Genomic DNA, 143,167 nt, shown 5'->3' with positions numbered 1-143,167 from the left:
TGAAACTGGTCGCTGGGACTAGTCGCAGGGATTAGTCGCACGGACTAGTCGCAGGGACTAGTCCCCTCGTGTGTGCCGACCTTTAGACTTAGAATTGGTAAAATGTTCGCTTTCGTCAGAAAGATAGAGGTGGTACTTAGGAGGCGGCGGCGTGTCACTTTCAGTAAGCGGAACTTTGGAAAAGAAAAATATAACACCTCTTTACATTCGAAAATTCCGCGTGTTATGGCAGTCTAGAATGACAGCTGTAGCGAATAACTGAAACGAAGCTATTAAGAGAACAACATATTAAACATAATAACTCCTCTTTGGCGCGAATGCTCAAGTTCCATCGACAAAAACTTTAATTTGTTTACTCTGTTAAAAGCGACAAGACCTACGTTTAGACAATTACACGAGACAAACCCAATATCGAAACCAAAAAAACTTTAACAGTAACTTTTCGCTGTTGAAGCGGACATTGAGAAACACCAATGTTCATCTTCTAGAGATCTATAAAAATGGGAAAAAACCTCATCTACAATAATCTAGCACAACAAAAAAGGGACGTAAGATAATGCATTTTAATTAAGTACAGAAAATCAGCTGTCTCTAAAATTGACTGTTTCTACCGAGGTCCGGTGTTGAATTTTAATCCAAAACCTTTTGTTTTCAAAAAAAAAATTCTTCTAGGGCAAAACAAATAAGAAGGGAAGAACTGAATGTGTCTACTTCCAACAGAATGAAAGTAAAATAAATGTAAAGTCTATTTTACACAGCTTTAATTTCATCTAGAAAACTCTCCGTAACAGAGAGAGAAACAAGAACCTCGAAAACACGCAGACAGTTTATAAGCTCCTCTACTCTTCATTTCTATGAAAAACTTTGGACATAAAAAACAAAGTACAAATAAACATTTGGCAGAAAGCACGTTTAAAGTCTACAATAATATCATCTTAAGTTTTGACAGTTCAGTTCTGACGAATGATCACATTTCGCAGCATGCAAATGATGGATTGCCAAATGTGTCTCATTTTTCAGCAGTACATTTCAGTACAGTTCACCGCCATTTCATTGTTTTGTGAAACTTGATGGACCTGAAGGGCTTGAATTAAGCTTGGGTGGCGCCGCACAGCGAAATAAATCCTATGATAAAAAATTATAGTGCAATTAAAACAACAGCCGAAATCGAAATACTGTTATAACCACAGCAACAATACGCTTGGGAGTCACAAGTTCCTGATATCTGAGATGAAGATGAACGGCACAAATGCTAATGCTTTCTGGTAAGTTCCTGTCAATAAACAAGAATTAATAAATGGAAACCGTCACCATCTGTCAAGTTTTACAGTGAAACAGTATATTTGAAAGCACGAACGATCATCGTCAAAAGTTCTTCATGTCCGTGTTAATTTTCCGTTCTCCTTTCTCGGCTATCAACCATAGCAAGGGATGTGCACGATAAGAGGACGTTTCAAAGGGAATTAGCTAAGTACTTTAAATAACATAAGTGTGAAAATTTTCCATTTACCTTAATGGAACTTAAAGACAGCCTACACTAAGTATAATGTAATGTTCACTGAAATCCATCTGCTAATAGACATATAACTAAGTAGATAAGTCTTTGACCACTATCGTTTGTTGAAAGCAAGAAATATGTATGCGATCCTCGGGTTGGTGGATGAAACATGGACAACGAAACAAGATTAAGGTTTTTGTAGTTAAAATCGACGTTTCTGCGCAATTGCGCGTAATTTTCGCGTAACGAGGACGACTGGCCGATGACATAAGTTAAAGACAAAACAAGAGCAGTTCACTGAAAAAACACCACGCTCTTCGCAGTATGCAAATGATACTTTGTCCATTGTGTCTCATACCCCAGCTGTAAACAGAACGGTTTAATGATGAATTTAGATACACCAGGGTTTTGGTGTACTGATGAAAATTCCAAAACGTAGTATTTGCTTCATGGATAAAAGATCTTACAACAAACGCACAGTGCCAAGGTAAATAACAAAATAAAAACACGAGGTACATGTAGAATGTACATAGGGCTGATTTCTTTATCTTCACAAAGTTCACTGCCATTTCACCATAATGAGACACCTGATGGACTTGAAGGGCTTAAATACGGTTCGTGTGGCGCCGTACAGCGAAATAAATTCTACAATAAAAAAACTGCACTGTAAATAAAAATACAGCCAAATGTAAAAGCTATTATAATAATTCCAGCAATTTTGATCGGGATGAACCCCGTTAATGAAAGCAACGTATGTAAGCATCTACTCTGTTGAAACCGCAGCAACAATATGCTTGTGAGTCACAAGTTCCCGATATCTGAGATGAAGATGAACGGCTGAAAATCTGTCTGCACTCAGAGCTCTAATATGGGCTGCTGTCACCACCAAAAATACAAGGATGTCAAATAGATCAGTAATAAAGGAATCGAATGGCCAAATTATAGACAGTCTAGGTTTCCTTAACATTACATGAAATATTCCCATCGGAATATTTCATGTAATGTTAAGCAATTCAATGTTCAGCTATTCGACGTAACGCTACACCATTTGTGTGTACCCTGTACCATTCGACATTACCCTGAGCCATTTCATGCAACGCTACACTGTTTGTATGTGCGCTGTACCATTCTACATTACGCTGAGCCATTTCACGCAACGCTACACCATTTGTATGTACGCTGTACCATTTGACATTACGCTGAGCCATTTCACGCAACGCTACGCTGTTTGTATGTACCTATACCCTTAAAAAACAATCAGAAAAGACCAAGATGCGATCTTATCATAATCCATTCATTGTAAAGAACTTAGTTAAAGACATCATTGAAAGTAAAGAGAATCGTGATAAAGGCCGTTACTAATTCATCTTGGCCCCAAAATCACATTAAACCCTTTAGATGCCGGCAGCTGATTCGAGTTCTTCGTAATCGTTTCGCTCTCCACATGCAGGATATTTGGCAAATATAAAAAACGACGCAACGACTTCGTTTTGATGCAGCCGACAAACAAACTCGAGGTCGGCAAAAAAAAAAAGTAAACAGTCGTCAGTTGGTTACGATCGCCCTTGAAAACTGACCGCTTCTCGGAACAGATCATTCCTGACGATAAATATGCGACAATACTTTTTGCATAAATGGAGGCTACTGTGTCAGTTATTCATTAAATGCTTTTTGCTGAGCGTGGGGAGAGGCATCTACGAAGAGCTTGCCGTCAAAACGTTGACTGCCTGGGTCACAATTATTCCGCCGAGTCAGTCGAACGTCCTTTCCGTCTTGAGTGGATCATCAAATGATAGGAGACTCATCATATCGAACCCAGGATGCAGTCTTTACCAGAAATTGCCCAGAACTATATAGGTTACCTGACGCGCTTACATCAATCATGTGCGCACAGAAATATTTGACGATTAAAATGGATTATGTAAAATAAATTACAAGAAGTAAGCTGACCATTAGAAAAAGACTTGGACACTACAAAAATAATTAATAATAATAATAATAATCATAATCAACGAAGAAAAACGTATTTGACGTGTAGTCGATTAACCACGTGGCGGTTTATTAACACTATTTCTTTGGATAAAAAGGAATCTCCACAGTAATTCTTGCAATGTTACAGATCATTTCTTCTTCTTTTTTTGAAGGTTTGGTGCTGAAACTTTCACTTTTCCTGGAATGTAACGCGAAAGATCGTTGTCCTAGAAATAGAGTGGAAAACTAGTGAAAATTTAAAAAAAAAGAAAAAAAGGAGAAGCACTGTCAGGGATGGTTTGCACAAAAGCTGTGAAGTGCGATTGACGCTTAGAATGCAAATAATGTGATGAATTACTTAAAGTTCAATAACATCGTTGACTGCTTCATCTACCTACTAAAGTATCCCGAGCTTTGAAATTTTTACCTTGAGACTTTTAATTAAATCTTTCTCTCGCTGGGAAGCTTCTTTGGAAAACAGAAAAGTGCCCAACGCCGTCTTGGCAGCTAAGGAAGGAAACAAAACCTGTTAAATTTATATTTGTTTTACACGAATCACAGGACGAGGTGAAATGTATCATTCTCGATTTTGTCGCCTAAAAATTCTTATAAACTTGTGTTACAAATTACTTAATAGAACTCCCTCACCGAGTAAATTCAAATCCGAGTTGGCCAAGTAAATTCAGAGAAAATTCATAGAAAATTTAGAACTGAGCCGTCAGCAGAATATTTTGGGAAGAAAATCCGTACAGTTTTTCTAACCTTTTCCTCGGCGAGCTGTACCTGGAGTAAGTTTCACTTTAAACCTGTCGCAGAAACGGAAAAGAAAAGACAAATAAAACACACACACATCTCTTATCTGAGAATTAGATGGGGGCGGGGAGGGGGGGGCGGGGGAGGAGGGGGCTTTTCGATCGTCATATTTTATTCAGGAGCATACCAGGATGTTTTCTTACTATAAAAGATAACTTTTCCACAGCCCTTCTGATACAGAAAGATAGACTCTGGTCAGGGCTGATCTATCACCCAAACAACTTGAGCTTAGGGTGTCTTAGAAACTTAAAGAAAAAAAGAATAGAAAAAAGAAAACCGCTGTCTTACTTGTAGTTTTGTACCGCACCGTATGGAGCACACACAGGAATTGCAAACAGCAGTAAATCTTCAGACAGCGGACAACCTGTAAGAGAATCAAGCAGCGATACAGCTTCCTGCAAAGCAACGAAAAACGCCGAAAATTAGAAAAGTTACCCAAGCATGACATCAACGGTAATCGGCAGAGTTTGAGTTTCTCACAATCTTGCTTAACTCAAAATATTCGGATTGGCTGTGATCAAAATATTTTTTGCGGTTATTCTGAAATGGTGAACCATAAATCACGCTTGTAAGTAAAATCGGAGTTGACTTTTGCCGCAAGTTGCTGTGAAACCGTCATGCTAAAACCAACTATTATCGAGCAATAACAGCACATTACTAAAATGAAACAGGCAAAGAATAAACCAAGTTATGAGCTGGGATGGTTAGAATTTTGAGAATCGTTTTTTAAAAAAAAAAAACCTCCAAAAAATCTCAATTGAAATTATTTCATTGCGTACTTTCGGTGCTTCGTCTTCTGCTTCGTCATCTGATACAGCCTGAAGGAAAGAAAAAAAAAACAATTCATATTAACTCGCGAAGTAACGAGAAAAGAAGTACTGCCTGGGATTTATTAAAACATAAAGAAAACAAATAAGTGAGTGAAACGCAACAAATACGCTACAAATATAAATATAAACAAATTAATAAATGAGTTTCTTCTTTACATTGTCGTAAAATGTGTAATTTATAATCACCAAACAGGGTGTCATGTCACTTTTCAAGTGCGCATGGCATTTTGTTCACGACCTCTGACTGTTAATCTCGCTAAGGCTGTAAAGTTTGATAAGGTTTGAAGTATTTACAAAATACTGAAAAGTACATAGTACAGCCGAACTGTCTACTTACAATGTCCTTTTCTTTCTCAGAATTCGCATATTTCGCACCTGAAAATAGAAAAAGCTGATTTACACTTCAGCACTTTCGGTATTTTACGGTTAATTACATAAAAAAAAATTCATAAAAAAATGATTGTTGTACCTTCATCTTTTGGAGCACCCTCTTTGAGAGAATTGTCTTCTACACTGACTAGTTCCAAACTGCTCGCTTCACCAGCTTGTCTATCAGAAGAGTTCATCAAACCAGTCGCTGTCTCTTTAATGTCAATATCGTTACCTTCTCTATCGCCTTTATCCTGATAGACGCTTGAGTTTTGATTTGTAAAGTTTGTTTTGTTGCCTTTGTTTTCTTCCAAATCTTGCCTGGACTGGAAGCTGTTGTCCTGATCTTGGTTTTTACCGCCTCCTGTTGCAGACAGATTATTTTGATTTGAGTATTGGTCTTTGCTTGTCTGGGTTTCCCTTTTCCCTGGTTTACCGCTGGCTGGCCTGTTGGCGCAACTTCCTTTGCCCACCTTCTTGTCTCTTTTCCTCTTATCAGCTTTGCTTTCTTTCGAAGGCCCAGCAGACTATAAGAGGAAAAAAACCAGCATTGTTTAAGAGGAAAAAATAAAAAAATTATCATACATCTGAAGTATTGGGAAACGGCCGTGGTGCGTTAGCTCACCATAATTCATGTCAAAATGTCTCGGGTCGGTTTACGCGCAATGTTTCTGCATCATCCACTGTTCATTGCAATCACCAAACTGTCCAGGAATCAAGACGTTATACTTGGGAGTACCTTTGAAGAATTCTCATTCTATCCATGAGAGTTGTAATAGACTTGCAGTTACTTGAGGCCACAGAAAGCACTACAAGCTGTAGCAGGTATGCAAGTCAAGCCTCATTTTGGTGCAGCCTTGCCAGTGAACCTCGTTCCGATCCAGCGCCAGTACCGGTCAGCGGTATCTGGGTTGAGCTTGCGCTTTGAAGGGCTTCTCCTCGTGGCGTCGGCCATATTGTTTGTTACTCGTTCGGGGTCTAGTTTTCCTGTTGTGATTAAAGCCTTTCACTATCTGGACGTGCCTTGGTTCATTGTGTTAACTCCCCTACTGGCGTGGTGGCAGTGTTCGGTTCTACCCAGGCCATATTTTCGCCGAAGAACGCTATTTTTCGCCTCGTCCACGTGAGCCAAAACAGTGTATCCTTCGCCGTGTCAACACGTTCCAGAGCCCTAAACGTGAAATATGGCTGCAACACACCGTGCACCGAAGCAGTGGTGCCTCTCCAAAGTGGAATCTATCAATTCCTTTGAAAACTGGAAGCAAAACCTCATTTACACTCTTTCTTTGGACAGCAACTTCGCCCCCTTCCTCGCAGATGGATTCACATGGTTAAAAAAGACCAGGGGCCAGCCGCTTCGAGGTCTTCAAAACGATGGCGAATCAGTGCCATTAGCTCGTCGCCTGACAGCCCGCCAAAAAGTTAACTTCCTCGAGCTGATGTTAGGACAGATCGCCAACTATTGTCCAATTATCTCTCGAAATACTCTGGTGAAAAACTCTACATCCCTCGAGTTCATCTGGCAAACCATCAGGCAGCACTTTGGTTTCCAAGTCACCGGGGCTCAGTTCATTGACTTTTCCGAAATACACCTGGCTGCTGATGAGCGCCCCGAAGATCTGTACCAGCGCCTCACAGCATTCGTAGAAGATTCATTGCTACGTGCCAACGGCTTAACCCACAATGGCCAAGCAGTGCAGGAGGATGAGGAGTTAACTCCTACACTCGAAAACTTTGTGGTCCTCACTTGGTTACGCCTCATTTACCCCAGTCTCCCACGACTGGTTAAGCAGCGTTATGGTACAGAGTTGAGATCCCGTACTCTCGCCTCGATCAAACCTGAGATCTCGCAGGCCCTCAATTCCTTACTCGAGGAAATCCGCACGTCGGATGATGCCAGAATCCTGCGTGCTGCTGTTGCAGATGATTTTCGTCGCCCTCGTCAGAGTAACAGGGGTGTTCCTAGAGCCCGTCCCAGACAACCCCGCCAAGACAAGGTCTGTCCTCTATGTAAACAGGTTGGCCGTCCTATGACAAACCACTTCCTCAGTCAGTGTACCTTCCTCCCCGACAGTGACAGGCGTTTCATGGTGAAAGCACGACAGATCGCCGGCATCCTTGACAATGACCAAGAATCTGAGACCAGTCCTGATCCCGATTCACCAGACCCTGACACAACATTGCCAGGCCCGGACATGGTGGCCTACCGTGTGCAGACCCGCCAGTCCCCTTACATGGATGTCTTTCATGATCATCGAGTCGTGCGCGTCACCCTCGATAGCGGTGCAACCGGAAATATGATACGCCATTCAACCGCGAAACACCTCGGCTGTCCGATAATCTCAAGTGCCCAGTCCTTCCAACAGGCTGATGGCTCGTCTCAGCTCCAGGTTATAGGAGAAATTCGTACCACCTTCACCCGGGACCACACAAACTTCGGGTTTGAAGGTCTCGTAGTTGAGAATCTTGATGTTGAGGTACTTGCCGGTACCCCTTTATGGAGACGAATGACATCGCTGTCCGACCCGCTAAGAGAGAGGTACTACTAGGCAATGGCTCCGTCTACACGTATGGGTCCAAATCTCCACCCAGCCCTCATGCAACCGCACGTAGAGCATTTGTCCTACGTGCCCCTGCTCCATCCCAGACAGTGTGGCCTGGAGAGTTCATGGAAGTACGTCTACCAGACGATGCACCTTCTGACTCGGAGTACGCACTAGAGCCTCGCATCGACGCACCCAGTGCACACAATCTGAAGCCATCCCAGTTGTGGCCACAACCTGGTGTCGTTTCCAGCGTTGCCCGAGCCATACGGATTCCTAACCTATCAAGCGTACCCCGCACTCTCAAGCGCCACGAACACTTCTGCCAAGTCATCCCTGTTTTTGAGCCCCCCGAAGTCCCATCATCACCCCCACCTACTACTCAGCGTCCGTTGCCGCCCTCCAGTACAAGTTACTCTGCATCCGTTCAGGTTGATCCAGACAACACCCTCCCCCAAACCGTTCGTGCAGACTTCCAATCACTACTTACAGAGTACGACACTGTATTTGACCCGCAATTCCCTGGGTACAATGGAGCCGCTGGCGCATACAAGGCCAAAGTCAACATGGGTCCTGTCGAACCTCCTCAGCGGAAGGGTCGCCTCCCCCAATACGCACGGGATAAGCTCATCGAGCTCCAGGAAAAGTTTGACGACCTAGAGAATCTTGGAGTCTTCCGCCGCCCCGAAGATGTGGGTATCACCATTGAATACCTCAATCCATCTTTCCTTGTAAAGAAGCCTAATGGTGGTTCCCGTCTCGTCACCGCCTTTTCTGATGTGGGCAGATACAGCAAACCACAACCATCCCTGCTACCCGATGTTGACTCCACGTTACGGCTCATCGCCCAATGGTCACACATAATTGTCACTGACCTTACAAGTGCTTTCTACCAGATCCCTCTAGCCAAAGAGTCCATGAAGTACTGCGGTGTCGCCACCCCCTTTAAAGGTGTACGAGTGTATGCCCGCTCCGCTATGGGAATGCCTGGCTCAGAGACTGCTCTAGAGGAGGTTATGTGCCGTGTTCTAGGCCCCTTACTTCAAGATGGAGCCGTGGCCAAGATCGCCGATGATTTATACTGCGGGGGCAACACCCCTCAAGAGTTACTCCACAACTGGAAGAGGGTCCTGCAAGCTCTTCACAAATGCAACCTGCGTTTGTCAGCCCACAAGACCATAATCAACCCCAAGTCAACCACTATCCTTGGTTGGATTTGGTCTGCCGGTACCCTGTCTGCCAGTGCCCACCGCCTCAACACCCTCGCCACCTACCCTGTGCCAAACACCGTTGGTCGTTTGAGATCGTTCATTGGTGCGTACAAAGTCCTGTCTCGTGTTATCCCACGGTGCTCTAGTTATCTAACCCCGCTGGATGCCGTCACGGCTGGACGTACTTCACAAGAATCCATCACCTGGTCTGATAGTCTCAGGGCTGCATTCCATAATGCTCAGAAGGCCCTATCCTCAGCCCTCTCTATCACCTTACCTAGACCTGAGGACCAACTATGGGTCGTCACTGATGGTGCAGTCAAGGACCCAGGAATAGGCGCCACCCTCTATGTGACGCGCAACAACAAGCTACACATCGCCGGTTTTTTCAGCGCTAAGCTGCGGGGCACTCAGACAACGTGGCTTCCATGCGAAGTAGAAGCCCTCTCCATCGCTGCTGCTACAAAGCACTTCAGTCCAAACCTCATCCAGTCATCCAATAAAGCCTGTATCCTAACGGACAGTAAGCCATGCGTCCAGGCTTATGAGAAGCTATGCCGCGGCGAGTTCTCCGCAAGTCCTCGCGTATCTACTTTCCTGTCAGTTGTCAGCCGATACCAAGCCTCAGTGCGACACGTCTCCGGCGCCTCTATCCTCCAGTCAGACTTCGCGAGTCGAAATGCTGCCCCTTGTGAGAATGAAACCTGTCAGATTTGCCTGTTTATCGCCTCTACCAGAGATTCTGTTGTCCGAGCCGCGACTGTCCAGGACATCCTCCAAGGTAATGCCCGCCTCCCTTTCACCAGCCGTCCGGCCTGGTTGGCCATACAGTCTGAATGCCCAGACCTACGCCGCACGCACGCACACCTTGTCCAAGGCACAAGGCCTTCCAAGAAGCTCACAAACATCAAGGACGTCAAACGCTATTTGCAGGTCGCCTCAATCGCAAGTGATGGCCTGCTCGTCGTCCAACGTCATGATCCCTTGTCACCGACCAGAGAGTGTATTATTGTCCCGCGCCAGGCCTTGGATGGCCTCTTGACAGCCCTTCACATTCAGCTCAGCCACCCTTCTTGTCACCAGTTAAAAATGGTTGCCAAACGTTATCTGTTTGCCCTCGACCTGGACAAGGCAGTCTCCCGTGTTTCTGATGGATGCCACTCCTGTGCAGCAATTCAGAGATCACCAACAGCACGAATTGACCAGTCCACTTCGCCTCCACCTGAAGCTATTGGGCAGTCCTTTGCGGCAGATGTCATAAAACGTTCTCGCCAACTTATCTTTGTACTCCGTGAAACAGTGACCTCTTACACGTCCAGTCTCTTTCTTGAGAACGAACGCCACCAAACTTTGCGTGATGCCATTATAAAGCTTTGCGTGGAAATGCGCCCCATGGATGGTCCACCTGCTGTGATCCGCACCGACCCTGCACCCGGATTCAAGGCCCTTGTCAATGATTCACTCTTAAAGAAACACAGAATCACAATTGAGCTTGGCCATGCCAAAAATCCCAACAAGAACCCCGTTGCAGAGAGAGCAGTCCAGGAATTGGAGAATGAGCTGTTACGTCAGGAGCCTCTCGGTAGTTCTGTCTCTCCCCTCACCCTTGCCGTAGCCACTTCAGCCTTAAACTCACGTATCCGTTCAAGAGGGCTTTCCTCTCGAGAAATGTGGACCCAGCGGGATCAGTTCTCAAACAAGCAGTTACCCCTCGCAGATGACCACATAATTTCCCTCCAGCATGAGCAGCGCCTCTCCAACCATCCTCACAGTGAACGTTCTAAAGCTCCTGTGCAGTCAAGGCGTCCTACCCCCCTGATCGATATTGGTGATCTTGTGTACCTTCATTCTGACCTCAACAAGTCTCGTGCTCGTGACCGCTATCTCGTTGTAGCCATTGATCCTCCATTCTGCAACATCAAAAAGTTCATTGGATCCCAGTTGCGAAGTTCATCGTACCATGTCAAGCTATCTGAGTGCTTCAAGGTCCCATCTGACTTGGGTGATCCCTTCCGTGCCTCTCCAACCCTGCGCAAACACGACTCTGATTCTGACGACAAAGATAGTCCTACTACAACGACTCACCCTCCACCCTCTTTGCCTGCCATCCCTGAGGCCATCGCAGCTTCCACACACCCACCAGTTGTCAACCCTCAGTCTTACAGTCCAGCCCCTGCCTCTCCCGTTGACCATACCATGGATGATTTCGCTACACAGTCGCCCTGCCCTGATCCTTCCCCAGTGGAGTATGCAGCCACCTCAGCGGTGCCTTCTCCGCCTGCCCTACGGAGATCATCGCGCACCCGCCGTCCTCCTTCTCGTTTTGCAGATTATGACACTGAACTTTGAACACCGAACTTTGAACACTGAACTTTGACTCGCCCGCGCGTGTCAATTTGTTAGTTAGTCTTAAGTGTATTTTAAATTGTTTTTAGTTCTTGTTTCTCCTTAAAGAAAAAAAAAAAAAGAAAGAAGTCACGCCAGTACCGGTCAGCGGTATCTGGGTTGAGCTTGCGCTTTGAAGGGCTTCTCCTCGTGGCGTCGGCCATATTGTTTGTTACTCGTTCGGGGTCTAGTTTTCCTGTTGTGATTAAAGCCTTTCACTATCTGGACGTGCCTTGGTTCATTGTGTTAACTCCCCTACTGGCGCAGACTCATTTCACCCTTTACAGATTACGCAAGGGGTAGGATAAATTCGATACTTTTTACATGCTAAAAATCATTACCGCTAAAATCTCCATTTTCATTTGTCGTTCCTCTTCATCCTGTTCGCCGTATTTCTCTTTTATTTTCCTAAGTTTGGTCTGAAAAGTGAAAAAAGTATAAATTGCTTTAAGCAAAGCCACTAAATCCTTCTGACAGGCCTTAATTAGCACGGGTAATTCCTTAGATTTGTTTTTATATCGTTCCCGTTCATTTAGATAACAAAAGGGTGTAGACTTGAAATATCCAATTTTTTGTCGCTAATTTCAGGCCGGTCACGCTGGAAAATCATTCGTTAGCTTCCAAGTCTGTGAATTGTTATTAAAATCCTTAATGTTCATTATTTATTACGCTGCACAGAGTGGTCCATATTTAATGTCTGTTGTTTAAAATGAACGAGCGGAACTAGAATGAATTCATTCTAACCACTTAAATCTACTATCATGCTCAGTCAAAGAAAGTGAATCTTAAACTTTCTCTGTGACATAAATAATCAACTAAATATTCACTTCTCCTCGCCGATATTAACAGTCTAACAGGGTTGAAAAAAGTGTGTCAAACCTTTTGTCCTCTCTTAGGTGGCTGCTGCTGTTGCTGTTTTTGTTTTTGTTTTTGGTGATGGTTTTGTTGAGATTTCTGTGGATAATATTTTTAAGGATCAGAAGATATTAGAAGCTGTTTCCCAAAATACTTTCAAAGCGAAATGCGAGGTCGAGCAGATATAAATGCACTGATATTTTGCTGAATCCCCTACCATGAATTAAAACATAGGCTAATGAAGAGGATTGACAAGGGCTCATTTTCGACATCACCATTAAAAGCAGAATGCAAACGTACCTGGTCATATTCTTCTCCTTCCTCTGTTTCTTGCTCCTCCTCATTCGCCTGCAAAGAGCCGTCTTCACCTTGTCTGACCTTCTTCTTTCGATTCTCTCTGAGATAAATTCGATTGTAATCATTAAAAATCTGTGGTGTACCTTGGTCTCGCAATAAAAAAATATGCCAATGTAAGATCAATATTGAGCACAAAGTAGCTTGGTATTGCACCTTCCCTTTTGAAAGAAAAGTGAATACACCTTAATTTTATAAAACAGTCGCCGCGTAAATCAGAAGACAAGTGACAAGTGGCTGCACTTCATTCATAATACAGATTTGTGCTCACTGCAGCGTGTCATTAAGTGAGAGTCTAGATTTACATGCGCAGGATCATGGCTAATTATTACCTCCTCTGTTTCGCTGATAGACGCTGTTTGTTTGCGGGCTGAAAAGAAAAATAATGAGGAATATTAGGCGACGTTTCGATCGCTCGAGTGCTTGAAAACTAAAACAAAAACTGTAACAAAAACCAGAGTAAGTTCAGGCCATTGCTCTGAAGCGCTAGAAAAAGTGAGTGACCAGGTGACGCGCGTTTCTTTTTCTTTCATCTGATTGGTTGAGGAAGTGAAGCAAGTTTTCTGGACCAGCCATAAAGGTATGGAAAGGAAAGCCAATCTATTTCCTGATGAAGTTTTTGATACGATAGGCAGTTTCTTGATAAGATCACGAAAACTGGCAAACTGAAACTCGGCTATAAGTTGCGCTTTCTTGCATTTTGCTATTCATGAAATGCAAGGGCGAGGAATGACATCTCAAATTCTCAAGATACTTGTTTGGTTTCCTCAGGATCAACACTTTCTCCTTCTTCACTATCTCTTCGGCTATTGCTTCTGCTTGTACCTCGCTGAAGGTGTACTCTACAAACGAAGATAGAAGCACGATAAATTTAGAGTTAAACAATAGACTTAAACATTGCCATTGAAAATTAATCTATTAAAAATACAAACAAAACTTACTTTCCCTCCTTCGTAAGCTGTATATCGATGCTTGTATCAGGAAACAAGCTGTCTTCTTCATCATCGTCTTCTAGAGTAGCTGCCCCTTCGACAGCAGAATTCGGTGGATTTTCTGCCTCGCCTTCGTCACTTGGAATGCTCAGCTCTTCCTCTCCTTCAGCATCCTATGTCAAGTTCAAAGTGTTATATCATTGGATCGTTTCCCGATATATTTGGGTGGAAAAAATGCAAACGTTACTGTGTAAACAGTCTGTGTTATAATGTAAAGCTCTCATTAGCTAGTAATCAAAACAAAACAAAAAACAAACAAAACATGGTTGCTGGGAAATCAAGCACCGTTGAAAATCTCTCGGACCTTACCTCTACTATTTCAGTATCCTCCACAGCTCTGACTTTTCTCTCGTTCAAGTGATTCTCGATGGACGTTTCATCCAGTTTAAACAAAAAACCAAAGCCCATCATGAGGTAACATGGCGGCAAGAAGTTCTTTTTGCCCCTAATCATGAAGCTTCCTGTGGTAAGGTACTCTCCTGTGGGTGCCGTCTTGGACACCTGCGAATGATGCACCCACCAGGCTGAGGTCACAATCCGTGCCTCCCACGCAGCACTGTAGGACACCGCCATGCAACCGGCTTCATTTAGGGTCTTTGGCGGGACGGGCTGACCCGTAGGGTTCTTTACTACAACACTTGTTGCACCATGGAGATCTGCGTGAACGTACACGTCTCCTGAGGAGAAAAGATATGTGATAATGATACATGACACAGAAACATGTAACTGGCCCCAAAACATATAGCCAGTGACCGAGCACGGGATACAAGCTCCTGCTGTACCTCAGAGTCAAGAGCTGAAAAATGTAACCACTGCTAACCTCGAGAAATGAGAAACAAGCTGAGAAGCGCTGAGAAGCGCAGAGAAGCACGTAAGCATTCACCAGGTGCACTCTCGAGAACTGTCTTGACCAAGTTTGACCACGGGTAAACAAGTGACTGGCGACATTCTTAAGAAAAACTTGGGAAGTTGACAAGTTCCTAAAACAGTGTAAAAATAGAATGCAAAGTGAGCCACAACAGACCTTGTTCTAGATGCCTTTTGACCACAAGTTCGTTCTGCTGTTGGTCTCGGCCACCAATTACCAGGTAATTCTCAGAACTGATAAACCAAAGAAACTTCTCAAACCTAAAAAAACAAAAGAAATATTCATTTAATTCCCATCCCAGGAGATATATATTCATGTTATCTGCATCACTAATAACACATTCTTCAACATATTATTCCCTCTCTGTCTTCTACATTCATCAAGGCTCACTCCGGCTCAAGTTATCTAATTCACGCTTCTTACAACTCGTCTGCTTATCAGAATGGTGGTGTGTATGGCCGGCCTAAATTGTGGATAACTCTTGATGTAAAATGTTGAAGGAAAAGTAAACGCTGATTGACTGTTATGACAAACTACTTCAAAGCTGCTTTCCTTCTTACCAATATGTTTTCCGTGCTTTCTTAATTCTTGTTGTAGTCTCAACTTCTTTCAAGGTTTCCTTCGTTTTTCGCTCCGCTGATTTTAACGCCTGCGGTTAATAACAGTTAGATTTATCATGGGGATTTGCAAATTAAGCAACCAACAACCTGCGACACTGGGTAACTAACCTTTTCCGATGCATCAATTGTCTTCTGTTCCTTTTTGGAGGAAAATTTCTTCTTGTCATAAAAGCTGCGACGACAAGAGTGAGGATAAGTTCTACTGCAAAACTGGGGATACCACAAAGAGATTGCATACAGGACAAAAAGGTCTTTAAGACACCATCATATCAGAACAGCAACTAAAATCCGTTAAGGAATGAAATCATTTTACCTTCTACATGAGGCGCCAGGAATGGTCGTAAACAAATAGATATATTCTCAGTACATAACTTGCCGTACCTTCGTGCATTGGCATATGCAGATAAAGCCAAGTTGATGTCAATTTTAGTAAATTTAGAACCCTGCAAGATGGAGAAAGTGTACATCCATAACTGACTTCACGAAGGAGCACTGGGGGTTGCAGAACTATGAGAAAAATTTTGCGTGTCGAGAAAGCACAGTGCACAGCAGTCACAGACATTCCTTGGTTTTTTTCTTCCTTTTCTTTTTTGTACTTTCATCATCTTCTTCTTCTTCTTCATCTGAATCAGGGTCTGATTCCGAAGAATCGTACGGATTCCTACAGAATAATGTCGCAAAATGTATGTAATCATATTCACAAAGCAAGCAAACTCGGTTTTTGAAAAGACAAAAAGTTTCTACAAATTCTTCGCCAAGATTTTTGGGGTTCCCTCTGCGAGACAAGGTCTCCTTTTTCTTTTGCTGTCCTCATGAAATAAAGGTAACGAGAGACATTCCTGTGCAAAGCCAAAGGAGGTAACAACGAGGACGAAATGTAACCTACGCAATTTAAAGAAGATATAGAGATGGGTAGAACAGTGGATACCTAAAACCAGTGCAATAATAAAGTTTTGAAATGGTGACTTCTTGACGCTAAGCTGTGTCTATGGCACAAAAGCCTGTGGGGCGTAGCAATCAATCAAAAGTAATTTTAATGGAACGCACACCTAAAGATCCAAACTAAAGGAAGAGAAATCAGATGACTTTCAGCAACCAGGTCTAAGAATCCCACGTAGGCACTCAAAAATGCTAGCGATCTAAACATTTGGTTAAGAGCCTACTGAAAGATGCCTCAAAAAGATATCAGACCTGAGATGCATGGTGATATGATTAGTTTCCAGTTTTAGTGCACCAATAGCACATGCCACAGGGTCTCCTTGTGACTGTGCCTCTTTCACAATGTTGTTGATTTCAGACCAATCAATCTGGTTTGCGATGGCGCTGTTCACGATCAGGATTGCTTTATCCACCTAAAACATATAAGAAATCATCTTTAAAAAGTTGTAGTTTTGCACTTTGGTTAACATGTTTAACTCGCGATGTAGTCGCTACTGACGTCATTTCCAAATACGAGTTGTACTTTGACGTAATTTCCACATACGGTTGTAATTTGATGTAGCCTGTACTTTTAAAAACATGATGTCCCACTTTAAAACAAAATAAGAAACACGTCCATAGTTCATTTCCTCCGGAATCTTCGGGTGTCAGTTGAAACGTAGGGACGGATATAAACTGTAGGTTACCCTGACAGATAATATAGTCCTTCGTGACACATTACAACTTCAACATTCCTCGTTTAGGCTAAAGATTTTATTGGGAAACAATTTTTTTTTTTTTTTGGGGGGGGGGGGAAACATCTTGATAAGATGATAAAAGGCAGGTAAAATTTTACAAACATTTCATACCGGTAACGAGAAAAGAAGAAATTCGAGCGTTGAGTTGCATTGCTAATCTTACAACCGGAAAACCACGATCTTTCTTGCCAGGACACTTTTCTTTTATTTAATACTCAATGGTTAAGCTGAAACTTTAATTGTGAAGGAAAGAGGCGCCTTGGAGAAAAATTCAAAACGGATCAATAAATTACACAATGGCTTTAATCACAATAAATTTACAAAATCGTGTCTTTCATTTTGCTCATTATTCTTTTAATTAAATTTTTAATTTTTACAGTTTATTTTTGCTCTTGATTATGAAAGATCTCTCTTAAATAACTGACATGGATTCTGACAAAGCTGCTTTCATGCAGTTGACATAAACTAGAGGCTCAGTTTCAACGGAGCAACATGTTTCGCAGAATTTCTGCGATGCCCTTTCGAACTTGTCTCATCTTCCAACAATAGATAACAGGATTTAGGGATGAATTGAGATGCAGCAGTGAACAAGTGTACATAAGAAATAGCTCTAATGTGACATTTGATCCACGAATGAAAACAGACGCAACGAAACTGCAATAGTGGGGCAGGTAACAAAACAAAAACAAAATGAGGACGTAAGAAGTATTAACTGCAGTTTTCCTTTGCTTTACATCATTTACTAATTTTTTATCATCTTGTGAAACTTGTTGTACTTGTAACGGGCGAATTTGGTTTGTAAGGCGCACCACCACGAAATAAATTCTGCAATTCGCCACAGTCAGAGAAACAAAGCAAAAACCCAGAATGAAACCGACCACGATTCCCATGTGCACCCAAATGATCCTCATCACTGAAAGCAATGCACTGAACACCCATATCAGCAAGACACCTGCAACGGTTCGTTTGTGAGTTACAAGTTCCTGATATTTGAGATGAAGATGGACGACTAGGAACCTGTCTACACCTACAGCAGTTACACTGAACAAAGAAGCATACAAAATCAATCAAAACTATAAAATCCATAGATTTCCGCACACTGGACGCAAGATCGTTTTGCAGCAAAAGCGCAAGTAGCTCTTCAACGTAAAACGGCTGCACCAGCAAGCCAACACCAAGATCAGAAACAGCAAGAGTTAACAGTAATGTTTTTAAAGTCTCCGGTAAGGACGAAGTTTTCCTCATCGCATGGATTGTTAAAAGGTTCAACGTTACAGCTGCGAAAGAGGAGACAACGTTCAATACAGCGTTAACTATGAGAGACGAATAAAACTCTTCTTTTGTATCTGCCATTGTAGAACTGTGACTTAAGTTGAGGTCGGGCGTTCTGCTGCTAAAAGCAGTGAGACTGTGCGCTTCATAGACTCCGATCTTCAAGGAAACTCTAACTCTCGAATTGCATGAACCACTTTATAAAGTCTATTTTATCAGAAAAAGTAAACAAACTGCGGGTAACTGTCATGGACTAATGAATGCAACGTAAAAAAGATCAAAACGTAATCTCATCTTTATTACCTATTGAATTTCGCTTTTGACGAAGTTACCAATTGTTTAAGTTGGTAAGAACAAGGGAATAAATACATAAATAAATAAATACGACGTCGAGATAGCAATTTTTTTTGTCCAAATTCAGAACTGGGATATTACGAGCTTTCATTTAGTTTGCTGGTCGGCAACTAGAAGAAAATACTCAGCCCTTACTCTTAAATTTAGAAAAAAATGGCATCATCTTATTCCGCGTAAATATTTGGTTGATCAACGGTTTTACGTTTCCATTTCCGTTTAATGACACCGGTGTTACTCGCAAGCGCTGTCCTCCCTAAAACGTTCGTTAGCGATCCAATAAAAAAGACAATGAACGTCGTCAACAGGCAAGGATCATCGCTACTTTGCAAATATTTCCTTTGAGTAACGAAAAGCCGGAAAATGTACTTCCGCCTCCATGTTTCCACACAAAAATACACAAAAAGATGAGATCATGACGTTAAAATTATTGTTATTGGGTGAAAGTGATAAAACAGATTCTCATTTCTTTTATGAAAATATTCACAGGAACTCATTGGAAATAAAGTCTTAATTAATCTTGACATAAGAGGTCGGAAAACGCATCATTCGTAATCAATGACAACAACAAAATGTGCCATCGCCGTCATTTCAACAATTTAGAATTAAAACCTGTGTTAGTCCTCCCTTTTGTACATAAGCATTAAAAAAAATGGTAATAGGAACACCATGCGTCACTGGATTAAAAAAAAAAAACACAGCCAATAAAAAAAAAATTCGTATTATATTCCATCATGAAATTGTGTTAATCATCTCAAAATTCTAGTTTTTCAGAAGAAATGGAAAAACCCCACGTACTTTGATTATTCAATATCTCCGTGTTGTACAAAATGTCAGTTGAAACTGAAGTAACGATGATAAACTGTAGAGCGAGACGAGAGGCCACGATTATTAAATGTTCATTGTTGATAAAGGTAAATAAACTGCGACCAAAAAAATGGAACATCTGGCGTTAACAGTTCGTCAGAGCATATAACTTGAGGGCTGACGCAACATCTAACTTCAGCTACTGACCAGCGCACCAACACAAACGCTACAATCTGATCGGCTCCATCACTACAATAGAGTCCACTATGGGCTGATAGTATCTCTCCACGGATGAACACTATCGCGTCACGTGATCAATTTAAACCAATGAGAATCGGAGAAAATTTAGTGGCGAAACTACTGAAACGAAACGACCGAAAAGGCGAATCGATTGAAAAAAAAACAAACAAACAAACAAACAAACATGACCGAAACATTGGTGCGGAGGAGAACAAAAGAGACCACCGTTAGGTGAAACAGGTTTTTATTTGAGCTCTCGAATATTTTCGGATTACCCGATAAATTTCTTAAAACCAGAAAATTCTTTAGAGGATCACGATTTTTAATGTCGATAAAAGGATACTACGGCGTATATTCAATTCCGCGAGGAGATCCTCTACTGAGAAAGCCCTGAAACCCTAGCCCCCTTAAAAAACCTCGCTTCAAGAGACAGCTTTAAACATCAAAAGGCTTTTACATACAACACAAAACAAATTTACATATCTGAGTATGAAGGGCAGAAGGTGAGGGAGTTGTTTTTGGCTGTTTGAGGAGAGGCTTAAAGTTCTAAATGTGAGAGAACATCTAAAGTAAAATGTACCTTTTCTTCGACATTCCATCTTTCCCTCACTCGGCGTGGGCTTATTTTGGACGTTTCACTCGTTGCGAAATTCCTCTTGGTTATTGCTTTTGTTTTTGTTGTTTTGACGGTAGCGCTTGTCTCAGTGGTTTCAATCTAATGTTTAGGTTTAAAGTCCATTCGATTCAGTTTTGTTGATTATCATAAGAAGTTTTTACTTTTGTGTTCAAGCGTGCCAAAGACATCATTACGGTAATTTATGTTTTTATAAACAAAGCTAGTAGCTCCTAATATATAGAATTCATAGTCTGTTTATGAGCCACGTGGCCCATCAGGCCGACGCTTAACTCCGGTTCCTGTAACATAAGCGACTACGAGTCTCTAATGTAGTATTCGTACTTCTGTTTTAAAACCAATACATGTAACAACAAAATTACCCTTTGCTTCCGACGAGAAAGAGGTAGAAAAACATTACATCTGCATGTTATAACTTCAATTAACTTAAGCTGTCTAAGCTGACAAATTGAATACAAATATAGGTCTACATTTACATATGACCTGTAAGCAAACTACAATGACTTACAGATTCTCTACTGTGCAAAACACATTCGTTTACTTTCGTTGCGAACTATTTATAATACTTGAAGATTGCCTCCGAAGTGCTCGGTTGTTATATAGCTACCTTAAAAGTTTCTTCAGTTTTAACGACGAAATATATTTCGAAGAATGCAAATGATAGATTGCCGAATGTGTCTCATTTTCCAGCAGTATACCACAGGGTTTAGAGACGAATTGAAAAACAAAATCGTTAACGTATAAATAACACTAGTACGAAATCTGGTGGTTTGTTTAACTGAAGAAAAACCCAAAATATAAACACAGTACCAGGGTAAATAACACAACAAAAACACGAGGTATATGTAGAAGGTACTGCTAGCCGACCTCCTCAACCTGGCCGCGTTCACTGTCGTTCCACCCCCGTGTGTTAGTTGCAACGCTTGGATTACGTTTCTGTGGCGCCTCACCGCTAAATATATTTTAAAGTAAATGATTGTTGTACAAATAATACAACAACAAAAAGTAACGGTGAGTACGGTTTTTCCAGCGTATTTGAGCGAGAAATAATCCAGCACTAACAGCAACGAAAACAAGAAACTAAACGTCCATATCATCAACACTGCAGCAACAACACGCTTGTGAGTCACAAGTTCTTGATATCTGAGATAAAGATGAATGGCCAGAAATCTGTCTGTGCTCAAAGCAGTAACACCGAAAAGTGACGCACACAAGAATAAACTCGAAAAAAACTCACTGATGTAGGTAAATATATTTAGCTCGGGGTAGATATAGTTTCCACTAGTAGCGCAAGTAATCAGCCTTGCAACATAAACAGGTTTCACCAGCAAACCAACACCAAGGTCAGAAACAGCGAGACTCAGCAGCAATGTTTTCAAAGTCTTTGGCAATGCTGACGTCTTCCTCATCGCATGGATCGTCAAAATGTTCATCATAATGGATGTGTAGCAAAAGAAGGAGTTCAACACGGAATTAGTGACACAAGATGAGTAATACGGGCTTTCGCTTTTCCCCATTCTATATCTGGTAGTCAGGAGGCTGATTTGTCAACAAGTTCACCGAGTACGCTCAGAAGAAATGGATTTCATGAGACAAACATGCTTCATCGTGAATTAATGGAGAGTTACTTCGAAAAGCTTCATGATAAATTCTGGCAAAAGCCAGGATTAATAAGTAGTTGGAAACCAGAGACTTATGAATAAGTTGATGCATTTGACAGCTTTGTCCGGTGCCAACGAGGAAATCGAAAAACACGCGTGCTCCTGCTGAAGTGCTTTTTTATCCGTGTTCTTCCGACGTTATTCACTGTACAGATCAATAGCTACTTTTCTGTTATGTACTTGTGGCCCATATGGTCGATGTTTAAGCCGCCGAAACAACGTTCGCCAATTCATTTCACGTTTCCCATTTAATACACATCGAAAGTGTATCAAGACATCTGTATATGTTTACAAAACTAGAAATAGTTTTTTATTCTTCAGTTGTAGAAATCTAGAATTCAGGGAAAATTCATAGAAACTGCAATGTTTACAAATACCGGAAGTCACGGATCATACTGACCCATGATTGGCTTATTTACCGTTTAGTCGCAGGGACTGGTCGCACAAACAGTTCCCACGAAGGGACAAACATATGTTTCATGCGACAAGTCGCTGCGACTGGTAGCACGAATTCAAACCAGTTTGAATTCCTGCGACCAGTCGCAGGGACTAAATTTTGGTCCCTGCGACCACAGAAATGTGTAGTTCACACGAAGGGACTAGTCGCATGAAACTGGTCGCTGGGACTAGTCGCAGGGACTAGTCGCAGGGACTAGTCGCAGGGACTAGTCCCCTCGTGTGTGCCGACCTTTAGACTTAGAATTGTTAAAATGTTCGCTTTCGTCAGAAAGATAGAGGTTGTACTTAGGAGGCGGCGGCGTGTCACTTTCAGGAAGCGGAATTTTGGAAAAGAAAAAAATAACACCTCTTTACATTCGAAAATTCCGCGTGTTATGGCAGTCTAGAATGACAGCTGTAGCGAATAACTGAAACGAAGCTATTAAGAGAACAACATATTAAACATAATAACTCCTCTTTGGCGCGAATGCTCAAGTTCCATCGACAAAAACTTTAATTTGTTTACTTTGTTAAAAGCGACAAGACCTACGTTTTGACAATTACACGAAACAAACCCAATTTCGAAACCAAAAAAACTTTAACAGTAACTTTTCGCTGTTGAAGCGGACATTGAAAAACATCAATGTTCATCTTCTAGAGATCTAGTATAAAAATGGGAAAAAACCTCATTTACAATAATCTAACACAACAAAAAAGGGACGTAAGAAAATGCATTTCAATTAAGTACAGAAAATCAGCTGTCTCTAAAATTGACTGTTTCTACCGAGGTCCGGTGTTGAATTTTAATCCAAAACCTTTTGTTTTCAAAAAAAAAAATTCTTCTAGGGCAAAACAAATAAGAAGGGAAGGACTGAATGTGTCTACTTCCAACAGAATGAAAGTAAAATAAATGTAAAGTCTATTTTTCACAGCTTTAATTTCATCTAGAAAACTCTCCGTAACAGAGAGAGAAACAAGAACCTCGAAAACACGCAGACAGTTTATAAGCTCCTCTACTCTTCATTTCTATGAAAAACTTTGGACATAAAAAACAAAGCACAAATAAACATTTGGCAGAAAGCACGTTTAAAGTCTACAATAATATCATCTTAAGTTTTGACAGTTCAGTTCTGACGAATGATCACATTTCGCAGCATGCAAATGATGGATTGCCAAATGTGTCTCATTTTTCAGCAGTACATTTCAGTACAGTTCACCGCCATTTCATTGTTTTGTGAAACTTGATGGACCTGAAGGCCTTGAATTAAGCTTGGGTGGCGCCGCACAGCGAAATAAATCCTATGATAAAAAATTCTAGTGCAATTAAAACAACAGCCGAAATCGAAATACTGTTATAACCACAGCAACAATACGCTTGGGAGTCACAAGTTCCTGATATCTGAGATGAAGATGAACGGCACAAATGCTAATGCTTTCTGGTAAGTTCCTGTCAATAAACAAGAATTAATAAATGGAAACCGTCACCATCTGTCAAGTTTTACAGTGAAACAGTATATTTGAAAGCACGAACGATCATCGTCAAAAGTTCTTCATGTCCGTGTTTTCCGTTCTCCTTTCTCGGCTATCAACCATAGAAAGGGATGTGCACGATAAGAGGACGTTTCAAAGGGAATTAGCTAAGTACTTTAAATAACATAAGTGTGAAAATTTTCCATTTAACTTAATGGAACTTAAAGACAGCCTACACTAAGTATAATGTAATGTTCACTGAAATCCATCTGCTAATAGACATATAACTAAGTAGATAAGTCTTTGACCACTATCGTTTGTTGAAAGCAAGAAATATGTATGCGATCCTCGGGTTGGTGGATGTAACATGGACAACGAAACAAGATTAAGGTTTTTGTAGTTAAAATCGACGTTTCTGCGCAATTGCGCGTAATTTTCGCGTAACGAGGACGACTGGCCGATGACATAAGTTAAAGACAAAACAAGCGCAGTTCACTGAAAAAACACCACGCTCTTCGCAGTATGCAAATGATACTTTGTCCATTGTGTCTCATACCCCAGCTGTAAACAGAATGGTTTAATGATGAATTTAGATACACCAGGGTTTTTAGTGTACTGACGAAAATTCCAAAACGTAGTATTTGCTTCATGGATAAAAGATCTTACAACAAACGCACAGTGCCAAGGTAAATAACAAAATAAAAACACGAGGTACATGTAGAATGTACATAGGGCTGATTTCTTTATCTTCACAAAGTTAACTACCATTTCACCATAATGAGAGACCTGATGGACTTGAAGGGCTTAAATACGGTTCGCGTGGCGCCGTACAGCGAAACAAATTCTACAATAAAAAAACTGCAGTGTAAATAAAAATACAGCCACATGTAACAGCTATTATAATAATTCCAGCAATTTTGATCGGGATGAACCCCGTTAATAAAAGCAACGTATGTAAGCATCTATTCTATTGAAACCGCAGCAACAATATGCTTGTGAGTCACAAGTTCCCGATGTCTGAGATGAAGATGAACGGCTGAAAATCTGTCTGCACTCAGAGCTGTAATATGGGCTGCCGTCACCACCAAAAATACAAGGATGTCAAATAGATCAGTAATAAAGGAATTGCATGGCCAAATTATAGACAGTCTAGGTTTCCTTCATGAAAAAGAACACTCTAAACATAAATAGTTTAGCCAAATGATAAACGGTCTAGTTGCCCGTGTCGACTTGGAACATGAAATTGTGAAATGGACCAGCTAAATTGCGTATAGTCTAGCACTCATTTGTAATACAGTACACAAACGGTGTAGCGGTGCGTCAAATGACTCAGGGTAATATCGAGTAGCACAGCGTACGCACAAACGGTGTAGCGTTGCGTGAAACTGATGGCTTAGCGTAATGTCGAATGGTACAGCGTACATACAGTGTAGCTTTGCGTGAAAAGGCTCAGCGTAATGTCGAATGGTACAGCGTACACACAAATGGCGTAGCGTTGCGTGAAATGACTCAGCGTTATGTCGAATGGTATACATACATAAAAACAGTGTAGCGTTGCGTGAAATGGCTCAGCGTAATGTCAAATGGTACAGCGTACATACAAATGGTGTAGCGTTGCGTGAAATGGCTCAGCGTAATGTAGAATGGTACAGCGTACATACAAACAGTGTAGCGTTGCGTGAAATGGCTTAGCTTAATGTCGAATGGTACAGCGTACACACAAATGGCGTAGCGTTGCCTCGAATAGCTTTGCAGAACATCAGACACTCTAGCTGAACATTGAATTGCTTAGCATTACATGAAATATTCCGATGTTGTGGCCATTCGTCGAGCTTGCTTGTGGGCGTGACGTGAAGGCTATCTCGCCGAAACCACCAAAAATACAAACTGCAAATGGAACAGCGATCTGCTCGGGGGCATGGCGTCATCGAATGTGAAGGTGTAGTTGCTATGTTGAAGAGTTTTCACTTCGCCTTGCCGTAAAGCAGAGGCAATTTGGTAACTTTCTCCTCTTTTCTTTTCCCTGCTGATATTGCTTTTATTCGTTGTCGTTCCAAAGAGTGTGTCGGGAAATTCTGATATTTGAAAAAATTTGTCCCGTAGCGTACATTTACGCAACACGACTTGCATATCAGTTTTTACCTACTCCAACTTTAGATGCCGATATCTACGCAACCAATCAGAACATCGAAAAAGCCTGACACTCTTTTGTTGATTGATGCCTTGTGAATGAGACTGTGCAGCCATTTTGCTCGTGCTGCAGCATCCGATATCCGATTACGTCACGCCACAAGCAAGATCGACGGTTGGCCACAACATCGGAATATTTCATGTAATGTTAAGCAATTCAATGTTCAGCTAGAGTGTCTGATGTTCTGCAAAGCTATTCGACGTAACGCTACACCATTTGTGTGTACCCTGTACCATTCGACATTACGCTGAGCCATTTCATGCAACGCTACACTGTTTGTATGTGCGCTGTACCGTTCTACATTACGCTGAGCCATTTCACGCAACGCTACACCATTTGTATGTACGCTGTACCATTTGACATTACGCTGAGCCATTTCACGCAACGCTACGCTGTTTGTATGTACGCTGTACCATTCTAAATAACGCTGAGCCATTTCACGCAACGCTACACCATTTGTGTGTACGCTGTACCATTCCACTTTACGCTGGGCCTTTTCACGCAAAGCTACACTGTTTGTATGTACGCTATACCATTCGACATAACGCTGAGTCATTTCACGCAACGCTACACCATTTGTGTGTACGCTGTACCATTCCACATTACGCCGGGCCTTTTCACGCAAAGCTACACTATTTATATGTACCCTGTACCATTCGACATTACGCTGAGCCATTTCACGCAACGCTACACCGTTTGTGCGTACGCTGTGCTACTCGATATTACCCTGAGTCATTTGACGCAACGCTACACCGCTTGTGTACTGTATTGCAAATGAGTGCTAGGCTATTCGCAATTTAGCTGGTCCATTTCACAATTTCATGTTCCAACCTGACATGGCCAACTAGACCGTTTATTATTTGGCTAACCTGTCTATAATTTGGCCATGCCATTCCTTTATTAGCTATGCCATCCTGCAGCTGATTCTTAATCATCTTTCTATTTACTGATCTATTTGACATCCTTGTATTTTTGGTGGTGACGGCCGCCCATACTGCAACACCCAAAAATGATGAACAAGAGGAAAAAAATTGAAAAAGAAATCGGTGATCTTTGAAAGTGCCTTTGGTGCTCCAAAGGAAAATTGTGGTCCTGGGTCGCAAGAGACCATCAATACGATATACAGAGGCTGCACCGGTCCAACAGCAAAATCAGACCCAGCCAGACTCAGCAGCAATGTTTTCAACGTCTTAGGTAATTCAGACGTTTTCCTCATCGCATAGATTGTTAAAATGTTTAACATGATAGCTTTGTAAGATGTGAATGAGTTCAAAACAGAATTCACGATACAGGGCGAATAGAACGCGTTTTCACCTTCTTCCATTTTCAGAGTCCAGTCTCTGGCTTGTTACGAGTCACAGAGATAAAGAACTCTTACAATTTTTGCTAAACCCTTTTATTAGAATGCTTTATGACAGGCTCCCGCCCATACAGAAGAATTATCAAGTGGAAACCATTGCCATCTGCCACGTTTTGTAGTAAAAGAGGATATTCAAATGCACGAACGTTCATCCTCTATGGTTGTTCACCTCTGTTTCATTTCAGTTCTTCTTTCGCGGCTCTCAGCCTTAGAAAGGGATTGCAACAATGTTTTTTTTTTTTTTTTTTACAATAAGAAGACGTTTCAACGATGTACCATTAACAGCAAAAGTGTATTTTTTTTACTTGTACTACGGGAGCTTAGGACTGGAGGGGCAACATACACGACGTACGATATTAATGTCAATTACATCTATCTCTACACGAAAATTACCGGACATTTTTATTTAAAGTTCGATTTGGACCGAATCTAATTGTCTGCCAAAGACCACATGAGTGAGTAGGATATTCGACCTCTATTTCTTACTGCAAAATGTAGAAATGACCACTTTCGTCAATAAACCGTTAAAATGTTCATCATAATGGCTGTGAAAGAATCGAACAAGTTCAATGCAGCATTAACGTTACAGGATGAGTAGAGCGGGTTTTCAGTGTTTCCGATTTTCAAAGAGCTTAGCTTATTTATTACTCGTAAAGATGACTTTGTACCCTAGAGAACTAGAACTCTTGCGTCTTAAGTTAAACCTGTTTATCAAATTGCGTTCGACAGGTTCCTGTCAATAAAACCAGCGAGAAGAAACCGTTGCCATCTGCCATCTCGAGTAAGATGTTACACTTCTTCAAATGTTTTATCTCTTTTCGCGAGCGATGAATAAATATGCGTAGATTTATGTCATCTTCCGGTTTCCCCCCTTACTTGAAACGTAACAAAATTTTCATTAAGACTTCGACTTCGACTCAAAATAACCTTACTCTGGCAAACTCATCAGAGCTTCGTCCTTTAACCCGAAGATTGCATACATATATTTTGCTTTTCAAGAGACAATAGCGGTCAAAGACTTGTATACTTGTATGCCAATTACCAGTTCAATGAGAAGGATATTCGAGCTCGATTTCTGAGTAGAAATTTGTTAACGTTTGATTTCATCAGTGGACCGAGTTACCTTTACAACACTGCCTCGTTTTCTATGGATATATAAAAAACCCTGCTTTACACTAATTTAACCCAAACTGAGGAGAAAGCACTTAAACAAATGCATTTTAATAAAGCTCGGAAGATCAGCTGTCTCTAAAAGTGACTACGAAGACCAAATGCGTTTTGCAGAGTTTCCCGGGTCTGGACTAAAACATAACTTTTACTAAATGTGAAAAACTCGATGTAACTCAAGAACCTCGAAAAACCCAGGCAGTCTATACCTTCCTCATCTTTTTATCGATATAAAAAACTTCGTATGTAAACAAACAATAAACAAAGATTTTGCAGAAAACGTTTAAAGTTGACAATACCCTTAGCTAGAGCTCTAGCAGTTCAGTTTTGACGAGTAAAAACATTTCTTAATATGCAAAGGATAGACTTTCGAATGTGTCTCATGTTCCAGCAGTAAATTAGAGGGTTCAACGATGAATTAAGATGCGCCAGGGTTGTGGTGCACATAAAAAAAATTTCAAACATACTATTTGGTCCATTAATGAAAAAAAAACCTAAAATAAACGCACAATATTGAGGCAAATAACAAAACAAAAACACGTAGAATGTACACAAACCCGATTTCCTTGTCTTCGCAAAGTTCACCGCCATTTCATTGTTTTGCAAAGTTTGAAGGGCTTGAATATGGTTTGTGTGGCGCCGCACAACGAAATGAATTTTACAACAAAAAATTGTAGTGCAAATAAAACAACAAACACCAGTAACAGCCTCTATAACTGTTTTGACAATTTCGAGCGGGAGGAAATCCATTAATGGTAGCAAAGCACTAAGAATCCATAATGTTATAACAACAGCAACAACACGCTGGTAAGTCACTAGTTCCCGATATCTAAGATGAAGGTGAACGGCTAAAAATCTGTCGGCCATCAGAGCCGAAACACCCAGAAACGAAGCAAACAAAAAGGAACGATACAAAAACTGGAAGATTTTTGAAAGTGCATTCTGCGTGTCTACGAGAGGTGCTTTCTCAGGGGTACACGAGACCATCGTAACAACATGGAGAGGCTGCACCAATCCAAGACCAAGATCAGACACAGCAAGACTCAGCAGCAATGTTTTCAAAGTCTTTGGCAATTCGGACGTTTTTCTCATTGCGTGGATTGTTAAAATGTTTATCATGATGGTTGTGTAAGATATGAACGAGTTCAACGCAGAGTTAACCATACAGGACCAATAAAGCAGGTTGCCAGTGTTTTCCATTTTACTAGTTTCTAACTCGTTCAGGTGAGTTCGAACGATCACGGAGATATAGAACTCATTAAAATGCTCTCTGGAAACTTCCTATCAATAAATAATTATCAATTAGTGCAAACCGTTGACATTTGTCACGTTTTGCAGTAGAAGAGGAAATTCTAGAGCACGAAAGATCATCGTCAAACGTTGTTTATGTGCGATTTTTCTGTTCTGTTAACTTTAAAAAGGAATTTTAATATGAATTTGCATAATAAGAAGAAAAGTACCATACATGGGACAGGGGTAAAATTTACCCACTTGCACTACTGAAACTTGGGACAAAAGGGGCAGCATACACAAAATAACTTTTGTACTCTGTTCTGTAATGTAAAAACGTTTCTTATATCGATGGAAAGTTTAGAAAGCTATAAACTGTTTGCGTTTTTAGAGGTTCTTGTTTTTTCTTTCTGTGCTACAGTGAGTTTGTTAGATTTAATAAAAGGTATTTAAAGTTACATTTATGTTACTTTTATTCTGATGGCAAGTGACTTGGAGTTGTCTTCCTATTAATGTACCGATCAAAACCGTATATCCCTTGCACGCTTTACGGTCCTATGTTTTATTCTCGACCCAGAGGATTCGCTTAAATGCATTCGGGCTGTCTCCGTTTGCTTCGCTCGGAAACTCGACTTTAAAGATTGTTTTGCCCCAAAAAGAAAATTTCTTTGTCTCCCAACACAAAGAGTTGAATTAAAATTCAAGACTGGACCTCAATAAAAACAGTCAATTTTAGAGACAGCTGTTCTTCTGTTCTTAACGAAAGTCCTCTTCTCTTTAGGGTTACATCAATGTCAATAAGTTTCTTTTTTCCATACTCATACAAAACGAGGTTGTGTAGTAAAAGCAAATAGGTAAACTCACGAAAACAAACGTTTCTACAATTTCCACTAAGCATTTAAAAAAAAAATGGCGGTCAAAACTTTTAGAGCTGTATGTTTAAATCACCAGATCCGTAAGAGGAATATTCGAGCTCCATCTCTGAGTGGGAAATGTGGAAAGGGTCGCTTTTGTCAGTGAACCGATTCATTGAATGTATTTAATGAGTAAACCATCTTGTCAGCAGGGCAAGTAGTAATCTCTCTCGGGCGTCATTGTTGCCTGACCGCTTTTCATTCAAATCAGACTAAAAACACATGCTTAAACAGTTGTCAGCTGTCCTACTTGTTTCCACATGAATTTTGACTGTTGTGTTTCTGTCAAGCGGGTTTATGGCCGTGAATCGAATCTACCCGCTTTTACGCATATCAAATACAACACACTTGGTATTGAAAGGTTCGCTCCAAGAAAAATGTAAAAAATGGCTTACGTCTTCCGGAGATGAAGGCTTCCTACATCTCCTATCTCCGCACAGGAAAGCTGCTAACGACAAAGGCGGAATACATGGAACGCTCTTTCCCCCGAGCTTCTTCATAAATGTTTACGATACGGTTACAGACAAGTTTTATAAGTGCTTTTATTATTCTGAGTATCAATCATACTCAACATCCCGCGAAGACCTTTAATTCTTTTAGAGATAACGGTGTAGTAGCCATGTCAGTAACAAACATTGTAATACGTATATGTAATACGTATATAATACGTATATTCAAAATATATGAACTTCATATATTCATTGTAACCAAACATTGTAATAGTTCATCTTCTTTCACTAGTTCAGTTTTAATAAAAATCATTCTAAGCTCTCAGTCAGCGTCTTCCTGGGAAACCTTTAGCGGATCATTGATCTTTCTACTCCGAAAAGTATATCTGGCCTCTTACAAAAAATCAAACAAAATTTACATATCCTTATGGCTTCCATCTGTCTCAGTTTACCTCCATAAAAGGAAAACAAAAAAATTGAAAAACACGGTAACTTCGTACATTTTATCCACTATCTCTTCTTCGTGGCTTTGGCCTCAGACCAAACGAAAATATAGATACACAATTAGTCTTCAAGCGAGCGAGAAAAACTTCCTCAAGCAGCTTTTGTTCGTAGTGGAAAAAGATTATCTCGATTTCTCTTTCCAGAATATAAAAAAAAAAACCAGCACATTGAATAAAAAACAAATATTCGTTCCATTTTGCATAAAGTTAACTTATTTAACCTCAAAACCCCAGCTAGAATATAGTTTCACATTAACATTGACACAAAAACCCTGGTGAAGGAAAAAGTTCAAAGTTCCTTCAACTTCTCAATTATTAAAACTTTTGCTTCTAATAACAAAAATGGAGAAGTAAAAATGTTTCAGAATGCTCTTTCATGGTTTACAGCCATCTTGCCTACAGCTTTATCCGTTCAGTTTTGACGAATAAACAAATTTCGCAGAATGGAAAGTATAGATTGTCGAATGTCCCTCATCACCAAGCAGTAAACAACAGGGTTTAATGATGAATTAACAAACACCAGTGTGAGAGTATACCGAAGAAAATTATCATACGTAATATTTGGTTTACGGATAAATATATCTGCAACAAGTCCACTCCAATAAGGCAAGTAACACAACAAAAACACAACATACACATAGCAGGTGCACAAACCCGACCTCTTTATCTTTGCAACGTTCACCGCCATTTCCCCATCGTGGACCTGAAGGGCTTGAATTTGGTTTGTGTGTCGCCGCACAGTAGAATAAATTTTACGATAAAAAATTGAAGTACAAATAAAACAAAAACCAAAAAATACAGCCACGATCTTTTTGCCAATTAACGGCCAGAGAGAAGTGATTAATGAAAGCAATGCACTAACCGCCCATACTATTGTCGCCAAAGCAACAACGCGTTTGTGTGTCACAAGTTCCTGATATCTGAGGTGAAGATGAATGGCCACAAATCTCTCGGCACCCAGGGCCATAATACTCAAAAATGATGCATACCAAAAGGCACAAGACAAAAAGGAAACGACAATCTTGAGAGCAGTTGGTTCTTCAGTGCGGCAAATAACCAGGAGGTGTACGACATTAATAGGTTGCGCGCATAGGCCAACGCACAGATCAGAAACAGCAAGATTCAGCAGCAATGTTTTCAAAATCTTTTGCAATGCCCACGACTTCCTCATCGCATGGATTGCCAAAATGTTCAACATAATGGCTGTGTAGGAAAAGAACAAGTTAAGAACAGCATTAGAGATACAAGACGAATGGGTCGAGAGTTGAACCTTAACCATGATCTCACTGGACTAATCCCTGACTCGTTAAGATGAGCTTGTATGCCGGATTGGGTTGGCGGAATATCCTTAAAGTACATATCACCCGAGATTTTTTTCTCTTGTTTCTTGAAGTTGGATATTTATAGAAAACGTTTCGAAGCTTTAAAATGTAAAAAGCATTTTTTTGCTATCGAAATACGCGCAATTTTCCTACAAATTTGTCCCGGAAACTGGGACCTAGTTTATCGCCGTCGAAGTTGTTCGTGACGTCACATTGTGTACCTTTGCCGCGCAGGTCTGTTGTCGCCAACAGGCAGTACTTCGTAGTAGATAGATAGTGCATTGAAAGGCAAAGATGTCCAGTGATTCCAATGATTCCTTTGAGTCCGACTCTTCTGAAAGTTCCATTGACTTCGAAAAATCTGGAGATGAAGTAGAAGTAGTTACAGGAGAGCACGCACCATACCGAGACGATCCGCTCGCAAGCGATGGCGAACAAGACGAAGAAGGCGAAGATGCTGACCTTGATGGACTGACGCCTTCAGTTTCGGAGGCCAGATTTGAACGTCGCGTTGCAGTCAGCGAATGGTTAGTGAATCATGTTTATCATGGCTTTTTGTGAATATTATAAAACAGCGAAACTGTAGTGTAATCATAGCTCTACCTTACCTTAGGTCCAAATGTAAACAGTGCCGTGAGGAAACCTTGGCAGACGCACTAGAATTCCGTTGTTGCCGCGAGGTCACAAATGCCAGAAGACAGTTAGTTTTCGATGGTTCCATCGAAATCATAAGCTGCATCACGCAACACGAAGATTACAGTGCTCTGACAAACAGGACCTTGCTCTTACAAGCTGCTCTTTTAATTCGCGATCAGAATGGGAGGCCATACAGGCGACGAACTGGAGTGCATGAAAATGAGTCAGTAACGTTTTGTAGGCGAGAATGTCATATTTGATGTTGCACTGAGGTACTCAATGTGACGTCACGTTACGATATCACGTGCGACTTTGGCCGCGCGATGACCGGGACAAATTTGAAGGCAAATTGCGCCTATTTTGAAAGCAAAAAAAAACAAAAATTGCTTTTTAGACTTTACCAGCACTTTTAAGGCTTTGAAACGTTTTCTATAGATATCCAACTACAAGAAACAAGAGAAAAAAATTTCGCGTCATATGCACTTCAAACACTGAATGACGGAATATCCTAAAACGCGGAATGCTGTATGAAACAAAGGTCTCACAAAAATGGAATAAAAGTAACAAAGAAGGCTAGAGGTAAAACAGCCTAAATTACATGCAAGAAAAAAAATACCGTAAAACTTCAAAAGTTCGAGAGCTAAGATGATTAAATTACAAATATCAAAACTTATATATGTCCTATAACAAAAGACGCAATGAACGCCATAGCGGCCATAGCTAACAAACCAATAGGAAATATTCACATTCTCTGTCACTGCTATTTACAGTTTAGTTTTGCCGAATGTAAATACATTTCTTGAGCTAGCCCCTATGAAATATCTTTATTATTACTGTTGTTGTTGTTATTATTATTACTATTATTATTATTATTATTATTATTATTATTATCATTATTATTATTATTATTATTATTATTATTGTTATTATTATTATTATTATGGCAGTAAAAACTTCTGGATGCCCAGATATCCTAAACAATGATTGGGCGGCAAGCCGTAACCAATCAATGCAACGACCAGAGTCCTTACAATTAAAATTCCTTTTGCAATTCTTAATTATGAAACCCTAGTAATAAAAGTCTTAAACTTAATTGCTATGTAATAAAAACCTCAGTCAAAACACTAAAGGTTCCATGCGTCACTATCGAAACGCTTAAATGTAATAAAACATCTAATATCATTATTATTAGTAGTAGTAGTAGCAGTAGTCGTAGCGGTAGTGGTAGTGGTTGTGGTAGTGGTAGTAGTAGTGTTATAGTTAACATGATTATTTGTTACCATTTAATTATTGGTTGAATGTCAATGAGTCACTATATTCTTGAACCACCTTTCTCTTGTGGAACAGGGTACTCATAAATATGTGGGATGCGTCAGGTTTTCTGTCTTGCATGTGAGAGAAATATTCTGCAACACTACCTTCTAGCGTCATTATACAACCTCTAGCTGTTTTAAATATTTAATTTTAATTTAATTTAATTTAATTTATTCCATTTCACTGCAATTACATGGGAAAATCCCATAAAAATGGTGCAATATCAGAAACCACGTGCAGTCTTGGACTGTTTATTTTTTCATTTCGTTGTTTCAAAGCTCACACTTCAAAACGGAGTTGTAACATCACGAATGTGCAGAAGAAAAAGGCTAGGATTAGCAATGTACGAAAAACAGCATAGCTCTAAAACTTTCTTAACTTGCAACATTGCATCTTAAGATAGGAGAAGCAGCTTTCAAAGGTGTAATTTAATATTCGCTGACACTCTTTTCCGCATCACATAGTTTGCTCTTGTGCGGAAATTTTACCTTGTTTAAATCGCCCATTTCCGAATTATCTTAAGCCTCTTTTACAAAGCGAGTCCTGCTACTCATCCTTACGTATGATGATAAGTTCTCATCCACATGCAAATTAAGCTCATTTTCACAAGAATGGTCAAGCATCAGGCCTCGTTTTGAAAAAGAGGCCAACGGTAATTCAGGAGTGGCCTCCAACCTTTACCTAGTTCTTTCCAGGACTAATGAGTTAATTTCTACAGAATGGTACCATCTGTCGGTTTACCTAAATCGAATATTCCACGTGCCTTAAATTATCTCGTCACCATTAACCTGAATGACCGTCTTGATCGAGTTTATTTCTCGTTTCATAATTCAACAGAATAATCGCATACTTACTGAGTGTATTTTCAAACTTCTTGAGAGTATCAGGCATTTCTTCAGAAATGATTAACGATTCCAAGTTTACCAGGCTTCGTTTTCCATAAAAATGAAAATAAAACACCTTCCTTCTGGAAAAAACATTTAAATGAAGCTCAGAAAGTAACCTATTTCGAAAATTGACTACAACCGCGGCATTTATGATTAAAAACGAATGCAAGTTCCAATGTTGACTTCCACTCATTAATTTTTTTTACCACGAAATAAATTCTGCAATACGCCACAGTCAGAGAAACAAAGCAAAAACCCAAAATGAAACCGACCACGATTACTATGTGCACCCAAATGATCCTCATCACTGAAAGCAATGCACTGAACACCCATATCAGCAAGACACCTGCAACGATTCGTTTGTGAGTTACAAGTTCCTGATATCTCAGATGAAGATGGACGACTAGGAACCTGTCTACACCTACAGCAGTTACACTGAACAAAGAAGCATACAAAATCAATCTAACTATAAAATCCATAGATTTCCGCACACTGAACGTAAGATCGTTTTGCAGCAAAAGCGCAAGTAGCTCTTCAACGTAAAACGGCTGCACCAACAAGCCAACACCAAGATCAGAAACAGTAAGACTTAACAGTAATGTTTTCAAAGTCTCTGGTAAGGACGAAGTTTTCCTCATCGCATGGATTGTTAAAATGTTCAACGTTACAGCTGCGAAAGAGGAGACAACGTTCAATACAGCGTTAACGATGAGAGACGAATAAAAGTGTTCTTTTGTATCTACCATTGTAGAACTGTGACTTAAGTTGAGGTCGGGCGTTCTGCTGATAAAACCAGTGAGACTGTGCGCTTCATAGACTCCGATCTTCAAGGAGACTCTAACTCTTGAATTGCATGAACCACTTTATAAAGTCTATTTTATCAGCGAAAGTAAACAAACTGCGAGTAACTGTCATGGACTAATGAATGCAATGTAAAAAAGATCAAAACGTAATCTCATCTTTATTACTTATTGAATTTCGCTTTTGACGAAGTTAACAATTGTTTAAGTTGGTAAGAACAAATGAATAAATACATAAATAAAAAAATAAATAAATACGTCGAGATAGCAATATTTTTTTGTCCAAATTCAGACCTGGGATATTACGAGCTTTCATTTAGTTTGCTGGTCGGCAACTAGAAGAAAATACTCAGCCCTTACTCTTAAATTTAGAAAAAAAATGGCTTCATCTCCTTATTCCGTGTCAATATTTGGTTGGTCAACGGTTTTACGTTTCCATTTCCGTTTGATGACACTGGTGTTACCCGCAAGCGCTGTCCTCCCTAAAACGTTCGTTAGCGATCCAATAAAAAAGACAATGAACGTCGTCAACAGGCAAAGATCATCGCTACTTTGCAAATATTTCCTTTGAGTAACGAAAAGCCGGAAAATGCACTCCCGCCTCCATGTTTCCACACAAAAATACACAAAAAGATGAGATCCTAACGTTAAAATTTTCGTTATTGGGTGAAAGTGATAAAACAGATTCTCATTTCTTTTATGAAAATATTAACAGGAACTCATTGGAAATAAAGTCTTAATTAATCTTGACATAAGAGGTCGGAAAACGCATCATTCGTAATCAATGACAACAACAAAATGTGCCATCGCCGTCATTTCAACAATTTAAAATTAAAACCTGTGTTAGTCCTCCCTTTTGTACATAAGCATTAAAAAAAAATGGTACTAGGAACACCATGCGTCCCTGGATTAAAAAAAAAAACGCAGCCAATAAAAAAAAAATTCGTATTATATTCCATCATGAAATTGTGTTAATCATCTCAAAATTCTAGTTTTTCAGAAGAAATGGAAAAACACCACGTACTTTGATTATTCAATATCTCCGTGTTGTACAAAATGTCAGTTGAAACTCAAGTAACGATGATAAACTGTAGAGCGAAACGACACGCCACGATTATTAAATGTTCATTGTTGATAAAGGTAAATAAACTGCGACCAAAAAAATGGAACATCTCGCGTTAACAGTTCGTCAGAGCATACAACTTGAGGGCTGACGTAACATCTAACTTTAGCTACTGACCAGCGCACCAACACAAGCGCTACAATCTGATTGGCTCCATCACTGCAAATCTAATTAAACAATAGAGTGCACTATGGGCTGCTAGTATCTCTCCACGGATGAACACTATCGCGTCACGTGATCAATTTAAACCAATAAGAATCGGAGAAAATTTAGTGGCGAAACCACTGAAACGAAACGACCGAAAAAGCGAAACGATTCGGAAAAAAAAAAAAAAAAAACAGAAACAAACATGACCGAAACATTGGTGCGGAAGAGAACAAAAGAGATCACCGTTAGGTGAAACAGGTTTTTATTTTGAGCTCTTAAAATTTCTCAAAACCAGAATATTCTTAGGAGGATAATGACTTTTGATGTCGATAAAAGGATACTTCGGCATTCAATCACTTCCGTGAGGAGATCCTCTACTGAGAAAGCCCTGAAACTATAGCCCTCTTAAAAAACCTCGCTTCAAGAGACAGCTTTAAACATCAAAAGGCATTTAAATACAACACAAAACAAATTTACATATCTGATTATCAGATACAATGAATATATGAAGTTTATATATTTTGAACTGCGGTATTAGATATGTATGATGCACGATCCTCGCAGTAGATAGCGCTATTTATGCAATAGCGAAAATCAGACCTGAAAAAAGTCAGGCCTGTACGGGATTCGAACCACTGACCTCTGCGATACTGGTGCAGCGCTCTACCAATTGAGCTAACAAGCCAACTGGGAGCAGGCCGTTAAGTTGATTCGTAATAAACCTGTGAAAGTGATAAATCAGATACAATGAATATATGAAGTTCATATATTTTGAACTGCGGTATTAAATACGTATGATGCACCAGTATCGCAGAGGTCAGTGGTTCGAATCCCGTACAGGCCTGATTTTTTTCAGGTCTGATTTTCGCTATTGCATAAATAGCGCTATCTACTGCGAGGATCGTGCATCATACGTATCTAATACCGCAGTTCAAAATATATGAACTTCATATATTCATTGTATCTGATTTATCACTTTCAAGGGTTTATTACGAATCAACTTAACGGCCTGCTCCCAGTTGGCTTGTTAGCTCAATTGGTAGAGCGCTGCACCAGTATCGCAGAGGTCAGTGGTTCGAATCCCTTACAGGCCTGATTTTTTTCAGGTCTGATCTTCGCTATTGCATAAATAGCGCTATCTACTGCGAGGATCGTGCATCATACGTATATCTGATTATGAAGGGAGTTGTTTTTGGCCGTTTGAGGAGAGGCTTAAAGTTCTAAATGTGAGAGAACATCTAAAGTAAAATGTACCTTTTCCTCGACATTCCATCTTTCCTTCACTCGGCGTGGGCTTATTTTGGACGTTTCACTCGTTGCGAAATTTCTCTTGGTTATTGCTTTTGTTTTTGTTGTTTTGACGGTAGCGCTTGTCTCAGTGGTTTCAATCTAATGTTTAGGTTTAAAGTCCATTCGATTCAGTTTTGTTGATTATCATAAGAAGTTTTTACTTTTGTATTCAAGCGTGCCAAAGACATCATTACGGTAATTTATGTTTTTAATAAACAAAGCTGGTAGATCTGAGTATATAGCATTCATAGTCTGTTTATGAGCCACGTGGCCCATCAGGCCGACGCTTAACTCCGGTTCCTGTAACATAAGCGACTAGGAGTCTCTAATGTAGTATTCGTACTTCTGTTTTAAAACCAATACATGTAACAAGAAAATTACCCTTTGCTTCCGACGAAAAAGAGGTAGAAAAACATTACATCTGCATGTTATAACTTCAATTAACTTAAGCTGTCTAAGCTGACAAATTGAATACAAATATAGGTCTACATTTACATATGACCTGTAAGCAAACTACAATGACTTACAGTTTCTCTACTGTGCAAAACACATTCGTTTACTTTCGTTGCGAACTATTCATAATACTTAAAGATTGCCTCCGAAGTGCTCGGTTGTTATATAGCTACCTTAAAAGTTTCTTCAGTTTTAACGAAGAAATATATTTCGAAGAATGCAAATGATAGATTGCCGAATGTGTCTCATTTTCCAGCCGTATACCAAAGGGTTTAGTGACGAGTTGAAAAACAAAAGCGTTAACGTATAAATAACACTTGTATGAAATCTGGTGGTTTCTTTAATGGAAGAAAAACCCCAAATATAAACACAGTACCAGGGTAAATAACACAACAAAAACACGAGGTATATGTAGAAGGTACTGATAGCCGACCTCCTCAACTTGGCGGCGTTCATTGTCGTTCCACCCCCGTGTGTTAGTTGCAATACTTGGATTACCTTTCTGTGGCGCCTCACCGCTAAATATATTTTAAAATAAATGATTGTTGTACAAATAATACAACAGCCAAAAGTAACAGTGAGTACGATTCTTCCAGCGTATTTGAGCCAGAAATAATCCAGCACTAACAGCAATGAAAACAAGAAACTAAACGTCCATATCATCAACACCGCAGCAACAACACGCTTGTGAGTCACAAGTTCTTGATATCTGAGATGAAGGTGAATGGCCAGAAATCTGTCTGTGCTCATAGCAGTAACACCGAAAAGTGACGCACACAAGAATAAACTCGAAAAAAATTCAGTGATGTAGGTAAATATATTTAGCTCGTGGTAGATATAGTTTCCACTAGTAGCGCAAGTAATCAGCCTTGCAACATAAACAGGTTTCACCAGCAAACCAACACCAAGATCAGAAACAGCGAGACTCAGTAGGAATGTTTTCAAAGTCTTTGGCAATCCTGACGTTTTCCTCATCGCATGGATCGTCAAAATGTTCATCATAATGGATGTGTAGCAAAAGAAGGAGTTCAACACGGAATTAGTGACACAAGACGAGTAATACGGGCTTTCGCTATTCCCCATTCTATATCTGGTAGTCAGGAGGCTGGTTTGTCAGCAAGTTCACGAAGTACGCTCAGAAGAAATGGATTTCATGAGACAAACATGCTTCATCGTGAATTAATGGAGAGTTACTTCGAAAAGCCTCATGATAAACTCTGGCAAAAGCCAGGATTAATAAATAATTGGAAACCAGAGACTTATAAATAAGTTGATGCATTTGACAGCTTTGTCCGGTGCCAACGAGGAAATCGAAAGACACGAGTGCCCATGCTGAAGTGCTTTTTTTTATCTCTGTTCTTCCGACGTTATTCACTGTACTGATAAATAGCTACTTTCGTGTTATGTACTTGTGGCCCATATGGTCGATGTTTAAGCCGTTCAAAAGTTCTTCATGTCCGTGTTTTCCGTTCTCCTTTCTCGGCTATCAACCATAGAAAGGGATGTGCACGATAAGAGGACGTTTCAAAGGGAATTAGCTAAGTACTATAAATAGCATAAGTGTGAAAATTTTCCATTTAACTTAAAGACAGCCTACACTAAGTATGATGTAATGTTCACTGACATCTATCTGCTAATAGACATATAGCTAAGTAGATAAGTCTTTGACCACTATCGTTTGTTGAAAGCAAGAAATATGTATGCGATCCTCGGGTTGATGGATGAAACATGGACAACGAAACAAGATTAAGGTTTTTGTAGTTAAAATCGACGTTTCTGCGCAATTGCGCGTAATTTTCGCGTAACGAGGACGACTGGCCGATGACATAAGTTAAAGACAAAACAAGAGCAGTTCACTGAAAAAACACCACGCTCTTCGCAGTATGCAAATGATACTTTGTCCATTCTGTCTCATACCCCAGCTGTAAACAGAACGGTTTAATGATGAATTTAGATACACCAGGGTTTTGGTGTACTGATGAAAATTCCAAAACGTAGTATTTGCTTCATGCATAAAAGATCTTACAACAAACGCACAGTGCCAAGGTAAATAACAAAATAAAAACACGAGGTACATGTAGAATGTACATAGGGCTGATTTCTTTATCTTCACAAAGTTCACTGCCATTTCACCCTAATGAGACACCTGATGGACTTGAAGGGCTTAAATACGGTTCGTGTGGCGCCGTACAGCGAAATAAATTCTACAATAAAAAAACTGCACTGTAAATAAAAATACAGCCAAATGTGAAAGCTATTATGATAATTCCAGCAATTTTGATCGGGATGAACCCCGTTAATGAAAGCAACGTATGTAAGCATCTACTCTGTTGAAACCGCAGCAACAATATGCTTGTGAGTCACAAGTTCCCGATATCTGAGATGAAGATGAACGGCTGAAAATCTGTCTGCACTCAGAGCTGTAATATGGGCTGCCGTCACCACAAAAAATACAAGGATGTCAAATAGATCAGTAATAAAGGAATCGCATGGCCAAATTATAGACAGTCTAGGTTTCCTTAACATTACATGAAATATTCCCATCGGAATATTTCATGTAATGTTAAGCAATTCAATGTTCAGCTATTCGACGTAACGCTACACCATTTGTGTGTACCCTGTACCATTCGACATTACCCTGAGCCATTTCATGCAACGCTACACTGTTTGTATGTGCGCTGTACCATTCTACATTACGCTGAGCCATTTCACGCAACGCTACACCATTTGTATGTACGCTGTACCATTTGACATTACGCTGAGCCATTTCACGCAACGCTACGCTGTTTGTATGTACCTATACCCTTAAAAAACAATCAGAAAAGACCAAGATGCGATCTGATCATAATCCATTCATTGTAAAGAACTTAGTTAAAGACATCATTGAAAGTAAAGAGAATCGTGATAAAGGCCGTTACTAATTCATCTTGGCCCCAAAATCACATTAAATCCTTTAGATGCCGGCAGCTGATTCAAGTTCTTCGTAATCGTTTCGGTCTCCACATGCAGGATATTTGGCAAATATAAAAAACGACGCAACGACTTCGTTTTGATGCTGCCGACAAACAAACTCGAGGTTCGGACAAAAAAAAAGTAAACAGTCGTCAGTTGGTTACGATCGCCCTTGAAAACTGACCGCTTCTAGGAACAGATCATTCTTGACGACAAATATGCGATAATACTTTTTGTATAAATGGAGGCTACTGTGTCAGTTATTCATTAAATGCTTTTTGCTAAGCGTGGGGAGAGGCATCTACGAAGAGCTTGCCGTCAAAACGTTGACTGCCTGGGTCACAATTATTCCGCCGAGTCAGTCGAACGTTCTTTCCGTCTTGAGTGGATCATCAAATGATAGGAGACTCGTCATATCGAACCCAGGATGCAGTCTTTACCAGAAATTGCCCAGAACTATATAGGTTACCTGACGCGCTTACATCAATCATGTGCGCACAGAAATATTTGACGATTAAAATGGATTATGTAAAATAAATTACAAGAAGTAAGCTGACCATTAGAAAAAGACTTGGACACTACAAAAATAATTAATAATATTAATAATAATCATAATCAACGAAGAAAAACGTATTTGACGTGTAGTCGATTAACCACGTGGCGGTTTATTAACACTATTTCTTTGGATAAAAAGGAATCTCCACAGTAATTCTTGCAATGTTACAGATCATTTCTTCTTCTTTTTTTGAAGGTTTGGTGCTGAAACTTTCACTTTTCCTGGAATGTAACGCGAAAGATCGTTGTCCTAGAAATAGAGTGGAAAACTAGTGAAAATTTAAAAAAAAAAGAAAAAAAGGAGAAGCACTGTCAGGGTTGGTTTGCACAAAAGCTGTGAAGTGCGATTGACGCTTAGAATGCAAATAATGTGATGAATTACTTAAAGTTCAATAACATCGTTGACTGCTTCATCTACCTACTAAAGTATCCCGAGCTTTGAAATTTTTACCTTGAGACTTTTAATTAAATCTTTCTCTCGCTGGGAAGCTTCTTTGGAAAACAGAAAAGTGCCCAACGCCGTCTTGGCAGCTAAGGAAGGAAACAAAACCTGTTAAATTTATATTTGTTTTTCACGAATCACAGGACGAGGTGAAATGTATCATTCTCGATTTTGTCGTCTAAAAAATTCTTATAAACTTGAGTTACAAATTATTTAATAGAACTCCCTCACCGAGTAAATTCAAATCCGAGTTGGCCGAGTAAATTCAGAGAAAATTCATAGAAAATTTAGAACTGAGCATCAGCAGAATATTTTGGGAAGAAAATCCGTACAGTTTTTCTAACCTTTTCCTCGGCGAGCTGTACCTGGAGTAAGTTTCACTTTAAACCTGTCGAAGAAATGGAAAAGAAAAGACAAATAAAACACACACACATCACTTATCTGAGAACTAGATAGGGGGGGGGGGGGGGAGGGAGGGCTCTTCGATCGTCATATTTTATTCAGGAGTATACCAGGATGTTTTCTCACTATAAAAGATAACTTTTCCACAGCCCTTCTGACACAGAAAGATAGACTTTGGTCAGGGCTGATCTATCACCCAAACAACTTGAGTTTAGGGTGTCTTAGAAACTTAAAGAAAAAAAGAATAGTAAAAAAAAAAAAAACCGCTGTCTTACTTGTAGTTTTGTACCGCACCGTATGGAGCACACACAGGAATTGCAAACAGCAGTAAATCTTCAGACAGCGGACAACCTGTAAGAGAATCAAGCAGCGATACAGCTTCCTGCAAAGCAACGAAAATCGCCGAAAAGTTACCCAAGCATGACATCAACGGCAATCGACAGAGTTTGAGTTTCTCACAATCTTGCTTAACTCAAAATATTCGGATTGACTGTGATCAAAATATTTTTTGCGGTTATTCTGAAACGGTGAATCATAAATCACGCTTGTAAGTAAAATCGGAGTTGACTTTTGTCGCAAGTTGCTGTGAAACCGTCATGCTATAACCAACCATTATCGAGTAATAACAGCACATTACTAAAATGAAACAGGCAAAGAATAAACCAAGTTATGAGCTGGGATGGTTAGAATTTTAAGAATCGTTTTTTAAAAAAAAAAAACCTCCAAAAAAATCTCAATTGAAATTATTTCATTGCGTACTTTCGGTGCTTCGTCTTCTGCTTCGTCATCTGATACAGCCTGAATGAACGCAAAAAAAAGATCAATTTATATTAACTCGCGAAGTAACGAGAAAAGAAGTACTGCCTGGGATTTATTAAAACATAAAGAAAACAAATAAGTGAGTGAAACGCAATAAATACGCTACAAATATAAATATAAACAAATTAATAAATGAGTTTCTTCTTTACATTGTCGTAAAATGTGTAATTTATAATCACCAAACAGGGTGTCATGTCACTTTTCAAGTTTGCATGGCATTTTGTTTACGACCTCTGACTGTTAATCTCGCTAAGGCTGTAAAGTTTGATAAGGTTTGAAGTATTTACAAAATACTGAAAAGTACATAGTACAGCCGAACTGTCTACTTACAATGTCCTTTTCTTTCTCAGAATTCCCATATTTCGCACCTGAAAATAGAAAAAGCTGATTTACACTTCAGCACTTTCGGTATTTTACGGTTAATTACATAAGAAAAACATTCATAAAAAAATGATTGTTGTACCTTCATCTTTTGGAGCACCCTCTTTGAGAGAATTGTCTTCTACACTGACTAGTTCCAAACTGCTCGCTTCACCAGCTTGTCTATCAGAAGAGTTCATCAAACCAGTCGCTGTCTCTTTACTGTCAATATCGTTACCTTCTCTATCGCCTTTATCCTGATAGACGCTTGAGTTTTGATTTGTAAAGTTTGTTTTTTTGCCTTTGTTTTCTTCCAAATCTTGCCTGGACTGGAAGCTGTTGTCCTGATCTTGGTTTTTACCGCCTCCTGTTGCAGACAGATTATTTTGATTTGAGTATTGGTCTTTGCTTGTCTGGGTTTCCCTTTTCCCTGGTTTACCGCTGGCTGGCCTGTTGGCGCAACTTCCTTTGCCCGCCTTCTTGTCTCTTTTCCTCTTATCAGCTTTGCTTTCTTTCGAAGGCCCAGCAGACTATAAGAGGAAAAAAACCAGCATTGTTTAAGAGGAAAAAATAAAAAAATTATCATACATCTGAAGTATTGGGAAACGGCCGTGGTGCATTAGCTCACCATAATTCATGTCAAAATGTCTCGGGTCGGTTTACGCACAATGTTTCTCCATCATCCACTGTTCATTGCAATCACCAAACTGTCCAGGAATCAAGACGTTATATTTGGGAGTACCTTTGAAGAATTCTCATTCTATCCATGAGAGTTGTAATAGACTTGCAGTTACTTGAGGCCACAGAAAACACTACAAGCTGTAGCAGGTATGCAAGTCAAGCCTCATTTTGGTGCAGCCTTGCCAGTGAACCTCGTTCCGATCCAGACTCATTTCACCCTTTACAGATTACGCAAGGGGTAGGATAAATTCGATACTTTTTACATGCTAAAAATCATTACCGCTAAAATCTCCATTTTCATTTGTCGTTCCTCTTCATCCTGTTCGCCGTATTTCTCTTTTATTTTCCTAAGTTTGGTCTGAAAAGTGAAAAAAGTATAAATTGCTTTAAGCAAAGCCACTAAATCCTTCTGACAGGCCTTAATTAGCACGGGTAATTCCTTAGATTTGTTTTTATATCGTTCCCGTTCATTTAGATAACAAAAGGGTGTAGACTTGAAATATCCAATTTTTTGTCGCTAATTTCAGGCCGGTCACGCTGGAAAATCATTCGTTAGCTTCCAAGTCTGTGAATTGTTATTAAAATCCTTAATGTTCATTATTTATCACGCTGCACAGAGTGGTCCATATTTAATGTCTGTTGTTTAAAATGAACGAGCGGAACTAGAATGAATTCATTCTAACCACTTAAATCTACTATCATGCTCAGTCAAAGAAAGTGAATCTTAAACTTTCTCTGTGACATAAATAATCAACTAAATATTCACTTCTCCTCGCCGATATTAACAGTCTAACAGGGTTGAAAAAAGTGTGTCGAACCTTTTGTCCTCTCTTAGGTGGCTGCTGCTGTTGCTGTTTTTGTTTTTGTTTTTGGTGATGGTTTTGTTGAGATTTCTGTGGATAATATTATTAAGGATCAGAAGATATTAGAAGCTGTTTCCCAAAATACTTTCAAAGCGAAATGCGAGGTCGAGCAGATATAAATGCTCTGATATTTTGCTGAATCCCCTACCATGAATTAAAACATAGGCTAATGAAGAGGATTTACAAGGGCTCATTTTCGACATCACCATTAAAAGCAGAATGCAAACGTACCTGGTCATATTCTTCTCCTTCCTCTGTTTCTTGCTCCTTCTCATTCGCCTGCAAAGAGCCGTCTTCACCTTGTCTGACCTTCTTCTTTCGATTCTCTCTGAGATAAATTCGATTGTAATCATTAAAAATCTGTGGTGTACCTTGGTCTCGCAATAAAAAAATATGCCAATGTAAGATCAATATTGAGCACAAAGTAGCTTGGTATTGCACCTTCCCTTTTGAAAGAAAAGTGAATACACCTTAATTTTATAAAACAGTCGCCGCGTAAATCAGAAGACAAGTGACAAGTGGCTGCACTTCATTCATAATACAGATTTGTGCTCACTGCAGCGTGTCATTAAGTGAGAGTCTAGATTTACATGCGCAGGATCATGGCTAATTATTACCTCCTCTGTTTCGCTGATAGACGCTGTTTGTTTGCGGGCTGAAAAGAAAAATAATGAGGAATATTAGGCGACGTTTCGATCGCTCGAGTGCTTGAAAACTAAAACAAAAACTGTAACAAAAACCAGAGTAAGTTCAGGCCATTGCTCTGAAGCGCTAGAAAAAGTGAGTGACCAGGTGACGCGCGTTTTTCTTTTTCTTTCATCTGATTGGTTGAGGAAGTGAAGCAAGTTTTCTGGACCAGCTATAAAGGTATGGAAAGGAAAGCCAATCTATTTCCTGATGAAGTTTTTGATACGATAGGCAGTTTCTTCATAAGATCACGAAAACTGGCAAACTGAAACTCGGCTATAAGTTGCGCTTTCTTGCATTTTGCTATTCATGAAATGCAAGGGCGAGGAATGACATCTCAAATTCTCAAGATACTTGTTTGGTTTCCTCAGGATCAACACTTTCTCCTTCTTCACTATCTCTTCGGCTATTGCTTCTGCTTGTACCTCGCTGAAGGTGTACTCTAGAAACGAAGATAAAAGCACGATAAATTTAGAGTTAAACAATAGACTTAAACATTGCCATTGAAAATTAATCTATTAAAAATACAAACAAAACTTACTTTCCCTCCTTCGTAAGCTGTATATCGATGCTTGTATCAGGAAACAAGCTGTCTTCTTCATCATCGTCTTCTAGAGTAGCTGCCCCTTCGACAGCAGAATTCGGTGGATTTTCTGCCTCGCCTTCGTCACTTGGAATGCTCAGCTCTTCCTCTCCTTCAGCATCCTATGTCAAGTTCAAAGTGTTATATCATTGGATCGTTTCCCGATATATTTGGGTGGAAAAAATGCAAACGTTATTGTGTAAACAGTCTGTGTTATAATGTAAAGCTCTCATTAGCTAGTAATCAAAACAAAACAAAAAACAAACAAAACACGGTTGCTGGGAAATCAAGCACCGTTGAAAATCTCTCGGACCTTACCTCTACTATTTCAGTATCCTCCACAGCTCTGACTTTTCTCTCGTTCAAGTGATTCTCGATGGACGTTTCATCCAGTTTAAACAAAAAACCCGCAAAGCCCATCATGAGGTAACATGGCGGCAAGAAGTTCTTTTTGCCCCTAATCATGAAGCTTCCTGTGGTAAGGTACTCTCCTGTGGGTGCCGTCTTGGACACCTGCGAATGATGCACCCACCAGGCTGAGGTCACAATCCGTGCCTCCCACGCAGCACTGTAGGACACCGCCATGCAACCGGCTTCTTGCCCAAAACATATAGCCAGTGACCGAGCACGGGATACAGTGTAGAAAACAGTGTAGAAATAGAATGCAAAGTGAGCCACAACAGACCTTGTTCTAGATGTCTTTTGACCACAAGTTCGTTCTGCTGTTGGTTTCGGCCACCAATTACCAGGTAATTCTCAGAACTGATAAACCAAAGAAACTTCTCAAACCTAAAAAAACAAAAGAAATATTCATTTAATTCCCATCCCAGGAGATATATATTCATGTTATCTGCATCACTAATAACACATTCTTCAACATATTATTCCCTCTCTGTCTTCTACATTCATCAAGGCTCACTCCGGCTCAAGTTACCTAATTCACGCTTCTTACAACTCGTCTGCTTATCAGAATGGTGGTGTGTATGGCCGGCCTAAATTGTGGATAACTCTTGATGTAAAACGTTGAAGGAAAAGTAAACGCTGATTGACTGTTATGACAAACTACTTCAAAGCTGCTTTCATTCTTACCAATATGTTTTCCATGCTTTCTTAATTCTTGTTGTAGTCTCAACTTCTTTCAAGGTTTCCTTCGTTTTTCGCTCCGCTGATTTTAACGCCTGCGGTTAATAACAGTTAGATTTATCATGGGGATTTGCAAATTAATTTAATTTAATTTTGTCCGTTTTCACTGCATTATTTGCAGTGGGGAAGGACTAGAAAGGAACATAGGAACCATTCGTGCTAGTCCACCCTCCCACCCATCCCACCCCAGGGGAGGACATCCATCACACAGTAATCTCGTGTGTGGGAAATTAACGTCTCCTACCCCTAACCCTGCAGGAGACGGGACCTCCATTTATTCGTCCCTATCCGAGAAGACTAGAATATCTAACCATTTCTTGATGTTATAGAAAGGTAGCAAATTCTTCTCAATTATTTTAAGACCCTGAGTGTTGGTCCGGTCGGGGCTCGAACCCTCGACCTCCCGCACAACAGTCCAGCGCTCTATCCATTGAGCTAACCGGGAGGCGGTTAAGCAACCAACAACCTGCGACACTGGGTAACTAACCTTTTCCGATGCATCAATTGTCTTCTGTTCCTTTTTGGAGGAAAATTTCTTCTTGTCATAAAAGCTGCGACGACAGGAGTGAGGATAAGTTCTACTGCAAAACTGGGGATACCACAAAGAGATTGCATACAGGACAAAAAGGTCTTTAAGACACCATCATATCAGAACAGCGACTAAAATCCGTTAAGGAATGAAATCATTTTCCCTTCTACATGAGGCGCCAGGAATGGTCGTAAACAAATAGAAATATTCTCAGTACATAACTTGCCGTACCTTCGTGCATTGGCATATGCAGATAAAGCCAAGTTGATGTCAATTTTAGTAAATTTAGAGCCCTGCAAGATGGAGAAAGTGTACATCCATAACTAACTTCACGAAGGAGCACTGGGGGTTGCAGAACTATAAGAAAAATTTTGCGTGTCGAGAAAGCACAGTGCACAGCAGTCAGAGACATACCTTGGTTTTTTTCTTCCTTTTCTTTTTTGTACTTTCATCATCTTCTTCTTCTTCATCTGAATCAGGGTCTGATTCCGAAGAGTCGTACGGATTCCTACAGAATAATGTCGCAAAATGTATGGAATCATATTCACAAAGCAAGCAAACTCGGTTTTTGAAAAGAGAAAAAGTTTCTAGAAATCCTTCGCCAAGATTTTTGGGGTTGCCTCTGCGAGACAAGGTCTCCTTTTTCTTTTGCTGTCCTCATGAAATAAAGGTAACGAGAGACATTCCTGTGCAAAGCCAAAGGAGGTAACAACGAGGACGAAATGTAACCTACGCAATTTAAAGGAGATACAGAGATGGGTAGAACAGTGGATACCTAAAACCAGTGCAATAATAAAGTTTTGAAATGGTGACTTCTTGACGCTAAGCTGTGTCTATGGCACAAAAGCCTGTAGGGCGTAGCAATCAATCAAAAGTAATTTTAATGGATCAAACACCTAAAGATCCAAACTAAAGGAAGAGAAATCAGATGACTTTCAGCAACCAGGTCTAAGAATCCCACTTAGGCACTCAAAAATGCTAGCGATCTAAACATTTGGTTAGGAGCCTACTGAAAGATGCCCAAAAAAGATATCAGACCTGAGGTGCATGGTGATATGATTAGTTTCCAGTTTTAGTGCACCAATAGCACATGCCACAGGGTCTCCTTGTGACTGTGCCTCTTTCAAAATGTTGTTGATTTCAGACCAATCAATCTGGTTTGCTATGGCGCTGTTCACGATCAGGATTGCTTTATCCACCTAAAACATATAAGAAATCATCTTTAAAAAGTTCTAGTTTTGCACTTTGGTTAACATGTTTTCATTTTCGCGATGTAGTCACTACTGACGTCATTTCCAAATACGAGTTGTACTTTGACGTAATTTCCACATACGGTTAAAATTTGATGTAGCTTGTACTTTTAAAAACATGATGTCCCACTTTAAAACAAAATAACAAACACGTCCATAGTTCATTTCCTCCGGAATCTTCGGGTGTCAGTTGAAACGTAGGGACGGATATAAACTGTAGGTTACCCTGACAGATAATATAGTCCTTCGTGACACATTACAACTTCAACATTCCTCGTTTAGGCTAAAGATTTTATTGGGAAACAAATTTTTTTTTGGGGGGGGGGGGGAAACATCTTGATAAGATGATAAAAGGCAGGTAAACTTTTACAAACATTTCATACCGGTAACGAGAAAAGAAGAAATTCGAGCGTTGAGTTGCATTGCTAATCTTACAACCGGAAAACCACGGTCTTTCTTGCCAGGACACTTTTGTTGTATTTAATACTCAATAGTTAAGCTGAAACTTTAATTGTGAAGGAAGAGGCACCTTGGAGAAAAATTCAAAACGGATCAATAAATTACACAATGGCTTTAATCACAATAAATTTACAAAATCGTGTCTTTCATTTTGCTCATTATTCTTTTAATTAAATTTTTAATTTTCACAGTTTATTTTTGCTCTTGATTATGAAAGATCTCACTTCTGAAGCGATGATTTAGATTTGAAGAAGTATATGTTTGTTATTTTATCAAATGTTAATATATGTTACTGTTGGTTCGCGTGAATTGAGAAACTTTGCACAATAGAGTCGGCCTTTTCCAGTTAGATACCTGAGGGTTTGTAGTTAGAATTTTAAGAGGCGTTTCAAACCAGTGATGCTTGCTCTATTTCTGACGATGAGACTTAGTCGAATAACTTAGAGTAGTTTTTGTTGAGGAGTTCCGTTCTGACAATAGAGAGTTGAATGAAGCAGGTGGGTTCCAAGCCAACGCACGTGACAGTTATTTATGTTGTCATGACGTGAAACATTTCCCGCTCGTTATCAAAGTCACGAAAAAATTATATTTGGATTTATTTTTCATTGTTCGCATATCAAAGGCAGCATTATCAAAGCAGAAAGATTGACTAAATTCATCGCTTTGCCCCTATAGTACTGCCGGACCAAACGAAATAAAATGTCGCTATCGTGTTTTATAGGCCCAAAAATATAATACGCGTGCGTGCTTTTTTTTTGAAAGAGCTTATTTCCCCAACCTAGGAGTCAATAACAGGCTCTCTATCTTCTAGGTGCAAAATATACACGGTTTAAATGAAACATCGATTTTTAAACTAAGGCAATATTTAAGGTTAAGGGACAAATGAAAAGTTTTGTTTGTTTCAAATGATTTTCAATGTCAACGAAAGTACAGTTAAAGAATTAACAAATCAAGAGGTTTATTGAATCTCAATTTAGCAACCTTCCTCTAAAATCTGCAATTAGTTTGTGCAAATACTCTTTAGAGTCAGCGCTTTATAAAAACGGCTTTTAGTATAGTGTTCATGCGATCAGATATATCCGGGTGTAAGTAGCATAACAATCTAACTGTGTTTGTTTCCGTCTTATAAAATGCTTGCCTTATTTTTGCTTGATCCGGACTACAACGTTTAATTTTTCCAACGGAAACTTCTATATTTCTATATGAGACACCATTTAATTGAATTTTTTATCGTGGCTCTTTATCATTTACTTTTACATTGGATTCATATTGGAGCATTGGAAAAAACTGGCAAATCTTTGACAACTTTTTAGTAAACTAGCGAATACCTCCGGTAAGGTGACACTAGCGAAATCTAATCAATTTTTCCAAAAACCCGGGATTCGTCCGGCCCCGGGGCAAGGAAGTGAGGAAAGCTCGTAGGCGCCAGGAAATCGGCGTAATTGTCTCTGATCATATCGTGTTTTCCTTTTTTCCCTGCAGCTGCCTCTAGTGTTCAGGTTCATGCCTTGCTACGCAGCCTTTAGTCAGTTTGTCTTTTAATGTGCGCTCACATATATTTTTCGTATGTTAGGTGTTTGCAAATCGCGTATAATCCTTGAGAAAGCTGAAAAAATAATTTAAACGAGTTTCTCTATTCGAAGCAAATTGCTGATAATCTGATAAAAAATTAAAATTTGAACTTAGTTAGACAATTTATTTTGATTTTCCTTCACTTTTCAAAAGAAAAGAAAAAATTAGTCGGTCGTGTATGGAGAAAACACGTTTGCGCGAATGGCGAACGGTAGGAACTGACGTTTCGCTGCTCCCCTTTGCTTGACGGCCATTAGGGTAATGATTTTAAAAAAAAATTGCGTTTTTAACAATCTTTTTTTTTCTTATGTTCTCAATAGGATACATCTATTGCAATCATGATTCAAAAAGGCCTGTGTAGTGAGCTCGAGAGCAGGAAATTCAGTTTCTCAAGTTCAGTCCGTAGTCGCCCGCGATCGTTAATGACAGCTGCTGCATTAAAAGTGCACGCGCAAACATGCACGAGTTTAAAATCACGAATAAAATTTTAAAGAATTTTAACGGATTTGTTTACTTTATTTATGTCAGCGATCGTCGGGTATTTTGGTTATCAAGTTGGCACAAACATGAACTTGATTTTGTAGAAGAATGAGAATACTTACCGTTTTGTTGCTTTTATCAAGTTCAATTCCATCCCGAAGCGATTTGATTGCGAAAAGCAGCATAACTATTTGTGAAAATTCTGGCGGCGGAGACGATCCAATGAGTGTCGTGTACGAGAAAGCATGCGAGAAAAAGCTAATTGTTACCATGTCAGTTAGAAGTGGACAGGTAAGAGCTCTTTTAAGTTCTCTCCTGCAAGTTCAGTTCACAAGATTAAAATGTATGTTTTGATTACTCTTCAGCATGGAACTGAGCTTAGCCTAAAAAGAAACTGTAGTTTCAGTAAAATGGCGATTTTGCAGCAGCTTTAGGATAAGGATTTCCTTTTCCCAATATAAATACACATATAATGGAAAGCATATTTTTTGTCAGTGATTTCAACTTTAGGAAGGAACCACGTTTTCATGATCACGTTTTGATGTCTTTAAGTTCCTTCAATGGAATCATTGTTCATCTTTGCGATTGAAGACGAAGGGTACCGGGCTGATGTTTATCAAGATTTTATCAATAAGCTGAAAATCGGACGATTTACTGAGATCAATTCATTTTTGCACATTATATTCCGGGAAAAAATATTCTTCCATTTAGATCTCCAATATCAAAATTTATTTACAACTAACTTTGACCATATCGCCTGGCTATAAATATCCTGTTGATGAAAACCGTTTAAACAAAAAAACTATGTGAGAAATGTGTTGTTGATGGAAGTTTATTCACAGGTGAGCTTTGATTAAAAAGGTTCCTTTGTGAAGCAATCATTAATTCCCTTCCTTTTCCCTCAGAATGGCAGTGAGATGCTCAAGACTGTATCGAACGTGAGCAAAGTTTATGATGAAGTTGAAAGAGAGCAGGCTCGTCTGTACAACCCATTTATTATAACTCTAGCTAAGACACCGGTTCATCTCACATATCCTTACTACTACAGAGGGGTAAGTAGTGGATTTGCGTCTGGACTGAAAGGATAAGGGGGAGGGGGAAAGGTTAGGGAATTGTATAGATCGTTTTCACGTGACGTCACAGAATTAATTTCCGCCATGTTGGTGCACATCCGAGTCACGTGTTTCAGTAAGAAATATATGCAAACAGAGTCCAAAGTTATAATTCTTCTCAGTTCACTGTCGAAAATTATGGCTTCCGAGGAAAAAAAAAATTCTTCGTCTGATCCTGACAATGTTGTTCAAATTCCCCTGTCTGATTACGCTAAAAAGCTGAATGGGAAAGTCAGAGAGCGCTACGTTAAGAAAATCTCGACGATTGGAATCGATCCTGCCTTGATAGAGGGGAAACACTTCGAACCTGACTGTCTTCCGCCGGTTGAATCGACAGATTTACTCTGTTATTTGGTTCTTGAGACCAGCTTTTACACGCAAAAGCAATTTAAAGCCTTTCGTAGTCTGGAAGCTTACAATCAAATGGTTTCGGGGTTTGTTTACAACGTGCAAGGGCATATGGTCGCAAGCAAGTTTGTCGTGTTGGCGAAAGTGCGGCACTCTCAGCGGATGAACGAGGCCTTGATTCCAATCTGGATCATTACCGAGAAAGATGGAACAATAAACTGCGCGCATTGTCTTGGATGTAAGGCTGGACTTGCTGAATCATGCTCGCATATTGCTAGCGTGCTTTACCATCGCTGAGTCCAAATTGAAAGAAATGTCACTGACCTTTTCCCCTGGTTCGTCAATTTTTTGTCGCTTGGCCTCGATTTCTTCCCTGAGCCGCTTTTCATTTTCTGCCGCAACACGCTTCATCTCACGATCTCTGACCCTCTCGTCTCGTTTCCCGGCAGCTTCTAGATCTGCTTGAAGCTTTTCTGCGGCATCACATTTATTATGGCCTAAATTCTGGGTTGGAATCCAATCTGGATCGTACCTATCCCACACTTTTGCAGCTTTCCCTGAGATAAAATGTCTACCACAGACTCGTCCGTGCTCCAAAATGCTGTCCGTGAGGTCTTTTCGGCTGATGGCAGAAATCCATTTTTTTCGCCTTTCCTCGCTAAGAATTCTTATTTCGTCGCCTTGATTTGTTACAACTGAAAGAATTCTTGCCATATAAACTCCTTTATCACGAACAGTTCGGGTTCCACAGCCAAAAATCGCACACAAAACCATTTTTTAGAGCTCACGCGATACGAGTTCACTGTTTACATGTGCACCAATATGGCGGCCAATTGTAAAGTGGTCACGTGACTGAAACGATACATTTGGTTTTTCTTTGGCTTAAATTGTTTACGTAGGGGAATAAAGAGAGAGAGTTTTTATACGAAACCAAAGGATTGAAAGTTCAGCGTTTGAGCCGAAAGGCTACCCCAGTTCCGTTACAACAAGTCATTTTCGGATTATCTTACTGTTTCATGGCAGACGGTGAATAATAAGCCTGTGGAAAAGGTCAAAGTGAGTGATAACGGTGGTTGGGTGTCCGGGTCACGCAATCTTTGTGATGATATGTGGGAAGCATCGAGTGATGAATCAACGTGTGGCTTTGATAAAGATGCAGAAGGAAACAAGATCTGGGATAGTCAGGTCTGTATACATAGTGACAACTTCAAAAACATATGCGTAAGACCAGTGTTCTTTCCTTTGGGTACTTTAGTGAAAATCTTCTCTACTCTATTTTTCTTTGTTTGTTTTTTTTCCTCGATGCAGGGATTTTGCTGTTGGTGTAAAGAACAGGACAAGTGGCGTGGCTCTTTTTCAGATACGACGCCATTCAGCCGAGCGGGTCTAACCTGCAAACTTTTTGGCAAGGCTCAAGCAGCAGCTCATTGTATGAAATATGACGACCTGTGGTACGTTCAACGTCAATTACTGTCAACACGCGTGCATGATAAACCAATTACGACTAAAAATGAAAAACCTGAAATGCATTCAGAAGTTTACGCGGGAAAACTGAAGCATCTCTGTCCTGACATAGTTGGCAGAGGGAACTGGTACCAGTCCCCTCTGCTAACTATGGTCCTGATTGGTTTGAATGAGGGCTGCATGGACCAAGCACTAATGGAAAACGTTGCAGCGGTTGTAAACTGTATTGTGCCATTTTTGTTGCAGGTACACAGTGAACGAGTTGGGGCGATGGGAAATGGAATTCGGCATTCACGTGAAAACCTTTGATCAAATAACCACAAAGGAAGGGAATGTGACAAAACCTAAGTGGATCCCTGGTGGGGAGATTGTCATAGGACCACATGTACGGAGGGGAAGGGGGAAATATGGCAGGGTAGGTATATCTCGTGACAATGAAACTGTTACGTCAGGTCAAGACAGCAGTTTGATTATGTGAGTCTTAATCAGCTGAAAAGTACCTTTCACCTTAGTCCTATAGATACCAAACTCGCATGAAGAGGATTTAAAGTTACTCCTTTTATAACTAGGAAACAGGTTAACTGAACTGTGAAATGTTGAATAATGATAAATTGTCTCGTATTCCTTACAGCTTCTTGCAAGTTATATTGGTGAGTTCCAGTCCCACAGACAGTTTCCAACCTTGACTGAGAAGTTCCTCCTCATTCCGTACGTCACCGATAAGATCGACCCTAAGATGCATCCACAGCTGAGGGTAGGAAATTAGGCATCTGTTTTTCTCCAAATTAATTTGTATTTAGCGAATAATTTGCTAACTTGGTCTGTTTAGTTTACAACACTATCAGCGCAAACTACCTAGGATTATCAGCGGTCACGGGTGGTACATACGCGGCTGATCAGTCTAGTGGTCCCACGCACGCGCAACTCATGATAGTGCCTCCCAGTGGGCTGCAGTTTTTAAATCACGCAGTTCCATCTTACCGATGTTTTATAGGGATCTACGATACTGACCATCGAGACAGAAGGACAGAATAAACCAACACAATGACCTCTTTTTATTACAACATTAAAAGCACAAACTCTAAAAATGAACGCTAATCATATCACAGCTTCGCTTAGCTGTGTTTGACCAATGACTCAGTGAACACGATTCATTTTTCTAAGCCAATCAGGCAGTTTGTGCTCTGTCGTTCATCCAACTTTCTCGTGAACTTCGATTAAATTTTTCGCAGGATTGAAAGGAGTGAAATGAGACCACTGCCATCTTTCTTTTGCAGGTTTCTTCACGTTTTAAGCCGTCGGTCTTGTCGCACTCATTGATATAATGCAGCTGGGCTGATAAGTCATAACGGATGTTTAATAAGTGTCATGCAGACGGGATGATAAGACTAATCAATACCTATTTCTTCATGCAGGACGGACCAGCGGATTACATGATAATAGACAAACATGAAGTAAACTACAAACCGAGCGGACCTCATGAATGTGATAAGATAGGTGTCACTTATACTGCTTTCAGGAATCAACAACCCGCTGGCTGCCAACAGAAAAAGGGCGCGTAAGTTCCGAGCTCACTGGTTATTTACTTCTTCACTTGCGATAAAAAAATGAGGTGTTCATTCATGTTCTTTCACCATTTGTCCCCTACGATTGACTAGAATCTAATTCCCCTTAAACCCTTTCACTCCAAGAGGTGATTAACATGAAAATTCTCCCTATTATATCCGTACATTATCCAGCAAACAGGTAACGAGAATACTCAAACTTATCAAGAAGCTGTTATCCTGATCTAAGATCAAAATTTTATAAAAGAATTATAAGGAAATGTATAGCAGCTAGAGGGAGAAATAGAGGATATTACATGGCCGCGCAGGGATACGAATTTTATCTTCGAGTGCTGAAAGTATCTCTCACGAGTGAGCGCAGCGAACTCGTGAGAGATACTTTCAGCACGAGAAGATAAAATTCCTATCCCCAAGCGGCCATGTAATGTTCTGTTTATTATATAGATACTGATGAAATTTCCACATAAAAGACAACTTTTTTTATTCATTTTCGAAACAGCAATTGGGTAATTATGTTGGTAACCATGGCCACCAATATCCTCACACGTGAAAGATAAAAATAGTACCTTCACTGCGCGCGGTGAAGATATGATTTTTTAGTAAAAGGAGAAATCCTGGTATTTCATCAGTATCTATATAATAATTAACAATTAGATCTTGAGAGCTGATGGTTTAACATATCAACCTTGAACACATTAACAGAGGGCACGGTAATAAAGGAAATGATCACCAACTGAAGAAACTCTCGATTGTAAAACAAATTCTTCTTTTCAGCCCCTTTGGAAATGTATACATACATACATATGTTAATTGACCACTCCCCATGGGGGCTTTTCAGGGCCAATTCCCACCCAGCAACCACCCCAGGGGAGGACATCCATCACACAGTAATCTCGTGCGTGGGAAATTAACGTCTCCTACCCCCAACCCTGCGGGAGACGGGACCTCCATTTATTCGTCCCTATCCCAGAAGACTACAGTATCTAACCATTTCTTGATGTTATAGAAAGGTAGCATATTCTTCTCACTTGTTTTAAGACCTTGAGTGTTGGTCAGGCCGGGGCTCGAACCCTTGACCTCCCGCAAACCAGTCCAGCGCTCTATCCATTGAGCTAACTGGGAGGCGGTATGGAGACCAGTATGGAGAATATGAATACTGATGGTAGGATGCAAAGGAAAGTAGGGTGCTTAGAACTAGAAAACTATGGAAAGAATTGGTTGGACTGGCCCCCATTTCTGACTGATCAGGGAGGGGAAGCTCCTTATTTTATTGCTGCAAAACAGCCTATCCATAAACTGGATAATGCTGTGCGCGCTTGGAACAAACGAGAAGAGGTACCCCCGCTGATTTCCCATTTACGAAATGATTTGAGACAATTATGTCTACGAGAGTCTCAGAAAAAGAATATAATTGGCGCTTTTATCACTGTTTTTACAATTTTCATCTTAGATGTCTCAACAATCAGCCAAAAGATTATTTTGAAGATGATCTGGTAAGTGGCGAAGTGCGTAACAATGCTTTGAGACGCTTGATAAGGGTTTTGCACAGGGGATCTTAGTACGTGAACCAGCGGTATATTCCACGAATGTTTTTTTTTCTTGTCATTGTTAGAGTCGTCGAACCTCAGGCAAGACACCATATTATTTTCCCGAGAAGTTTGGTAAGTTGGTCGGCGTCAAGAAACGTCCATTAAAAGACGACGAACAGCAGTTCATGCTTACTTATGAGGTTGACGAAGTTATGACAAGTATGGTGACGCTTCAAATCAGTGCAGATGACATCATTCTCATATACAACAGGTTCGTATAAGTCACAAAATCGCTTCGTTACGGAAAAGTTCGTAGAAACTTCAGAAAAATTTTCAAAGCCGATTGACGCATCAGAAAAATGCGTTCAAACTTTGAAGCCACGTCATGCTACTTGGCTGCTTAGGACTGAGAAAACAATTGTTCAGTTATCCTCCTCGCCGAGTCACGACGACATGGGAAATATTGGCGGGGACCCTTTCTTTCGAAAAAAAAATTTCCATGATCTGTAGACAAGGCCTTTTCAGTTGATAGTTTCCTTTTGCTGCACCCAATTAATAAGGGTCTTGGAAAGTGCAATGAACTACAAGTAAACAACCGATTCCACTCTTTCAGGGCCTCTGGTAAGATATTGAAGGCGTACGCCCAGGACTTTGAAGCGGTGTCACAAGATGGTCATTTGTTTGTTGTGGTTCAAAACACGGGATATGTTACAGCTGATTTCGCTGTAAGTATGATCAATTCCGTATGTATGATCAATAATGTGTCTGGCTGGCATGCAGCTTTCTCAGTTCAGAGAACTCGATAAATGTACATTGGAATACCGTAAACTGAATCATAAACGAAAAAGTATTTGTGTTTTTTTTTTTTTTTTACACATTCTGTGCCTTTAAGGATTATACAGATATTAAATCAATTTGTAAATGTCCATGCGCTTCTTGAATTTTTCGATCTCATTATTTATAATGTTCAGGTGGAAAAATTTCTTTTTACATTCTACAGTTTATACTAGAATTTAGGAATTAATAATGCGTACCTATCACTGCTATAATATCAAAGAATTTTGCACGTTGGGAAACAAAGTGTCTTTGAACATCACATTTAAAATCCCAATTGTTCTATAGTTTCGATTTACGTCTGTTTTCTGAGGATTCTTTATACAATTTAGAAAAAAACAGTCATGGACTTGCTAACTGTTTGCTCCGTTTTGTAGGTCGTGATATCAGAATGCTCAGGCGCAGTGGGAAAGTTCAGGGAGAAATCTTTATCAATAAATCCTCAGAAAACACACTTGTTCTCCTTTGATGTCCACGCGTATAACATGAAAGGCGGAAACTACTACTGTGTTGGTAAGAAGGGACAGTGACTCTGAAAAATGGGTTACCTGTGTAATCTGCATTGAGAGAAAGGAAACATGGCGGATTAAAAGTCAATTATTGATTTATCTGGGATGATTGCCTCCATCGAGGCCTAGTTTAGAGTAAAGATATCACCTAAGGCACTCAACGTAGTAGATATTTTATGAAAGGATTGTTGCTATTTTTTCAAGAACACACAAATTTATCTTTCTTAAGCTTCTCATATGCGTTGCCTCCCGCAACAGAGCTGCTTTTATATTCTGAAACAATACATGTACAATTTGGTGGTTTAATTTGCAGTAAAGCTGTTTGATTCCCGGCACAAAATGGTCGATAGCGCCAATGTCACCTTCACCACCACAGCACCGTGTGTTTGTGCGACAGGATGCGGCTGCAGTGTATGTATTGTCGAGTTGGTTTACATGATGGGTATATACGCTACATATATCAGATTCTGTGGTTTGTTTTCCTATTCATTGCCGCCTCATAGCGGCTATGAATAAAAAAGTGAAAGATCTTTCAATTCATTTGTTCATAGTGTTATGACACTGGTTTTAAATGCGTGGAAAGAGACGAGAAAGACTGGGACGAGGAAAAACCGACCGAGAGTGGCCTGGACTTTGGTGGCGCAGTTTCTGTATGGACAAAAGTCAAAAACTTCTTCAAGAAACTGGGAAAGATTCTGAAATTCCTAATATCCCCAGGTGGCATTGCCAGCATTTTGGGGATACTTTTGGCTCTTGGTGTTCTGAAGGCCTTCATGGGCCTCAGAAGAAAAGGGGCTGCCGTGGCACGCTTCGGAATGGGTGGTGTGAAAAAGGGTCGACATGAAAAGACAAACGATGTGGGGCAGATTGTGGTAGTAGAGTACAATAAAGAAGGAGAGCAAGTCGACCCCGTCACGTCAGTATAACGATCTATTCTTGTTTAAGGGGCAGGGTGTATGTCACTTCTACCCTGATGAAACTAGACGCATATTTGCGTGTACGCAGACGCATTTAACGGAAAAATCTAGGCACAGGCTTTAACATTTGCAAAGGATATAAAAAAATGTCATCCCCTCAGCCCGCTTTGTACATCCACGTGCTTTTCAACTAGTTCTTTAAGCCTGTACCTTGATATGTTAAGTCTTACTGATACAGATTTTTTAATATAATATAAAGTAATTATATAGAATGTCCTAGGCTGTTAAGCATACCTTTGTAAGTGGAGCTATGTCAAACTCAAGTTGTTGTTGTCACTCGATAAGCTGTCAAAAAAGCTGTGTTGCAGACTACAAGTGACTACTATGCTACCTTTCTCTAAAAGAATAACCTTTCTAGCAACGAAAAGGAGTGTTTTTCCAAAATGGAAACCCTTATTTAAAGTTAGTAACTTTTATATTTTGCAGTAAGGAGGTCACCAAGCCACGAAACAAAACCAAAGAATTTCTGTTCAACCTTATCTTCTTCCTTATCCTTCCTTTCTTACCGCTTTTTAAACTTGGTAGAAAGATCATAAAATGTTGTAAAAAGGATTCTAATGCAAAGAAAGAACAAGGAAAACAAGACGAAAGTGAAGAAGACGGAAAAGTGAAAGGACCAGATGTGGACATCTTTAAAGGAGACATCATGAAAGATGCAAGTCTGCGCGCGGAGAGTAGTCAAAGCGTGAAACTATCCGGTGAAAAAGCGGGGGTTTCGCGAGAAAGCAAAGAGAACGTAACCACGATCAAGCAAAGCCGCACAAATAGCTTAGTGATCAAAACGAGCGAGCATGGTGAAGAAAATAACATTGCAACTGGCGGAGGTTCCCAAGGAACCAAGCGCAAAATTAGCGCACAAGGGAGTAGGCGAGCGAGTAAGGAGCACGTGACTGAACCTCTAACAAACAAACTTACCAGTAAAGGAAAGGAGGAAGATACGGGAACTTCACACGTGACTGAACCGTCAGCAGACAAACCTACCAGTGAAGGAAAGGAGCAAGATATGGGAACTTCCCACGTGACTGAACCGCTAGCAGACAAACCTACCAGTAAAGGAAAGCAGCAAGATACGGAAACTTCACACGAGACTGAACCGTCAGCAGACGAACCTACCAGCAAAAGAAAGGAGCAAGATACGGAAACTTCACAAGTGACTAAACCGTCAGCAGACAAACTCACCAGCAAAGGAAAGGAACAAGATGCGGGAACTTCACACTAATCTAACAAACTGACTGTGAAGAAAACTGAACCCTCAGAGCCACAGGTAAGAGATAATTATGTCGGTGTCTTGGAGACTGAACGAAATTTGCTGAAATTACTTACTATTAAATTATACTTCATTCTTCGGTCGTTAGAGATGAATGGAAATTGGGGTAGATAAACAATTTCGAAGTCCTTGGTACTTCGTATTGCTGTTTTAGCCGGAAAAATTGATGGTTTTTCTTTCCGGCAAAAGCGCTATCATTTATGGGACCCCTTCCCCCCACCCCTCCACACTTCGCCCCATTTTCCAATAACTTACTCCGGATTTTGAGGGACTCATGACTAAGAAATCATCATACAGTTAATTCAAAATTCACACCCCCCTTGTTTCATTCAGGTTCCAGAAGATATCAGACAGCTCACAGAGGCTAATCCGTTAATTTATCACAATTACTTCGATACAGACGCTGTTGCTGATGAACTTGAGGTACGGCCTGTCTCACAGTACGAACGACTCCTCGTGGAGGCTATATAATAGTAGCTAGAGTGACGTACCTCCTGTTTTACACATAAATTCAATTTCTTGTTTTGTTTGTTTGGGCTTGTTTGTATTTATTGTTTTTCAATTGGCCTGTGAACGTTCACCCTGTCTACGAAGGGCGTTTGAAACATTAATGATGTCAACGATTTGTAAGACTCTACTCACATAATTATGTGCCTATCCTACCTCTGACCTCTGTGTCGCCGCTCAGTTTGTAGAACAGTTACAAAAGTGGAACTTGATCTGATTCGAATATCCAAGGAAACTCGGATTTCCCACACTCGTTAAAGTATTCAAACACCTTTAATTATAGTTCATTTCAAATTACACCTCAGATTGCTCCCCCGGAATTAATCTCCACTCTCAGTAGGTTCTTCTTCTCCAGTTACTCACAATTATAACAGTCACAGATCAGAGTTACATAAACAAGTGACTTTCGTAATCTCAAACCGGCAGCCGGGGGTCCAGCCGCGGGTCCAGCCGGGGATCCAGCCGGGGGTCCAGCCGGGGGTCCAGCCGGGGGTCCAGCCGGGGGTCCAGCCGGGGGTCCAGCCGGGGGTCCAGCCGGGGGTCCAGCCGGGGGTCCAGCCGGGGGTCCAGCCGGGGGTCCAGCCGGGGGTCCAGCCGGGGGTCCAGCCGGGGGTCCAGCCGGGGGTCCAGCCGGGGGTCCAGCCGGGGGTCCAGCCGGGGGTCCAGCCGGGGGTCCAGCCGAGGGTCCAGCCGGGGGTCCAGCCGGGATGATCGGGAAAATTAAATAACGTAGAGAGTCTTTAGGTCAAGAGAATTTTCCGAACCAGCCTCCCACGGCCATGGCCAGTTCCTAGCTATTTAATGATTAATTTTTATTTATCTTCAGGATCACGGTGAGCAGTTTTCTTTGGCTGGAAAAATAACCTGCATACCACGTCCCACAAGCATAAAGTACAGATTTGATCTATTGATGGCATTGCAGGTGAGAAAATGCAGATTCACACCATAACTTGGCTAAAAATAATAATCTGGCAACGTTTGAAACGCTGTAACGTTGCGTTTCCAGCATGCCTTTATATTTGTGCTCAACAGGAGAGATTCGTGCCTTTGTTTTCAGTCATTTTGCATGTTGTTGCCTACAGATTGTGTCTCGAAAGAAATACAGGAAAAGTTGATTTCACCTTATTGAACTCTGAGATTTGTCTAGAAAACACAAACATCCTTGGCTCACTCACGTTTGCTATTGTTTGAGGCAACTTCGTGTCTAAGGTCTTTCTTCTACGAGAGACCCTGGAAACGAACTCCAGCTTGAGACCGTCGACATGATATTACTGTGACTGCCATCGACTTTGAGATATTATTGGTGGTTACTTCACCTTTCGGCACCCAGGCAATACATTCAATTATACACTAGAATTAGAATCTCTCCTGTTGACTGTTCGTAGCGTTGCCACTACGCAATCTCAACTTAAAAAATTGTAGGCATAGATGTAAAATTGACTTTTGTTATCGATCTCAGTTAACTAAAAGCGCTAAGGTCTATTAACGTTACATCCTGGTAATTATTCCTTTGATTTTTCTTTTTTGGTAGATTTGCGGTAACCAGAATAGGGAGCAGGTCTTGTTGAATTTCCCAAAAACTCTCGACCCATATCTCTTTTCAAAGTTAATGACAGCTCAAGAAGTTCGAGAACGGATTTCTTTACAACCTAAAGCTCCCTGCCTTAATCTTAAGTAATCCTCAAACTACTATGCCTTTACTTCTCCATCGTGAAGTCTTAAAGTCACTTTTTTTGAGATGACACAGCTCATCTACCCTTTTATTCAAAATTCTAATTACCTTTCCCATTGTAAATTTATAACAGCCCAAATGAAATGTTCGATAAGTTAAAGTAAATAAAAGCACCCTCCTTTTAGGCGCAGCTTCAAAGAGTCTTTATAAGACAAAACATTTGGCTTAGCAACATAAATGAAAGCACGACAAATGGCTTAAACTTGAAAAGAGTGAAGGACGATCGAGGGATGTAATCACTGGACGGAGGGTAGCCTTAAAAGGGATAGATCGGAACACGTAAAAGAGGCGCGAGCGAACAAATACACGCACTCACAAACACAAAATTCACCTCAAGTAAATAGCTATCCGCTATCTGTTAGTATCATAGTTCACTTTAATTTTTAATTTAGCCTTTTTTTTTCAAACACTTTCAACTCGTCTTAATTTTTTACGGCTGGACTCGCCGCTTACATATGGGCTAAAACTGTACACTTCAATCTTTCTTAAATAGTACCTAGAATTAAGAAGAATATGGGCCTAAATATTTACATTTCTTTCGTATATTCTGTAATCAAATAGTATTGAGACGTCACTATGTATCGTACCACCCACTCGCATCGAATGACTATGTGGTGTAAGCATCACGAAGTGGCGACCCAGCCGCTCTCTTTGAGGAAATTCATGATGTGTTTTCTGTGTGTTTTGTCGAGATTCGGTGGATATCGAGTTTTAACCTGAACACCTTGTCTTCTCAGGAGATTATCCTGTAGACGGAAGCAACTCATCAGGCTTCTTATATGTTAAAAACGCAAGATTATCGACAATGTATCATACATCATCTTTTGGCTGTAAGACATTACGTAATAAGGTGTAAATCAAAGCGGAAGTATATAAAAACCTCCCTATCAACGGGGAAGCTCTTTCTCTACTGTTTCCAGGTCGGCTCGCTTTAAGAATCGATATCCTTTGTTATCTAGGGAGGGGCATGGGCTCATTTACCAATCAGCAGCTGAATCTGATTTGGTGTAAGAAGCTAGGTATCTAATGCTGCTGCGTGGGTAGGGGGGGTAGGGGGGTGTTACAATATAATTTGGTTTTTACAACTGAGTTGATAATGTAAATTAGCCATCGCAAAGAGTTTCTAAGCTGAAGTTCTAGCGTTAGCCCTTCGTCGGAGCGGTCACTACATCATATTAATAGTCACATTCTTCGTTGAAAATCAAAATTAAGAACATTCTATTCTCTCTAATGTCGGAACTCACCTTTAATACAATTGTTTTGATTGTGAGATAAAATCCAGGTTTCATGTGCATAGACGCGCAGAGCTGCCATGACAGAGAAAAAAACATTTTTCAGACGGCTATTGAAGAATAGGCTTATATCAATACTTTCCAAAAGAGCAGTTTTCAAATGAGCGTCCAAGGACGGTGGCGCAGGATTACAACACTTCGCTCAGTAATTGGTCTAGAAAGCTTGCGTCATCCTTTCGACCAATCAGATGCAAAATCAAAACTAATCGCGGCTTATTCACTGATGTTTTCCCGCGCTTGCGGCAATTTTTATTTTCAGTTCTCATTGGCTCCTTGCGATATTTTCCTTTGTTTTGATTGGCTGTTACGATTATTTTGGTTTTGGTTTTACAACATTCATTCGAGAAGCGCTCTAATATGGACTCTAATTTGTCCAACGTAGGAGGCGCCTCCAAAGTCCAGGGAAAACATCAACGTTTACATTCCGACGTGTTTGCTAACAAGTACATCACACTACAGTGTTTTGCTTTGTCAAATGTTTTGATGAAACGTGTAGTTAAACCCCAGCCATTCTCCTTACCTGTCTCTCTATTAATGACAGTAAATTGTAGGTGGGACAGTTTTTCATTTGATCTTCAAAACTTGGCGACGATAACGACCGATCTGCAAAGGAAAAACAAACAATTGAATTGCGTATTTTGAAATTTTAGTCTACGGACTCGAGTGATGTATACTGGCGTCCAGAATTGAGGATAGCACTTTTTATCTCATTGAAATCGTATATCTTTGGTACCTTTTTCATCCTTATCTTCTGACGCGGCCCTACAATGGAAAAATAAAATGAACAAATAAAACACTGGGATATATTAAAGAATCTGCAAAGACGGGAAACTCAAGCCAACAATCCATAATATTGGATTCACTTACTCGTTCTTTTTTCCCATCGACACATTCGTCCTTCTTGGTTGGGTTCCACCCTAGAGGTACCGGAAAAATACTATTTCTAGTTTTGTAAACATATACAGATGTCTTGGAGCCGTTTTGATGGAATTTTTACCCTATTTGACTCTGTCTGTTAAAAATAAAATTAAAAAAACAACAAAAACGAAACACGTAAAAGCATGAATAATCCGACTGAATAAGTGTAATTCATTTGTGTTGATGTTTAATAGTGCTACAATGAAAAGTTACCAAATTTTCATTGTTTTCGTGTAACGCCCCAGACTAAGGAATATCTTTTGCCTCTTAATTTCCCCATGTTCTTGTGCAATTGAGTGCCTTCGTGTGGACGCCTTAAGGGACTAGTCCCTGCTATCGCTCCCCTCGTGTAAACCCTTCAAAGACTTGTCGCCGGGACTTGTCGCACGGACTAGTCGCAGGGACTTGTCGCACGGACTTGTCGCGCGGACTTGTCGCCGGGACTTGTCGCACGGACTAGTCGCAGGGACATGTCCCCTCGTGTGTGCCGACCTTAGCTTTTACCAAGTCTGATGACAAATTTTTTCTCGGATATGAGATCGATTTATGAGATCACTGATATGTTAATTGACACATAATTTATATACTTTCGATGTGTATTAAATGGGAAACGTGAAATTAATTGGCGAACGTTGTTTCGGCGGCTTAAACATCGACCATATGGGCCACAAGTACATAACAGGAAAGTAGCTATTTATCAGTACAGTGAATAACGTCGGAAGAACACGGATAAAAAAGCACTTCAGCAGGAGCACGCGTATTTTTCAATTTCCTCGTTGGCACCGGACAAAGCTGTCAAATGCATCAACTTATTCATAAGTCTCTGGTTTCCAACTACTTATTAATCCTGGCTTTTGCCAGAATTTATCATGAAGCTTTTCTAAGTAACTCTCCATTAATTCACGATGAAGCATGTTTGTCTCATGAAATCCATTTCTTCTGAGCGTACTCAGTGAACTTGCTGACAAATCAGCCTCCTGACTACCAGATATAGAATGGGGAAAAGCGAAAGCCCGTATTACTCATCTTGTGTCACTAACTCCGTGTTGAACTCCTTCTTTTGCTACACATCCATTATGATGAACATTTTGACGATCCATGCGATGAGGAAGACGTCAGCATTGCCAAAGACTTTGAAAACGTTGCTGCTGAGTCTCGCTGTTTCTGACCTTGGTGTCGGTTTGCTGGTGAAACCTGTTTATGTTGCAAGGCTGATTACTTGCGCTACTAGTGGAAACTTTATCTACCCCGAGCTAAATATATTTACCTACATCACTGCCTTCTTTTCGGATTTATTCTCGTGTGCGTCACTTTTCGGTGTTACTGCTCTGAGCACAGACAGATTTCTGGCCATTCACCTTCATCTCAGATATCAAGAACTTGTGATTCACAAGCGTGTTGTTGCTGCGGTGTTGATGATATGGACGTTTAGTTTCTTGTTTTCATTGCTGTTAATGCTGGATTATTTCTGGCTCAAATACGCTGGAAGAATCGTAGTCACTGTTACTTTTTGTTGTTGTATTATTTTTACAACAATCATTTATTTTAAAATATATTTAGCGGTGAGGCGCCACAGAAACGTAATCCAAGTGTTGCAACTAACACACGGGGGTGGAACGACAGTGAACGCGGCCAGGTTGAGGAGGTCGGCTAGCAGTACCTTCTACATATACCTCGTGTTTTTGTTGTGTTATTTACCCTGGTACTGTGTCTATATTTGGGGTTTTTCTGCCGTTAAACAAACCACCAGATTTCGTACTAGTGTTATTTATACGTTAACGCTTTTGTTTTTCAATTCGTCTCTAAACCCTATGGTATACTGTTGGAAAATGAGACACATTCGGCAATCTATCATTTGCATTCTTCGAAATATGTTTCTTCGTTAAAACTGAAGAAACTTTTAAGGTAGCTATATAACAACCGAGCACTTCGGAGGCAATCTTCAAGTATTATGAATAGTTCGCAACGAAAGTAAACGAATGTGTTTCGCACAGTCGAGAAATTGTGAGTCACTGTAGTTTGCTTACAGGTCATATGTAAATGTAGACCTATATTTGTATTCAATTTGTCAGCTTAGACAGCTTAAGTTAATTGAAGTTATAACATGCAGATGTAATGTTTTTCTACCTCTTTTTCGTCGGAAGCAAAGGGTAATTTTCTTGTTACATGTATTGGTTTTAAAACAGAAGTACGAATACTACATTAGAGACTCCTAGTCGTTATGTTACAGGAACCGGAGTTGAGCGTCGGCCTGATGGGCCACGTGGCTCATAAACAGACTATGAATGCTATATACTCAGATCTACTAGCTTTGTTTATAAAAACATAGATTACCGTAATGATGTCTTTAGCAGGCTTGAATACAAAAGTAAAAACTTGTTATGATAATCAAGAAAACTGAATGGAATGGACTATAAACCTAAACATTAGATTGAAACCGATAAGCGGAATCGTCTAAACAACAACAACAAAAACAATAACAAAGAGAAATTTCGCAACGAGTGAGACGCCCAAAATAAGCCCACGCCGAGTGAGGGAAAGATGGAATGTCGAGGAAAAGGTACATTTTACTTTAGATGTTCTCTCACATTTAGAACTTTAAGCCTCTCCTCAAACAGCCAAAAACAACTCCCTTACCTTCTCACCTTCATAATCAGTTATGTAAATTTATTTTGTGTTGTATTTAAAAGCCTTTTGATGTTTAAAGCTGTCTCTTGAAGCGAGGTTTTTTAAGAGGGCTAGAGTTTCAGGGCTTTCTCAGTAGAGGATCTCCTCACGGAATTGATTATATGCCGAAGCATCCTTTAATCGACATTAAAAATCATGATCCTCTAAAGAATTTTCTGGTTTTAAGAAATTTATCAGGTAATCCGAAAATATTCGAGAGCTCAAAATAAAAACCTGTTTCACCTAACGGTAGTCTCTTTTGTTTCCCTCCGCACCAATGTTTCGGTCATGTTTGTTTGTTTGTTTGTTTTTTTTGTCAATCGTTTCGCTTTTTCGGTCGTTTTGTTTCAGTGGTTTCGCCACTAAATTTTCTCCGATTCTTATTGGTTTAAATTGATCACGTGACGCGATAATGTTCATCTGTGGAGAGATACTATCAGCCCATAGTGCACTCTATTGTTTAATTAGATTTGCAGTGATGGAGCCAATCAGATTGTAGCGCTTGTGTTGGTGCGCTGGTCAGTAGCTAAAGCTAGATGTTGGGTCAGCCCTCAAGTTATATGCTCTGACGAACTGTTAACGCGAGATGTTCCATTTTTTTTAGTCGCAGTTTATTTACCTTTATCAACAATGAACATTTAATAATCGTGGCGTGTCGTCTCGCTCTACAGTTTATCATTGTTACTTTAGTTTCAACTGACATTTTGTACAACACGGAGATATTGAATAATCAAAGTACGTGGGGTTTTTCCATTTCTTCTGCAAAACTAGAATTTTGAGATGATAAACACAATTTCATGATGGAATATAATACGATTTTTTTTTTATTGGCTACGTTTTTTTTTATAGTCCAGGGACGCATGGTGTTCCTAATATCATTTTTTTTTTTTTAATGCTTATGTACAAAAGGGAGGACTAACACAGGTTTTAATTCTAAATTGTTGACATGACGGCGATGGCACATTTTGTTGTTGTCATTGATTACGAATGATGCGTTTTCCGACCTCTTATGTCAAGATTAATTAAGACTTCATTTCCAATGAGTTCCTGTGAATATTTTCATAAAAGAAATGAGAATCTGTTTTATCACTTTTACCCAATGACAATAATTTTAACGTCAGGATCTCATCTTTTTGTGTATTTTTGTGTGGAAACATGGAGGCGGGAGTGCATTTTCCGGCTTTTCGTAACTCAAAGGAAATATTTGCAAAGTAGCGATGATCTTTGCCTGTTGACGACGTTCATTGTCTTTTTTATTGGATCGCTAACGAACGTTTTAGGGAGGACAGCGCTTGCGGGTAACACCGGTGTCATCAAACGGAAATGGAAACGTAAAACCGTTGACCAACCAAATATTGACACGGAATAAGGAGATGAAGCCATTTTTTTTCTAAATTTAAGAGTAAGGGCTGAGTATTTTCTTCTAGTTGCCGACCAGCAAACTAAATGAAAGCTCGAAATATCCCAGGTCTGAATTTGGACAAAAAAATATTGCTATCTCGACGTATTTATTTATTTATGTATTTATTCATTTGTTCTTACCAACTTAAACAATTGTTAACTTCGTCAAAAGCGAAATTCTATAAGTAATAAAGATGAGATTACGTTTTGATCTTTTTTACGTTGCATTCATTAGTCCATAACAGTTACCCGCAGTTTGTTTACTGTCGCTGATAAAATAGACTTTATAAAGTGGTTCATGCAATTCAAGAGTTAGAGTCTCCTTGAAGATCGGAGTCTATGAAGCGCACAGTCTCACTGGTTTTATCAGCAGAACGCCCGACCTCAACTTAAGTCACAGGTCTACAATGGCAGATACAAAAGAACAATTTTATTCGTCTCTCATTGTTAACGCTGTATTGAACGTTGTCTCCTCTTTCGCAGCTGTAACGTTGAACATTTTAACAATCCATGCGATGAGGAAAACTTCGTCCTTACCAGAGACTTTGAAAATATTACTGTTAAGTCTTACTGTTTCTGATCTTGGTGTTGGCTTGTTGGTGTAGCCGTTTTACGTTGAAGAGCTACTTGCGCTTTTGCTGCAAAACGATCTTACGTTCAGTGTGCGGAAATCTATGGATTTTATAGTTAGATTGATTTTGTATGCTTCTTTGTTCAGTGTAACTGCTGTAGGTGTAGACAGGTTCCTAGCCGTCCATCTTCATCTCAGATATCAGGAACTTGTAACTCACAAACGAACCGTTGCAGGTGTCTTGCTGATATGGGTGTTCAGTGCATTGCTTTCAGTGATGAGGATCATTTGGGTGCACATGGGAATCGTGGTCGGTTTCATTTTGGGTTTTTGCTTTGTTTCTCTGAGTGTGGCGTATTGCAGAATTTATTTCGTGGTAAAAAAAATTAATGAATAGAAGTCAACACTGGAACTTGCATTCGTTTTTAATCGTAAATGCCGCGGTTGTAGTCAATTTTCGAAATAGGTTATTTTGTGAGCTTCATTTAAATGTTTTTTCCAGAAGGAAGGTGTTTTATTTTCATTTTTATGGAAAACGAAGCCTGGTAAACTTGGAATCGTTAATCATTTCTGAAGAAATGCCTGATACTCTCAAGAAGTTTGAAAATACACTCAGTAAGCATGCGATTATTCTGTTGGATTATGAAACGAGAAATAAACTCGATCAAGACGGTCATTCAGGTTAATGGTGACGATATAATTTAAGGCACGTGGAATTTTCGATGTAGGTAAACCGACAGTTGGTGCCATTCTGTAGAAATTAACTCATTAGTCCTGGACAGAACTAGGTAGAGATTGGAGGCCACTCCTGAATTACCGTTGGCCTCTTTTTCAAAACGAGGCCTGATGCTTGACCATTCTTGTGAAAATGAGCTTAAGTTGCATGTCGATGAGAACTTATCATCATAAGTAAGGATGAGTCCCAGGACTCGCTTTGTAAAAGAGGCTGAAGGTAATTCGGAAATGGGCGATTTAAACAAGGTAAACATGCCGTACAAGGGCAAACTATGTCATGCGGAAAAGAGTGTCAGCGAATATTAAATTACACCTTTGAAAGCTGCTTCTCCTATCTTAAGATGCAATGTTGCAAGTTAAGAAAGTTTTAGAGCTATGCTGTTTTTCGTACATTGCTAATCCTAGCCTTTTTCTTCTGCACATTCGTGATGTTACAACTCCGTTTTGAAGTGTGAGCTTTGAAACAACGAAATGAGAAAATAAACAGTCCAAGACTGCACGTGGTTACTGATATTGCACCATTTTTATAGGATTTAAAACAGCTAGAGGTTGTATAATGACGCCAGAAGGTAGTGTTGCAGAATATTTCTCTCACATGCAAGACAGAAAACCTGACGCATCCCACATATTTATGAGTACCCTGTTCCACAAGAGAAAGGTGGTTCAAGAATATAGTGACTCATTGACATTCAACCAATAATTAAATGGTAACAAATAATTATGTTAACTATAACACTACTACTACCACTACCACAACCACTACCGCTACCGCTACGACTACTGCTACTACTACTAATAATAATAATGATATTAGATGTTTTATTACATTTAAGCGTTTCGATAGTGACGCATGGAACCTTTAGTGTTTTGACTGAGGTTTTTATTACATAGCAATTAAGTCTAAGACTTTTATTTCTAGGGTTTCATAATTAGGAATTGCAAAAGGAATTTTAATTGTAAGGACTCTGGTCGTTGCATTGATTGGTTACGGCTTGCCGCCCAATCATTGTTTAGGATATCTGGGCATCCAGAAGTTTTTACTGCCATAATAGTAATAATAATAACAATAATAATAATAATAATTATGATGATAATAATAATAATAATAATAATAATAATAATAGTAATAATAATAACAACAACAACAGTGATAATAAAGATATTTAATAGGGGCTAGCTCAAGAAATGTATTTACATTCGGCAAAACTAAACTGTAAATGGCAGTGACAGAGAATGTGAATATTTCCTATTGGTTTGTTAGGTATGGCCGCTATGGCCGCTATGGCGTTCATTGCGCGATTTGTTATAGGACATATATAAGTTTTGATATTTGTAATTTAATCATCTTAGCTCTCGAACTTTTCAAGTTTACGGTATTTTTTTTCTTACATGTAATTTAGGCTGTTTTACCTCTAGCCTTCTTTGTTACTTTTATTCCATTTTTGTGAGACCTTTGTTTCATACAGCAAGGCATTCCGCGTTTTAGGATATTCCGTCATTCAGTGTTTAAAGTGCATATGACGCGAAATTTTTTTCTCTTGTTTCTTGTAGTTGGATATCTTTAGAAAACGTTTCAAAGCCTTAAAAGTGCTGGTAAAGTCTAAAAAGCAATTTTTGTTTTTTTTTGCTTTCAAAATACGCGCAATTTGCCTTCAAATTTGTCCCGGTCATCGCCCGGCCAAAGTCGCACGTGATATCGTAACGTGACGTCACATTGTGTACCTCAGTGCAACATCAAATATGACATTCTCGCCTACAAAACGTTACTAACTCATTTTCATGCACTCCAGTTCGTCGCCTGTATGCCCTCCCATTCTGATCGCGAATTAAAAGAGCAACTTGTAAGAGCAAGGTCCTGTTTGTCAGAGCACTGTAATCTTCGTGTTGCGTGATGCAGCTTATGATTTCGATGGAACCATCGAAAATTAACTGTCTTCTGGCATTTGTGACCTCGCGGCAACAACGGAATTCTAGTGCGTCTGCCAAGGTTTCGTCACGGCACTGTTTACATTTGCACCTAAGGTAAGGTAGAGCTATGATTACACTACAGTTTCGCTGTTTTATAATATTCACAAAAAGCCATGATAAACATGATTCACTAACCATTCGCTGACTGCAACGCGACGTTCAAATCTGGCCTCCAAAACTGAAGGCGTCAGTCCATCAAGGTCAGCATCTTCGCCTTCTTCGTCTTGTTCGCCATCGCTTGCGAGCGGTTCGTCTCGGTATGGTGCGTGCTCTCCTGTAACTACTTCTACTTCATCTCCAGATTCTTTGAAGTCAATGGAACTTTCAGAAGAGTCGGACTCAAAGGAATCATTGGAATCACTGGACATCTTTGCCTTTCAATGCACTATCTATCTACTACGAAGTACTGCCTGTCGGCGACAACAGACCTGCGCGGCAAAGGTACACAATGTGACGTCACGAACAACTTCGACGGCGATAAACTAGGTCCCAGTTTCCGGGACAAATTTGAAGGAAAATTGCGCGTATTTCGATAGCAAAAAAATGCTTTTTACATTTTAAAGCTTCGAAACGTTTTCTATAAATATCCAACTTCAAGAAACAAGAGAAAAAAATCTCGGGTAATATGCACTTTAAGGATATTCCGCCATTCCGTTATTCCACCTTTTCATCAGTCCATCGAAGAGGATGACTCTGCTAAACTACGGACCTTGCTCGCTTCGCAAATTTTGTGGCTCTTTTAGGCATCGGTCGCTAATTCAAATGGTAAAATGCTCTCTCTCTAAATAACTTTTTTTTTGCCCAAAGTTTCCAAGATGTGTAGATCGCACCTATTTAGATATTTTTGTAACGACGCCACTGTGAAATTATTTCTAAATATTTATCGTCTTTTGTAGTGTTACTGCAAGAACTGAAAAATTACATCTTCTATCTACTGGTCATAAATCGCGGATTTCAACGTAAAAATATTCTCTCTTCAAAGAAAAAAACTTTTCCTTTAAGTTTGCATGATGCGCCGATCACACCAACAAGAGAATATGTTGATATTCTCTTACACCATTTGTATGCTTGTGCAAGGAAAAGTTTTGGTTTTGTTCACGCGCCATCCCGAAATGATTGTGAATCGTCTTTTATAGTGTCACGGCAAGAACTTAAAAAATGATATCTTCGGGTTTTTTCAGGCACAAAAGTATTTATTTCAAAGGCATTCTTCTCCGTTTAGTGTATGCTGCGCCTAATTATCTCTATTGCGCATGTCGATCTTCGAAGATACTCCGAAATAAACAAGGAGTGACATCGGGTCAAAATCGGGTGAAGTTCGGCATTAATGCTTACCATCACTCATTTCGAAAAAATACGCAGCTGCGCTTCCTATAGGAGGCACTAGTTACAAAAACCAGGACAAACATGCTAAGTCTAGACGATGATCATCCTTGCTTTCGATGTCCTCTTGTATAAATACGACGGGACAGATGGTAACAGCTTGCACATATTTGTTCTCAAAGTCATTGAGAAGTCAGTGACAGTAGGCCTAACTTGTCAGAAGAGGTCCAATCATCCACGGCATACAAGCTCATCTTAACGAGTCAGGGATTAGTCCAGTGAGATCATGGTTAAGGTTCAACTCTCGAACCATTCGTCTTTTATCTCTAATGCTGTTCTTAACTTGTTCTTTTCCTACACAGTCATTATGTTGAACATTTTGGCAATCCATGCGATGAGGAAGTCGTGGGCATTGCAAAAGATTTTGAAAACATTGATGCTGAATCTTGCTGTTTCTGATCTGTGCGTTGGCCTATGCGCGCAGCCTATTAATGTCATATACTTTCTGGTTATTTGCCGCACTGAAGAACCAACTGCTCTCAAGATTGTCGTTTCCTTTTTGTCTTGTGCCTTTTGGTATGCATCATTTTTGAGTATTATGGCCCTGGGTGTCGAGAGATTTGTGGCCATTCATCTTCACCTCAGATATCAGGAACTTGTGACACACAAACGCGTTGTTGCTTTGGCGACAATAGTATGGGCGGTTAGTGCATTGCTTTCATTAATCACTTCTCTCTGGCCGTCAATTGGCAAAAAGATCGTGGCTGTATGTTTTGGTTTTTGTTTTATTTGTAGTTTAACTTTTTATCGTAAAATTTATTCTACTGTGCGGCGACACACAAACCAAATTCAAGCCCTTGAGGTCCACGATGGGGAAATGGCGGTGAACGTTGCAAAGATAAAGAGGTCGGGTTTGTGCACCTGCTATGTGTATGTTTTGTTTTTGTTGTGGTACTTGCCTTATTGCAGTGGACTTGTTGCAGATATATTTATCCGTAAACCAAATATTACGTATGATAATTTTCTTCGGTATACTCTCGGCACACTGGTGTTTGTTAATTCATCATTAAACCCTGTTTACTGCTTGGTGATGAGGGACGTTCGACAATCTATACTTTCCATTCTGCGAAATTTGTTTATTCGTCAAAACTGAACTGATAAAGCTGTAGGCAAGATGGCTGTAAACCATGAAAGAGCATTCTGAAACATTTTTACTTCTCCATTTTTGTTATTAGAAGCAAAAGTTTTAATAATTGAGAAGTTGATGGAAGTTTGAACTTTTTCCTTCACCAGGGTTTTTGTGTCAATATTAATGTGAAACTATATTCTAGCTGGGTTTTTGAGGTTAAATAAGTTAACTTTATGCAAAATGGAACGAATATTTGCTTTTTATTCCATGTGCTGCGTTTTTTTTTTATATATTCTGGAAAGAGAAATCGAGATGATATTTTTCCACTACAAACAAAAGCTACTTGAGGAAGTTTTTCTCGCTCGCTTGAAGACTGATTGTGTATCTATATTTTCGTTTAGTATGAGGCCAAAGCCACGAAGAAGAGATAGTGGATAAAATGTACGAAGTTACCGTGTTTTTCAATTTTTTTTGTTTTCCTTTTATGAAGGTAAACTGAGACAAATGGAAGCCATAAGGATATGTAAATTTTGTTTGATCTTTTGTAAGAGGCCAGATATACTTTGCGGAGTAGAAAGATTAATGATCCGCAAAAGTTTTCCCAGGAAGATGCTGACTCAGAGCTTAGAATGATTTTTATTAAAACTGAACTAGTGAAAGAAGATGAACTATTACAATGATTGGTTACAATGAATATATGAAGTTCATATATTTTGAATATACGTATTATATATTCAAAATATATAATATACGTATTATATATTCAAAATATTCAGGACCAAAAAGCTTACGTGATCTTATAACAGTTAGGTGCTCCACTTATAATCTTAGGGGCACCACAATACTGGACCTCCCAAAAGTAAAATCAACAACCTTCGGGTTAAGATCATGGAGATATGCTGCATCGAAACTATGGAACGCTTTACCAGACGAGTCTCGAAAGATACAGACATTTACTAGTTTTAAAAATTACTTAAAAACATTAGATCTCACGGGACTCTAGCGCGGTGAGGATCTATCTTTAATTATATTTCAACTCGGTGACTACATTTTTAAATTCTTATATTTTAATATTAGCCTGTTTTTAATGATTACATTTTACATTCTATATAGTCTATTTCTCAATTCTTAATTTATTTAAATTTATATACCTTCACAAGGCTTTATAATTTCCTTTTCTCTTTTTGTATCGTGGCGTACCTGTAAACTAGCTTTCAGCTAAGCGTTCTGACCACGTTAAATAAATTGATTGATTGATTGATTGATTGATTGATATACGTATTACATATACGTATTACAATGTTTGTTACTGACGTGGCTACTACACTGTTATCTCTAAAAGCATTAAAGGTCTTCGCGGGATGTTGAGTATGATTGATACTCAGAATAATAAAAGCACTTATAAAACTTGTATGTAACCGTATCGTAAACATTTATGAAAAAGCTCGGGCGAAAGAGCGTTCCATATATTCCGCCTTTGTCGTTAGCAGCTTTCCCGTCCGGAGATACGAGATGTAGGAAGCCTTCATCTGCGGAAGACGTAAGCCATTTTTTACATTTTTCTTGGAGCGAACCTTTCAATACCAAGTGTGTTGTATTTGATATGCGTAAAAGCATTTAGATTCGATTCACGGCCATAAACCCGCTTGACAGAAACACAACAGTCAAAATTCATGTGAAAACAAGTAGGACAGCTGACGACTTTTTAAGCATGTGTTTTTAGTCTGATTTGAATGAAAAGCGGTCAGGCAACCATGACGCCCGAGAGAGATTACTACTTGCCCTGCTGACAAGATGGTTTACTGATTAAATACATTCAATGAATCGGTTCACTGACAAAAGCGAACGTTTCCACATTTCCCACTCAGAGATGGAGCTCGAATATTCCTCTTACGGATGTGGTGATTAACATAAAGCTATAAAAGTTTTGACCGCCATTGTTTTTAATAAGCTTAGTGGAAATTGTAGAAACGTTTGTTTTCGTGAGTTTACCTATTTGCTTTTTCTACACAACCTCGTTTTGTATTAGTATGGAAAAAAAAAAACTTATCGACATTGATGTAACCCTAAAGAGAAGAGGACTTTCGTTAAGTACAGAAGAACAGCTGTCTCTTAAATTGACTGTTTTTATTGAGGTCCAGTCTTGAATTTTAATTCAACTCCTTGTGTTGGCAGATGAAGAAATTTTCTTTGTCTGCCAATCTTTAAAGTCGAGTTTCCGAGCGAAGCAAACGGAGACAGCCCGAATGCATTTAAGCGAATCCTCTGGGTCGAGAATAAAACATAGGACCGTAAAGCGTGCAAGGGATATACGGTTTTGATCGGTACATCAATAGGAAGACAACTCCAAGTCACTTGCCATCAGAATAAAAGTAACATAAATGTAACTTTAAATAGCTTTTATTAAATCTAACAAACTCACTGTAGCACAGAAAGAAAAAACAAGAACCTCTAAAAACGCAAACAGTTTATAGCTTTCTAAACTTTCCATCGATATAAAAAACCTTTTTACATTACAGAAGAGAGTACAAAAGTTATTTTGTGTATGCTGCCCCTTTTGTCCCAAGTTTCAGTAGTGCAAGTGGGTAAATTTTACACCTGTCCCACGTATGGTACTTTTCTTGTTATTATGCAAATTCATATTGTTAAAATTCCTTTTTAAGGTTAACAGAACAGAAAAATCGCACATAAACAACGTTTGTCGATGATCGTTCGTGCTTTAGAATATCCTCTTCTACTGCAAAACGTGACAAATGTCAACGGTTTGCGCTAATTGATAATTATTTATTGATAGGAAGTTTCCAGAGAGCATTTTAATGAGTTCTATATCTCCGTGATCGTTCGAACTCACCTGAACGAGTTAGAAACTAGTAAAATGGAAAACACTGGCAACCTGCTTTATTGGTCCTGTGTGGTTAACTCTGCGTTGAACTCGTTCATATCTTACACAACCATCATGATAAACATTTTAACAATCCACGCAATGAGAAAAACGTCCGAATTGCCAAAGACTTTGAAAACATTGCTGCTGAGTCTTGCTGTGTCTGATCTTGGTCTTGGATTGGTGCAGCCTCTCCATGTTGTTACGATGGTCTCGTGTACCCCTGAGAAAGCACCTCTCGAAGACATGCAGAATGCACTTTCAAAAATCTTCCAGTTTTTGTATCGTTCCTTTTTATTTGCTTCGTTTCTGGGTGTTTCGGCTCTGGTGGCCGACAGATTTTTAGCCGTTCACCTTCATCTTAGATATCGGGAACTAGTGACTTACAAGCGTGTTGTTGCTGTTGTTATAACATTATGGATTCTTAGTGCTTTGCTACCATTAATGGATTTCCTCCCGCTTGAAATTGTCAAAACAGTTATAGAGGCTGTTACTGGTGTTTGTTGTTTTATTTGCACTACAATTTTTTGTTGTAAAATTCATTTCGCTGTGCGGCGCCACACAAACCATATTCAAGCCCTTCAAACTTTACAAAACAATGAAATGGCGGTGAACTTTGCGAAGACAAGGAAATCGGGTTTGTGTACATTCTACGTTTTTTTGTTTTGTTATTTGCCTCAATATTGTGCGTTTATTTTAGGGTTTTTTTTCATTAATGGACCAAGTAGTATGTTTGAAATTTTTTTTATGTGCACCACAACCCTGGCGCATCTTAATTCATCGTTGAACCCTCTAATTTACTGCTGGAACATGAGACACATTCGAAAGTCTATCCTTTGCATATTAAGAAATGCTTTTACTCGTCAAAACTGAACTGCTAGAGCTCTAGCTAAGGATATTGTCAACTTTAAACGTTTTCTGCAAAATCTTTGTTTGTTTATTGTTTCTTTACACACGAAGTTTTTTATATCGATAAAAAGATGAGGAGGGTATAGACTGCCTGGGTTTTTCGAGGTTCTTGAGTTACATCGAGTTTTTCATATTTAATTTCAATTCAATTCAATCTATTTATTTGTTAGCAATACAATATTATCACAGTCCTAGGTGACCCGCAATTAGCAAGCTATTCTAGGCGGGCCACCCTTCTAAAACAAGTGCTGTCTCTGCTAATGATCACATACCGATACAATTAAACAAAGATAATCATTAAATAAAAATACAATTGTTAAATAAAATAAAATAAAATTAAGTCCGTTGAATAATTAAATAATCAATTGCAAAGTTATCAAGATATATAATACAATTGAACAAGACTTAAACGAAGAGTTACTTTATCAAGAGATATTTACAAATTTCTGAGCAGCGTATATCAACATTCATCTCCTTATTTTCCAAAAGTTTTAACAGGCGATTTTTAAGTTCACGCTTAAACGGGGTTCTGTTTTTAATACGAAGTTCTTTTGGGATGCTATTCCACAATCTTACACCTATTCTAGCAAAAGAAAATAAAAGTTGGTTAGTTCTAGACGCTTTAACGTATAGATTAGCCGTTGCTGAGAATCTTGTGAAATGGTGATGAACCTGCTCGGAGTGGAGAAAGAGCATAGAAATATTAGACGGGGCACGGTGATTATCAATGTCATGCATCAAAGAGGAAACCAAATGAGAATAGAGCATAGTTATTGGTAAGATTCTGGAGTTAACAAATAGCGGGGCACTATGAGTTTTGCTATCCGCAAAATACATTAGTCGTAGAGCACGTTTTTGTAAAATGAGAACCTTATTTAAATGAGTGTTAGCAGCTTGTCCCCAGGCAATAAGACCATAAGAGATATAGGGTTCAATTAAGGAGCGGTAGATGTTAAGAAGTGTGGCAAATGGGACAAGATGTCTTAACCTGGCAATGATACCAATTCCTTTACTAACTTTAGATGAGATATAATCAATATGATACTTCCAAGAGAGGTTATTATCTATCAGAATTCCTAGATATTTCACAAAAGTTTTTTGTTCTAGAGATACACTTTTTTTAAGATCGTTATTATAAATTTTCAAGTGAACTATGTAGTCCAATTTGCGTTGGTAAGGATGGAAAATAACAAAGTTAGATTTACTAGTGTTAAGAGAAAGTTTGTTTGCGTCCAACCAGTCACCCACTTTTGCGAGTTCATCATTAACAACTTTTTCAAGATCCTTAAGATCTTTGTTTGAATAAAGCAAGTTAGTATCGTCAGCAAATAGGTAAAACTCAAAAATCTGGGAGCAACGGTAAATGTCGTTAACATAAATCAAAAAGAGAAGGGGGCCAAGTACAGACCCTTGAGGGACACCACAAACTATCTCTTCTATATTCGATACGGTTGAACCAATTTGAGTCGACTGGTTCCTGTTCAACAAGTACGAAGAGAACCAGTTATTAATTATTCCTCTGACTCCATAATGATATAATTTGTGCAGTAAGATTGAGTGATCCACCGTATCAAATGCCTTTTTTAGGTCAATAAAAATACCACAAGAGAATAACTTTGCATCAATATTAGTTTGAATTTTGCTTAAGATATCTAAAATTGCATGTTGGGTTGAACACTTGTCTCTAAATCCATATTGAGAAGTAAAAAAGATACCATTTTTTTCGCAATGTGATTTAAGACGTTTAGCCATCAATTTCTCAAATAATCGATTGAAGACAGAAAGGAGGGAAATTGGGCGGTAATTACATGGATCAGTTTCGTCTCCCGATTTGTAGATAGGAATTACTTTGGCATGCTTCAAAAGATGGGGATAAATACCCGTTGAGATAGACTTATTCATCATGGCAGCTAAGAGTGAAGAAAGGATATGGCGCCCAGATTTTAGAAGATGAACCGGGCAAGAATATAGGCCATATACTTTATTACTGGGTATAGCCAAGATTTCCAAGTCCACCTCGGATGGAACGACGGGATCAAAAAAGAAAGACTTAAAGTGATTAGTGCCGACAAGGTAGTCCTGGAAATTTATCCTGGAAGGTGATATATTGCGTGCAAGCCGCGGTCCAATAGACGCAAAGTACTGATTAAAGATATTGGTTATTTCAGACGGATTTTGTGTTACTCCAGAGTTGTTAGAGCGTTGAAGGGCTGATACTGTTTTTTTGTTACGCTGTCTGTTCAATAGTTCATTAATCCCCTCCCACGTTTTTTTAACATAAGCTTCATAATACAATCTTTTACTGAGACGAGAAAGACTAACAATTCTATTCCTATACAGCTTATATTTTGATTTATCTCCTGAGTAAAAAAGTCTATTCTTTATTTTGATAGATTTACGTAGGCCCTTAGTTATCCACGGTTTGGAAAATTGTTTAGCCTTGCGCCTAGATAAAATTTTGAGAGGAGCGTGTTTATTAATGAGCTTGTTAAATTTATTGTAAAAGGAAGAAAAGCATTTGTCTACAGATCCATATGTCATTGAGTTATCCCAATCAGTATCCGAGACATCATTAATAAAGCATTCTTCAGAGAAGTTGGAATAATCGCGAATTTTATGTTTAGCAGTAAAATTTTTTGGTATAAGACTGTGGATAAAACAAAATTGGGAGTAGTGATCACTAATGTCTGACACGATATTTCCACCTGAAATTTTATGATCAAATCTATTCAGAAATATATTATCAATGAGTGTGGCAGAATTATTGTAGACTCTAGATGGTTTATCAATTACCGGGAAGAACGAATAACATTGTAAAGATAACAAAAAATTTTGGGAGTAATCGGAAATTTCAGATTTGAGGAGATCAATATTGAAATCGCCCATAAGATAAACAACTTTATCAGAGGAGCTAAGTTTTTCTAAAGTAAAGTCAACATATTGGAGGAATTGTTCCGGATCATTATGCTGCCTATAAATCACTCCACAAACGATATTTTTACTCTTTAGGGATTCAATTTCGATCCATAAAGCCTGAAAAGCGTCTTTATATGTTCTCTCCAGAACCTTATATTTCAAACAATTATTAATGTACATTCCAACACCTCCACATGATAGAGGTGTTGGGACATATTCAAACTGATAGTTTGGTATGCAGGCATTGAAATCTAGCCCAGATGAATTTGTAATTTTTGTTTCTGTAATACCGATTACACTGAATTGGTAGTCAAGTTCATCTAAAAGATGGACTTGAAAATTATCAATGTTTTTCCGCAAACTTCTTACATTAGTATGAAGCATAGAGAAAGGACCTTGACTATCTGATTCCAACAAAGACTCTTTAAACATAGAAAAACTATAGGGTGAGAAATATTTACATCTAATTTGTTGCATGCTTAAGTTTCTGTCGGGATTTAATGTTGATTCGGTATTTAAGCGAAACAAATCTAAATCATAAATACTATGAAGTTTGTCTAAGTACTTCTTGGTCGGTAAGTCACTGTTGAGAATGTTATTAAACTGTCCATGAGCTCAAATAATATCAACATTCGCGTATGGAAGTTCGCTTAGGGTAGATTTAATTGTACAACGAACACGTTTCTCGCTAACACTCATACTTATTATCTAAAAACAGACAAACAAATCTACATCAACATGAATACTTAGCCTTCACGTCCATTCGTTAATCGGTGCAGGTCCGTGATATCCTTAATCTTGATGGCTCGAGACATGGTATCTTTACGAAGATAAACAAGCGATCCCTTCGACCAGCAATATTGATAGTGAAACTGCTCCTTGAACCTCTTAGCTTCAAATAAAACCTTTTGCATCCTTGGCGTTAAATGGTCAAAAATTCTAACAGCGGAAAGGGAGGCACCGTCAGGTAAACCAACAGCAGATGGGGCAACTTTACTTGCATTTCTTTTATGATTCATGACATCATCTTTTGACAATCGTCTAATAAATCGACAAATGATTGGCCGCGGGCCGCCATTGTCATTGCTTCTTGTTGGGACTCGATGGGCTGTGTCAATGTCATGAATTGATACAGCGGATCCAATTGCCTTAAATAAACAATCACATAGCTCACTCGTAGAGGCCGAGGATTCATCTTGACTCAATTGAGGGACACCAACAATCTTAACATTATATTGATAACTGTACTCTTGAAATTCATCGATGCTCCTGGAAACTCTGTTAACTTCAACAGCAATCTCATCAAGCATGGCACCTAAGCGATCAAGTTCTTTACCAGCAGAGACCCTGAATCGCTCAAAGTCATCATATTCTTTACTCATGAATTCTAAGCTTTGCTCTACTTCGTCATTAGTCGCTGCAGGTTTTTTTGACTGCTCCAGCAGCATCTCCTTCATCTTAGCAATCTCATCCGCCATGACAGACAGTTGATCTTTAAGCTTACTGTTCTCTCTCTTGAGGCTAGCAACAGACTCAGGCATTCTTGAATCTCTCAGAAAGCAAAAAAAGAAAAACGATCGAGAAAAAAAGAAACGAAAAATTATCCAAAACGAAACGAAAAATTATCCAAACTTGATTAAGATTAGCGGAGCTCGTAAAGTAACGTCCGTCCTGACCAACTCACCGCTGACCAGTTACCTTTAGTAAAAGTTTAGTAAAAGCACTAAAAATTTAGTAAAAGCACAGGCGGCCCAAGCTCTCTGAGAACCACACAAGGAACACTGGACTGCCTGTGGTAAAAGTTATGTTTTAGTCCAGACCCGGTAAACTCTGCAAAACGCATTTGCTCTTCGTAGTCACTTTTAGAGACAGCTGATCTTCCGAGCTTTATTAAATTGCATTTGTTTAAGTCCTTTCTCCTCAGTTTGGGTTAAATTAGTGTAAAGCAGGGTTTTTTATATATCCATAGAAAACGAGGCAGTGTTGTAAAGGTAACTCGGTCCACTGATGAAATCAAACGTTAACAAATTTCTACTCAGAAATCGAGCTGGAATATCCTTCTCATTGAACTGGTAATTGGCATACAAGTATACAAGTCTTTGACCGCTATTGTCTGTTGAAAAGCAAAACATATGTATGCAATCTTCGGGTTAAAGGACGAAGCTCTGATGAGTTTGCCAGAGTAAGGTTATTTTGAGTCGAAGTCGAAGTCTTAATGAAAATTTTGTTACGTTTCAACTAAGGGGGGAAACCGGAAAATGGCATAAGTCTACGCATATTTATTCATCGCTCGCGAAAAGAGATAAAACATTTGAAAAAGTGTAACATCTTACTCGAGATGGCAGATGGCATTGGTTTCTTCTCGCTGGTTTCATGATTGACAGGAACCTGTCGAAAGCATTTTGATAAACAGGTTTAACTTAAGACGCAAGAGTTCTAGTTCTCTAGGGTACAAAGTCATCTTTACGAGTAATAAATAAGCTAAGCTCTTTGAAAATCGGAAACACTGAAAACCCGCTCTACTCATCCTGTAACGTTAATGCTGCATTGAACTTGTTCGATTGTTTCACAGCCATTATGATGAACATTTTAACGGTTTATTGACGAAAGTGGTCATTTCCACATTTTGCAGTAAGAAATAGAGGTCGAATATCCTACTCACTCATGTGGTCTTTGGCAGACAATTAGATTCGGTCCAAATCGAACTGTAATTTTTTATCATAGGATTTATTTCGCTGTGCGGCGCCACCCAAGCTTAATTCAAGCCTTTCGGGTCCATCAAGTTTCACAAAACAATGAAATGGCGGTGAACTGTACTGAAATGTACTGCTGAAAAATGAGACACATTTGGCAATCCATCATTTGCATGCTGCGAAATGTGATCATTCGTCAGAACTGAACTGTTAAAACTTAAGATGATATTATTGTAGACTTTAAACGTGCTTTCTGCCAAATGTTTATTTGTGCTTTGTTTTTTTATATCCAAAGTTTTTCATAGAGATTAAGAGCAGAGGAGCTTATAAACTGTCTGCGTGTTTTCGAGGTTCTTGTTTCTCTCTCTGTTATGGAGAGTTTTCTAGATGAAATTAAAGCTGTGAAAAATAGACTTTACATTTATTTTACTTTCATTCTGTCGGAAGTAGACACATTCAGTTTTTCCCTTCTTATTTGTTTTGCTCTAGAAGAACTTTTTTCTTGAAAACAAAAGGTTTTGGATTAAAATTCAACACCGGACCTCGGTAGAAACAGTCAATATTAGAGACAGCTGATTTTCTGTACTTAATTGAAGTGCATTTTCTTACGTCCCTTTTTTGTTGTGCTAGATTATTGTAAATGAGGTTTTTTCCCATTTTTATAGATCTTTAGAAGATGAACATTGGTGTTTTTCAATGTCCGCTTCAACAGCGAAAAGTTACTGTTAAAGTTTTTTTGATTTCGATATTGGGTTTGTTTCGTATAATTGTCAAAACGTAGGTCTTGTCGCTTTTAACAGAGTAAACAAATTAAAGTTTTTGCCGATGGAACTTGAGCATTCGCGCCAAAGGGGAGTTATTATGTTTAATATGTTGTTCTCTTGATAGTTTCGTTTAAGTTATTCGCTACAGCTGTTATTCTAGACTGCCATAACTCGCGGAATTTTCGAGTGTAAAGAGGTGTTTTTTATTTTTCTTTTCCAAAATTCCGCTTACTGAAAGTGACACGCCGCCGCCTCCTAAGTACAACCTCTATCTTTCTGACGAAAGGGAACATTTTACCAATTCTAAGTCTAAAGGTCGGCACACACGAGGGGACTAGTCCCTGCTACCGATCCCCTCGTGTAAACCCTTCAAAGACTTGTCGCCGGGACTAGTCGCAGGGACTAGTCCCCTCGTGTGTGCCGACCTTAGTTTTTACCAAGTCTGATGACAAATTTTTTCTCGGATATGAGATCGATTTCTCCAATCACTGATATGCTAATTGACACATAATTTATATACTTTCGATGTGTATTAAATGGGAAAACGTGAAATTAATTGGCGAACGTTGTTTCGGCGGCTTAAACATCGACCATATGGGCCACAAATACATAACAGGAAAGTAGCTATTTATCAGTACAGTGAATAACGTCGGAAGAACACAGATAAAAAAGCACTTCAGCATGAGCACGCGTGTCTTTCGATTTCCTCGTTGGCACCGGAGAAAGCTGTCAAATGCATCAACTTATTCATAAGTCTCTGGTTTCCAACTACTTATTAATCCTGGCTTTTGTCAGAATTTATCATGAAGCTTTTCGAAGTAACTCTCCGTTAATTCACGATGAAGCCTGTTTGTTTCATGAAATCCATTTCTTCTGAGCGTACTCGGTGAACTTGCTGACAAATCAGCCTCCTGACTACCCGTTATAGAATGGGGAAAAGCGAAAGCCCGTATTACTCATCTTGTGTCACTAATTCCGTGTTGAACTGCTTCTTTTGCTACACATCCATTATGTTGAACATTTTGACGATCCATGCGATGAGGAAGACGTCAGCATTGCCAAAGACTTTGAAAACATTCCTACTGAGTCTCGCTGTTTCTGATCTTGGTGTTGGTTTGCTGGTGAAACCTGCTTATGTTGTAAGGCTGATTACTTGCGCTACTAGTGGAAACTTTATCTACCCCGAGCTAAATAATTTTACCTACATCACTGCCTTATTTTCGGATTTATTCTCGTGTGCGTCACTTTTCGGTGTTACTGCTCTGAGCACAGACAGATTTCTGGCCATTCACCTTCATCTCAGATATCAAGAACTTGTGACTCACAAGCGTGTTGTTGCTGCGGTGTTGATGATATGGACGTTTAGTTTCTTGTTTTCATTGCTGTTAATGCTGGATTATTTCTGGCTCAAATACGCTGGAAGAATCGTAGTCACTGTTACTTTTTGTTGTTGTATTATTTTTACAACAATCATTTATTTTAAAATATATTTAGCGGTGAGGCGCCACAGAAACGTAATCCAAGTGTTGCAACTAACACACGGGGGTGGAACGACAATGAACGCGGCCAGGTTGAGGAGGTCGGCTAGCAGTACCTTCTACATATACCTCGTGTTTTTGTTGTGTTATTTACCCTGGTACTGTGTCTATATTTGGGGTTTTTCTGCCGTTAAACAAACCACCAGATTTCGTACTAGTGTTATTTATACGTTAACGCTTTTGTTTTTCAATTCGTCTCTAAACCCTGTGGTATACTGCTGGAAAATGAGACACATTCGGCAATCTATCATTTGCATTCTTCGAAATATATTTCTTCGTTAAAACTGAAGAAACTTTTAAGGTAGCTATATAACAACCGAGCACTTCGGAGGCAATCTTCAAGTATTATGAATAGTTCGCAACGAAAGTAAACGAATGTGTTTCGCACAGTCGAGAAATTGTGAGTCACTGTAGTTTGCTTACAGGTCATATGTAAATGTAGACCTATATTTGTATTCAATTTGTCAGCTTAGACAGCTTAAGTTAATTGAAGTTATAACATGCAGATGTAATGTTTTTCTACCTCTTTTTCGTCGGAAGCAAAGGGTAATTTTCTTGTTACATGTATTGGTTTTAAAACAGAAGTACGAATACTACATTAGAGACTCCTTGTCGCTTATGTTACAGGAACCGGAGTTAAGCGTCGGCCTGATGGGCCACGTGGCTCATAAACAGACTATGAATGCTATATACTCAGATCTACTAGCTTTGTTTATAAAAACATAGATTACCGTAATGATGTCTTTAGCAGGCTTGAATACAAAAGTAAAAACTTGTTATGATAATCAAGAAAACTGAATGGAATGGACTATAAACCTAAACATTAGATTGAAACCGATAAGCGGAGTCGTCTAAACAACAACAACAAAAACAATAACAAAGAGAAATTTCGCAACGAGTGAGACGCCCAAAATAAGCCCACGCCGAGTGAGGGAAAGATGGAATGTCGAGGAAAAGGTACATTTTACTTTAGATGTTCTCTCACATTTAGAACTTTAAGCCTCTCCTAAAACAGCCAAAAACAACTCCCTTACCTTCTCACCTTCATACTCAGATATGTAAATTTATTTTGTGTTGTATTTAAAAGCCTTTTGATGTTTAAAGATGTCTCTTGAAGCGAGGATTTTTAAGAGGGCTAGAGTTTCAGGGCTTTCTCAGTAGAGGATCTCCTCACGGAATTGATTATATGCCGAAGCATCCTTTAATCGACATTAAAAATCATGATCCTGTAAAGAATTTTCTGGTTTTAAGAAATTTATCAGGTAATCCGAAAATATTCGAGAGCTCAAAATAAAAACCTGTTTCACCTAAAGGTGGTCTCTTTTGTTTCCCTCCGCACCAATGTTTCGGTCATGTTTGTTTGTTTGTTTGTTTTTTTTGTCAATCGTTTCGCTTTTTCGGTCGTTTTGTTTCAGTGGTTTCACCACTAAATTTTCTCCAATTCTTATTGGTTTAAATTGATCACGTGACGCGATAGTGTTCATCTGTGGAGAGATACTATCAGCCCATAGTGCACTCTATTGTTTAATTAGATTTGCAGTGATGGAGCCAATCAGATTTTAGCGCTTGTGTTGGTGCGCTGGTCAGTAGCTAAAGCTAGATGTTGGGTCAGCCCTCAAGTTATATGCTCTGACGAACTGTTAACGCGAGATGTTCCATTTTTTTTGGTCGCAGTTTATTTACCTTTATCAACAATGAACATTTAATAATCGTGGCGTGTCGTCTCGCTCTACAGTTTATCATTGTTACTTGAGTTTCAACTGACATTTTGTACAACACGGAGATATTGAATAATCAAAGTACGTGGGGTTTTTCCATTTCTTCTGCAAAACTAGAATTTTGAGATGATAAACACAATTTCATGATGGAATATAATACGAATTTTTTTTTTATTGGCTGCGTTTTTTTTTTTAATCCAGGGACGCATGGTGCTCCTAATATAATTTTTTTTTTTTTTAATGCTTATGTACAAAAGGGAGGACTAACACAGGTTTTAATTCTAAATTGTTGAAATGACGGCGATGGCACATTTTGTTGTTGTCATTGATTACGAATGATGCGTTTTCCGACCTCTTATGTCAAGATTAATTAAGACTTCATTTCCAATGAGTTCCTGTGAATATTTTCATAAAAGAAATGAGAATCTGTTTTATCACTTTTACCCAATGACAATAATTTTAACGTCAGGATCTCATCTTTTTGTGTATTTTTGTGTGGAAACATGGAGGCGGGAGTGCATTTTCCGGCTTTTCGTAACTCAAAGGAAATATTTGCAAAGTAGCGATGATCTTTGCCTGTTGACGACGTTCATTGTCTTTTTTATTGGATCGCTAACGAACGTTTTAGGGAGGACAGCGCTTGCGGGTAACACCGGTGTCATCAAACGGAAATGGAAACGTAAAACCGTTGATCAACCAAATATTGACACGGAATAAGGAGATGAAGCCATTTTTTTTCTAAATTTAAGAGTAAGGGCTGAGTATTTTCTTCCAGTTGCCGACCAGCAAACTAAATGAAAGCTCGAAATATCCCAGGTCTGAATTTGGACAAAAAAATATTGCTATCTCGACGTATTTATTTATTTATGTATTTATTCATTTGTTCTTACCAACTTAAACAATTGTTAACTTCGTCAAAAGCGAAATTCAATAAGTAATAAAGATGAGATTACGTTTTGATCTTTTTTACGTTGCATTCATTAGTCCATGACAGTTACACGCAGTTTGTTTACTTTCGCTGATAAAATAGACTTTATAAAGTGGTTCATGCAATTCGAGAGTTAGAGTCTCCTTGAAGATCGGAGTCTATGAAGCGCACAGTCTCACTGGTTTTATCAGCAGAACGCCCGACCTCAACTTAAGTCACAGTTCTACAATGGCAGATACAAAAGAACAGTTTTATTCGCCTCTCATTGTTAACGCTGTATTGAACGTTGTCTCCTCTTTCGCAGCTGTAACGTTGAACATTTTAACAATCCATGCGATGAGGAAAACTTCATCCTTACCAGAGACTTTGAAAATATTACTGTTAAGTCTTACTGTTTCTGATCTTGGTGTTGGCTTGTTGGTGCAGCCGTTTTACGTTGAAGAGCTACTTGCGCTTTTGCTGCAAAACGATCTTACGTTCAGTGTGCGGAAATCTATGGATTTTATAGTTAGATTGATTTTGTATGCTTCTTTGTTCAGTGTAACTGCTGCAGGTGTAGACAGGTTCCTGGCCGTCCATCTTTATCTCAGATATCAGGAACTTGTAACTCGCAAACGAATCGTTGCAGGTGTCTTGCAGATATGGGTGTTCAGTGCATTGCTTTCAGTGATGAGGATCATTTGGGTGCACATGGGAATCGTGGTCGGTTTCATTTTGGGTTTTTGCTTTGTTTCTCTGAGTGTGGCGTATTGCAGAATTTATTTCGTGGTAAAAAAAATTAATGAATAGAAGCCAACACTGGAACTTGCATTCGTTTTTAATCGTAAATGCCGCGGTTGTAGTCAATTTTCGAAATAGGTTATTTTGTGAGCTTCATTTAAATGTTTTTTCCAGAAGGAAGGTGTTTTATTTTCATTTTTATGGAAAACGAAGCCTGGTAAACTTGGAATCGTTAATCATTTCTGAAGAAATGCCTGATACTCTCAAGAAGTTTGAAAATACACTCAGAAAGCATGCGATTATTCTGTTGGATTATGAAACGAGAAATAAACTCGATCAAGACGGTCATTCAGGTTAATGGTGACGATATAATTTAAGGCACGTGGAATTTTCGATTTAGGTAAACCGACAGATGGTACCATTCTGTAGAAATTAACTCATTAGTCCTGGACAGAACTAGGTAAAGGTTGGAGGCCACTCCTGAATTACCGTTGGCCTCTTTTTCAAAACGAGGCCTGATGCTTGACCATTCTTGTGAAAATGAGCTTAATTTGCATGTCGATGAGAACTTATCATCATACGTAAGGATGAGTAGCAGGACTCACTTTGTAAAAGAGGCTTAAGGTAATTCATAAATGGGCGATTTAAACAAGGTAAACATGCCGTACAAGAGCAAACTATGTCATGCGCAAAAGAGTGTCAGCGAATATTAAATTACACCTTTGAAAGCTGCTTCTCCTATCTTAAGATGCAATATTGCAAGTTAAGAGAGTTTTAGAGCTATGCTGTTTTTCGTACATTGCTAATCCTAGCCTTTTTCTTCTGCACATTCGTGATGTTACAACTCCGTTTTGAAGTGTGAGCTTTGAAACAACGAAATGAGAAAATAAACAGTCCAAGACTGCACGTGGTTACTGATATTGCACCATTTTTATAGGATTTAAAACAGCTAGAGGTTGTATAATGACGCTAGAAGGTAGTGTTGCAGAATATTTCTCTCACATGCAAGACAGAAAACCTGACGCATCCCACATATTTATGAGTACCCTGTTCCACAAGAGAAAGGTGGTTCAAGAATATACTGACTAATTGACATTCAACCAATAATTAAATGGTAACAAATAATCATGTTAACTATAACACTACTACTACCACTACCACTACTACTACCACTACCACTACCACTACCACTACCACTACCACTACCACTGCCACTGCCACTGCCACTGCCACTGCCACTGCCGCTGCCGCTACCGCTACTACGACTACCACTACCACTACCGCTACCGCTACTACTACTGCTACTGCTACTACTACTACTAATAATAATGATATTAGATGTTTTATTACATTTAAGCGTTTCGATAGTGACGCCTGGAACCTTTAGTGTTTTGACTGAGGTTTTTATTACATAGCAATTAAGTTTAAGACTTTTATTACTAGGGTCCCATAATTAGGAATTGCTATAGGAATTTTAATTGTAAGGACTCTGGTCGTTGCATTGATTGGTGACGGCTTGCCGCCCAATCATTGTTTAGGATATCTGGGCTTCCAGAAGTTTTTACTGCCATAATAATAATAATAATAATAATAATAATAATAATAGTAATAATAATAACAACAACAACAGTAATAATAAAGATATTTAATAGGGGCTAGCTCAAGAAATGTATTTACATTCGGCAAAACTAAACTGTAAATGGCAGTGATAGAAAATGTGAATATCTCCTATTGGTTTGTAAGCTATGGCCGATATGGCGTTCATTGAGTCTTTTGTTCTAGGACATATATAAGTTTTGATGTTTGTAATTTAATCATCTTAGCTCTCGAACTTTTCAAGTTTTACGGTATTTTTTTCTTGCATTTAATTTAGGCTGTTTTACCTCTAGCCTTCTTTGTTACTTTTATTCCATTTTTGTGAGACCTTTGTTTCATACAGCAAGGCACTCCGCGTTTTAGGATATTCCGTCATTCAGTGTTTAAAGTGCATAGGACGCGAAATTTTTTTTCTCTTGTTTCTTGTAGTTGGATATCTATAGGAAACATTTCGTAGCCTTAAAAGTGCTGGAAAAGTCTAAAAAGTATTTTTTTTTTTGCTTCCAAAATACGCGGAATTTGCCTTCAAATTTGTCCCGGTCATCGCGCGGCCAAAGTCGCACGTGATATCATAACGTGACGTCACATTGTGTACCTCAGTGCAACATCAAATATGACATTCTCGCCTACAAAACGTTACTGACTCATTTTCATGCACTCCAGTTCGTTGCCAGTATGCCCTCCCATTCTGATCGCGAATTAAAAGAGCAACTTGTAAGAGCACGGTCCTGTTTGTCAGAGCACTGTAATCTTCGTGTTGCGCGATGCAGCTTATGATTTCGATGGAACCATCGAAAACTAACTGTCTTCTGGCATTTGTGACCTCGCAGCAACAACGGAATGCTAGTGAGTCTGCCAAGGTTTCGTCACGGCACTGTTTACATTTGCACCTAAGGTAAGGTAGAGCTATGATTACACTACAGTTTCGCTGTTTTATAATATTCACAAAAAGCCATGATAAACATGATTCACTAACCATTCGCTGACTGCAACGCGACGTTCAAATCTGGCCTCCGAAACTGAAGGCGTCAGTCCATCAAGGTCAGCATCTTCGCTTTCTTCGTCTTGTTCGCCATCGCTTGCGAGCGGTTCGTCTCGGTATGGTGCGTGCTCTCCTGTAACTACTTCTACTTCATCTCCACATTCTTCGAAGTCAATGGACCTTTCAGAAGAGTCGGACTCAAAGGAATCATTAGAATCACTGGACATCTTTGCCTTTCAATGCACTATCTATCTACTACGAAGTACTGTCTCTTGGCGACAACAGACCTGCGCGGCAAAGGTACACAATACGACGTCACGAATAACTTCGACGGCGATAAACTAGGTCCCAGTTTCCGGGACAAATTTGAAGGAAAATTGCGCGTTTTTCCATAGCAAAAAAGTGCTTTTTACATTTTTAAAGCTTCGAAACGTTTTCTATAAATATCCAACTTCAAGAAACAAGAGAAAAAAATCTCGTGTAATGTGCACTTTAGGGATATTCCACCAATCCGTCATTCCACCGTTTCATCAGTCCATCGAAGAGGATGACTCTGCTAAACTACGGACCTTGCTCGCTTCGCAAATTTTGTGGCTCTTTTAGGCATCGGTCGCTAATTCAAATGGTAAAATGCTCTCTCTCTCTAAATAACTTTTTTTTTGCTCAAAGTTTCCACGATGTGCAGATCGCACCTATTTAGATATTTCTGTAACGAAGCCACTGTGAAATTATTTCCAAATGTTTATCATCTTTTGTAGTGTTACTGCAAGAACTGAAAAATTACATCTTCTATCTACTGGTCATAAATCGCGGATTTAAACGTAAAAATATTCTCTCTTCAAAGAAAAAAACTTTTCCTTTAAGTTTGCATGATGCGCCGATCACACCAACAAGAGAATATGTTGATATTCTCTTACACCATTTGTATGCTTGTGCAAGGAAAAGTTTTGGTTTTAATCACGCGCCATCCCGAAATGATTGTGAATCGTCTTTTATAGTGTCACGGCAAGAACTTAGAAAATGACATCTTGGGGTTTTTTCATGCACAAAAGTATTTATTTCAAAGGCATTCTTCTCACTTTAGTGTATGCTGCGCCCAATTATCTCTAGTGCGAATGTCGATCTTCGAAGATACTCCGAAATAAACAAGAAGTGACATCGGGTCAAAATCGGGTGAAGTTCGGCTTTAATGCTTAGCATCACTCATTTCGAAAAAATACGCAGCTGCGCTTCCTATAGGAGGCAGTAGTTACAAAAACCAGGACAAACATGCTAAGTCTAGACGATGATCATCCTTGCTTTCGATGTCCTCTTGTATAAATACGACGGGACAGATGGTAACAGCTTCCACATATATGTTATCAAAGTCATTGAGAAGTCATTGACAGTAGGCCTAACTTGTCAGAAGAGGTCCAATCATCCACGGCATACAAGCTCGTCTGAACGAGTCAGGGATTAGTCTAGTGTGATCATGGTCAAGGTTCAACTCTCGACCCATTCGTCTTGTATCTCTAATGCTGTTCTTAACTTGTTCTTTTCCTACACAGCCATTATGTTGAACATTTTGGCAATCCATGCGACGAGGAAGTCGTGGGCATTGCAAAAGATTTTGAAAACATTGATGCTGAATCTTGCCGTTTCTGATCTGTACGTTGGCCTATGCGCGCAGCCTATTAATGTCGTACACCTCCTGGTTATTTGCCGCACTGAAGAACCAACTGCTCTCAAGATTGTCGTTTCCTTTTTGTCTTGTGTCTTTTGGTATGCATCATTTTTGAGTATTATGGCCCTGGGTGCCGAGAGATTTGTGGCCATTCATCTTCACCTCAGATATCAGGAACTTGTGACACACAAACGCGTTGTTGTTTTGGCGACAATAGTATGGGCGGTTAGTGCATTGCTTTCATTAATCACTTCTCTCTGGCCGTCAATTGGCGAAAAGATCGTGGCTGTATTTTTTGGTTTTTGTTTTATTTGTAGTTTCATTTTTTATCGTAAAATTTATTCTACTGTGCGGCGACACACAAACCAAATTCAAGCCCTTCAGGTCCACGATGGGGAAATGGCGGTGAACGTTGCAAAGATAAAGAGGTCGGGTTTGTGCACCTGCTATGTGTATGTTTTGTTTTTGTTGTGTTACTTGCCTTATTGCAGTGGACTTGTTGCAGATATATTTATCCTTAAACCAAATATTGCGTATGCTAATTTTCTTCGGTATACTCTCACACTGGTGTTTGTTAATTCATCATTAAACCCTGTTGTTTACTGCTTCGTAATGAGGGACATTCGACAATCTATACTTTCCAATCTGCGAAATTTGTTTATTCGTCAAAACTGAACTGATAAAGCTGTAAGCAAGATGGCTGTAAACCGTGAAAGAGCATTCTGAAACATTTTTACTTCTCCATTTTTGTTATTAGAAGCAAAAGTTTTAATAATTGAGAGGTTGAAGGAACTTTGAACTTTTTCCTTCACCAGGGTTTTTGTGTCAATATTAATGTAAAAGTATATTCTAGCTGGGTTTTTGAGGTTAATTAAGTTAACTTTATGCAAAATGGAACGAATATTTGTTTTTTATTCAATGTGCTGGGTTTTTTTTTTATATATTCTGGAAAGAGAAATGGAGATAATATTTTTCCACTACGAACAAAAGCTACTTGAGGAACTTTTTCTCGCTCGCTTGAAGACTAATCGTGTATCTATATTTTCGTTTAGTCTGAGGCCAAAGCCACGAAGAAGAGATAGTGGATAAAATGTACGAAGTTACCGTATTTTTCAATTTTTTTTGTTTTTCTTTTATGAAGGTAAACTGAGACAAATGGAAGCCATAAGGATATGTAAATTTTGTTTGATCTTTTGTAAGAGGCCAGATATACTTTTCGGAGTAGAAAGATTAATGATGGGCAGAAGTTTTCCGAGAAAGATGCTGACTCAGTTTTTTAGAATGATTTTTATTAAAACTGGACTAGTGAAAGAAGATGAACTATTACACTGTTTGTTACTGTCATGGCTACTATACCGTTATCTCTAAAAGAATTATAGGTCTTCGCAGGATGTTCAGTATGAATGATACTCAGAATAATAAAAGCACTTATAAAACTTGTATGTAACCGTATCGTAAACATTCATGAAAAAGCTCGGGCGGAAGAGCGTTCCATATATTCCGCCTTTGTCGTTAGCAGCTTTCCCGTCCGGAGATACGAGATGTAGGAAGCCTTCATCTGCGGAAGACGTAAGCCATTTTTTACATTTTTCTTGGAGCGAACCTTTCAATACCAAGTGTGTTGTATTTGATATGCGTAAAGGCGGTTAGATTCGATTCACGGCCATAAACCCGCTTGACAGAAACACAACAGTCAAAATTCATCTGAAAATAAGTAGGACAGCTGGCAACTGTTTAAGCATGTGTTTTTAGTCTGATTTGAATGAAAAGCGGTCAGGCAACCATGACGCCCGAGAGAGATTACTACTTGCCCTGCTGACAAGATGGTTTACTGATTAAATACATTCAATGAATCGGTTCACTGACAAAAGCGAACGTTTCCACATTTCCCACTCAGAGATGGAGCTCGAATATTCCTCTTACGGATCTGGTGATTAACATAAAGCTCTAAAAGTTTTGACCGCCATCTTTTTTAATAAGCTTAATGGAAATTGTAGAAACGTTTATTTTCGTGAGTTTACCTATTTGCTTTTACTACACAACCTCGTTTTCTATGAGTATGGAAAAAAGAAACTTATCGACATTGATGTAACCCTAAAGAGAAGAGGACTTTCGTTAAGCACAGAAGAACACAGCTGTCTCTAAAATTGACTGTTTTTAATTGAGGTCCAGTCTTGAATTTTAATTCAACTCCTTGTGTTGGCAGAAAGAGAAATTTTCTTCTTGGGGCAAAACAATCTTTAAAGTCGAGTTTCCGAGCGAAGCAAACGGAGACAGCCCGAATGCATTTAAGCGAATCCTCTGGGTCGAGAATAAAACATAGGACCGTAAAGCATGCAAGGGGTATACGGTTTTGATTGGTACATCAATAGGAAGACAACTCCAAGTCACTTGCCGTCAGAATAAAAGTAACATAAATGTAACTTTAAATAGCTTTTATTAAATCTAACAAACTCACTCTAGCACAGAAAGAAAAAACAAAAACCTCTAAAAACGCAGTTTATAGCTTTGTAAACTTTCCATCGATATAAAAAACCTTTTTACATTACAGAACAGAGTACAAAAGTTATTTTGTGTATGCTGCCCCTTTTGTCCCAAGTTTCAGTAGTGCAAGTGGGTAAATTTTACACCTGTCCCATGTATGGTACTTTTCTTCTTATTATGCAAATTCATATTGTTAAAATTCCTTTTTAAGGTTAACAGAACAGAAAAATCGCACGTAAACAACGTTTGACGATGATCGTACGTGCTTTAGAATATCCTCTTCTACTGCAAAACGTGACAAATGTCAACGGTTTGCGCTCATTGATAATTATTTATTGATGGGAAGTTTCCAGAGAGCATTTTAATGAGTTCTATATCTCCGTGATCGTTCGAACTCACCTGAACGAGTTAGAAACTAGTAAAATGGAAAACACTGGCAACCTGCTTTATTGGTCCTGTGTGGTTAACTCTGCGTTGAACTCGTTCATATCTTACACAGCCATTGTGATAAACATTTTAACAATCCACGCAATGAGAAAAACATCGGAATTGCCAAAGACTTTGAAAACATTGCTGCTGAGTCTTGCTGTGTCTGATCTTGGTCTTGGATTGGTGCAGCCTCTCCATGTTGTTACGATGGTCTCGTGTACCCCTGAGAAAGCACCTCTCGAAGACACGCAGAATGCACTTTCAAAAATCTTCCAGTTTTTGTATCGTTCCTTTTTATTTGCTTCGTTTCTGGGTGTTTCGGCTCTGATGGCCGACAGATTTTTAGCCGTTCACCTTCATCTTAGATATCGGGAACTAGTGACTTACAAGCGTGTTGTTGCTGTTGTTAAAACATTATGGATTCTTAGTGCTTTGCTACCATTAATGGATTTCCTCCCGCTCGAAATTGTCAAAACAGTTATAGAGGCTGTTACTGGTGTTTGTTGTTTTATTTGCACTACAATTTTTTGTTGTAAAATTCATTTCGCTGTGCGGCGCCACACAAACCATATTCAAGCCCTTCAAACTTTACAAAACAATGAAATGGCGGTGAACTTTGCGAAGACAAGAAAATCGGCTTTGTGTACATTCTACGTGTTTTTGTTTTGTTATTTGCCTCAATATTGTGCGTTTATTTTAGGTTTTTTTTTTCATCAATGGACCAAATAGTATGTTTGAAATTTTTTTTATGTACACCACAACCCTGGCGCATCTTAATTCATCGTTGAACCCTCTAATTTACTGCTGGAACATGAGACACATTCGAAAGTCTATCCTTTGCATATTAAGAAATGTTTTTACTCGTCAAAACTGAACTGCTAGAGCTCTAGCTAAGGATATTGTCAACTTTAAACGTTTTCTGCAAAATCTTTGTTTGTTTATTGTTTCTTTACACACGAAGTTTTTTATATCGATAAAAAGATGAGGAAGGTATAGACTGCCTGGGTTTTTCGAGGTTCTTGAGTTACATCGAGTTTTTCACATTTAGTAAAAGCACAGGCGGCCCAAGCTCTCTGAGAACCACACAAGGAACACAATTTGCATATCGATTTATAAGGATTTGTATGGGATTTTCTACAAGATAGCCAGAGAGATAGTTAAAAGTAAAAATATTAAATAAAAATGGCGTACCTTATTCCATACGTGTGTTGCTTGCTCCTGGTGTCGTTATTTTACCGATTTCACTTGATTTCTCTTCTTAAGAAAACCAGGATTAAAAAAACCCGATTAAATCAAGTGAAATCGGTAAAATAACGACACCAGGAGCAAGCAATACACGTATGGAATAAGGTAAGCCATTTTTATTTAATATTTTCACTTTTAACTATCTCTATGGCTATCTTGTAGAAAATCCCATACAAATCCTTATAAATCGATATGCAAATTGTGTTCCTTGTGTGGTTCTCAAAGAGAGCTTGGGCTGCCTGTGGTAAAAGTTATGTTTTAGTCCAGACCCGGTAAACTTTGCAAAACGCATTTGCTCTTCGTAGTCACTTTTAGAGACAGCTGATCTTCCGAGCTTTATTAAAATGCATTTGTTTAAGTCCTTTCTCCTCAGTTTGGGTTAAATTAGTGTAAAGCAGGGTTTTTTTTATATCCATAGAAAACGAGGCGGTGTAGTAAAGGTAACTCGGTCCACTGATGAAATCAAACGTTAACAAATTTCTACTCAGAACTGGTAATTGGCATACAGGTATACAAGTCTTTGACCGCCTTTGTCTGTTGAAAAGCAAAATATATGTATGCAATCTTCGGGTTAAAGGAGGAAGCTCTGATGAGTTTGCCAGAGTAAGGTTATTTTTATTCGTTCCGACGAAGGACTAACGCTCGAAACGTCAGCTTTTGTAATCGTTTCGGTGGCCAATTTACCATTTCAACTTTGTTGATATATCCAAATTATAAGGTTATTTTGAGTCGAAGTCTAAATGAAAATTTTGTTACGTTTCAAGTAAGGGGGGAAACCGGAAGATAACATAAGTCTACGCATATTTATTCATCGCTCGCGAAAAGAGGTAAAACATTTGAAGAAGTTTAACATCTCACTCGAGATGGCAGATGGCAACGGTTTCTTCTCGCTGGTGTTAGTTCTTTTTTATTGACAGGAACCTGTCGGAAGCATTTTGATAAACAGGTTTAACTTAAGACGCAAGAGTTCTAGTTCTCTAGGGTACAAACTCATCTTTACGACTAATAAATAAGCTAAGCTCTTTGAAAATCGGAAACACTGAAAATCCGCTCTACTCATGCTGTAAAGTTACTGCTACATTCGACTCGTTCGATTCTTTCACAGCCATTATAATGAACATTTTAACGGTTTATTGACGAAAGTGGTCATTTCCACATTTTGTAGTAAGAAATGGAGGTCGAATATCCTACTCACTCATCTGGTCATTGGCAGACAATTAGATTCGGTCCAAATCGAACTTTAAATAAAAATGTCCGGTAATTTTCGCGCACAGATAGATGTAATTGACATTAATATCATACGTTGTGTATGCTGCCCCTCCAGTCCTAAGCTCCCGTAGTATAAGTAAAAAAAAAAAAAAATACACTTTTGCTGTTAATAGTACATCGTTGAAACGTCTTCTTATTGTAAAAAAAAAAAAAAGAAAACATTGTTGCAATCCCTTTCTAAGGCTGACAGCCGCGAAAGAAGAACGGAAATGAAACGGAGGTGAACAACCATAGACGATGAGCGTTCCTGCATTTGAATATCCTCTTTTACTACAAAACAGCTGTCATGTTAAACATTTTGACAATCTATGCGGTGAGGAAAACGTCTGAATTACCTAAGACGTTGAAAACATTGCTGCTGAGTCTTGCTGTGTCTGATCTTGGTGCTGGACCGGTGCAGCCTCTGTATATCGTATTGATAGTCTCTTGCGACCCAGGACCACAATTTTCCTTTGGAGCACCAAAGGCACTTTCAAAGATCACCGATTTCTTTTTCAATTTTCTTCGCTGGGGCATCATTTTTGGGGTGTTGCAGTATGGGCAGCCGTCACCACCAAAAAATACAAGGATGTCAAATAGATCAGTAAATTTTAAGAATCAGCTGCAGGATAACATAGCTAATAAAGGAATGGCATGGCCAAATTATAGACAGTTTACCCAAATGATAAACGGTCTAGTTGCCCATGTCAAGTTGGAACATGAAATTGTGAAATGGACCAGCTAAATTGCGAATAGCCTAGCACTCACTTGCAATACAGTACACAAACGGTGTCGCGTTGCGTCAAATCACTCAGGGTAATATCGAGTAGCACAGCGTACGCACAAACGGTGTAGCGTTGCGTGAAATGGCTCAGCGTAATGTCGAATGGTACAGGGTACATATAAACAGTGTAGCTTTGCGTGAAAAGGCCCGGCGTAATGTGGAATGGTACAGCGTACACACAAATGGTGTAGCGTTGCGTGAAATGACTCAGCGTTATGTCGAATGGTATAGCGTACATACAAACAGTGTAGCTTTGCGTGAAAAGGCTCAGCGTAAAGTGGAATGGTACAGCGTACACACAAATGGTGTAGCGTTGCGTGAAATGGCTCAGCGTTATTTAGAATGGTACAGCGTACATACAAACAGCGTAGCGTCCCGTGAAATGGCTCAGCGTAATGTCAAATGGTACAGCGTACATACAAATGGTGTAGCGTTGCGTGAAATAGCTCAGCGTAATGTAGAACGGTACAGCGCACATACAAACAGTGTAGCGTTGCATGAAATGGCTCAGCGTAATGTCGAATGGTACAGGGTACACACAAATGGTGTAGCGTTACTTCGAATAGCTTTGCAGAACATCAGACACTCTAGCTGAACATTGAATTGCTTAACATTACATGAAATATTCCGATGTTGTGGCCAATCGTCGATCTTGCTTGTGGCGTGACATGGAGACTATCTCGCCGAAACCACCAAAAAGACAAGCCGAAAATGAAACAGCGATCTGCTGGGGGAATGATGTCATCGAATGTGAAGACTTGCGCGAAACCATCACATGTTTAAGAGTCTTCACTTCGCCTTTCCGTAAAGCAGAGGCAATTCGGTAAGTTCTCTGTTTTTCCCTGCCGATATTGCATTTAGTCGTTGTCGTTCATGGGAGCGTTAATTAAAATAGCAACGAGACTGGATTCTACCACGGTTTGCCAGCCTCAATGTTTACAGAAGTGGTGTTACAATAGTGTTCTGACGTGCATTAAATGTCGATTGCCGAGATCTGTTTTTCTTTTCTGACTCGCGCTTACTTTTCACTGAGAGTCTAAATGCAAAGGCTCTTTGAACATTGCAAGAGTACGTGAGAAATTGGATTTTGTGTGTCTTGGACGTTATGGTAAGAAAACTGATATCCCGGCTTGATCTGATCTGAAATTTTTCAATAAAACATGTATTGTTTGCCAATGCAACCTTTTTTCCGAGTCAAGTGGTTTTGAGCACATACATACCTTCCTTGATGAGGTTGGTCTGCCTTAAAATTAGTAAGAAAACGCTCAGTTATAAAAGAGGGTGGTAAAGGGAAGGGGGGAAACAGCCCTTTCACAATTCACGAAAAATAAAATCGGCGTAATTAATAACGGGTGCTGAAAATATCTGAGATATACTTAAGGTTACTTCCTACCTTCGCGGGTGTCCTTCGGGAAAAAATTCGTACGCGCGCTAGTTTCACTAAAATTAGAGCAAACTTTATGTCAGGAGAAAGCTTGATAGATGCAGATTACCATAAAAATATAATTTAAGAGACTTTTCTTCGAAGGAAGTGTCAAGAGCTGGTAAGGCGTGAAACGACCGAATGTTCTTCTATTGAATTAATCGGATATCGGATGCTGCAGCACGAGCAAAATGGCTGCACAGTCTCATTCACAAGGCATCAATCAACTAAAGAGTGTCAGGCTTTTTCGATGTTCTGATTGGTTGCGTAGATATCGGCATCTAAAGTTGGAGTAGCTAAAAACTGATATGCAAGTCGTGTTGCGTAAATGTACGCTACGGGACAAATTTTTTCAAATATCAGAATTTCCCGACACACTTTTTGGAACGACAACGAATAAACGCAATATCGGCAGGGAAAAGAAAAGAGGAGAAAGTTACCGAATTGCCTCTGCTTTACGGCAAGGCGAAGTGAAAACTCTTCAACATAGCGACTACACCTTCACATTCGATGACGCCATGCCCCCCAGCAGATCGCTGTTCCATTTGCAGTTTGTATTTTTGGTGGTTTCGGCGAGATAGCCTTCACGTCACGCCACAAGCAAGCTCGACGATTGGCCACAACATCGGAATATTTCATGTAATGCTAAGCAATTCAATGTTCAGCTAGAGTGTCTGATGTTCTGCAAAGCTATTCGACGTAACGCTACGCCATTTGTGTGTACGCTGTACGATTCGACATTAAGCTGAGCCATTTCACGCAACGCTACACTGTTTGTATGTACGCTGTACCATTCTACATTACGCTGAGCCATTTCACGCAACGCAACACCATTTGTATGTACGCTGTACCATTTGACATTACGCTGAGCCATTTCACGCAACGCTACACTGTTTGTATGTACGCGATACCATTCGACATAACGCTGAGTCATTTCACGCAACGCTACGCCATTTGTGTGTACGCTGAGCCTTTTCACGCAAAGCTACACTGTTTGTATGTACGCTGTACCATTCGACATTACACTAAGCCATCAGTTTCACGCAACGCTACACCGTTTGTGCTTACGCTGTGCTACTCGATATTACCCTGAGTCATTTGACGCAACGCTACACCATTTGTGTACTGTATTGCAAATGAGTGCTGGGCTATACACAATTTAGCTGGTCCGTTTCACAATTTCATGTTTCAACTCGACACGGGCAACTAGACCGTTGATCATTTGGCTAAACTATTTATGTTTAGGGTGTTCTTTTTCATGAAGGAAACCTAGACTGCCGTCTATAATTTGGCCATTCGATTCCTTTATTACTGATCTATTTGACATCCTTGTATTTTTGGTGGTGACGGCAGCCCATATTACAGCTCTGAGTGCAGACAGATTTTCAGCCGTTCATCTTCATCTCAGATATCGGGAACTTGTGACTCACAAGCATATTGTTGCTGCGGTTTTAACAGAATAGATGCTTACATCCGTTGCTTTCATTAACGGGGTTCATCCCGATCAAAATTGCTGGAATTATTATAATAGCTGTTACATGTGGCTGTATTTTTATTTACAGTGCAGTTTTTTTATTGTAGAATTTATTTCGCTGTACGGCGGCACGCGACCCGTATTTAAGCCCTTCAAGTCCATCAAGTGTCTCATTATGGTGAAATGGCAGTGAACTTTGTGAAGATAAAGAAATCAGCCCTATGTACATTCTACATGTACCTCGTGTTTTTATTTTGTTATTTACTTTGGCACTGTGCGTTTGTTGGAAGATCTTTTATCCATGAACCAAATTCTACGTTTTGGAATTTTCATCAGTACACTAAAACCCTGGTGAATGAATGAATGAATGAATGAATGAATGAATGAATGAATGAATGAATGAATACCTTTATTTAAGTGTCAGACTAAAATAGCAGTACATAACCACTAAATGGGGACACTACAAAATAAATTAAAAATGACTAAATCCATATATTAATTAAAGTTAAAATGCTAATTGAGCTAAAAATACTAAGATTGGTTAACATGCTAAAATATTTACAATATGTACAAGATAGAATGTACATTAAAAAACTTTTTTTTTTTTTTTTTTTTTTTTTACATTAAGTACTGCATAAAATACAGTTGGTACAGTAATTATCCGTCAGTAAAGTATTTAGATCAATCTTACGGATATTTATCTTGAAAGATGATAATGTTGGCAGATCTCTAATGTTCTTAGGTACAATATTCCATAACTTAGGTCCAGTATATCTGATAGAGTGCTTACCATATGTTGCTGTATTAAATCTAGGAATAACAAATTCTTTGCTACGTAGGGCATATTTCGTATCAGACCTCCGAAATAGGTCAGCAATATACTTAGGACATATATTATTCTTGACCTTGTACATGAGAGTAGCCATGTCCTGTAACCTTCTGTTATGTAAAGTACATAGATTAGCCATACCCAATAGTGTGTTATATCTTGACGTTTTGTCGCAATAGATGGCTCTAAGTGCCCTTTCCTGTATGCGTTCGAGTTTTCTGCTGTCACTAGCACGACAGAAGTGCCAAACAAGATGAGAGTAAGTTAAATAAGGAAGAATGGCAGCTTTAAACAATTGCAACTTGGTGCTAGTAGGTATTAAGTTTCTGAGTCTCATTAAGACTCCTACACGTTGGCTGCTTTTCTTACAGATTGTAGTAATATGTTCAGCAAATCGGAGATCATTGTCTATTGATACTCCAAGCAATTTCAGGCAGGCAGTTGATTTAACTTCTACGTCTCCAATAACAATTCTCATACTATGATCACATTTATTACCAAGTGTTAAGGTTCGATACTTGTCGAAGTTTCCTTTAAGGAAGTTGGAACTGTACCAGTTGGAAGCTACTTCAGCACTTACTGTCAGATTAGCATGAACATCAGCTAGATTACTGTTCATATCATAAAACTGGTGGTCATCTGCATACATATTAAGGTTTGTATTAATGTCATAAGTTAGATCATTCTGAAAAATGTTTCATAATAACGGCCCAAATGCAGATCCCTGTGGGCATCCCCTTGACACCCTCTCCCCGGAGCTCACTACTGGTCCCAGTTTAACTCTGTTGAAGCGATCAGTAAAATATGAGTTCAGCAGTCTGATACTGTTGTCGTTAACACCATAAGCCTTTAGTTTAGCCAACATGAGAGGATGATATAGAGAATCAAATGCTTTACTCATGTCTGTGGAGAGAACTCCGACAATTTTGCGTTCATCCAAAGCCATTTTCCAGTTCTCGGTTAATGACAATAAAGCAGTTTCACAGCTGTTCCTCTTTCTATATGCTGTTAATTTATCACATAGTTTATTATTAAACCCATGACTTAGTTGCTTGCTGAGTAGCTGCTCAAAGATTTTGTTAACTGTGACTTGCACAGTTATTGGACGATAGTTTTCTTTCTCATGGGGATCTTCCTTCTTAAAGACTGGTGTCCACTCTCCTTTCTTCCACATTGTAGGCCACTCACAACAGGTAATACATGAATTATACAGTGTAGTCAAGGGTATTGATAACTCTCTTGCCCCAGCTTTTAGAGCCTTTGAGGGAATGCCATCCCATCCATTACTTTTTCTAGTATTGAGACTTTGTAGTGCTGTTTCCACCTCAACCCTATTTAATATCTGGAATTGAAAGCTGTCTTGAGCAGCCGAGTTCTCCATAATACTCTGAACACTCGCGTGTGTAGCAAACGTATTGTCAGTAATTTCATTAGTGTTTCCTATCCCCTTAGCAATATTCGCAAAGTAATTGCACAGATGATTTGCGATCTTGAATTGATCATGACATATGTTTTCATCGATATTTAGACTCAGGTCAGTGGTGTTGTTCTTTTTCTTTGCACCCAAGAAAGGCATGAAGGTTTTGTAGAACTGACTAGGCTTGGATGTTAGCAAAGTTGATTGATCTTTCCAGTATTCTCTTATCGCCTTTCTTCTAAGTCTGGTCGCCTCGTTCCTCAATTTACGTTTGTTTTCCCAGTTCTCCTTTGTTTGCTCCTTCTGATATTTTCTTGCTGCTCTTCTTTTGGCTCTAATGGCATTTTTCCATTCTCTTGACATATAAGGGACATCCTGAGGCCTGACTCTCATTTTCTTTTCAGGGAGATGTTTATTGACAATACTAGAAAATAGTGATTCCCAGAAACCTACTTGTTCATCAATTGTGTCAAAAATTTCACCAACATGCCATGGAGCTTGGCTTAGGTCTTCCTTATACTGCTTCTCGTCAAATTTTTTCATAGACCTAAATTTGATAACTCTTCCTTTCTGGGGTTTGGCTTTCTCCTTCATAAACCCGTATATAAGTGCATGATCACTTATCTCAGGATTATACACCCCACAGTTACCAAACAATTCTGGTTGGTTTGTGAGAATGACATCAATCAGACTCTGTGTAGTAAGTGCTCCTTGCATTTGAGTTCTAGTTGGTGAAGTTATTAGGCAATCAAATCCCTGTTCAACTTCAAGATCAAGCAAAAATTTTCCTTCTGCACTATCAGGCTTCAGTCTATTCAGATTCAGATCACCAATTATTATAACAGACTGATGTTGGAGTACAGCCCAATTAGAAATGTGACTCATTTCCTCTTCAAGAAGTAGTTGGTAACTTCCAGTAACTTTCTTAGGTGGTCTGTAGATAGCAAGGAGTATTACCTTTCTGGTTTTTAAGCCAATTTCTAAGGCCAGTGGCTCGATTTTTTTGTACCGCCTGTCAATCTTTATTCTTTTCGACTGGATCTTAGATGAAACAAGCATGAGTATGCCACCCCCACCTTTCTTCCTGTCCTGGCGATGCAAATAGTAACCTGGTACATGAAACTGAGAGTCTGGGTACGAGGAGTCTATTTTAGTTTCACTGACTACCATTATTTGTACTTTGGATTTAGTGACAATGTCTTTCAGCTCTTCAAACTTGTTTTGTATGCTGTTTATGTTTAAGTGGCATAATAGCATATCATTGCTGTTTTCCTGTCGGGCCATTTCCAGGGCACTTCGCTCTGCTGATTCCGAAAACATACTTTCATTGTCCTTTGTAATAATAGAGTTATCACTCACACTTTCATTCATAGCAGCAATATTAGCAAAGGGAAATACCTCTTGATGAAACAAGCAAGTGGTGCAAATCCAGTTATGCTTGTCAAGTGCATTTTTCCCAGTATTTCCTCCGCATTTCTTGTGATACTGCGAGTTACAGATACAACATGTGGCTGCTTTATCCGATTTTACCCCCTTCAAGCAGGACGAACACTTGGTTGAAATTGTCCTTGTAACAGGTCCTGGATTAGGATTAATGTCTCCACACAATCGTAAATATTCGTAATTAAAGCTTGCATCTGAATTGCTGTAGTAGTTAATCTTAGATTTCCCGAACCTCGTTGAACATTTACATTTGTACAAGCTCTTTCCAATATGGCGGCTCCCGCGTCCAAGCAGAACGGGCAATATTTGACGCTGTATTCTCACTTTCTCCACTACAAGTTTGCCAGCTTTAGTAATTCGTGGGTATGACTCCATAGTGAACACATTTTGGTCACAGATTGACTTAATAGAGATGTAAAAGCTTAATAAAAGGCATAGATTCACGGAGCGAAGGAAAACACGTCTTGCCGCCATGACGACCGCTGGCCAGGATGTGTACCTAAATTCATCATTAAACCGTTCTGTTTACAGCTGGGGTATGAGACACAATGGACAAAGTATCATTTGCATACTGCGAAGAGCGTGGTGTTTTTTCAGTGAACTGCTCTTGTTTTGTCTTTAACTTATGTCATCGGCCAGTCGTTCTCATTACGCGAAAATTACGCGCAATTGCGCAGAAACGTCGATTTTAACTACAAAAACCTTAATCTTGTTTCGTTGTCTATGTTTCATCCACCAACCCGAGGGTAGCATACATATTTCTTGCTTTCAACAAACGATAGTGGTCAAAGACTTATCTACTTAGTTATATGTCTCGTAGCAGATGGATTTCAGTGAACATTACATTATACTTAGTGTAGGCTGTCTTTAAGTTCCATTAAGTTAAATGGAAAATTTTCACACTTATGCTATTTAAAGTACTTAGCTAATTCCCTTTGAAACGTCCTCTTATCTCGCACATCCCTTTCTATGGTTGATAGCCGAGAAAGGAGAACGGAAAACACGGACATGAAGAACTTTTGACGATGATCGTTCGTGCTTTCAATGAATATACTGTTTCACTGTAAAACTTGACAAATGGTGACGGTTTCCATTTATTAATTCTTGTTTATTGACAGGAACTTACCAGAAAGCATTAGCATTTTTAGCCGTTCATCTTTATCTCAGATATCAGGAACTTGTGACTCCCAAGCGTATTGTTGCTGTGGTTATAACAGTATTTCGATTTCGGCTGTTGTTTTAATCGCACTACAATTTTTTATCATAGGATTTATTTCGCTGTGCGGCGCCACTCAAGCTTAATTCAAGGCCTTCAGGTCCATCAAGTTTCACAAACAATGAAATGGCGGTGAACTGTACTGAAATGTACTGCTGAAAAATGAGACGCATTTGGCAATCCATCATTTGCATGCTGCGAAATGTGATCATTCGTCAGAACTGAACTGTTAAAACTTAAGATGATATTATTGTAGACTTTAAACGTGCTTTCTGCCAAATGTTTATTTGTGCTTTGTTTTTTATGTCCAAAGTTTTTCATAGAGATGAAGAGCAGAGGAGCTTATAAACTGTCTGCGTGTTTTCGAGGTTCTTGTTTCTCTCTCTGTTACGGAGAGTTTTCTAGATGAAATTAAAGCTGTGAAAAATAGACTTTACATTTATTTTACTTTCATTCTGTTGGAAGTAGACACATTCAGTTTTTCCCTTCTTATTTGTTTTGCCCTTGAAGAATTTTTTTCTTGAAAACAAAAGGTTTTGGATTAAAATTCCACACCGGACCTCGGTAGAAACAGTCAATTTTAGAGACAGCTGATTTTCTGTACTTAATTAAAATGCATTTTCTTACGTCCCTTTTTTGTTGTGCTAGATTATTGTAAATGAGGTTTTTTCCCATTTTTATAGATCTCTAGAAGATGAACATTGGTGTTTTTCAATGTCCGCTTCAACAGCGAAAAGTTACTGTTAAAGTTTTTTTGGTTTCGATATTGGGTTTGTCTCGTGTAATTGTCTAAACGTAGGTCTTGTCGCTTTTAACAGAGTAAACAAATTAAAGATTTTGTCGATGGAACTTGAGCATTCGCGCCAAAGAGGAGTTATTATGTTTAATATGTTGTTCTCTTCATAGCTTCGTTTCAGTTATTCGCTACAGCTGTCATTCTAGACTGCCATAATTCGCGGCATTTTCGAATGTAAAGAGGTGTTATTTTTTTTCTTTTCCAAAATTCCGCTTACTGAAAGTGACACGCCGCCGCCTCCTAAGGACAACCTCTATCTTTCTGACGAAAGCGTACATTTTACCAATTCTAAGTCTAAAGGTCGGCACACACGAGGGGACTAGTCCCTGCGACTAGTCCCAGCGACCAGTTTCATGCAACTAGTCCCTTCGTGTGAACTACACATTTCTGTGGTCGCAGGGACCAAAATTTAGTTCCTGCGACTGGTCGCATGAAACATATGTTTGTCCCTTCGTGTGAACTGTTTGTGCGACCAGTCCCTGCGACTAAACGGTAAATAAGCCAATCACGGGTCAGTATGATCCGTGACTTCCGGTATTTGTAAACATTGCAGTTTCTATGAATTTTCCCTGAATTCTAGATTTCTACAACTGAAGAATAAAAAACTATTTCTAGTTTTGTAAACATATACAGATGTCTTGGAGCCGTTTTGATGGAATTTTTACCCTATTTGACTCTGTGTCTGTTAAAAATATTAAAAAAAAAATTAACAAAAACAGAACACGAAAAAGCATGATTAATCCGACTGAATAAGTGTAGTTCATTTGCGTTGATGTTTAATAGTGCCATAATAAAAAGTTACCAAATTTTCATTGTTTTCGTGTAACGCCCCAGACTAAGGAATATCTTTTGCCTCTTAATTTCCCCATGTTCTTGTACAATTGAGTACCCTCATGTGAACGCCTTAAGGGACCAGTCCCTGGTACCGGTCCCTTCGTGTAAACCCTTCAAAGACTTGTCGCCGGAACTAATCGCACGGACTAGTCGCAGGGACTAGTCCCCTCGTGTGTGCAGACCTTAGTTTTTACCAAGTCTGATGACAAATTTTTTCTCGGATATGAGATCGATTTCTCTGATCACTGATATGTGAATTGACACATAATTTATATACTTTCGATGTGTATTAAATGGGAAAACGTGAAATGATTGGCGAACGTTGTTTTGGCGGCTTAAACATCGACCATATGGGCCACAAATACATAACAGGAAAGTAGCTATTTATCAGTACTGTGAATAACGTCGGAAGAACAGAGATAAAAAAAGCACTTCAGCATGGGCACGCGTGTCTTTCGATTTCCTCGTTGGCACCGGACAAAGCTGTCAAGCGCATCAACTTATTTATAAGTCTCTGGTTTCCAACTACTTATTAATCCTGGCTTTTGCCAGAGTTTATCATGAGGCTTTTCGAAGTAACTCTCCCTTAATTCACGATGAAGCATGTTTGTCTCATGAAATCCATTTCTTCTGAGCGTACTTCGTGAACTTGCTGACAAACCAGCCTCCTGACTACCAGATATAGAATGGGGAAAAGCGAAAGCCCGTATTACTCGTCTTGTGTCACTAATTCCGTGTTGAACTCCTTCTTTTGCTACACATCCATTATGATGAACATTTTGACGATCCATGCGATGAGGAAAACGTCAGGATTGCCAAAGACTTTGAAAACATTCCTACTGAGTCTCGCTGTTTCTGATCTTGGCGTTGGTTTGCTGGTGAAACCTTTTTATGTTGCAAGGCTGATTACTTGCGCTACTAGTGGAAACTATATCTACCACCAGCTAAATATATTTACCTACATCACTGAATTTTTTTCGAGTTTATTCTTGTGTGCGTCACTTTTCGGTGTTACTGCTATGAGCACAGACAGATTTCTGGCCATTCACCTTCATTTCAGATATCAAGAACTTGTGACTCACAAGCGCGTTGTTGCTGCGGTGTTGATGATATGGACGTTTAGTTTCTTGTTTTCATTGCTGTTAGTGCTGGATTATTTCTGGCTCAAATACGCTGGAAGAATCGTACTCACTGTTACTTTTGGCTGTTGTAGTATTTGTACAACAATCATTTATTTTAAAATATATTTAGCGGTGAGGCGCTACAGAAAGGTAATCCAAGTGTTGCAACTAACACACGGGGGTGGAACGACAATGAACGCGGCCAGGTTGAGGAGGTCGGCTAGCAGTACCTTCTACATATACCTCGTGTTTTTGTTGTGTTATTTACCCTGGTACTGTGTTTATATTTGGGGTTTTTCTTCCATTAAACAAATCACCAGATTTCGTACAAGTGTTATTTATACGTTAACGCTTTTGTTTTTCAACTCGTCACTAAACCCTTTGGTATACGGCTGTAAAATAAGACACATTCGGCAATCTATCATTTGCATTCTTCGAAATATATTTCGTCGTTAAAACTGAAGAAACTTTTAAGGTAGCTATATAACAACCGAGCACTTCGGAGGCAATCTTCAAGTATTATGAATAGTTCGCAACGAAAGTAAACGAATGTGTTTTGCACAGTAGAGAAACTGTAAGTCATTGTAGTTTGCTTACAGGTCATATGTAAATGTAGACCTATATTTGTATTCAATTTGTCAGCTTAGACAGCTTAAGTTAATTGAAGTTTTGACATGCAGATGTAATGTTTTTCTACCTCTTTTTCGTCGGAAGCAAAGGGTAATTTTCTTGTTATATGTATTGGTTTTAAAACAGAATTACGAATACTACATTAGAGACTCCTAGTCGCTTATGTTACAGGAACCGGAGTTAAGCGTCGGCCTGATGGGCCACGTGGCTCATAAACAGAGTATGAATGCTATATACTCAGATCTACCAGCTTTGTTCATCAAAACATAAATTACCGTAATGATGTCTTTGGCAGGCTTGATATAAACTGTTTGCGTTTTTAGAGGTTCTTGTTTTTTCTTTCTGTGCTACAGTGAGTTTGTTAGATTTAATAAAAGCTATTTAAAGTTACATTTATGTTACTTTTATTCTGATGGCAAGTGACTTGGAGTTGTCTTCCTATTGATGTACCGATCAAAACCGTATATCCCTTGCACGCTTTACGGTCCTATGTTTTATTCTCGACCCAGAGGATTCGCTTAAATGCATTCGGGCTGTCTCCGTTTGCTTCGCTCGGAAACTCGACTTTAAAGATTGTTTTGCCCCAAAAAGAAAATTTCTTTGTCTCCCAACACAAAGAGTTGAATTAAAATTCAAGACTGGACCTCAATAAAAACAGTCAATTTTAGAGACAGCTGTTCTTCTGTTCTTAACGAAAGTCCTCTTCTCTTTAGGGTTACATCAATGTCGATAAGTTTCTTTTTTCCATACTCATACAAAACGAGGTTGTGTAGTAAAAGCAAATAGGTAAACTCACGAAAACAAACGTTTCTACAATTTCCACTAAGCATTTAAAAAAAAAATGGCGGTCAAAACTTTTAGAGCTGTATGTTTAAATCACCAGATCCGTAAGAGGAATATTCGAGCTCCATCTCTGAGTGGGAAATGTGGAAACGTTCGCTTTTGTCAGTGAACCGATTCATTGAATGTATTTAATGAGTAAACCATCTTGTCAGCAGGGCAAGTAGTAATCTCTCTCGGGCGTCATTGTTGCCTGACCGCTTTTCATTCAAATCAGACTAAAAACACATGCTTAAACAGTTGTCAGCTGTCCTACTTGTTTTCACATGAATTTTGACTGTTGTGTTTCTGTCAAGCGGGTTTATGGCCGTGAATCGAATCTAACCGCTTTTACGCATATCAAATACAACACACTTGGTGTTGAAAGGTTCGCTCCAAGAAAAATGTAAAAAATGGCTTACGTCTTCCGCAGATGAAGGCTTCCTACATCTCGTATCTCCGCACAGGAAAGCTGCTAACGACAAAGGCGGAATATATGGAACGCTCTTTCGCCCGAGCTTCTTCATAAATGTTTACGATACGGTTACATACAAGTTTTATAAGTGCTTTTATTATTCTGAGTATCAATCATACTCAACATCCCGCGAAGACCTTTAATTCTTTTAGAGATAACGGTGTAGTAGCCATGTCAGTAACAAACATTGTAATACGTATATGTAATACGTATATAATACGTATATTCAAAATATATGAACTTCATATATTCATTGTAACCAAACATTGTAATAGTTCATCTTCTTTCACAAGTTCAGTTTTAATAAAAATCATTCTAAGCTCTCAGTCAGCGTCTTCCTGGGAAACCTTTAGCGGATCATTGATCTTTCTACTCCGAAAAGTATATCTGGCCTCTTACAAAAAATCAAACAAAATTTACATATCCTTATGGCTTCCATCTGTCTCAGTTTACCTTCATAAAAGGAAAACAAAAAAATTGAAAAACACGGTAACTTCGTACATTTTATCCACTATCTCTTCTTCGTGGCTTTGGCCTCAGACTAAACGAAAATATAGATACACAATTAGTCTTCAAGCGAGCGAGAAAAACTTCCTCAAGTAGCTTTTGTTCGTAGTGGAAAAAGATTATCTCGATTTCTCTTTCCAGAATATGAAAAAAAAAACCAGCACATTGAATAAAAAACAAATATTCGTTCCATTTTGCATAAAGTTAACTTATTTAACCTCAAAACCCCAGCTAGAATATAGTTTCACATTAACATTGACACAAAAACCCTGGTGAAGGAAAAAGTTCAAAGTTCCTTCAACTTCTCAATTATTAAAACTATTGCTTCTAATAACAAAAATGGAGAAGTAAAAATGTTTCAGAATGCTCTTTCATGGTTTACAGCCATCTTGCCTACAGCTTTATCCGTTCAGTTTTGACGAATAAACAAATTTCGCAGAATGGAAAGTATAGATTGTCGAATGTCCCTCATCACCAAGCAGTAAACAACAGGGTTTAATGATGAATTAACAAACACCAGTGTGAGAGTATACCGAAGAAAATTATCATACGTAATATTTGGTTTACGGATAAATATATCTGCAACAAGTCCACTCCAATAAGGCAAGTAACACAACAAAAACACAACATACACATAGCAGGTGCACAAACCCGACCTCTTTATCTTTGCAACGTTCACCGCCATTTCCCCATCGTGGACCTGAAGGGCTTGAATTTGGTTTGTGTGTCGCCGCACAGTAGAATAAATTTTACGATAAAAAATTGAAGTACAAATAAAACAAAAACCAAAAAATACAGCCACGATCTTTTTGCCAATTGACGGCCAGAGAGAAGTGATTAATGAAAGCAATGCACTAACCGCCCATACTATTGTCGCCAAAGCAACAACGCGTTTGTGTGTCACAAGTTCCTGATATCTGAGGTGAAGATGAATGGCCACAAATCTCTCGGCACCCAGGGCCATAATACTCAAAAATGATGCATACCAAAAGGCACAAGACAAAAAGGAAACGACAATCTTGAGAGCAGTTGGTTCTTCAGTGCGGCAAATAACCAGGAGGTGTACGACATTAATAGGTTGCGCGCATAGGCCAACGCACAGATCAGAAACAGCAAGATTCAGCAGCAATGTTTTCAAAATCTTTTGCAACGCCCACGACTTCCTCATCGCATGGATTGCCAAAATGTTCAACATAATGGCTGTGTAGGAAAAGAACAAGTTAAGAACAGCATTAGAGATACAAGACGAATGGGTCGAGAGTTGAACCTTAACCATGATCGCACTGGACTAATCCCTGACTTGTTAAGATGAGCTTGTATGCCGTGGATGATTGGACCTCTTCTGACAAGTTAGGTCTACTGTCAATGACTTCTCAATGACTTTGAGAACATATATGTACAAGCTGTTACCATCTGTCCCGTCGTATTTATACAAGAGGACATCGAAAGCAAGGATGATCATCGTCTAGACTTAGCATGTTTGTCTTGGTTTTTGTAACTACTGCCTCCTATAGGAAGCGCAGCTGCGTATTTTTTCGAAATTAGTGATGGTAAGCATTAATGCCGAACTTCACCCGATTTTGACCCGATGTTACTCCTTGTTTATTTCGGAGTATCTCCGAAGATCAACATTCGCACTAGAGATAATTAGGCGCAGCATACACTAAACGGAGAAGAATGCCTTTGAAATAAATACTTTTGTGCCTGAAAAAACCCCAAGATATCATTTTTTAAGTTCTTGCCGTGACACTATAAAAGACGATTCACAATCATTTCGGGATGGCGCGTGAACAAAACCAAAATTTTTTCTTGCAGAAGCATACAAATGGTGTAAGAGAATATCAACATATTCTCTTGTTGGTGTGATCGGCGCATCATGCAAACTTAAAGGAAAATTTTTTTTCTTTGAAGAGAGAATATTTTTACGTTGAAATCCGCGATTTATGACCAGTAGATAGAAGATGTAATTTTTCAGTTCTTGCAGTAACACTACAAAAGACGATAAACATTTAGAAATAATTTCACAGTGGCGTCGTTACAAAAATATCTAAATAGGTGCGATCTGCACATCGTGGAAACTTTGGGCAAAACAAATGTTATTTAGAGAGAGAGAGCATTTTACCATTTGAATTAGCGACCGATGCCTAAAAGAGCCACAAAATTTGCGAAGCGAGCAAGGTCCGTAGTTTAGCAGAGTCATCCTCTTCGATGGACTGATGAAAAGGTGGAATGACGGGATGGCGGAATATCCTTAAAGTACATATTACCCGAGATTTTTTTCTCTTGTTTCTTGAAGTTGGATATTTATAGAAAACGTTTCGAAGCTTTAAAATGTAAAAAGCATTTTTTTGCTATCGAAATACGCGCAATTTTCCTACAAATTTGTCCCGGAAACTGGGACCTAGTTTATCGCCGTCGAAGTTGTTCGTGACGTCACATTGTGTACCTTTGCCGCGCAGGTCTGTAGTCGCCAACAGGCAGTACTTCGTAGTAGATAGATAGTGCATTGAAAGGCAAAGATGTCCAGTGATTCCAATGATTCCTTTGAGTCCGACTCTTCTGAAAGTTCCATTGACTTCGAAGAATCTGGAGATGAAGTAGAAGTAGTTACAGGAGAGCACGCACCATACCGAGACGATCCGCTTGCAAGCGATGGCGAACAAGACGAAGAAGGCGAAGATGCTGACCTTGATGGACTGACGCCTTCAGTTTCGGAGGCCAGATTTGAACGTCGCGTTGCAGTCAGCGAATGGTTAGTGAATCATGTTTATCATGGCTTTTTGTGAATATTATAAAACAGCGAAACTGTAGTGTAATCATAGCTCTACCTTACCTTAGGTCCAAATGTAAACAGTGCCGTGAGGAAACCTTGGCAGACGCACTAGAATTCCGTTGTTGCCGCGAGGTCACAAATGCCAGAAGACAGTTAGTTTTCGATGGTTCCATCGAAATCATAAGCTGCATCACGCAACACGAAGATTACAGTGCTCTGACAAACAGGACCTTGCTCTTACAAGCTGCTCTTTTAATTCGCGATCAGAATGGGAGGCCATACAGGCGACGAACTGGAGTGCATGAAAATGAGTCAGTAACGTTTTGTAGGCGAGAATGTCATATTTGATGTTGCACTGAGGTACTCAATGTGACGTCACGTTACGATATCACGTGCGACTTTGGCCGCGCGATGACCGGGACAAATTTGAAGGCAAATTGCGCCTATTTTGAAAGCAAAAAAAAACAAAAATTGCTTTTTAGACTTTACCAGCACTTTTAAGGCTTTGAAACGTTTTCTATAGATATCCAACTACAAGAAACAAGAGAAAAAAATTTCGCGTCATATGCACTTTAAACACTGAATGACGGAATATCCTAAAACGCGGAATGCTGTATGAAACAAAGGTCTCACAAAAATGGAATAAAAGTAACAAAGAAGGCTAGAGGTAAAACAGCCTAAATTACATGCAAGAAAAAAAATACCGTAAAACTTCAAAAGTTCGAGAGCTAAGATGATTAAATTATAAATATCAAAACTTATATATGTCCTATAACAAAAGACGCAATGAACGCCATAGCGGCCATAGCTAACAAACCAATAGGAAATATTCACATTCTCTGTCACTGCTATTTACAGTTTAGTTTTGCCGAATGTAAATACATTTCTTGAGCTAGCCCCTATGAAATATCTTTATTATTCCTGTTGTTGTTGTTATTATTATTACTATTATTATTATTATTATTATTATTATTATTATTATCATTATTATTATTATTATTATTATTGTTATTATTGAAGGTGTAGTCTGATCGTCCGGGTGAGTGTAGTCCTGAGAAGGACTGTTGTCGGTGGCAGTGACACCCGGACGATCAGACTACACCTTCACATGTTACCCCCGGGTTCAAACCATTTACTGCATTGTTATTATTATTATTATTATTATGGCAGTAAAAACTTCTGGATGCCCAGATATCCTAAACAATGATTGGGCGGCAAGCCGTAACCAATCAATGCAACGACCAGAGTCCTTACAATTAAAATTCCTTTTGCAATTCTTAATTATGAAACCCTAGTAATAAAAGTCTTAAACTTAATTGCTATGTAATAAAAACCTCAGTCAAAACACTAAAGGTTCCATGCGTCACTATCGAAACGCTTAAATGTAATAAAACATCTAATATCATTATTATTATTAGTAGTAGTAGCAGTAGTCGTAGCGGTAGTGGTAGTGGTTGTGGTAGTGGTAGTAGTAGTGTTATAGTTAACATGATTATTTGTTACCATTTAATTATTGGTTGAATGTCAATGAGTCACTATATTCTTGAACCACCTTTCTCTTGTGGAACAGGGTACTCATAAATATGTGGGATGCGTCAGGTTTTCTGTCTTGCATGTGAGAGAAATATTCTGCAACACTACCTTCTAGCGTCATTATACAACCTCTAGCTGTTTTAAATATTTAATTTTAATTTAATTTAATTTAATTTATTCCATTTCACTGCAATTACATGGGAAAATCCCATAAAAATGGTGCAATATCAGAAACCACGTGCAGTCTTGGACTGTTTATTTTTTCATTTCGTTGTTTCAAAGCTCACACTTCAAAACGGAGTTGTAACATCACGAATGTGCAGAAGAAAAAGGCTAGGATTAGCAATGTACGAAAAACAGCATAGCTCTAAAACTTTCTTAACTTGCAACATTGCATCTTAAGATAGGAGAAGCAGCTTTCAAAGGTGTAATTTAATATTCGCTGACACTCTTTTCCGCATCACATAGTTTGCTCTTGTGCGGAAATTTTACCTTGTTTAAATCGCCCATTTCCGAATTATCTTAAGCCTCTTTTACAAAGCGAGTCCTAGTACTCATCCTTACGTATGATGATAAGTTCTCATCCACGTGCAAATTAAGCTCATTTTCACAAGAATAGTCAAGCATCAGGCCTCGTTTTGAAAAAGAGGCCAACGGTAATTCAGGAGTGGCCTCCAACCTTTACCTAGTTCTTTCCAGGACTAATGAGTTAATTTCTACAGAATGGTACCATCTGTCGGTTTACCTAAATCGAAAATTCCACGTACCTTAAATTATCTCGTCACCATTAACCTGAATGACCGTCTTGATCGAGTTTATTTCTCGTTTCATAATTCAACAGAATAATCGCATACTTACTGAGTGTATTTTCAAACTTCTTGAGAGTATCAGGCATTTTTTCAGAAATGATTAACGATTCCAAGTTTACCAGGCTTCGTTTTCCATAAAAATGAAAATAAAACACCTTCCTTCTGGAAAAAACATTTAAATGAAGCTCAGAAAGTAACCTATTTCGAAAATTGACTACAACCGCGGCATTTATGATTAAAAACGAATGCAAGTTCCAGTGTTGACTTCCATTCATTAATTTTTTTTACCACGAAATAAATTCTGCAATACGCCACAGTCAGAGAAACAAAGCAAAAACCCAAAATGAAACCGACCACGATTCCCATGTGCACCCAAATGATCCTCATCACTGAAAGCAATGCACTGAACACCCATATCAGCACGACACCTGCAACGGTTCGTTTGTGAGTTACAAGTTCCTGATATCTGAGATGAAGATGGACGGCTAGGAACCTGTCTACACCTACAGCAGTTACACTGAACAAAGAAGCATACAAAATCAATCTAACTATAAAATCCATAGATTTCCGCACACTGAACGTAAGATCGTTTTGCAGCAAAAGCGCAAGTAGCTCTTCAACGTAAAACGGCTGCACCAACAACCCAACACCAAGATCAGAAACAGTAAGACTTAACAGTAATGTTTTCAAAGTCTCTGGTAAGGACGAAGTTTTCCTCATCGCATGGATTGTTAAAATGTTCAACGTTACAGCTGCGAAAGAGGAGACAACGTTCAATACAGCGTTAACAATGAGAGACGAATAAAATTGTTCTTTTGTATCTGCCATTGTAGACCTGTGACTTAAGTTGAGGTCGGGCGTTCTGCTGATAAAAGCAGTGAGACTGTGCGCTTCATAGACTCCGATCTTCAAGGAGACTCTAACTCTTGAATTGCATGAACCACTTTATAAAGTCTATTTTATCAGCGACAGTAAACAAACTGCGGGTAACTGTTATGGACTAATGAATGCAACGTAAAAAAGATCAAAACGTAATCTCATCTTTATTACTTATAGAATTTCGCTTTTGACGAAGTTAACAGTTGTTTAAGTTGGTAAGAACAAATGAATAAATACATAAATAAATAAATACGTCGAGATAGCAATATTTTTTTGTCCAAATTCAGACCTGGGATATTTCGAGCTTTCATTTAGTTTGCTGGTCGGCAACTAGAAGAAAATACTCAGCCCTTACTCTTAAATTTAGAAAAAAAATGGCTTCATCTCCTTATTCCGTGTCAATATTTGGTTGGTCAACGGTTTTACGTTTCCATTTCCATTTGATGACACCGGTGTTACCCGCAAGCGCTGTCCTCCCTAAAACGTTCGTTAGCGATCCAATAAAAAAGACAATGAACGTCGTCAACAGGCAAAGATCATCGCTACTTTGCAAATATTTCCTTTGAGTTACGAAAAGCCGGAAAATGCACTCCCACCTCCATGTTTCCACACAAAAATACACAAAAAGATGAGATCCTGACGTTAAAATTATTGTCATTGGGTAAAAGTGATCAAACAGATTCTCATTTCTTTTATGAAAATATTCACAGGAACTCATTGGAAATGAAGTCTTAATCAATCTTGACATAAGAGGTCGGAAAACGCATCATTCGTAATCAATGACAACAACAAAATGTGCCATCGCCGTCATTTCAACAATTTAGAATTAAAACCTGTGTTAGTCCTCCCTTTTGTACATAAGCATTAAAAGAAAAATGGTATTAGGAACACTATGCGTCCCTGGATTAAAAAAAGAAAAAGGCAGGCAATAAAAAAAAATTCGTATTATATTCCATCATGAAATTGTTAATCATCTCAAAATTCTAGTTTTTCAGAAGAAATGGAAAAAACCCCACGTACTTTGATTATTCAATATCTCCGTGTTGTACAAAATGTCAGTTGAAACTCAAGTAACAATGATAAACTGTAGAGCGAGACGACACGCCACGATTATTAAATGTTCATTGTTGATAAAGGTAAATAAACTGCGACCAAAAAAATGGAACATCTGGCGTTAACAGTTCGTCAGAGCATATAACTTGAGGGCTGACGTAACATCTAACTTTAGCTACTGACCAGCGCACCAACACAAGCGCTACAATCTGATTGGCTCCATCACTGCAAATCATGAATTAAACAATAGAGTGCACTATGGGCTGATAGTATCTCTCCACGGATGAACACTATCGCGTCACGTGATCAATTTAAACCAATAAGAATCGGAGAAAATTTAGTGGCGAAACCACTGAAACGAAACGACCGAAAAAGCGAAACGATTGGAAAAGAAAAAAAAAAAAACAGAAACAAACATGACCGAAACATTGGTGCGGAAGAGAACAAAAGAGATCACCGTTAGGTGAAACAGGTTTTTATTTTGAGCTCTTAAAATTTCTCAAAACCAGAATATTCTTAAGAGGATAATGACTTTTGATGTCGATAAAAGGATACTTCGGCATTCAATCACTTCCGTGAGGAGATCCTCTACTGAGAAAGCCCTGAAACTATAGCCCTCTTAAAAAGCCTCGCTTCAAGAGACCATCAAAAGGCATTTAAATACAACACAAAACAAATTTACATATCTGATTATCACATACAATGAATATATGAAGTTCATATATTTTGAACTGCGGTATTAGATACGTATGATGCACCAGTATCGCAGAGGTCAGTGGTTCGAATCCCGTACAGGCCTGATTTTTTTCAGGTCTGATTTTCGCTATTGCATAAATAGCGCTATCTACTGCGAGGATCGTGCATCATACGTATCTAATACCGCAGTTCAAAATATATGAACTTCATATATTCACTGTATCTGATTTATCACTTTCACGGGTTTCTTACGAATCAACTTAACGGCCTGCTCCCAGTTGGCTTGTTAGCTCAATTGGTGGAGCGCTGCACCAGTATCGCAGGAGTCAGTGGTTCGAATCCCGTACAGGCCTGATTTTTTTCAGGTCTGATCTTCGCTATTGCATAAATAGCGCTATCTACTGCGAGGATCGTGCATAATACGTATATCTGATTATGAAGGGCAGAAGTTAAGGGAGTTGTTTTTGGCCGTTTGAGGAGAGGCTTAATTTAGAGGCTTAATTTAGAGGCTGAAGTTAGAGTTCTAAATGTGAGAGAACATCTAAAGTAAAATGTACCTTTTCCTCGACATTCCATCTTTCCTTCACTCGGCGTGGGCTAATTTTGGACGTTTCACTCGTTGCCAAATTTCTCTTGGTTATTGCTTTTGTTGTTGTTGTTTTGACGGTTGCGCTTGTCTCAGTGGTTTCAATCTAATGTGTAGGTTTAAAGTCCATTCGATTCAGTTTTGTTGATTATCATAAGAAGTTTTTACTTTTGTATTCAAGCGTGCCAAAGACATGATTACGGTAATTTATGTTTTTATGAACAAAGCTAGTAGATCTGAGTATATAGCATTCATAGTCTGTTTATGAGCCACGTGGCCCATCAGGCCGACGCTTAACTCCGGTTCCTGTAACATAAGCGATTAGGAGTCTCTAATGAAGTATTCGTACTTCTGCTTTAAAACCAATACAAGTAATAAGAAAGTTACCCTTTGCTTCCGACGAAAAAGAGGTAGAAAAACATTACATCTGCATGTTATAACTTCAATTAACTTAAGCTGTCTAAGCTCACAAATTGAATACAAATATAGGTCTACATTTACATATGACCTGTAAGCAAACTACAATGACTTACAGTTTCTCTACTGTGCAAAACACATTCGTTTACTTTCGTTGCGAACTATTCATAATACTTGAAGATTGCCTCCGAAGTGCTCGGTTGTTATATAGCTACCTTAAAAGTTTCTTCAGTTTTAACGACGAAATATATTTCGAAGAATGCAAATGATAGATTGCCGAATGTGTCTCATTTTCCAGCCGTATACCAAAGGGTTTAGTGACGAGTTGAAAAACAAAAGCGTTAACGTATAAATAACACTTGTACGAAATCTGGTGGTTTCTTTAATGGAAGAAAAACCCCAAATATAAACACAGTACCAGGGTAAATAACACAACAAAAACACGAGGTATATGTAGAAGGTACTGCTAGCCGACCTCCTCAACCTGGCGGCGTTCATTGTCGTTCCACCCCCGTGTGTTAGTTGCAACACTTGGATTTCCTTTGTGTGGCGCCTCACCGCTAAATATATTTCAAAATAAATGATTGTTGTACAAATAATACAACAGCCAAAAGTAACAGTGAGTACGATTCTTCCAGCGTATTTGAGCCAGAAATAATCCAGCACTAACAGCAATGAAAACAAGAAACTAAACGTCCATATCATCAACACCGCAGCAACAACACGCTTGTGAGTCACAAGTTCTTGATATCTGAGATGAAGGTGAATGGCCAGAAATCTGTCTGTGCTCATAGCAGTAACACCGAAAAGTGACGCACACAAGAATAAACTCGAAAAAAATTCAGTGATGTAGGTAAATATATTTATCTCGTAGATATAGTTTCCACTAGTAGCGCAAGTAATCAGCCTTGCAACATAGGCAGGTTTCACCAGCAAACCAACACCAAGATCAGAAACAGCGAGACTCAGTAGGAATGTTTTCAAAGTATTTGGCAATCCTGACGTTTTCCTCATCGCATGGATCGTCAAAATGTTCATCATAATGGATGTGTAGCAAAAGAAGGAGTTCAACACGGAATTAGTGACACAAGACGAGTAATACGGGCTTTCGCTATTCCCCATTCTATAACTGGTAGTCAGGAGGCTGGTTTGTCAGCAAGTTCACGAAGTACGCTCAGAAGAAATGGATTTCATGAGACAAACATGCTTCATCGTGAATTCCATCACGAGCCACAGGTAAACGGAAGTTCAAATATTCGAAAAGGCGGGTTGGTATGGAGTGACGTCATAAACCGGATAAGTTTCCATCATCGCCTTGACAGCCTTTTTCGATAATTGCTCGCAGTAATCTGAGTAGTTGCTTGAATTTGTACAGTCTCTGTTCCTGCTGGGTACAATGAAGCCTTTTGTTTATTAGGGGCTGGATCGGCCTATTGACATTTGGAGATTGGATTTCATATTAATATGCGTAAGCAAAAGCGGGAATGTTTAGTTTCCCGCGGTCGAGTGCAGTTATGGATCCCTTGAAACTTCGAAGGGTTGAATTGCTTCATTCTCCTCCAGATGAGTCAAGGGAATGGTTTATCTTAAATTTCAAGAAATGTGGCATAAGAGTCAGCAAGTTTTTTGAAGTAGCCTGTTGGTGGCACATTTTCCAAGCGTTTTGTACGGTCCAGCTTTAAAAAATGGCGGAAGCTTGGATGACCGATATGTTCAGAACAACAAAGTGGCCATCGCCTCTCTATTTGGAGTTGTTTCTACCATCTTCCGGCAGAAATTCGAAGAAGGAGAAGTGGTGAGATATCTTTGGTTGATCGATAAAATAAATTCTTGATCCTGGATCAAGAAAAGCTTGGCAAACGTTACTTAGCATTTTCAAGCTAAGACGAACCGGGGTAAGTCATAACGTTTATATTTTTATTAAGATTGGATAAAGTGAGTTTGCTCTGTTATGTTTTGTTGTGAATGCTGGTTTCACGGTGTATCAGAACTCATCTCTGCTTGGCAGGAAAATCACATAATTGCCTGTGTTTGATTTTACGCTGAGCCTCTAAGTCTTCTAGCTATGAGATAGAATAAATATATGAAAATCATATATTTTGAACTGCGGTATTTGATACGTATGATGCACGATCCTCGCAGTAGATAGCGCTATTTAAGCAATAGCGAAATTCAGACCTGAAAAAAATCAGGCCTGTACGGGACTCGAACCACTGACCTCTGCGATACTAGTGCAGCGCTCTAACCAATTGAGCTAACAAGCCAACTGAGAGCAGGCCGTTAAGTTGATTCGTAATGAACCCGTGAAAGTGATAAATGAGATAGAATAAATATATGAAAATCATATATTTTGAACTGCGGTATTTGATACGTATGATGCACGATCCTCGCAGTAGATAGCGCTATTTAAGCAATAGCGAAATTTAGACCTGAAAAAAATCAGGCCTGTACGGGACTCGAACCACTGACCTCTGCGATACTAGTGCAGCGCTCTAACCAATTGAGCTAACAAGCCAACTGAGAGCAGGCCGTTAAGTTGATTCGTAATGAACCCGTGAAAGTGATAAATGAGATAGAATAAATATATGAAAATCATATATTTTGAACTGCGGTATTTGATACGTATGATGCACGATCCTCGCAGTAGATAGCGCTATTTAAGCAATAGCGAAATTTAGACCTGAAAAAAATCAGGCCTGTACGGGACTCGAACCACTGACCTCTGCGATACTAGTGCAGCGCTCTAACCAATTGAGCTAACAAGCCAACTGAGAGCAGGCCGTTAAGTTGATTCGTAATGAACCCGTGAAAGTGATAAATGAGATAGAATAAATATATGAAAATCATATATTTTGAACTGCGGTATTTGATACGTATGATGCACGATCCTCGCAGTAGATAGCGCTATTTAAGCAATAGCGAAATTCAGACCTGAAAAAAATCAGGCCTGTACGGGACTCGAACCACTGACCTCTGCGATACTAGTGCAGCGCTCTAACCAATTGAGCTAACAAGCCAACTGAGAGCAGGCCGTTAAGTTGATTCGTAATGAACCCGTGAAAGTGATAAATGAGATAGAATAAATATATGAAAATCATATATTTTGAACTGCGGTATTTGATACGTATGATGCACGATCCTCGCAGTAGATAGCGCTATTTAAGCAATAGCGAAATTTAGACCTGAAAAAAATCAGGCCTGTACGGGACTCGAACCACTGACCTCTGCGATACTAGTGCAGCGCTCTAACCAATTGAGCTAACAAGCCAACTGAGAGCAGGCCGTTAAGTTGATTCGTAATGAACCCGTGAAAGTGATAAATGAGATAGAATAAATATATGAAAATCATATATTTTGAACTGCGGTATTTGATACGTATGATGCACGATCCTCGCAGTAGATAGCGCTATTTAAGCAATAGCGAAATTTAGACCTGAAAAAAATCAGGCCTGTACGGGACTCGAACCACTGACCTCTGCGATACTAGTGCAGCGCTCTAACCAATTGAGCTAACAAGCCAACTGAGAGCAGGCCGTTAAGTTGATTCGTAATGAACCCGTGAAAGTGATAAATGAGATAGAATAAATATATGAAAATCATATATTTTGAACTGCGGTATTTGATACGTATGATGCACGATCCTCGCAGTAGATAGCGCTATTTAAGCAATAGCGAAATTCAGACCTGAAAAAAATCAGGCCTGTACGGGACTCGAACCACTGACCTCTGCGATACTAGTGCAGCGCTCTAACCAATTGAGCTAACAAGCCAACTGAGAGCAGGCCGTTAAGTTGATTCGTAATGAACCCGTGAAAGTGATAAATGAGATAGAATAAATATATGAAAATCATATATTTTGAACTGCGGTATTTGATACGTATGATGCACGATCCTCGCAGTAGATAGCGCTATTTAAGCAATAGCGAAATTCAGACCTGAAAAAAATCAGGCCTGTACGGGACTCGAACCACTGACCTCTGCGATACTAGTGCAGCGCTCTAACCAATTGAGCTAACAAGCCAACTGAGAGCAGGCCGTTAAGTTGATTCGTAATGAACCCGTGAAAGTGATAAATGAGATATAATAAATATATCAAATACCGCAGTTCAAATAGAATAAATATATCAAAGAATAAATATATAGAATAAGATAGAAGATAGAAGATAAGATAGAATAAATATATCAAATACCGCAGTTCAAAATATATGATTTTCATATATTTATTCTATCTCATTTATCACTTTCACGGGTTCATTACGAATCAACTTAACGGCCTGCTCTCAGTTGGCTTGTTAGCTCAATTGGTTAGAGCGCTGCACTAGTATCGCAGAGGTCAGTGGTTCGAGTCCCGTACAGGCCTGATTTTTTTCAGGTCTGAATTTCGCTATTGCTTAAATAGCGCTATCTACTGCGAGGATCGTGCATCATACGTATCAAATACCGCAGTTCAAAATATATGATTTTCATATATTTATTCTATCTCATTTATCACTTTCACGGGTTCATTGAGTCCTTAAGTGTGACGTCACGTTACCATGGCGCTAAAAAATGCAGTTCTAAACAAAATATCTTATGCGAGCGCTTTGGACACGCTTCCTTTGTTTTGAATGTCTAAAGCTTTAATTATCCAGTGTAATCCCACAAAAGACAGTAAAAAAAAAACAGGAAAGGTTAAAGGGTCATCCAAGGGATCAACTTTTGTTTAAGAAGTGTAAAGGACGCGGGTCAAACGGGCAAAATGGTTTACTGTTTTGCCCCTACATGTGGCCATTCGTCGGAGGGCAACACTTGCAAGTTCTTCGCTTTTCCAAGCGCTACAAAGCAGAACGACGAGTACAAGAGATGGATTCGACTCATAAGGTATGAACTGATATTCAAAAAGAATTCCTTAATCGGTGAGAATTTGATGAATTACGTGATTTTAAGTGAGATTTACGGACTCTATTCAGGTGAAGAGTTGACATCAGGACATGAGGGAGAATCATCGAATACTGAATTATAGAAGCTTCAGCTAGTTGTCTTTTTAACGGTCGCTTTGTATTTTCCGTAGCCAAAACCTTAAATCTGAGTGCTTCATCGTGTTTTTGGAATTTAGATACATTTAAAACCAATGTAGATCTGCTATGTAACGTGCTTGATCGATTCACGAAATGTTTCGCGTCGCTTCGCGATTTTGCCTTCGCTGGTTGTGGAACGGCTATGTTGTTGACAACAGAATCACTAAATCGGGTGTTTTGTTATTAACAGAAGAGAAGATCGAGAGCCCAGCAAGTACTCAAGAGTATGTAGCTGCCATTTTAGGAATGGTCAGAAAGCCAATGGTCCTGAAGTGTTTGAACGCAATAAGCATAAGTTATTTACTGAACAAAGGGGTCCACCGCCGAAGAAAATAAAGAATACTGAATCAAAGGTAGAGTCTCTTTCACAGATGATAGAATTTGCCCGAAAAAATGAACAGCCATTAGTAGCTGACACAGAAGAAAACCTGCAAACAACACAGGAGATTATCCTGGAAGCAGAGCTTGACTTTGCCAACAGGGAGCTAAAGGAACTTAACCAAACTGTCCAGTATAAGAGGAACAAGTACACTGTGTCTGCGCTTGAGGGAGATGTAGTACGAATGGAGACAGGTCTTCCAACCAAAGAAGTCTTTAATATTGTTGTAAAGCATGCTCTTAGATTTAAAGATAGCGTGAACTATTTTGCTGGATGGAAGGTAGAATCCATCAATTTTGAGGATCAAATTTTTATCACTTTAATGAAAGTACGACAGAACTACACACAGCTTCACCTAGCCCAATTGTTTCATTGTAGTGTGGCCACAATTTCTAACATTGTTATAACATTCACTCATGTTTTGCATGAAATTTTGTTTGATGACCTAATGACGTCGATTCCATCCCGGGAAAAAAACAAGATCTCTGCACCCTCCTCTTTCAGGCAATTTGAATCCTGTCGGATTGTTATAGACTGCACAGATATTGAGGTTGCTGCACCGGGATTGATGAGTCAGCAAAATGCGACCTATTCATCATACAGAGGAATGAATTCCTTTAAGGTAATAGTTGGTGTTGCACCAAATGGAGTCATTACTTATGTCAGTCGGCTGTATCCAGGTTCTATTTCAGACAAGGCCATTGTGCAACAGTCTGGACTCCTTAATCACTTGACAGCTGGAGATATGATTCTGGCGGACAAGGGTTTCCTTATCCAGGATGTTGTACCACATGGTGTCTGTGTCAATATCCCACCTTTTCTGAATAATGGAACTTTCACAGAGAGTGAGGTCAAGAAAACAAAAGCCATAGCTAAAGCACGGATTCATGTCGAAAGAGCCAATGCTAGGCTGAAAGACTTCAAAATTTTAGGCTTCATTCCTTCGTATTTGCGCTGCTATGCTGACATTTTGTTTCAGTTATGTGCAGCACTTGTAAATTTGCAATTTCCTCTCATCAAAGAGGGATGTGAAGATATGGTTTTTGAGTAGTTTTATGCTTGAAGACTACATTGGACAGTTTTTTAATAATTATTGTTGTTCAAATAGAAATAAAATAATTTGTAGACTGAGGCTTAGTTAGAAGAAAATACAGCTAGAGGGGTGGGGGCATTCTAATATAACAGTAAAGGGATGATTTTACCTCCTAGGGATTACAATATTTATCATCTGGTACAGCCTGGGTGTACATAGGGTGTCAAATTAGATCACTGCGAGAATTCTTTCATCATGTTTAGGAGAACAGAAGTTAAAAGAAGTTTTGACATATGTTTTACAATGGATGTCTTTTTGGGGATAAAAATAAAAGCAAGTACTGCCCACAGTTACCCTTAAGGGGTCTTTCTGAACATTTCCCATGAGCATCCCATCACTTTTATATGGGAGTTTCCCTTCCCCCCAGGAAAACAACATTAAATGATGTACAATTTTTCCATGTCTTTTAAATAATACCATGTTATCCTTGTGTTTATTAATAAAAATGCAAATATATGTATAGCCTGTTACCACAACTCCCTCACACCAAACTAGTAGTGGTAGGTCAATTTGAGGACTGAAAACCGACGAGTATCATTATTTTTTAAAACATATCGTTCATTAACAAGCCTTTTTTTATTTCACTACTAGAGAAAATCACGCCCTCGTGTTCATTTGGGCAACAAAAACAGTCTAAAACTTAATCTTGACATTTGGCATTCAAAGGATAAAGGAAGAGAGCTAGACCATAATTAGCAAATTACAATTCTCCTTCCACTATTCTAGGGAATATATTATCAAAATAGAATTAGGTCAAGACAGGAATGTTTGCCACCCATTCTTCATCTCTTTCTATTTTTACAATAGCTATATCCTTTGTGGTCCATACCACAAAATAACAAAACCTCCTACGTGAGAAGTACATTTCTCCCTGGACCTGGTGCCAATAAACATGGTCTTTTTTCAAGGCGTAGCCCTGTCCACTTCCACATTTTTCAAGGCAAAATGTTGCTGACTCCACTGCCTCTGCTACTGTTAGGTTCCGTTCCGTGTACGGACACTTCACCTCAAGAACAGTTCCTTCATCAATGATACCATCTGGAGATGCACCAAGAATTCCAGATGAATGAAACCAGATTCCAGTTCCTTTCACTGCCAACCCTGTTTTCAGGGTGAATGCTTTGACGGCTTCCTCTTCATTATTTACTCCCCATTGCACTGCCTTTACCCTTGATAGGTCGTACTCCCCGAGAAGACGTTTAATAAGTGAAGGAGTGATCCTCTTTGCCTTTAGGACAGAGCCGAGTTACTGGCTGTAAGGCGGCCCCTTCTCGCCAAAAACCAGGCCGGGTTGTCTCGCTGGCCAGCAGTTAATTCGCTAACCCTTAAAATGTCCGTTTCTTGTAATCTGGAAAGGCGAACCAAACAGTCCAGCTGCTGCTGACGCCCAGTGGCTTGAAGAAACTCGTCAGAGAAAATAATTTCTTCTATGGTTGGAAAAGGAAGCTGGTTAGCAATAGGTGGCTCAGGGCTGATTAGCCAGCAGAGCCCCGTAAACCGCCCATATTCCTTCAGGTCTTCGTACAACGCGCAACGGTCAGCTTGTGTAGGCTTTCTCGACAGAGCAGAATACCTTTTAGGCGGGAGGAACATTTCTGTGACCGCTTGAGTTGAAAGTGATGTATTTGACTTTCGTTTCCGCCACTGGCATTCGACGTCGGTTCGGCTCAGTTTGTGAATACCGTGAATAAAGAGGGCTGCTGCGTGACTGCATTTAAACACGCCTCTTGGACATTCACACTCGGTTGATTTTATTTCATGTTCTTCATCCAAATAAATCTGCAAGATGTCAAGATTAATGGCATTTAGTTCGGCAAATAGAAACGGTTTTTTCGGCAAGATGCTACTAGTAAAAGATCGATGATGCAAAGAATAACAACTCACCGTCACTTTATAAACCTTTTGTTTCATGCTTGCGTGTACTTCTCCTCGTAAAACACCCTGCTGGTAAGTAAATGCTTGAATGTGATCTGACTTAAAGTGGTTTTCCCCCTTTTTTATAGATTTCTTTTCTTCTGAGAAGAAAGAAAAAAGCGAAGCGATGGATAATGTCGCCATTTTGAATCGAATGGGCGCTTGTTTGGAACTGAGATTTTTAGCACCATGGAAACGTGACGTCACCGCTTAAGGACTCTATTACGAATCAACTTAACGGCCTGCTCTCAGTTGGCTTGTTAGCTCAATTGGTTAGAGCGCTGCACTAGTATCGCAGAGGTCAGTGGTTCGAGTCCCGTACAGGCCTGATTTTTTTCAGGTCTGAATTTCGCTATTGCTTAAATAGCGCTATCTACTGCGAGGATCGTGCATCATACGTATCAAATACCGCAGTTCAAAATATATGATTTTCACATATTTATTCTATCTCATTTATCACTTTCACGGGTTCATTACGAATCAACTTAACGGCCTGCTCTCAGTTGCCTTGTTAGCTCAATTGGTTAGAGCGCTGCACTAGTATCGCAGAGGTCAGTGGTTCGAGTCCCGTACAGGCCTGATTTTTTTCAGGTCTGAATTTCGCTATTGCTTAAATAGCGCTATCTACTGCGAGGATCGTGCATCATACGTATCTTCTAGCTATGATCACTTTTTATGGCTACTTTAGGAGAAATTTCGGGTTTGTTTCCTTGATAGGGTCTTGACAGTATTATAATTTATTTCATTTCTATTTTTCTACGATAAAAGATTTAAATCGCCAGAGGGATGCCATTGAGAAAACTGGAATAGTAGTTAATGGAAGATGCTTTAAAGTTAAATTTCCAGGTTATTTGTGTGTGCCAATCTTGACTCTTTATATTTTTTTTATCTTATTATTTTTTATTTTTGCAATGTTTTTATGTTACATGTCTAGCTACGTGATAGTAATTATTGAATCCATTTTATGCTTGGCAGTGTTAGAAAATATCTGGGAAAGTATAACATCTGAGATCTTTGGTGTAGCTATTTTAACTTCAACTTCTTGTTATCTTCTTGTCTTTTTTCATGACAGTTACTCTTGATTACAAAACACTGATAATGCTGCTCAAGCAAAGAGCTGGTGATGCCAAAAAATATATCAATGAACTTTGCAAGCAAGGATTGGACACAGAGTGCTGTGTATTCTGCAAAGTTATTAAGGTAGGTTATACCTGCAATGCTAAATGACATGCATCATAGTGGAATTATACAATAACACAAAACATATTCAGCCTACTGGTATTTGTTATGCAATTTATTTATAATCAATCAGTGAGAGCTTCCTTTTCATTCATGGTCAATATAGGGAAGTGTTGTCTATCCTTTCTGGTTCACACAGGCTGAAGTCCAGGCATTCAGAGTAATACCAGAGCACTTCTGGGATTTATAACATACTTAGCTTTTCATTCATGGTCAATATTGGGAAGTGTTGTCTATCCTTTCTGGTTCACCCAGGCTGAAGTCCCCGCATTCAGTGTAATGCCTGGGATATATAACATACATAGCTTTTCATTCATGGTCAATATAGGGAAGTGTTGTCTATCCTTTCTGGTTCACCCAGGGTGAAGTCCTGGCATTCAGTGTAATGCCTGAGCGCTTCTGGGATATACAACATACTTAGCTTTTCATCCATGGTCAATATAGGGAAGTGTTGTCTATCCTTTCTGGTTCACCCAGGCTGAAGTCCTGGCATTCAGTGTAATGCCTGAGCGCTTCTGGGATATACAACATACTGAACTTTTTATTCATGATCAATATAGGGAAGTGTTGTCTATCCTTTCTGGTTTACCCAGGCTGAAGTCCTGGCATTCAGAAAAATGCCTGAGTGCTTCTGGGATATACAACATACTTAGCTTTTCATTCATGGTCAATATAGGGAAGTGTTGTGTATCCTTTCTGGTCCACCCAGGCTGAAGTCCTGGCATTCAGTGTAATGCCTGAGTGCTTCTGGGATATATAACTTACATAGCTTTTCATTCATGGTCAATATAGGGAAGTGTTGTGTATCCTTTCTGGTCCACCCAGGCTGAAGTCCTGGCATTCAGTGTAATGCCTGAGTGCTTCTGGGATATATAACTTACATAGCTTTTCATTCATGGTCAATATAGGGAAGTGTTGTCTATCCTTTCTGGTCCACCCAGGCTGAAGTCCTGGCATTCAGAAAAATGCCTGAGTGCTTCTGGGATATACAACATACTTAGCTTTTCATTCATGGTCAATATAGGGAAGTGTTGTCTATCCTTTCTGGTTCACCCAGGCTGAAGTCCTGGCATTCAGAAAAATGCCTGAGTGCTTCTGGGATATACAACATACTTAGCTTTTCATTCATGGTCAATATAGGGAAGTGTTGTGTATCCTTTCTGGTCCACCCAGGCTGAGGTCCTGGCATTCAGTGTAATGCCTGAGTGCTTCTGGGATATACAACATACATAGCTTTTCTTTCATGGTCAATATAGGGAAGTGTTGTGTATCCTTTCTGGTCCACCCAGGCTGAAGTCCTGGCATTCAGTGTAATGCCTGAGTGCTTCTGGGATATATAACTTACATAGCTTTTCATTCATGGTCAATATAGGGAAGTGTTGTCTATCCTTTCTGGTCCACCCAGGCTGAAGTCCTGGCATTCAGTGTAATGCCTGAGTGCTTCTGGGATATACAACATACATAGCTTTTCTTTCATGGTCAATATAGGGAAGTGTTGTGTATCCTTTCTGGTCCACCCAGGCTGAAGTCCTGGCATTCAGTGTAATGCCTGAGCGCTTCTGGGATATATAACTTAAATAGCTTTTCATTCATGGTCAATATAGGGAAGTGTTGTCTATCCTTTCTGGTTCACCCAGGCTGAAGTCCTGGCATTGACTGTAATGCCTGAGCACTTCTGGGATATATAACAAAGTTTCACATAGCTTTTCATTCCTGGTCATTATAGGGAAGTGTTGTCTATCCTTTCTGGTTCACCCAGGGTGAAGTCCTGGCATTCAGTGTAATGCCTGAGCACTTCTGGGATATACAACATACTGAGCTTTTTATTCATGGTCAATATAGGGAAGTGTTGTCTATCCTTTCTGGTTCACCCAGGCTGAAGTCCTGGCATTCAGAGTAATGCCTGAGTGCTTCTGGGATATATAACATACTTAGGTTTTCATTCATTGTCAATATAGGGAAGTGTTGTCTATCCTTTCTGGTCCACCCAGGCTGAAGTCCTGGCATTCAGTGTAATGCCTGAGTGCTTCTGGGATATACAACATACATAGCTTTTCATTCATGGTCAATATAGGGAAGTGTTGTCTATCCTTTCTGGTCCACCCAGGCTGAAGTCCTGGCATTCAGTGTAATGCCTGAGCGCCTCTGGGATATATAACTTACATAGCTTTTCATTCATGGTCAATATAGGGAAGTGTTGTCTATCCTTTCTGGTTCACCCAGGCTGAAGTCCTGGCATTCAGTGTAATCCCTGAGCACTTCTGGGATATACAACATACTGAGCTTTTTATTCATGGTCAATATAGGGAAGTGTTGTCTATCCTTTCTGGTTCACCCAGGCTGAAGTCCTGGCATTCAGAGTAATGCCTGAGCGCTTCTGGGATATATAACATACTTAGCTTTTCATTCATTGTCAATATAGGGAAGTGTTGTCTATCCTTTCTGGTCCACCCATATTGAAGTCCTGGCATTCAGTGTAATGCCTGAGCGCTTCTGGGATATACAACATACTTAGCTTTTCATTCATGGTCAATATAGGGAAGTGTTGTCTATCCTTTCTGGTTCACCCAGGCTGAAGTCCTGGCATTCAGTGTAATGCCTGAGCGCTTCTGGGATATACAACATACTTAGCTTTTCATTCATGGTCAATATAGGGAAGTGTTGTCTATCCTTTCTGGTTCACCCAGGCTGAAGTCCTGGCATTCAGTGTAATGCCTGAGCGCTTCTGGGATATACAACATACTTTAAGTTTTTTCATTCAGGGTCAATACGGGGAAGTGTTGTTTATCTTTTCTGGTTCACCCAGGCTGAGTGGAAGTTTTGCTATTCACAGTAATCCCTTAGTGCTTCTGGGATACCTAACATTCTTATTTTCTTTGACATTCACAGGTTAATCAAGGGAAGTGTTGTCTCTCGGCCTTACTGGTTCACCAGGCTGAAGTCCTGGCATTCAGTTTAATGCCTGAGCGCCTCTGAGATATTTGACTTACTTAGCTTTTCATTGATGGTTAATATAGGGAAGTATTGTCTATCCTTTCTGGTTCACCCAGGCTGAAGTCCTGGCATTCAGTGTAATGCCTGAGCGCTTCTGGGATATACAGCATACTTTAAGTTTTTCATTCATGGTCAATACGGGGAAGTGTTGTTTATCTTTTCTGGTTCACCCAGGCTGAACGGAAGTTCTGCTATTCACAGTAATCCCTTAGTGCTTCTGGGATACCTAACATTCTTATTTTCTTTGACATTCACAGGTTAATCTAGGGAAGTGTGGTCTATCGGCCTTACTGGTTCACCCAGGCTGAAGTCTTGGCATTCAGTTTAATGCCTGAGCGCCTCTGAGATATTTGACTTACTTAGCTTTTCATTGATGGTTAATATAGGGAAGTATTGTCTATCCTTTCTGGTTCACCCAGGCTGAAGTTCTGGCATTCAGAGGTTTTCTGGCATATATAATGTGAAGAAATTCTTGTGACGCAAACTTTTCTGTTATTTGAGCTCTTCACCTATATCTACAGCAGAGCGACAGGAATAAATAGTCGTTTGAGACAAAAATTTGGAAAACAGCTTCATTTACTGTTAAAAGTCGCCCTGCAAACCGCGACGGGAAGAGAACATCAAACCAAAAAATGCTGCCAAAAAAACTCAATAAATAACACAAGGCAAAACACTGCTGGTACATTTCTTTGCGAAGCTAGATCGTGAAACTCTGATGCGACGTTTTTGTAGGGCGTAAACACACGACGACGATTGATTTCCTGACAAACTGGTTAATATGAGATAATATAAAGTATGAAACAACACGAAGTAACGCGCACAGCCTCAAGTGATCGATATACCGTATTTCCTTGAATAAGTGCCCACCCCTTGGCCATTCAAACTTGTAACTCTGAATAAGCGCGACACCGGAACCCTTTCTTTTTCAGCTTCCATAACATTTTAAACTTTTACTACCTTAGATGAATATGTTGGGAGAGATTCTTGCTTTAAGAGTTATATTACGCCGATGTATTATCTTTCCTTTTTATATGGCTGGCTTCGCAAGCGGTGCAAGATGCAGCGAATTCTGTGAGCTGATTGGCTATTAACCCTTGCTTATTTTTCGTTTTCTGCGGTGGCCAGCGTTGCAGCCATTTTGTCTTTGTGTAACCTGCAGGCAAGCTCTCGCTTGGCTCTTATCGCTTGGCTCAGGTTTGAGTTTTCCTGCTTGGTCAATAACGCATTACTGGATCTACCGCGCTCTATGTTAATTTCCAAACCACTCTAGCGCACAGCGCTTGACTCAGTATTTAAAGTTGGTTTTTCGGAAAAAGTCAACGTCCCACCCCTCTCAAGAAGCTTTTAGAATATAAAAATTCAAGGACTTTCTAAGGATTGGTTAAATTCATTGGGGGACTTGCCCTGAAATTAACAGACTTGCAAGACAGTACGAACCCTGTTAAAGTTCAAGGGAGTTTAAACTTGTTCGTTACGTGTCATTAAACGAAAGTTGGTCTTTGTCTGTTTAAAAGCTTTGTCAGCTTGTTCAACATCTATCTTGATTTGAAAACAATTATTATTACCCCCGGTCTCTGTTTATTCACGATTTTAATCATCGTTGCGGAGGAGGTAGCGCAAAGAGATTTTCAACACCAGTGCGTTAATCACATCGTACCTATAATGTCTAATCTCTCGCAACTATCTAGAGGATTCCGGCACCAATATAGGTCATATGAAGGCCAGTGACAAAGAATCTTATGTGTACTGCATAAATATCGTTTAAAAAAACTGGAACAGTGTGTAAACTATAAATGCGACATAAAATATCAGTGAGAAAAAGCCGCCATGTATTGTGGACTCTGCGTTAAACAGCAAAAGAAATTATAGGTTGTAATACGCCGAGTTTATTCCCAATAACTGGTAACCGGATGCTCAAAAATTACAGCACCAAGCGTCAGCTGTCAAAGATTCCGAACACAGCGGAAAAAAAGTCGTCGGTTCTGGAATTTACTTTGTTTCCGATCCGAAAACAAAAATCTGGTAAAATTGATTAGAAAACAAAACACTCAGGCAGCCAGTTAAATGTCGTAGTAAATAAGCGTCGCAGCCTATGTCAGTATTAATGAAGTTAACTAAATCCGCAAGCGTTGACTAAGAAATGTTTCTTCGACGTGACTGTAACTGCCGCAACACACTCCGGGCGAGCGCTTTGTCTTGTCACTATTTTTAAGCGCCGGCCATGTACACTTTTTTCGGATACGGCTTCTTTAATTACCTTTTCACGCCATAGGATGATGACATGATTGTGTAAAAGTTGACGCCTCTATCAGATTAGGAGCGAAATACGATCAAAAATTTTACCCAAGCAAGCCACTGGTATCCAGTAGAGAATGCGGACTAAAAGTACGGATTCTCTGCTGGATACCTAGACTTTTTTTGGTTGCTAACGGCGTGAGGCTCGTTATGAGGGAGAGTTACTTCGAAAAGCCTCATGATAAACTCTGGCAAAAGCCAGGATTAATAAGTAGTTGGAAACCAGAGACTTATAAATAAGTTGATGCACTTGACAGCTTTGTCCGGTGCCAACGAGGAAATCGAAAGACACGCGTGCCCATGCTGAAGTGCTTTTTTTATCTCTGTTCTTCCGACGGTATTCACAGTACTGATAAATAGCTACTTTCCTGTTATGTATTTGTGGCCCATATGGTCGATGTTTAAGCCGCCGAAACAACGTTCGCCAATCATTTCACGTTTTCCCATTTAATACACATCGAAAGTATATAAATTATGTGTCAATTCACATATCAGTGATCAGAGAAATCGATCTCATATCCGAGAAAAAATTTGTCATCAGACTTGCTAAAAACTAAGGTCGGCACACACGAGGGGACTAGTCCCTGCGACTAGTCCGTGCGACTAGTTCCGGCGACAAGTCTTTGAAGGGTTTACACGAAGGGACCGGTAGCAGGGACTGGTCCCTTAAGGCGTTCACACGAGGGCACTCAATTGCACAAGAACATGGGGAAATTAAGAGGCAAAAGATATTCCTTAGTCTGGGGCGTTACACGAAAACAATGAAAATTTGGTAACTTTTTATTATGGCACTATTAAACATCAACGCAAATGAACTACACTTATTCAGTCGGATTAATCATGCTTTTTCGTGTTCTGTTTTTGTTAATTTTTTTTTAAATATTTTTAACAGACACAGAGTCAAATAGGGTAAAAATTCCATCAAAACGGCTCCAAGACATCTGTATATGTTTACAAAACTAGAAATAGTTTTTTATTCCTCAGTTGTAGAAATCTAGAATTCAGGCAAAATTCATAGAAACTGCAATGTTTACAAAAACCGAAAGTCACGGATCATACTGACCCATGATTGGCTTATTTACCGTTTAGTCGCAGGGACTGGTCGCACAAACAGTTCACACGAAGGGACCAACATATGTTTCATGCGACAAGTCCCTGCGACTGGTCGCAGGAATTCAAACCAGTTTGAATTCGTGCGACCAGTCGCAGGGACTAAATTTTGGTCCCTGCGACCACAGAAATGTGTAGTTCACACGAAGGGACTAGTTGCATGAAACTGGTCGCTGGGACTAGTCGCAGGGACTAGTCCCTTCGTGTGTGCCGACCTTTAGACTTAGAATTGGTAAAATGTTCGCTTTCGTCAGAAAGATAGAGGTGGTACTTAGGAGGCGGCGGCGTGTCACTTTCAGTAAGCGGAACTTTGGAAAAGAAAAAAAATAACACCTCTTTACATTCGAAAATTCCGCGAGTTATGGCAGTCTAGAATGACAGCTGTAGCGAATAACTGAAACGAAGCTATGAAGAGAACAACATATTAAACATAATAACTCCTCTTTGGCGCGAATGCTCAAGTTCCATCGACAGAAACTTTAATTTGTTTACTCTGTTAAAAGCGACAAGACCTACGTTTTGACAATTACACGAAACAAACCCAATATCGAAACCAAAAAAACTTTAACAGTAACTTTTCGCTGTTGAAGCGGACATTGAAAAACACCAATGTTCATCTTCTAGAGATCTATAAAAATGGGAAAAAACCTCATTTACAATAATCTAGCACAACAAAAAAGGGACGTAAGAAAATGCATTTCAATCAAGTACAGAAAATCAGCTGTCTCTAAAATTGACTGTTTCTACCGAGGTCAGGTGTTGAATTTTAATCCAAAACCATTTGTTTTCAAAAAAAAAATTCTTCTAGGGCAAAACAAATAAGAAGGGAAAAACTGAATGTGTCTACTTCCGACAGAATGAAAGTAAAATAAATGTAAAGTCTATTTTTCACAGCTTTAATTTCATCTAGAAAACTCTCCGTAACAGAGAGAGAAACAAGAACCTCGAAAACACGCAGACAGTTTATAAGCTCCTCTGCTCTTCATCTCTAGGAAAAACTTTGGATATAAAAAACAAAGTACAAATAAACCTTTGGCAGAAAGCACGTTTAAAGTCTACAATAATATCATCTTAAGTTTTAACAGTTCAGTTCTGACGAATGATCACATTTCGCAGCATGCAAATGATGGATTGCCAAATGTGTCTCATTTTTCAGCAGTACATTTCAGTACAGTTCACCGCCATTTCATTGCTTTGTGAAACTTGATGGACCTGAAGGCCTTGAATTAAGCTTGGGTGGCGCCGCACAGCGAAATAAATCCTATAATAAAAAATTATAGTGCAATTAAAACAACAGCCGAAATCGAAATACTGTTATAACCACAGCAACAATACGCTTGGGAGTCACAAGTTCCTGATATCTGAGATGAAGATGAACGGCTAAAAATGCTAATGCTTTCTGGTAAGTTCCTGTCAATAAACAAGAATTAATAAATGGAAACCGTCACATCTGTCAAGTTTTACAGTGAAACAGTATATTTGAAAGCACGAACGATCATCGTCAAAAGTTCTTCATGTCCGTGTTTTCCGTTCTCCTTTCTCGGCTATCAACCATAGAAAGGGATGTGCACGATAAGAGGACGTTTCAAAGGGAATTAGCTAAGTACTTTAAATAGCATAGGTGTGAAAATTTTTCATTTAACTTAATGGAACTTAAAGACAGCCTACACTAAGTATAATGTAATGTTCAATGAAATCCATCTGCTAATAGACATATAACTAAGTAAATAAGTCTTTGACCACTATCGTTTGTTGAAAGCAAGAAATATGTATGCGATCCTCGGGTTGGTGGATGAAACATCGACAACGAAACAAGATTAAGGTTTTCGTAGTTAAAATCGACGTTTCTGCGCAATTGCGCGTAATTTTCGCGTAACGAGGACGACTGGCCGATGACATAAATTAAAGACAAAACAAGAGCAGTTCACTGAAAAAACACCACGCTCTTCGCAGTATGCAAATGATACTTTGTCCATTGTGTCTCATACCCCAGCTGTAAACAGAACGGTTCAATGATGAATTTAGGTACACCAGGGTTTTAGTGTACTGATGAAAATTCCAAAACGTAGAATTTGGTTCATGGATAAAAGATCTTCCAACAAACGCACAGTGCCAAAGTAAATAACAAAATAAAAACACCAGGTACATGTAGAATGTACATAGGGCTGATTTCTTTATCTTCACAAAGTTCACTGCCATTTCACCATAATGAGACACTTGATGGACTTGAAGGGCTTAAATACGGGTCGCGTGGCGCCGTACAGCGAAATAAATTCTACAATAAAAAAACTGCACTGTAAATAAAAATACAGCCACATGTAACAGCTATTATAATAATTCCAGCAATTTTGATCGGGATGAACCCCGTTAATGAAAGCAACGGATGTAAGCATCTATTCTGTTAAAACCGCAGCAACAATATGCTTCTGAGTCACAAGTTCCCGGTATCTGAGATGAAGATGAACGGCTGAAAATCTGTCTGCACTCAGAGCTGTAATATGGGCTGCCGTCACCACCAAAAATACAAGGATGTCAAATAGATCAGTAATAAAGGAATCGAATGGCCAAATTATAGACAGTCTAGGTTTC

At 39.3% G+C, this 143,167-nt stretch overlaps 10 protein-coding genes, 1 long non-coding RNA gene and 3 pseudogenes across 13 annotated transcripts; 5 read left to right on the top strand and 9 right to left on the bottom strand.

Moving 5' to 3' along the window:
* Positions 1-3,524: 3,524 nt before the first annotated feature.
* LOC148729640 (ribosome quality control complex subunit NEMF-like) lies at positions 3,525-18,338 on the bottom strand. Its single transcript, XM_088725174.1, has 21 exons — positions 17,762-18,338; positions 16,744-16,838; positions 16,473-16,661; positions 15,691-15,752; positions 15,418-15,481; positions 15,250-15,338; positions 14,846-14,949; positions 14,131-14,498; positions 13,771-13,934; positions 13,584-13,671; positions 13,162-13,199; positions 12,776-12,872; positions 12,500-12,574; positions 11,962-12,039; positions 5,582-6,008; positions 5,450-5,487; positions 5,062-5,100; positions 4,571-4,677; positions 4,232-4,275; positions 3,897-3,976; positions 3,525-3,696 (listed from the first exon to the last, which is right to left on the bottom strand). The coding sequence occupies exons 1-21, from the start codon at positions 18,336-18,338 to the stop codon at positions 3,619-3,621; spliced, it is 2,901 nt and encodes a 966-aa protein (XP_088581300.1). The 3' UTR covers positions 3,525-3,618.
* LOC148729641 (uncharacterized) lies at positions 6,371-11,896 on the top strand (annotated as a pseudogene).
* Positions 18,339-39,381: 21,043 nt separating the features above from the next.
* On the bottom strand, positions 39,382-41,352 carry LOC148729639 (melanocortin receptor 4-like). The gene has a single exon (XM_088762398.1). The coding sequence runs from the start codon at positions 40,725-40,727 to the stop codon at positions 39,837-39,839; it is 891 nt and encodes a 296-aa protein (XP_088618524.1). The 5' UTR covers positions 40,728-41,352; the 3' UTR covers positions 39,382-39,836.
* A 1,877-nt stretch (positions 41,353-43,229) lies between these two features.
* LOC148729638 (ribosome quality control complex subunit NEMF-like) lies at positions 43,230-51,075 on the bottom strand (annotated as a pseudogene). The gene is made up of 20 exons (XR_016002435.1): positions 51,061-51,075; positions 50,699-50,859; positions 50,075-50,168; positions 49,892-49,953; positions 49,619-49,682; positions 49,078-49,166; positions 48,307-48,777; positions 47,947-48,110; positions 47,760-47,847; positions 47,336-47,373; positions 46,950-47,046; positions 46,674-46,748; positions 46,136-46,213; positions 45,278-45,704; positions 45,145-45,182; positions 44,755-44,793; positions 44,271-44,377; positions 43,938-43,981; positions 43,603-43,682; positions 43,230-43,401 (listed from the first exon to the last, which is right to left on the bottom strand). The product of XR_016002435.1 is annotated as a ribosome quality control complex subunit NEMF-like (transcript).
* A 2,364-nt stretch (positions 51,076-53,439) lies between these two features.
* Positions 53,440-65,485, top strand: LOC148729637 (hapless 2-like). The gene is made up of 17 exons (XM_088725672.1): positions 53,440-53,712; positions 54,327-54,473; positions 55,905-56,066; positions 56,190-56,332; positions 56,592-56,760; positions 56,977-57,099; positions 57,761-57,903; positions 59,361-59,403; positions 59,523-59,710; positions 60,053-60,164; positions 60,651-60,786; positions 61,096-61,193; positions 61,334-61,698; positions 62,186-63,023; positions 63,360-63,449; positions 64,360-64,455; positions 65,065-65,485. Exons 1-14 carry the CDS (start codon positions 53,530-53,532, stop codon positions 62,976-62,978), a joined length of 2,805 nt encoding a protein of 934 aa, XP_088581798.1. The 5' UTR covers positions 53,440-53,529; the 3' UTR covers positions 62,979-63,023; positions 63,360-63,449; positions 64,360-64,455; positions 65,065-65,485.
* A 136-nt stretch (positions 65,486-65,621) lies between these two features.
* Positions 65,622-67,526, bottom strand: LOC148729636 (transcriptional adapter 2-beta-like). The gene is made up of 5 exons (XM_088725673.1): positions 67,425-67,526; positions 67,291-67,319; positions 67,078-67,160; positions 66,510-66,572; positions 65,622-66,011 (listed from the first exon to the last, which is right to left on the bottom strand). Exons 1-5 carry the CDS (start codon positions 67,439-67,441, stop codon positions 65,889-65,891), a joined length of 315 nt encoding a protein of 104 aa, XP_088581799.1. The 5' UTR covers positions 67,442-67,526; the 3' UTR covers positions 65,622-65,888.
* A 343-nt stretch (positions 67,527-67,869) lies between these two features.
* Positions 67,870-69,361, top strand: LOC148729635 (adenosine receptor A3-like). Its single transcript, XM_088763072.1, has one exon. The coding sequence runs from the start codon at positions 68,471-68,473 to the stop codon at positions 69,359-69,361; it is 891 nt and encodes a 296-aa protein (XP_088619198.1). The 5' UTR covers positions 67,870-68,470.
* Positions 69,362-74,181: 4,820 nt separating this feature from the next.
* On the bottom strand, positions 74,182-75,219 carry LOC148729634 (uncharacterized). The gene is made up of 2 exons (XM_088725927.1): positions 74,953-75,219; positions 74,182-74,866 (listed from the first exon to the last, which is right to left on the bottom strand). Exons 1-2 carry the CDS (start codon positions 75,183-75,185, stop codon positions 74,584-74,586), a joined length of 516 nt encoding a protein of 171 aa, XP_088582053.1. The 5' UTR covers positions 75,186-75,219; the 3' UTR covers positions 74,182-74,583.
* A 9,386-nt stretch (positions 75,220-84,605) lies between these two features.
* LOC111319005 (uncharacterized) lies at positions 84,606-85,706 on the bottom strand. The gene has a single exon (XM_022921844.2). It carries the CDS (start codon positions 85,514-85,516, stop codon positions 84,722-84,724), a length of 795 nt encoding a protein of 264 aa, XP_022777579.2. The 5' UTR covers positions 85,517-85,706; the 3' UTR covers positions 84,606-84,721.
* An 8,420-nt stretch (positions 85,707-94,126) lies between these two features.
* On the bottom strand, positions 94,127-95,213 carry LOC148729633 (uncharacterized). Its single transcript, XM_088762401.1, has 2 exons — positions 94,909-95,213; positions 94,127-94,822 (listed from the first exon to the last, which is right to left on the bottom strand). Exons 1-2 carry the CDS (start codon positions 95,139-95,141, stop codon positions 94,540-94,542), a joined length of 516 nt encoding a protein of 171 aa, XP_088618527.1. The 5' UTR covers positions 95,142-95,213; the 3' UTR covers positions 94,127-94,539.
* Positions 95,214-124,219: 29,006 nt separating this feature from the next.
* Positions 124,220-126,429, bottom strand: LOC148729632 (melanocortin receptor 4-like). The gene has a single exon (XM_088725705.1). The coding sequence runs from the start codon at positions 125,617-125,619 to the stop codon at positions 124,732-124,734; it is 888 nt and encodes a 295-aa protein (XP_088581831.1). The 5' UTR covers positions 125,620-126,429; the 3' UTR covers positions 124,220-124,731.
* A 2,570-nt stretch (positions 126,430-128,999) lies between these two features.
* Positions 129,000-131,065, top strand: LOC148729631 (uncharacterized). The gene is made up of 2 exons (XM_088724566.1): positions 129,000-129,357; positions 129,745-131,065. The coding sequence occupies exons 1-2, from the start codon at positions 129,236-129,238 to the stop codon at positions 130,982-130,984; spliced, it is 1,362 nt and encodes a 453-aa protein (XP_088580692.1). The 5' UTR covers positions 129,000-129,235; the 3' UTR covers positions 130,985-131,065.
* Positions 131,066-131,428: 363 nt separating this feature from the next.
* Positions 131,429-133,454, bottom strand: LOC148729630 (uncharacterized; annotated as a pseudogene).
* Positions 133,455-133,593: 139 nt separating this feature from the next.
* LOC148729629 (uncharacterized) lies at positions 133,594-137,731 on the top strand. Of its 2 annotated transcripts, XR_015988530.1 has the most exons (3): positions 133,594-133,786; positions 134,013-134,140; positions 137,069-137,731. It is a non-coding gene; the product is annotated as an uncharacterized LOC148729629 (long non-coding RNA). The 2 variants fall into 2 exon arrangements; XR_015988529.1 differs by having other exon boundaries at positions 133,594-134,140.
* Positions 137,732-143,167: the final 5,436 nt, after the last annotated feature.

This window comes from Stylophora pistillata, chromosome 6, assembly GCF_964205215.1.
Source record: "Stylophora pistillata chromosome 6, jaStyPist1.2, whole genome shotgun sequence".
Classification (NCBI taxonomy): domain Eukaryota; kingdom Metazoa; phylum Cnidaria; class Anthozoa; order Scleractinia; family Pocilloporidae; genus Stylophora; species Stylophora pistillata.
Note: the sequence above shows the minus strand (reverse complement) of the source record. Positions and strands in the feature narration are given on the sequence as shown.

Excerpts from the sequence above, each read along its gene's own strand:
- LOC148729640 (XM_088725174.1), bottom strand. The coding sequence starts at position 18,338 with ATGGCAGATACAAAAGAAGAGTTTTATTCGTCTCTCATAGTTAACGCT. Across the intron at positions 16,839-17,761 it reads ACCAAATTCGCCCGTTACAA|TGGGACATCATGTTTTTAAA; the intron begins GTACAACAAGTT and ends TTTGTTTTAAAG. Across the intron at positions 5,488-5,581 it reads GGGTGCTCCAAAAGATGAAG|GTGCGAAATATGCGAATTCT; the intron begins GTACAACAATCA and ends TTCTATTTTCAG.
- LOC148729639 (XM_088762398.1), bottom strand. The coding sequence starts at position 40,727 with ATGGGGAATAGCGAAAGCCCGTATTACTCGTCTTGTGTCACTAATTCC.
- LOC148729637 (XM_088725672.1), top strand. The coding sequence starts at position 53,530 with ATGAGAATACTTACCGTTTTGTTGCTTTTATCAAGTTCAATTCCATCC. Across the intron at positions 61,194-61,333 it reads CGACAGGATGCGGCTGCAGT|TGTTATGACACTGGTTTTAA; the intron begins GTATGTATTGTC and ends ATTTGTTCATAG. Across the intron at positions 61,699-62,185 it reads GAGCAAGTCGACCCCGTCAC|TAAGGAGGTCACCAAGCCAC; the intron begins GTCAGTATAACG and ends TATATTTTGCAG.
- LOC148729636 (XM_088725673.1), bottom strand. Across the intron at positions 66,573-67,077 it reads TGTCATTAATAGAGAGACAG|CTCTGCGCGTCTATGCACAT; the intron begins GTAAGGAGAATG and ends CTGTCATGGCAG. Across the intron at positions 66,012-66,509 it reads TCAAAACAATTGTATTAAAG|GATAATCTCCTGAGAAGACA; the intron begins GTGAGTTCCGAC and ends TTCCGTCTACAG.
- LOC148729635 (XM_088763072.1), top strand. The coding sequence starts at position 68,471 with ATGGGGAAAAGCGAAAGCCCGTATTACTCATCTTGTGTCACTAACTCC.
- LOC148729634 (XM_088725927.1), bottom strand. The coding sequence starts at position 75,185 with ATGTCCAGTGATTCCAATGATTCCTTTGAGTCCGACTCTTCTGAAAGT. Across the intron at positions 74,867-74,952 it reads CGCGTTGCAGTCAGCGAATG|GTGCAAATGTAAACAGTGCC; the intron begins GTTAGTGAATCA and ends ACCTTACCTTAG.
- LOC111319005 (XM_022921844.2), bottom strand. The coding sequence starts at position 85,516 with ATGCCTGAGTCTGTTGCTAGCCTCAAGAGAGAGAACAGTAAGCTTAAA.
- LOC148729633 (XM_088762401.1), bottom strand. The coding sequence starts at position 95,141 with ATGTCCAGTGATTCTAATGATTCCTTTGAGTCCGACTCTTCTGAAAGG. Across the intron at positions 94,823-94,908 it reads CGCGTTGCAGTCAGCGAATG|GTGCAAATGTAAACAGTGCC; the intron begins GTTAGTGAATCA and ends ACCTTACCTTAG.
- LOC148729632 (XM_088725705.1), bottom strand. The coding sequence starts at position 125,619 with ATGGGGAATAGCGAAAGCCCGTATTACTCGTCTTGTGTCACTAATTCC.
- LOC148729631 (XM_088724566.1), top strand. The coding sequence starts at position 129,236 with ATGGTTTACTGTTTTGCCCCTACATGTGGCCATTCGTCGGAGGGCAAC. Across the intron at positions 129,358-129,744 it reads AGATGGATTCGACTCATAAG|AAGAGAAGATCGAGAGCCCA; the intron begins GTATGAACTGAT and ends TGTTATTAACAG.